Here is a 144,179-nt window from a genome sequence, read left to right as displayed (position 1 = left end):
AAAAGAAGAAGTTGGCCACAGCCGGGAGGGAGAAGGCCAAAACACCTGCCATCAAGGGCTCTCCCAGGACTACAGTTGTGAGTGGCAAGACAGCTGCGCCACCATCCAAGGTGGGGAAGGGCCAGAGGAAGAATGGGAAGTCGCCGCCAACCTACACGGCGGACAAGACCGCCACTGGCACCACCACATGCACCGCCGCCACGGGCACCACTGTCCAGGACACCGCCGCCAGCAGCACCCTCACTGAGCCACCCACAAGCACCGCTGCCCAGGACACCGCCACCAGCAACACGCTCACTGAGCCACCCACCAGCACTGCCGCCCAGGACACCGCTGCCAGCAACACGCTCACTGAGCCACTCACCAGCATCGCCGCCCAGGACACCGCCGCCAGCAACATGCTCACTGAGCCACCCACGACCACCGCCGCCCAGGACACCGCCGCCAGCAACACGCTCACCGAGCCACTCACCAGCACCACTGAACAGGACACCGCTGCCAGCAGCACGCTCACTGAGCCACCCACCAGCACTGCTGCCCAATGAGTGCTGCAAGCACTGCCGCCACTGAGGCCACCACCAGCACCGCCAGTGGCCACTCCACATCCTGTGCCAGTGACACCACCGCAGACATGGCTGCCATCCCCAGTGGTCAGTCGTACGTGGCTGGTGGTCAGTTCCAGGGGCCTAGAAAGCTTCCATGTTGGCCCACCGTCAGTGGAGAATGACATCCACTACCTCAGTCCTTGGCAGAATGAAGCACTCTGGGCACAAAGCCCCCTCCTGAACCAGTGGAGAATGACATCCACTACCTCAGTCCTTGGCAGGATGAAGCACTCTGGGCACAAAGCCCCCTCCAGAACCAGTGAAGACTGTTATCCACTTGAGAGACTGTGGCTTTGCACTCCCCAGGATAAAGCACTGCGGCAACCCACCCACTGGAGAGACTTGAGAGACTGTGGCTTTGCACTCCCCAGGATAAAGCAGTGGGCAAACCACCCACTGGAGAGACTTGAGAGACTGTGGCTTTGCACTCCCCAGGATAAAGCAGTGGGCAAACCACCCACTGGAGAGACTTGAGAGACTGCAGCTTTGCAGTCCCCAGGATGCAGCTGTGGGCAACCAACCCACTGGAGAGACTTGAGAGACTTGAGAGACTGTGGCTTTGCACTCCCCAGGATACCTCAGTGGGCATGGAGCCCCCTCGTGGAACAGGCGTCGTACACTCATCTGGCTGAGGTGCCCCCTCCTTCCCTTCCCCCTATCTCTCAGTTTGGATAGGGTATCTTGTGTGGGCCTCGCCCATGCATTTTGGGCCCAGTGATCCATGGACTATGTAGGTGCAGTACATGGACTTGAAATCTTGGTGTACATATTTGTTAATAGTGTATATAAATATTTTTGACTAATGGATTTTTACTCATTACAATCGTTCAAATCATTTCCTTTAGTCCTTGCGTTCTTCCAGGTGGGGTTGGGGGTGTACATGTAATGTTTCAACATGTATTTGTGTGTATGGTGTTGTGGGTGAGGGTGGGGGTGGGGGTGTTGCATGTTGCGTTTGTGTGTCACTCTCTTTTCCCTCCATCCTCCCCTGTGTCGTAGGTGCAGTACTCACTGTGGTGGTCGCCACCATCGGTCATGCTCCTGGTTCAGGAGCAGGAAGAGAATGGCAGGTAGAATTTGGAGTTCTGGCTCCATGGGATCCTGGTTCCTTGTGGGGTGTGTAGAAGTGAGCGTTTTCCCTTCCAAGTCCTGTTTCCGTTGTGTTTTTATTCACGTTGAATCCGCCCCAGAGAGGTGGCGGATTGGCCTCTCATAATGGTGTGGGCTGTACATTGTCTTCCGCCTGTCTGTTGGCGGTGACCGCCATGCTGTTTGTTTTCACCGTCTTGGCGGTTTCCGCCACGGTCATACTTCCATTTTTTTTACTGCCGGCCTGTTTGCGGTCTTACCGCCACTTTAACACCGACCACCAGGGTTGTAAGGAGGGCCTATATCATAAGAAACACACTACTCAGAGTTTCTAAAAATAAAAGTACTTTGGGGCATATTTATACTCCGTTTGCGCCGAATTTGCGTCGTTTTTTTCGACGCAAATTCGGCGCAAAACTAACGCCATATTTATACTTTGGCGTTAGACGCGTCTAGCGCCAAAGTATGAGGAATGAGCGTCATTTTTTTGCGTGAACGCCTTCCTTGCGTTAATGAGATGCAAGGTAGGCATTCCCGTCTAAAAAAATGACTGCGACGCAAATGCGTCGTATTTATACTCCCGGGCAAAAATCACGCCCGGGAGTGGGCGGGGCAAAAAACCCCGCATTTGCGCCTCTTTTTAACGCCTGGGTCAGGGCAGGCGTTAAGGGACATGTGGGCTCAAAATGAGCCCACAGTTGCCCTCCCATGCCCCCAGGGACCCCCCCTGCCACCCTTGCCCACCCCAGGAGGACACCCAAGGATGGCGGGACCCATCCCAGCGACATTCAGGTAAGTTCAGGTAAGTATAATTATTTTTTTTTTTAATTTGTTTTTGGCATAGGGGGGCCTGATTTGTGCCCCCCTACATGCCACAATGCCCAATGACCATGCCCAGGGGACATAAGTCCCCTGGGCATGGCCATTGGGCAAGGGGGCATGACTCCTGTCTTTACTAAGACAGGAGTCATGTAAATGGCGTCTGGGCGTCGTTAAAAATGGCGCAAATCGGGTGGAGGCGATTTTTTTGCCTCAACCTGACTTGCCCCATTTTAAGACGCCCTAACGCCATTTTCCCCAACGCCGGCGCTGCCTGGTGTACGTGGTTTTTTTCCACGCACACCAGGCAGCACCGGTCTGCTAGCGCCGGCTAACGCCATTCAATAAATACGGCGCCCGCATGGCGCTTCAGAATGGCGTTAGCCGGCGCTAATCTTTTTGGCGCAAAACTGCGATAGCGCAGTTTTGCGTCAAAAAGTATAAATATGGCCCTTTATTTTAGTGACAATATGCCAAACGTATCTCAGAGGATATACTCCCTTAGGAGGTAAGTAAAATACACAAAATATACACACAAACCAAAATCAGGTAAGTAAACAGTTAGAAAAGTAGTGCAAACACTAAAGAACACAATAGAATGCAATACGAGACAATAGGCCTAGGGGCAACACAAACCATATACTCCAAAAGTGGAATGCGAACCATGAATGGACCCCAGGCCTAGTGTAGTGTGTAGAGGGTCGCTGGGAGTGTAAGAAAACACTAAGGGTGTCTAAGATACCCCACCCCAAGACCCTGAAAAGTAGGAGTAAAGTTACCCTACTACCCCAGAAAGACAGTCGAGATAGGGGATTCTGCAAAGACAACAACTGACTGCAAAGCACTGAAGATGGATTCCTGGACTTTAGGACCTGCAAAGGAAGGGGAGTAAGTCAAGAGTCACGCAAGTGTCCGGAGGATGGCAGGAGTCCACTAAACCCCGGATGAAGGTGCAAAAGGGCTGCCTCTGGGTGGAAGAAGCCAAAGATTCTGCAACAAGGGAAGGTGCCAGGAACTTTTCCTTTGGTCAGAAGATGTCCCACGACATGGTAGAGGATTCAGAGTTGTTTCCATGCAGAAATACCACAAACAAGCCTTGCTAGCTGCAAGCTTTGTAGTTGAGGGTTTTGGGTGCTGCCGGGGCCCAGGAAGGACCAGGAGGTCGCCCCATGGAGGAGGAGACAGAGGGGGTGCTTAGCAACAGAGAGAGCCCATGAAGAAGCAGGCAGCACCCGCAGAAGCACCTGAACAGGCATTCAGAAGATCTGAGCACAGCGGTTGTCTTAGCACAACAAAAGAGGGTCCCACAAAGTTGGAGACCAACTCAGCGAGTCGGGCAATGCAGGACGGAGTGCTGGGGACCAGGGCTATGCTGTGCACAAAAGAAGTCTTACAAAAGTGCACAGAAGCCCTAGCAGCTGCAGTTCACACAGTACACAGGATTACTGTCCGGCGTGGGGAGGCAAGGACTCTTCTCCACCAAATTTGGACAGAAGGACCACTGCACTGTCTGGGACACTTGGATCCAGCTCCTGTGTTTCAGGGACCAGGCTTGTCAAGATGAGAGGGGACCCAGACGACCGATGTTGCAGATGTTTGGTGCCTGCGTTGGCAGGGGAAAGATTCCGTCGACCCGCAGGAGATTTCTTCTTGGCTTCCAGTGCAGGGTGAAGGCAGACACCCCTCAGAGCATGCACCACCAGGAAACAGTCGAGAAAGATGGCAGGATGAGGTGCTACAATGTTGCTGGTAGTCTTCTTGCTACTTTGTTGAGGTTTTGCAGGCGTCCTGGAGCAGTCAGGGGTTGATCCTTGGCAGAAGTCAAAGACAGAAGTGCAGAGGAACTCTGGTGAGCTCTTGCATTTGTTATCTGATGAGAAACCCACAGGAGAGACCTTAAATAGCCCTCAGAGGAGGATTGGCTACAGAGAGAGGTAAGCACCTACCAGGAGGGGTCTCTGACGTCACCTGCTGGCACTGGCAACTCAGATGTCTCCATTGTGCCCTCACCCCTCTGCGTTCAAGATGGCAGAGGTCTGGGACACACTGGAGGAGCTCTGGGCATCTCCCCTGGGGTGGTGCTGGTCAGGGGAGCGGTCACACCCCTTTCCTTTGTCCAGTTTCCTGCCAGGGCAGGGTTGGGGGGATCCCTGAACCGGTGTAGACTGGCTTATGCAAGGAGGGCACTATCTGTGTAACACCCTCTCTCTGTTCTGCTTTCCTGGGACTGGGCTGCCCAGGCCCCGGGAGGCAGAGAACCTGTCTGAGGGTTGGCAGCAGGGGTAGCTGCAGAGAAAACCCTGAGAGTTAGTTTGGCAGTACCCGGGCTCTATGCTGGAGCCCTGGGGATGCATGGAATTGTCCCTCCAGTACCAGAATGGTATTGGGGTGACAATTCCATGATCCTAGACATGTTACATGGCCATGTTCGGAGTTACCATTGTGAAGCTACATATAGGTATTGACCTATATGTACTTCACACATGTAATGGTGTCCCCGCACTCACAAAGTCTGGGGAAATTGCCCTGAACAATGTGGGGGCACCTTGGCTAGTACCAGGGTGCCTTCTCACTTAGTAACTTTGCACCTAACCTTCACTAAGTGAGGGTAAGACATATAGGTGACTTATAAGTTACTTAAGTGCAGTGTAAAATGGCTGTGAAATAACATGGACGTTATTTCACTCAGGCTGCAGTGGCAGTCCTGTGTAAGAATTGTCTGAGCTCCCTATGGGTGGCAAAAGAAATGCTGCAGCCCATAGGGATCTCCTGGAACCTCAATACCCTGGGTACCTAGGTACCATATACTAGGGAATTATAACGGTGTTCCAGTGTGCCAATCAGAATGGGTAAAATTAGTCACTAGCCTGCAGTGACAATTTTAAAAGCAGAGAGAACATAAACACTGAGGTCCTGGTTAGCAGAGACTCAGTAATACAGTTAGTCACTACACAGAGAACACATACAGGACACACTTTATGAGCACTGGGGTCCTGGCTAGCAGGATCCCAGTGACTCAGGAAAAAACAAACATAAATATAAGTTAAAAATTGGGGTAACATGCCAGGCAGGATGGTACTTTCCTACAACCACCCACTGGAAAGACTTGAGAGACTGTGGCTTTGCACTCCCCAGGATACAGCAATGGGCAAACCACCCACTGGAAAGACTTAAGAGACTGTGGCTTTGCACTCCCCAGGATAGAGCAGTGGGCAAACCACCCACTGGAAAGACTTGTGACACTGTGCCTTTGCAATCCCCAGGATACAGCAGTTGGCATGGAGCCCCCTCGTGGAGCAGTGGCATTGTGCGTTAATCCGGCTGAGGTGCCCCCCTTCCCCTGAGGTGCCTGTTTAATTTCGATCTGATGCCCCTGCAGTGTTCTCTCCATTTCGAGTCAGGTATCTTGTGCGGGCTTTACCCATGCATTTTGGGACACTGATCCACGGACTATGTTTGAGTAATATCCAGACTTGTGTAGTTGGTGTACTTATTTGTATATACTAATTTTTGAATTTGGCCCATCTGATATTTAATAGATTACACTTGTTACAATCATTTCCTTTTGTCCTTGCGTTCTTCCATGGGGTGAGGGGGTGTATATGTAATGTTGCTGCATGTATTTGTGTGTATGGTGTTGTGGGTGACGGTGGGGGTTTTGCGTGTTGCGTATGTGTGTCACTCTCTTTTCCCTTCCACCCTCCCCTGTGTTGTAGGTGCAGTACTCACCGTGGTCGTCGACGGCGTCTTTCCTGCTCCTGATACAGAAGGAGGAAGACCATCATGGCAGGACGGGTAGTTCGGGCTCCATGGCGTCCTGGTTCCTCGTTGGGTGTCGAGAGGTGAGTGGTATCCTTCTGTGTACTGTTTCTACCGTGCTTTTGATAGCGTTGGTATCGCTCTGCAAAAGGTGGTGGATAGGTCCCTTGTAATACAGTGAGAGGTACATTGTGTTCTGCCTGTCTGTTGGCGGTTACCGCCGCGGTGTTTGTTTCTAACGCCGTGGCGGTCGGAGTGTTAAAATGGCTATCTATGTTGGCGGTTTCCGCCATGGTTGTGACTCCATTTTTTTTCCGCCGGCCTGTTGGCGGTATTATCGCTGCTTTGAAACCGACCGCCAGGGTTGTAATGAGGGCCAAAGTCTTTTGCCATTTGTACAGCAAAGTCTTTAAGCATAGGTTTGACACAGTGTCATCTTTGCTGAGCTGTAAAATGACAAAAGCCATTTACCACTCCAGGCACAATATTACAGCTTTGGACTGGTAAAATACCATCCAAGCCAACCTGGAATGAGTAAAAGCAACCCCGACACGTGTTTCGAGCTCATTAGAGAGGTTTAGCTTTGTCCAGACACAAGGGAGCACCCAGTTTAAGTAAAACCAAATCCCTTCCAGGGTTAGAGTGACGCATACATTATGCAAAAAAGAAAATGTAAGAAAAGGTACATGTATATATATATATATATATATATATATATATATATATATATATATATATATATATATATATTCACCACCAGTTCTCTTGCAGTTGCAGCTTGCATCTTCAAAGCAATGCACATACTTAAACGGATGTGTTTTAACTGTAGCTTTTAGGCAGCAATAAAAAAGACAAGCAAGCCTTGTAATTATGTTTCTGCTACAAAAGGATCTGACTTTTGTCTAGTTGCAGTTTTTATGCCATAAAGTAGTGCAGAAGGTTTATATGCCTACTGCAAAGATCAAATCTGTATTTTATGTAAATAGCTGCATAGATTAGTAAAGTCAGCCATAACCTGTGCTATAATACAAATGAAATGTATGTGCGGGGGCTATGGAGATATGAAGGGCACATTTTCTGGGTGCTAGTGAGGGAATCTGAGGATGAGGTCATGAGAGTGGGAGCACCAATAATGATTGTTGGACTGGGCGCTAGAGGCGCTAAAGACTGTGATGATTGGTATGTTACAAGGTGAAGTAATAGTGTGTCTTTTTTTGAGTGTATTGAAAAAAGTGCTGATTCAGGGAAGAAGCGAAGGTAAGGTGACCTCTACTGTTGCATGTATCACACACACCCACCAGCAATTTTGTGACTGTCTACGTAGGCTAGTGTTTTAGAGCAACAGTTTAGCCAGTAGCGGAGATGGCATCTCGTTGGATGACTGCTGCTCTAGCCCTCACTCAGATTATAGAGGACAGCTCTGATGTAGGATCAGTCACTGAGACAGAAGATGCTGAGACAGCATCTGAAGGATAGGACAAAGGCGCAGACTCTGGGAGTGATTTTTCAGTCAGAGGAGTCCCATTCGATAACTCCTCTTCCATTGATTATGAGGGAGGTGATGAGGACAGTCCCATCAAAATTATCTATCACAAAACAACCTGGTCTTGTAAGGCAGGCACTTGCGGTTTTGGTCCTGTGCTCGGTGGCCATATAGGGAAACCTGCCAAACCCAGACATTTCTGGAATCTAGACATCCCAGAGAGTCCACAAAGGTGTGACTTGTGTGGATTCCTCAAAGTTTTCTTAACCAGAATACTCCGCAATGGTGAAATGTTGAATAAACACTGAGTTTTTTTTTTTGCATTTCTGTCACACAAATTAAAGGAATATGCTGGGATCCACAAAATTCCTACCACCCAGTGTTTCCCCACCTGTCCTGATAAAAACACAACCCCAATTGAAAGCCTATACCTAGTGCCTGCGTCAGGAATGGTTCACCCCAGGCTCAACAGTTGCCCTCATGTAAGGACCAACATTGACTGTTGTGTGATTTATTCCTGTCATGGGCACTAGGCCTACCCACACAAGTTAGGTACTATTTTTATTGGGAGACTTGGGGAAATGCCGGGTGGAAGGAAATTTGTGGCTCCTCTCAGATTCCAGAACCTTCTGTCACCAAACTGTGAGGAAAAGGTGTTTTTTTTGCCATATTTCAAGGTTTGCAAAGGATTCTGGGTTAAAGAACCTGGTGAAAGCCCCACAAGTCACCCCATCTTGGATTCCCCTAGGTGTCTAGTTTTGTAAACTCTACAGGTTTGGTAGGTTTCCTTAGATGCCGGCTGAGCTAGAGGCCAAAATCCACAGCTAGGCACTTTCCAATAAACACGTCAGTTTTCAATGTAAAAATGTGATGTGTCCATGTTGTGTTTTGGGTGTTTCCTGTTGCGGGCAGTAGGCCTACCCACACAAGTGAGGTATCATTTTTATCAGGCGACTTAAGGGAATGATGGGTGGGAGGAAATTTGTGGCTCCTCTCAGATTCAAAAACTGTCCATCACCAAAATGTGAGGAAAAAGGGTTTTTTGCCAGATTGTGAGGTTTGCAAATGATTCTGAGTAACAGAACCTAGAGAGAGCCCCACAAGTCACCCCATTCTGATTCCCCTAGATGTCTAAATGTATAGGTTTGCTAGGTTTCCCTAGGTGCCGGCTGTGCTCGAGGCCAAAGACCACAGTTAGGCGCTGCAAAAAACAGGTTAGTCTTTGGGAAAATTTGATGTGTCTATGTTGATTTTTGGGGCACTTACTGTTGCGGGCACTAGGCCTACCAACACAAGCGAGGTACCATTTTTATCACAAGACTTGGGGGAATGCTGGGTGGAAGAAAGTTTGTGGGTCCTCTCAGATTCCAGAACTTAGCAGCACCATACTCTGACGGAAAAGTGTTCTTTTTGCCAAATTTTGAAGTTTGCAAAGGATTCTGGGTGACAGAAACTGGTGAGAGCCCCACAAGTCACCCCATCCTGGATTCCCCCATGTGTCTAATTCACAAACATACACAGGTTTGGCAGGTTTCCCAAGGTGCCAGCTGAGCTAGAGGCCAAAATACATAGCTAAGCACTTTCCAAAAAAACACTTCAGATTTCAATATAAAAATGTGATGTGTCCATGTTGCGTCACAGACATTAGGCCTACCCATGCAAGTGAGGTACCATTTTCATCAGAAGACTCGAGGGAATACAGAATAGTAGAACAAGTGTTATTACCTCTGTCCTTCTCTACATTTATTCCTTTCAATGTAAGACAGTGTGTAAAAAAGACGCATATCTGAGAAATGCCCTGTAATTCACATGCTAGTATGGGCACCCCAGAATTCAGAGCTGTGCAAATAACCACTGCTTCTCAACACCTTATTTTGGAAATACAAAGGTTTCCTTGATACCTATTTTCAATCTTTATATTTCACCAAATACATTGCTGTACACCTGGTATACAATGAAAACCCATTGCAAGGTGCAGCTAATTTCTTGGTCTCCTTCAGGGGAACCCAAATCTGGGTACCTTTAGAATCCTTAGGATGTTGGAAAAAAGGACACAGATTTGGCCTGGATAGCTTATGTGGACAAAAAGTTATGAAAGCCTAAGCGCAAACTACCCCAAATAGCCAAAAAAGGGCTCAGCACTGGGTGGGGGAGAGCCCTAGCAACTAAGGGGTTAAAAGGAAGTTCAGCTAGAAAAGAGCCTTTTATCACAGGCACTGGTAATTGTGGGGGCAGCTTGTACTCAGATCTGCATATTATTTCTGAATACCATGAGAAACAAAGCTGTGTTTAAATTGTCTCATTCACAAGGGAGATAAGAAATTATTCTGTCAGACACCATGAATGTACTGCAAATAATTCTGATTTCTAAATAAAAAATACTAGTGGTGACTGGCATGTAGGCAGAGTGAGGGGCAAATGGTGTTGATATGTGCATGCATGCAAGGTGGGTGGTGTGTGTGTAAACAAAAAGAATGAAACACTTACCTTGCTATGATGTCCTATGTATTCCTCGCTGTGGTATCCTCGGGCTCCAGCAATTTCTCTTAACCAACCCTGATGCTGCTCTCATGTTGGTAAGCAGCATGAGAGAAGCCACAGGATTGAAGGGAGTGGCCTCTCTCAGAGCAATGTGCATTCTCTAACCCAGCTGTCATAAGACAGCTAGATTAGCAAAGTTTAAAATGCACATGTCTGGCTGGCCTTCACAATACAGCTGGCCAAAAAGACATGCACACTTTAAGCAATGCACAGCTCACTGCTGTCACTCAGCAGCACTGACTCTTGCCTGTCCTAAAGCTCGATTCAGGAGGGAGGATGGAAAATAAAATGGTAATAAATTAACTTAATTACCATTTTATTTTTCATCCCTGAGAGGCATTTTAGGCAGAGGGGTGATGTTCTTCTGCTCTAATGGAGGAGCCGCTCCTGATAATTTCTTGAGAAATTGATAGCTGGGTCAGACCCCAGTTTAACCATACCGACCCAGATTTAAAAAAAAGCTTCTGACATATTTGAATCTCAATGCTGAACGTATAAGGTAAACTGATAATTTACCTGCAACTCCTAGAGTTTCAGATACAACACAGATATTGTCGTCAACCCGTCCCAACCTATGTGTAATAGAAGCAATATGCATGGGTTTCCCACCTTAAATATCTGCATAATGAGAAGCTCAATATAGACTGTTCCAAGCTACAAATTACAAATACAGAAAGTGTGGAACTAGTTTGGGTATTCTTCCTTTGGGGGTCACAAAACCAATAAAACAACAGAAGGCTAACAAAGCCACAGGATCAGATCTAGGGGCAGATTTACTAACATTTGGTGCAGTGCAAAGCAGCAAGACAACTTCCTGATCTGTGCTGCATCAAATGGAGAGGGCAGTAATGTGACATAACTATTAAGATATGGCACATTCCTGCTCTCTCTCTCTGCACTAGCGCACTAGTGGCTGCCAAATGCCAATGCAGACACCCTTGCACCATGCATGAGAGTGTTCAGAGTTATTCTGGATGTGATAACAAAATCTTGAGAGAAAACTTATTTTAAATCACAACAAAAGTATTGACAGCCATGACATCTTAACATGCACAAAGCCTTGACAGACCAATAAAATTAAATTAAAGTTTGTAGCCACCAATATTTATGCTGTTTTAAATGATACACATACACCAATGATACACGAAAACAAAATAAGAACTGCCTGCAGAACGAGCCAATAGTACAAATTGGCACTAATAATTTCACAATTATATCTTGGCTTTGTAAGTAATTAGTATGCTAAAATGTACATATTTTAAATGCAAAACGTAGATAAAATGCTGATTCTATGATCAACAGCTGTGGTACTGTGTGGGTGATGTGACAACATAACTAACTTTTCCCACTTCTGTCATCCTTATTCAAAGAAGCCTCTCCCTTTTGGAATTTTCCACTGTGAAAAATATGATTTTACTTAACAAAACCTCCAGCAGTGCCACCTTGCTTGCAAGATGGCAATGTCTTCATTTCCACAGATATGTGCTGAAGGATATTAATTAGAATTGGAGTATGTCGTCCTATTTGAAGCTTGCCTTAGCTCTCCTGCCCTTCTATGACAGTCTTCAGCCTTGCAAGAATTTTTTGTCACCATCTTTCTCTGCACTTGTTACCATTGTCACTGGGCCAAAAAGAGATCACTGAAATTCATGTTCACAGGGCATGGCTTGGCCCTACGGCAAGGATGCCCGCCCTTAGATGAGGCTCTGTTGGGTGGCAAAATTAATTCTCTACTTTCTGGTCCGAACCGAGACCTTTGGGTGACCCAGACATCCTTTAAGTGCCCTGTGGCACACAGAGCAGATTGACACCCTGGAGATTGCTCTGGCCCAATAGCATCACAGTCTACTGGATGGGCAGCATGGGGAGCACTGCACAGCCCTTGAGGGTGCGGTGCTGGAGAGGTGTCTGTCCCCCTCTGTTCTTCCTAGGGAGGCTTGCAGAGGGTAGGCGATCCAGCCTGGAGTTCGGCTGCCTCTTTGGCTGAGTGACAACGGGCCCAAGCACTGCTGCAGACTGAAACTTAGCGGTACCAGGAGGACAACACAAGTGGTGGGAAGCAGGGCGGGCCCTGTGGCAGCCTTTGAGTGTCTTGCAGAGGCGCAGCACTGTGGAGGCATCTTTTCCCTTTCTCTGCGTTGTGACCCTACCGGGCGGAGGCAGCCAGAGCCACGCCCCGGCTGGCATGTCGATTCACTGGCTTGAGCACTTTGCCTGCCGAGATCAGTGACGGCATTGTGGTGATTGATGGTCTGTCTTGTGCGATGATGTATTAGGAGGCCGGGCCCTGTGAGATGCTGAGGTGCAGCGGCAGACATGAGTTGGCTGGCTTGGTATGTGACCCTCACAAAAGCCAGCCTCAGAGGTGCCATGCAGGGTTAATTCCCTGCTCTGGATGTGCCCAGAAACCCATAAAGTGTAGTGTATCCCCCTCACACTCCAGTTGCTTGAAGACATGGACAAAGCTGCGAGTGAACAGGACTGATTGGTGAGAAGTGTGTGGCCTGCACGGCTTCCTTAGGCACAGTTCCCTTCCTGATAGATTATACTGAGACTGCCTTAACAGTTGGAATACTGGGCATGCGCTCTAAATTTGTTATGGCTGGCAAGGGGGACTGGTATTGTGAGGAGATGACCCCTTTGTGACGTAGAGTGCTGAGACCACCTGGGCTCCAGCTGTTGCGTTGGGAGGTGGTGAGCCTCGGTGGAGCCAAGCAGGAGGGTCCTATTTGCTGCACCCTTTTCACCTCCCCACCGGACTATGCCATCTGTAACACCTTCAGTGAACACTTCTCTGCTTAGGGGCTTTAGGTGGACAACCGATACCTTATTGCACTGCCAACTGCTGTGCTTCCTGATCTGCCCCTCTGGGATGTGGGGGCCATGGAGCCTGCGCAGCCCCTTGGTTACACAAACAAGTTGGGACTGGAGTGCTTGAGATGGGGTCATCGACAGACCCATACACACTTGGATTACCGAGCTGAACAAGGTGTAGTTCCCCATGAAGCGGGCATACCCACTCTCTCATTCCCTGAGCACTGTGCTGAAGAATTGAGCTTCACAACCTCAAATTCCCAGCTTTGCACTTGTTGCTGTTTGCCTCCCTGTGGATTCAATTGGGGATCCCTGTCACTGCAGGAGGGCCATTGTTGCATCCACCGGGTGGTGTCTCTTGGCCAGTTACTGACTCTCATGACACATACATGTTACACAACTAGTGCCAGCAATATGGGGAAGGGTGACCATAAACAATCAACACTCTCATTCTATGCCTACAAAACGTCTGGGACTTTCAATAAAGCAAATTATGATGATGACCCAATGGACCCCATCTCATAGAACGCAACCCACTCTGTGTCAATCAAAGCCATGTTCCTGGACCTAAAACAGAGTGTTCCCAGCATAGATATCAAGCTGGAAAACCTTACGAAACAGATGGACCAACTAAAGGACAGGGTGGATGATCATGACTCCAGGATTGATCAACTCGAGCACCACACTTCAGATGTAGACAACGAATGTCACTCCTCTGATGAACACCTTATCCAAATGGAAAAAGTGCTTGAAGTTATCCGAAACAAAAATGAAGACCTCGAGGCTCGCTCTCAGGTGAATAATCTTCTCATACTGGTTGTACCTGAATCCGCAGCTATAGGTTGCATGAAGGACTATGTGGAGGACATGCTGCGATCACTTTCACAGTGACTGTTTGCAGTGCTGGTGGTCGAGCGGGTGAATAGATTGCTGGAACCGAGATCTCCCCCTGGTGCCCCTGCCAGGCGCATCATTACTCAAATGTTAAACTATAGGGACTGCAATACTGTGCTCTGCTTGGCCCTGTGAGCAGCACCCCATTATCTACCAAAACAACACACTCAATATCTTCCCAGACTATACTCTTGCAGTGCAGGTGGTGTGCAGAGACTTTCTACCAGTGAAACGCCCCTTGACTCAAACTGAAGTTAAGTACTCTTTAATATATCCAGCAAAACTGAGAATTCAACTTAACGGAAAACTGTACTTCTTTACACATCCCAAGGAAGCTGCAAATGTTTTTAAATCACTCCAGAAAAAATCTGCCGAGGCTGCTTTGCCCAGGGTGCTGGCGAGCATGGCTGTCTCAGTGACAATGATGGAGCACAATGAGGGATGGGACTTTAATCATATTGACTTCCAATTCATACTATTATTCCTGAATAGGCCGCCTTGCCGGACCGGTTGCCCATCAATCTTTCCTCCTCTTCCTTTCCCTCGACCACTCATAACCTTAGTAGGATGAGAGTTATCGGCCTCCCCACTGCCCCCTAAGATGCGTCCACAGACATTTATGTGTCTGCCTTCTGTGGAGGCTGTCTGTCCCGAATGAGGGGTCGACATGGGTGGCAGGAGGTACGTTGGTAATGGTTTATCATCTATTGTTGTTGGAGTATTGTTCATGACTTTTACCCTTTCCCCACATAGCACTCTTGCATTATGCGCATGCTTCATGCTACAGCTACACGCCAGGATATTCTATGCATGACTCTAATTTGCCACATACCATCAGTAACATACTGAAATTATTCTTGTTGAATATTCGCTGGCTGAACAATGCACGTAAGATGCACCAGACATCTCTGCTTTGCTTATTTGAGGTGACACACTATTGATATTTGCATGCTTTAGGAGGTACATCTCATGAATGACTCCAAGTCGCAATTGCACGTGGGGTGGGTTGGGGAAAGCCATATTGCTCATTTCTGCTGCTATACTTGCGGAACAGAAAGCCTCATCTGTACCATGGTGCACTAGAGAGATGATCTGTGACCCCGCAGGACATTATGGGCCTCATTCTGAGGGCGGCGGTCGCCGCCCGTCTGGCGGGAACCGGTCGCCGCCCGCCTGGCGGGAACCGCCATATGGCCGCTCCGCGGGCGAAAGACCGCGGAGGCCATTCTGGCTTTCCCGCTGGGCTGGCGGCCGACCGCCAGAAGGCCGCCCGCCAGCCCAGCGGGAAACCCCTTCCCACGAGGAAGCCGGCTCCGAATGGAGCCGGCGGAGTGGGAAGGTGCGACGGGTGCAGTTGCACCCGTCGCGAATTTCAGTGTCTGCTAAGCAGACACTGAAATTCTTTGTGGGGCCCTGTTACGGGGGCCCCTGCAGTGCCCATGCCATTGGCATGGGCACTGCAGGGGCCCCCAGGGGCCCCACGACACCCCATACCGCCATCCTGTTCCTGGAGGGCGAACCGCCAGGAACAGGATGGCGGTATGGGGTGTCGGAATCCCCATGGCGGCGCAGCAAGCTGCGCCGCCATGGAGGATTCCTGAGGGCAGCGGAAAACCGGCGGGAGACCGCCGGTTTTCCCTTTCTGACCGCGGCCAAACCGCCGCGGTCAGAATGCCCTTGAGAGCACCACCAGCCTGTTGGCGGTGCTCTCGTGGTCGTTGACCCTGGCGGTCAATGACCGCCAGGGTCAGAATGACCCCCTATGTCTTGCTTTCTGGGGTATTATTAAATTGCTCTTTTTAGCTGCTGTCAGTTTATGGCCCCAATGTTGACAGCCTGAAATTTTTCACCGAAGTATGGCACCTTGCTGGAACGCTGGGTCCTGGCATCTTATTATTTGGGGGACTTCAATGTGGTATTGAACCCCAAAATGGACAGAAGCAGTAATACACGCCCACCACACCCGCCTGCAAAGAAAACACTGCACGCCATTATGACTGGGCACAAGCTAGTGGATTTTTGCTGTGCTAGATACAGCACTCATAGGGCGGGTACATGTATCAACACCACACACAAAAGCTGGTCCGACATAGACATTTGGATTGGTACTAAAGATGCGGACCATTGGACCACCGCAGTAGAGCACCACCTGCTCACTCTCTCTGACTATTTCCCTTTGCTCTTAGAGACGCACACATCCAGTTACACTAAAGGATTTGATACTTTAGAATGGTCCTTCCTATTTGCATTATTGGCCCGATTGGGTCCTGATGGTTTTGGTGCTCCCATGGACCCCTATTATCTCCCTCTTGGATTATGCTAATGTAGAGGGGGAAGTCAGGAAACTGGTGAGCATGCTGCTGTTGCTGGCCAAGAACAGAATTGCAATCCATTGGGGTAATAAACAAGCCCTACGCGAGTCCGACTGGCTAAAAGATGTTGAATACTGTCAGGAACAGCTACATATATTTTGTGAGATGATGCCAGTGCAATCGCACCCCTCCCCCCACTATCTGGGCCCCATCACAAGGATTCCTACAGGCATACATGACTGAGATACCAGCATAGGTGAAGACTAGATGCCACATTTTTCAAGGTGGCATATATAGAGTAGTATTTAAATGGAAACTCACGCAGACCTGTCAATTTGTCTTTAGCGCTAATGTGTGAGTGCATTGTTCCTTCCCCTTTCCCTTCTCCTTTTCTATGTTAGTCTTTTTTCTGGAGTTGCCTCATGATTCAACTTGTAATTGTGTTGTATTGCACTGGAGACTTATCAACAACCAGTATGCTGCAATTTGAATGCTTGCTATGGTCACCAGGTAAGTTATGTACGATGTTGACTATGTATGCTGTACCCTCAGAGGGGCTAACTCTTGATGTTTTGATGTGTACTTTGTGTTATATTGTGCAAATTCAATAAATACAAAAAAATTATGTCCAACACTAAAATCCATTTTCAAAATAGGAAGAGAAAAGAAGTGGACTATACTCTGTTATTTGAAAAAAGCTTAGTGAAAGTGATTCCTGCTACTTGTTAATTATTATGTATTCCTCCTCGGTCCAAAAATCCTACTTAAAAAGTGTGTGGGTTTAGCCCTAAAAGAAGGATTCTGACCACAGTGGCATTGCAGAAGAGAAAATTGTGTCCTGCTATTTATTACTTTTAATATCGCCATTTTAAGTTGCAGCTACTCCCTTCTAGTAGATTCTCTTCCACCATCAAGTTGTGAGTTCCATGTGTTAGAACCATGTGAAAATCGTAGCACTTCTTCAGATCTACACAGGATTCAATTGCTGTTTGTGAAGGTTTGAAGCCATCAAATATTGCAGTTCTGCATATTTATAATTAATATTAAGCACTCTCATTAACTCTTCCTTGTTCATCCCATTGCTTATAGTTTGACACGTGCCTCGTACCTTAGTTATTGCTTAAAAGTAATGATAAAGGAAACTAAAATTAATATCTCATCAATGTACCCTGAACTTGGTCCTACCTCTTCCCACTCGCAACGAAAATCTAAAGTCACACCAAACCCTTACTTTGTATTTTTAGCCCATGGACCAGAGATGCCTGATATGTTGTACTTTAATGGATTTGTTAATGTTAATAATAAGTTGGGTCCTGCTTCAGCGATCCCAAAATCCTTATTTTTATCTGCACCCTGCTAGTTTTTTAAGCATTTTTTACCTGTGCTTTCATAGCCGTCCCTGTTTGTGTTAGCATGTATTCCCCTTCGCAAACATGCTGGAGATATCACTCGTTATGGTTATCTGTTATAGGATCATGTTTGTCATGTTGGTCCCTCTTTCTTCATTCAGTGTGAGCTAGAGATCCTTTATCTTGAACACCTGTCTTGCAAAATATGATGCAGTCTCAAGAGCTGAAATCTGTCAGAGACAGCTCAAAACAAGAAATGGAGGTCGGAGTTCTACTCAAAGCCAGTTTGTTTCCCTGTCTTGTCGGAAACAGAGCATTTAAGGATGCCTAAACCACTCATTCAGATTCAAAAAATGGAGAAGTTTCTGCTGAACTATCCAGTGAGGTTCCTTTTATGGCAGTGATTCAAGAAATTATTTAGGCCCTCGTTATGATAATGGAGGGTAAATCCCGCTTACCACCGCGGTGACGGCCGTCAACATACAAATGGGGAGGCGAACATCCGTTCACCATATTATGACACACACACTAAACCAACAGAATACTGCCAAAAACACATATCCGCCATACCAAAGGTTAGTGGTAAACTGTTGGTATGAACATCCATACCGTTACACCAACAAAACAATGCCCACCACATTAAGACTCACGAATCACCACAGTGAACATTCAACAGCGGTAAACCATTGGCGACACACACCTGCGCGGTCAGAATGGGCACCCAAATATAAAACAACGCAGCATTGGCCAATGCTAAAAACACACACCTGACAATGATACACACACCACACCCAAGCACAGCACTATAAAACAAACACCCACATTACGCACAACCCTTTCCTAACACAAAAAATAACCAAGAGATTGCCACGCAAATCATAGACACAACTACACACACACCACAAACACACATTCATCTGTCGCGCACCCCTCACCCCACCACATCATTCAAAACCCACTGCGCAACACACACCACACAACACCCATGTCCCTACTAAGACACCCCCATTTCACAGATGACAAGTTGCAGGTCATGGTGGAGGAAATAGTCAGGGTAGAGCCACAGCTGTTTGGAGCACAGGTACAGCAAATCTCCATTGCATGGAAGATGGAACTATGGACGAGAAACGTGGACAGGGTGAATGCCGTGGGACAGCATTTAAGAACAAGGGACGGCATCAGGAAGAGGTGGAATGACCTACAGGGGAAGGTGCGTTCCATGGCAGCAAGGCACCAGCTTGCCATGCAGAGGTCTGGCGGTGGACCCCATCTCCTCCCCAACAGCTGACAGCATGGGAGGAGCAAGTCTAGGCAATACTGCATCCTGAGGGACTCACTGGAGTTGTCAGAGGGCTGGACAATGTTGATTCAATATTTGCTACCTATCCCCCCACATACCTGCATGCCACCACCACCCCTCACCCTGATACCCATCACTCCACTCAATTCCCACCCATAGTGCACCACCACAATTGACTAACCTGAATGCCAAGCCCTGCATGCCATATCCACTGCATGAAAATCCCTCCCAGGCCTGCATGTACACCCACCACCAATGCATGCACAGCATGGAGAACTAACAATCCTACAATCCATCACCATACACAATCACAAGTTTCATCTTGTGCAATTGTCCTGAACTTTGTGATTGCATACAAATAATGGCCTGTAGCTGTCTGTAGTCATCACATCAGTACACAGTTGTTCCCACACCAACATCTGCAAAATGAGATGGCATAGTTGACAGTCAGTTGAGATGCAAAGGAAGTGACTGCCATCATGCTACAGCCACACTGAAAAGATAAATAATCAGAGGAATGGTCAGTTCCACTGTCTTACCTGTGTGTCATTGGAAGTACTGCCGTATGACTTATGTCCTGTTGTCCACATTCTCATCCTCTGCCTCCTCATCATCACTGTCCTGAGGGTCCACTGCTGCCACAGGAGCATTTTCACCCTCCTCCTCCTGCAGATAGGGCACATGTCGTCTGATGGCCAGGTTGTGCAACATGCAGCATACAACAACTATCTGGCAGGGGAGTAGCAGAGGGATCCACCTGTCAGATGGAGGCATCTGAACCTGGCCTTCAGGAGGCCAAAGGTTCGCTCAATTATCATCCTACTTCACCCATGAGCATCATTATACCTATTGTCAGCCCCTGTCCTGGCATTCCTCACTGGGGTCAAGAGCCACGACTGGTTTGAGTAGCCAGAGTCACCTGCAAGAATTGAGGTACACACATTAGCCTTGCACAATGGTATGAGGGATGACTCCTGAAGGCATACACTGACATGCATTGGGTGGGGACTCAGGCTCACCTATTAGCCACAACCTTTGCCTCTGTAGTTGTGCCATTACATTTGGGATGCTGCTATTCCTCAAAACGAAGGCGTCATGCACTGACCCTGGATACTTGGCAGTGATGTGGGGGATGTATTGTTCAGCCAGGCACACCATTTGCACACTGAGTGGAAATTCTTCTGATTTCTGAACACCTGTTCATTGTGCCGGGGGGGGAGGGTGTACAAATACAATATGTGTTCCGTCAATGGCCCCAATAATATTTGGAATATGTCCCATTGCATAGAATCCAGACTTCACTGTGGCTAAATCTTCCACTTGGGTGAAAGTGATGTAGCTGCAAATGTGTTTGAGCAAGGCAAACAAAACCTTTGCCAGCACTATTTAGAACATTGGCTTTGACATTCCTGTAGCCAAGTCCACTGTCACTTGGAAAGAGCCAGTTGCCAGGAAGTGGAACACAGATAGAACTTGCACAAGAGAGGGGATCCCAGTGTGATGACAGATAGCTGATATCAGATCAGGCTCCAATTGAGCACACAGCTCAGTGATTGTTGCCCTGTCCAGTCTATAGGTGATTATTATTTGCCTGTCTTCCAGTGTAGCCAAGTCCACAAGGAGTATGTACATAGGGTCTTGCCTCTTTCCCATATTCCTTCACAGTGGTAGGTACCTAAGGAACACAAGAGTGAGAAGGGAGTGACAATCTGAACAATGGAACCACCACCTCAGTATAACTTTGCTTGTATGTAATTTGACAATGTAAATGGCAATGTATGTACAATTGACAGCAATGATGCAGTTTTCTATATCAGAATGTTAACCACCACCATGAAATGGTGACCACCTGTCCTCTATGTTTGGATAGGTGGAAGTTATATAACTGCGCTGAAATTGGGCATATGGTGGAAGACTGTCCTGCACCGCTGTGCTACTCCTCATTGGCTTACATGGGGCTCTATGGAGTACAGTGTCCAATGAGGATCACCAGCAGTGGTGACGTGACCGACATTTTCTGTCTATAAACTCACTTGATTTCTGACTTTTCACAGAATAACACCTCCATTGCGTATGCTGCTGTGACATGAGTCTGGAACCTACCCTGGCCCATGTGAGAGGGGAAAGGGCACCTGCCTTCACTTCAGAGGAGTTGGAGCACCTGGTGGATGGGGTCCTGCCGCTGTATGGACAGCTGTATAGGCCTCCAGACCAACAGGTGAGTACACCATGGGGACAACGCATGAAACAAGGTTGCATGGAGGTGTGTGCTGGCAGTGTGTAATTTGGGTGGGAGGTATGTCTGGTGGTAGTGTACATGCAGGGCTCTGGATGATGTGTGTGCCATTTGAGGGGAAATGGTATTTGTGGGCCATGTGTGTGACAGGCTGGATTGATTGGTTAATGGTGTCCTCCTGTCTGTATTTCCTCTGTAGGTGAGCTCCCATCAGAAGAAGGGATTGTGGCGTGCCATAGCCAAGGACGTGCAAATCCAGGGGGTCTATGGCAGGTGGAGTACTCACTCCAGGAAAAGGTGGGCCCGGAAGACCGTTGAGGACCATCTGGGGATGGCCTCCAAATGAAGGAGGGGTGCCCATCGGAACCTGACCCACCTGATGGCCCGCATACTGGCGCTGGCCTACCCAGAGCTGGATGGGCGCTTCAGAGAATCACAGCAGCAACAAGGGGGTCAGAACAGTTTGTTTAACAACCATCTTTGTTGCCTGGCATGGGATCCTGGTGGTGGGTTTCAGTTAGTGGGTGCCCCTTAATGCCAGCTCAGATATTGCTGCGTGGTTCAGCTCAGGGTAAATGGGTGTATGGCACAATCTCCTTAACTAGCTAGGTGAAATTCCATGTCGGAGAGGGTTTAGTAGGTCCCAGGAGGGGTGCAGATACAGTTGTTGGGTCTCATCTTGCTGTGGTAACTAGCCAATGGAATGCCAGTGCTGTGCATAGTGCTCAATCATGATCCCTGTGTCTGATGGTAATGGGTATGCCATCAGTAGTGTTGGTGTTGTAATTGACCCAATGCTCCCTTTCTCTCTCTCCCCTTATTTTCTTCTTTAGTCATCCTGTCCATGTGTGCATTAGCATCATCTGGCAGAGGAGCTGGGGCACCGGCAACATAGGGAGCTGCAATCCATGGGACCCAGGAGGCAGAGTCCACTGATGCTGAGGGGACAAGTGGGAAGGAGGGTGATGGGAGCACCAAGGCGGGGACAGGAGGTGACAACACTGACTCTGATTCCTCCCCTGATAGAAGCTCCCTGGTGGTGGTAGACACCCGTGGAACCACCCCAGCTACAGGTACAGCTGCCACCCACAAACCAGCACAGCCCTCCCAGTAGCCCCCCACCGAGTTGCCCGTGCCCGTTCACCCAGGAGGGTGGGTATCTCTTTCACCCCAAGCACCTCAGGCCCTGCCCCAGTGAGTGTGTCTGCCCTCAGAAAGGAGGCTATTGACCTCCTGAGATTCATCTCTGTAGGGCAATTAACCATTGTGAATGCCATCCAGGGGCTGACATTCTAGATGCAGCAATGCAATGCCTACCTGGAGGGCATCCATGGTGGGTTGGCGGCCTTACAGAGATCGTTTCAGACTTTGGCCAGCTCTCTGATGGCAGCCAGTGTCCCTGTTCCTTCCGTCTCCCCTGCAACTACCACTTCCGAGTCCCAGTCTCCTCAACCCCAACCCATCTCATACACACATACAGACAAACATGCACACAAAACATCACACAAGAGTAGCATTGAAAAACACAAGCAGCACACTTCAGGTCACAAACATATACAACAGACAGTTGCACACACAGCAACATCCACTGCCTCCACTAACTCCTCCTCCTCCTCCTCCCTCACAGTTACAACCACACTCACACCTGCATGCACTGCATCAACAGCCACCACACCATCACCTAATCATGCAGCACCTCACTTGCAGACACCCCCACATCCATCCACGTGTCTTCTTTGTCCTCTCCCACCTTGTCTGCCCCCTCCTAAGAGACACAAACGCTCCCACTCAGATACCCAGCAGCCATCCACCTCACACTTGCACACTGTCCATGCACCTGCACACAGGTCTAGCAGACATACACCTCCTACAACCACACCCTCTACCTCCAATCCCATACCTCCTCCCACATCCCACCCCAAAGTCCCTTTTCTTCCCCCTCCAGCCCTCTGTCCTGCCCGTAAGAGCAGGGTCCCAACAACCCATCCCAGCACCTCAGCCAAATAGTCTGCCATTCGTCCCTCCAAAAAATCAACTGCTGCCGCAAAGGGGCCCCTGAGTGTGACGGCAGTCACTCCTAGTAAGAGCACACCTCTGCCTCAGAAAGGGAGGACTAGGGTGGCAAAACCCAAGGGACAGAGGATGGGGACCCTGGAGGCACCTCCTAGTCCTGGAGGCAAAGACACAGGTCACATGTCAAAGACCAATGGGGGCCGTCACAAGAGGGGACACATGGATCCCCTCCAACATCAAAGAGAGCCAAGGATCTCCCTCCACCACCAAATAAAAGCAAGGGGCCCCCTCCAACACCAGAGGGCAAGGAACCCTCTCCTCCAGCAGAGGCAGCAAATTAGCCCCCTCCACCAGCAGTGGGCAAGGAGCCCTCTCCTCCAGCAGAGGCAGCCAAGGTGCCCCCTCCACCAGCAGTGGGCAAGGAGCCCTCTCCTCGAGCAGTGGGCAAGGAGCACTCTCCTCCAGCAGAGGCAGCCAAAGAGCCCCCTCCAGGTCAGCCCTAGGGTGCACTTCCGCCCAAAATGTTGCCTTCCTCCTCCATTTTTCTGAGCTTGTTTTTGCTGGTATTATGGGCCAGATGTAGCAAAGGGTTTTTCCCATTCTGTGTCAATGGGAAAATGTGTTCGTACATATGGCCCTATGACTCTCAGTACTTTATCACTGCTGACCAGTGCTGAAGTGCTTGTGGTATCTCCTGTAAAACATCAATACATTGGCTTATCCCCAGTTGGCATATTTAATGTATGTATACATCACTAGTGAAGTGCACCTGCTGTGCCCAGGGCCTGTAAATTAGATGCTACTAGTTGGCCTGCAGCAGTGATTGTGCCACTCACTTAAGTATTGCTTCAAACATGTCAAAGGCCTGTCTTTGCAGAGTCTGCATGTGCAGTTTTAAATGTTGTGGGTACACTAGCACATCTAAGAGCTTGATTACAGTAAGATGCTGTTGCTTGCAACATTCAGACTTATGTAGGTCTACTGATTTCGTCCTTGAATATCAAGTTTGCAATAACGAATGCGTGTTAAATGTCTCATTTATTATAACCAATGCTTGTTGAATATGCACATTGTATTCTGCTCTAACTGTAACTGACAAAATATGTGCTCTTTACAAGGTGATCTGTATTGAACATGTGCCACAATCAGGAGGATAATTGCTAATTTCCTTAACAAGCAATCAACTGTCAAAAGGCACATATGTACACTTTCTTATTAAGGATGCTTTTGAGTCTGAGGCCTTTCTTGGCTTCGTACCAATTACTTTGCTCACCTGTTTCCAGTCAAGTTGAGTTCCTTGTCCTCCAGCCTACCTCCAGTGAAGTTCCGGTGCAAGTCATGTTCCTTGTTCTCCATCCTGCCTCCAATCGAGTTCCAGTGTTCCTCGTTCTCCGACCAGCTTCCAGTCGAGGTCCAGTGTTCCTCATTCTCCGACTAGCTTCCAGTTGAGTTCTGGCAATCTTTGCCCTCTGGTCAGCTTCCTGCAGAGTCCCGGCTCTCCTCTTCCATCTTCTGCTGACATTCTTGTATTTCATGTAAAAGAGAGAAAATAAGAAAGGTGAAAAAACCCAGTTCAAGGTAAATAAAGATTAATCACTTAAATGAAACAAAACACAGCTCTGTCTTTTAAATAATTCATGACAATACGAACTAGCATGATTTTTCGTTTGTATGGGAATGCAAGATACCACTAAACAGACATTAAGGAAAGATGTATTTCCCGGAACATGCACTCCATTGAGAATTAGGAGATTGGAAATAGAGCAAGTTTATCAGAACTAATATTTGTAAGAGATTATGCCAAACACAAAGAAGCCCTTTAGTCAAGTTGATTTTTGTTTTGTTTGGCCATTGCTTCAGAGACTTTGAAAGTATTGTAAAAAGAGGAAGAGACTTGCTCAGCGGCATAGAAACGTGTGCACACTGTACAATAACTGACATTATGCAACGTATAATAGTTTATGCAAGTTCAATATATTAATAAAGTGATTCTTTTCCAGCCCAGAATCCTAAAAAAACCATGAACCCAGTGTTTTGAGAAATCAGAAGTCCTAACACCCAACACGACATGCAGTCCAGGGTCCAGCAGTCCGATTCTGCATTCCACAAAGCAGAAGCTGGCATTTTCTCTTTTTTCTTTCCCAAAACCCTCTTCCCCCTGTGGACTTGTGAGAGGACAATGTATTCTTCATCGTGGTCATGTTAGTCCTCATTGGGATTGGGGAATTTTCATTGCCCCCAATGGAACGCCTGAAATTCAGGGGAGTGGCTTGCACAGAACACTAAGCTGACATTTCAAACTGGAAAAATAAACATTTGGCCTGGCCCAAACCTTTCTTTTTAATATGTATGTCACCTCTAGGGTAGGCCCTGGACATCCCAGAGAGCAGGGTGTAATGAATTAAAAAAGTAGGACATGTACTCCTAAGTTTTACATGTCCTAGCAGTAAAAGAAATCTTATTTTACTACTGCACGGCCTATCCCATAGGATAGCATTTGAGTTGTCTAGTACACTTTATAAGGAATAACTTCCAAATGGGAAGAGAAAATGTCTTCAAACTTGGTGTCTTTGGAATCACAATTTTAAATCCTAATGTATGATGAAGTGGGATTTTATTTGCGATTTTGACAATGCCCCTTTTAGAAAATTGGCATTTTCTTTCCTTAGCCATGTGATGCCTGTATCGTGTCTCTGGTCACATGGCTGGGTGTAGTTGGCAGTGGTCTTTGGGTATTCCCCTTGTGCAGCCACACACAATGGGAGCTCAGGTGTGACTTTATGAGACATCCTGACAGGATGGGGGAGGAGCTGGAACCAGTCCCCACACACAGGGCTGCATAACCCCTATAGTTAGTCCGGAGCCAGGGCAGGGAAGGCAGGACATCTGTGTACTTCAAAGGCATATCTTTTAGTTCACCACCACTTCAAAGGTACACTGGGTACAAGGACTGGACCTCAAATGCCACTTTAATCACTGCTGCCAATGTCCCACAGAGAAAATGCAACCCCACATCAACTGAGTTGAAGTTAGGGAAACCGCATTAGCAAGGTACGTTGGGTGGACACTGCACCTGAGGTTGATACTAGTGCAGGCATATACCCATCACAGTAATTTTTTTTAAATTGCGAGTCGCGAATGGCCCGAATCGCTATTTGTGACTGCGCAAAATCGGATGCAAAAATCCCATTTCCGACTTGCAAAAAGCGATGCGAGCCGTTACCGACTCGCAAAATGTGTGACCCCATTTTGCGACCCGCAAATAGCAAGTCGCAATTTGCGAGTCGCAAACCATATGCATTTGCAACTCGCAAATTGCGACTAGTCGCAAAAAGCCCAGTTTGCATGTCCCATTTACCACTAACTCAGAGCAGGTGGTAATCATTACCAAAGTATAAAAGGAGACCCAGAAGGCATCTGGGTTACTCAAGATGGCGGAGATATACCTGATAGCAGTGAGGAGGAGAGTCCACGCATCCCAGCAGAGGAGGAGGAGGAGCCAGAGACAGGAGAAGATTTACAGAACAAGGCAGACTCTTTTTCAGCAAACTGAGGAAGAGATATATGACAAATACCGACTTAGCAGCGCAGCTATACTAGAATTAATTGAGTTACTCAAACCACAGCTAGAACGCCAGACTCTGTGCGGCTGCGCCATCCCTACGCATGTGCAAGTGCTATGCTCACTGCACCTCTTGGCCTCAGGGAGCTATCAGGGGGTCATTGCTGTGGCAGGTGGGGTATCTCAAAGCGCACTATCAAGGTTCCTCAGGGCATTCCTAGATGTCATACTCACACACTTGTCTCACTTCATATACCTACCAGAAATTAATAGCACCAAGCTGGACTTTTACCTGATTGCAAACTTTCCCCATGTCATAGGGTGTGTAGATGGGACACATATTCAATTATGCCCCCCTGCAAACCTGGAATATCTTTTCCGCAACAGAAAGTGTACCCACTCACTCAATATTCAGGTTGTTTGTGACACCCATTATGTCATCACTGACATTGTCGCAAAATTTCCAGGCAGTACTCATGACTCCTACATCTTTAGGCACAGTGAGATACACCAACGCCTGGAACGTGGGGAGTTTGGAGACGGATACCTCCTAGGTAGAGCTGCATACACCTTGTAGACATACACACAGATCAATGTGCACACCAACCATGACTTTCTAACAGTGTACTGTTTGTGCCCAACAGGTGACAGTGCATATGCACTACGGCCATGGATAATGACTCCGTTCTTAACATCCAGCAATGAATGCGAGAGGCGATACAACAGTGCACATAAGAGGACCAGGAACCTGATTGAACGCACCTTCGGATTGCTGAAAGCAAGGTTCAGATGCCTCCACCGCAGTGGAGGTGCCCTCCAGTATACCCCCATTACAGCATTCAAAATTGTGGTCGCATGCGCCATCCTGCACAATATTGCCACCCGACGTGGGCTACCTCTCACCCCTGCAGACCCAGATTCTGACGATGAAGAGCAAGAGCAACCACATCGCCATCATGGGGATCGGAGCATCGCAAATCAAGGCAGACTGAGACGGGAACACATCGCAACCCAATACTTTAGAAGGTACGTGTCAACTTCAACCATACTCACCTATTGACCAAAAACTCCATTTGTTAAGTGGAACAAAAAAACTATTTAATATGTGCAGAAATAGAACTATTTACAATGACAAACTGTTCATGGACTTCAAAAAGCCAACCATGCATGGGACACATTGCTGTCAAGTGCCCCATCATCAGGGACAGGGTTTTGCCTATGACCTACGGCGGCCTCTGCCAGCCTGGCTGGTCCCAGGTTGTTCTGCAGTGCTCTGCCTGGTACTCCCACTCCGGAGCACCCTAGTGTCACCAGCAGGGACACTGCTCACAGTGAAGCCCTCTTCGCTGTCCTGGGGGGTGTCCCCTGTACCCCTGGACAAATGACGTGCCTCCATGAGATCGATCACATGGGTGATCCGGCCCAGGCCTCTTGCCACATCCCCTGCAAAGTGGCCCATTTCAACTTGGAGGCCGATTGTCCTTCTTGACAGGCCAGTGGTGTTGACTGCCAGTCTGCCAATTGATGAGGCCATCCTGTCCAGCCTCTGGAGCAGCTGGCGGTCCCTGCGCCGCCCACCCTCGCTCTATGACAGTAGTCCAGCCACCAGTTCCCGCATGGACAGGGCTAGGTCCCCAGTGTTTGTGCCAATGACGTCCAATTGTGCATGGAGCTGCTGCATGCTGGTCTCATTGCTCCTTACAAAGCGGTGCAGAACCCCACTAATTCTCCCTATCATTTGGTTCTGCAGGTGCTGACCACGTAGCAGTTGTGCCTCAGTCATAGTGGTCGATGGACGCCCGGACTCAGCCTGCAGTCCTGCTCTCCTCAACCTGCGTCGCCTGCGCAGCGGTGGATGCCCTGTGAGCTGTACCATGGCACTCCTGGCTGTTGCTGGCGCAGCCTCCGGAACCACTGTTGCAGCAGGTGTAATCATCAAGGGGATGGTGTTGGTGGTGCTGGTGGGAGTGGTGGCAGCTCCTGTGCTTTCATCATGGGGCTGGCTGACTGTTGGCACCTGGCTGCTGTGGCTTTTGGTGGTGTCTTGTGGGAGACCTGTGGGACATGGGGAACAGACTGTCAGTGTCTACTATCTGTTGCACACTTCCTAATAAACATTTGCCTATTGACTGCCTACTTGACTACATTGCCCATAATGCATCATTCTGGTGTTTTCTACCCTGAAATGGAGCTATCTTGGTTGTGCATGCCCCTGTGTATATGGTGGGTGGGGGTAGGGCATTGATGGGGGTACAGGCATATCACATGGTACTCACCGGTTGATGTTGTAGGCTCTGAGGTGTCCAGATCTCCAAATCCTGTAACTGCCTCCTGCTCCAGGGTCTCCTCCACCCTTTCCTCCAGGGGTGTGAGTGGTGGTACGGATGATGGCCCCCCTCCTGTGCCTCTCATCTCCCGGAGCCTTTCTGCCACCCTCTCCTTGGTCCGGGAGCGGAGGTCATACCACCTCTTCTTGATCTCATCCACACTCCTGTGGCTGACCCCCAGGGAGTTCACTTTTTCCTGGATTTCCAGCCAGAGTTGTTTTTTTGTTGCGTCATGCACATTGAGGGCTGCCTTCCCAAAAAGATAATCATAGTGCTGACAGCACTCTTCTGTCAGCACCTCCAGCTCCTTCTCAGATAATTGTAGTTTCCTCTTTCTGGGTGTTTCTGCCATTGTAGCTGCTGTTCCTCCTGTTGGCTGTTCAGCAGTTTAAAATGGGTGTGGTCCTCCCTCCTCCCAGGTGTATTAGTAAACTTCCTGGCTGTGATGTCATCATCATGTGCCAGGAAGTGTTTCCAGAGTGTACTGGAGTGGTTTCTAGAGTGTTCTGCAACACCTGCAATCAATTTACAAGTAACTCGCAATTTGCGACACCCACTCGCAAATTGCGAGTCCGTTTTTTGCATGGTCGCAAAAAGCGACCTCGCAGACAGCGGACTCGGTATCTGCGTTGCGACTCCGGGTGCGAGTCTCAATTTGTCCCCGCAAATTGTACCTGCATTCCTATTAGCAACACGCAATTTGCGAGTCGCACATGCTCGCAAATTGCGAGTCGCTAATTTTTTTGTACCTACATCTGGCCCTAGGTTACTTAGCTGTAATCTTCATTACTCTGAGTACTTGTCTAACTTGATCTGGGTTTCTTTGCACCCCACTGGGTTGTAAGGCCATTTTGCCCTATTCTGATATTTAACAACACACGTGGCAAGGGTTGGGCCAAGTTCAGGGAACATTAGTAAACTACTATTTTAGTTTCTTAAATATTATTGTGAAGGCAAGTCAAAGGCTGTTGTATGGGGCGAGGCTGTTGTATGGGGCAAGGCTCAAAGTATGAGGACGATGATGAGAAAGATCTGGACTCTGAGTAATGTATATAACCTAAATGTGCAGTGGCATAACAGTAGCTCCTGCATCCCTCTGTGGGGGACCCCTCCATGTTTTTTTAGGGGAACCCTCTCAAGTTTCATTACACCACTGTATACATGACAAGTTTTATAAACATACCCTTTGTTACTCTTTGTATCTAGTCGGGGAGGATGAAAAGGTAAAAGAGCCAAGCTTGAGCTCCAGCTCTTCAACCCATGAATTGCAGTTATCAAATGGAGTTAATATTAGCCAACATAAGGGTACTCATTTTGCTCACTGCAAAAGAGACAATACCTGAAACATTGCCTGTAATATTACCTGTAGTCTACAGCGAATTGTTAAATAGTTGTGGCTGATCACTAGAATGTTATATATCAGAAATTTCTTCACTGTTAATTCCACCTTGTCTATTCACTCATCTATTAACTGGGTTCTAAAGACCCCAAACAATATAGTGCAGGCTTTGTTTTTTCTTACACTTAGGCGTTAAATGGTCCTCTTGAGTCAATTGTGATTAAGTCAGCTGATGGAAATGAAGGCATTATGCAATTGGTATTTTCCTTTCTAACCACTAACAGAAATGCATTTCTCTCAAGAGGTGTGAACTCATTGCTTTTCGCATTTCACAGTCAGTCTGACAAGGCACTGAAAGGCTGGGCTATGTTTTCTGTGCAAGGAAAAGGATGTATCTTCCCTGGAAGCTCCAAGGCAAGCATTTGGTTGTGGCTTGAACTCCTTCTATGTGGTAATGAAAGATACAGTTTGTAACTTTGTGAGCATTGACGTAAGAGCCAAATATACCATTCTAGCTTCAGTAAGTACTGGTTACTCTAACATATTGGAACACAAAATGAAACCACTTCCAAAGAGGCCCACGTGTTTCTCTTTCCACATGTTGTGCATTTGCAGGGAAATATCTTCTGCAAAACATGTTGTCGGTCAGTAGACATTCTCTCATTTACATGGAACTGGCACATATGAAAATGAGAGGATAGGATGGCAAGTGCTCTAGTGCATGCTTGAAAGTCTAACATTATGTTGGAAATTTGGTTGTTGGTTGATTGGGATAAAAGCCATGGTCAAGAAGCAACCACAATCTTAATCAGAATAAGGCACATCTAACCCAAATTAACCTGTGCTCACCCCCTGGTAGCTTGGCACAGAGCAGTCAGGCTTAATTCAGAGGCAAGGTGTAAAGTATTTATGCAACACGTCAAACAGTCAAACATTGAAAAATTACACAAAAAGGATCCCACACCAGGTTAGAAAAATATAACATATTTTAATAATAAAAAGAATAAGATCAAAATGACAAAAATCAAATAAGCAAAACTTGAGTTACGAATTTGTAAAGATTTAACAAGCACTTAGAAGCAGGAAGCATGAAACGAGGACATCTGGTTGCACTGACCAGGACAAAGTCAAGAGTTCAGGTCAAACGCTATAGCGCATGGGCCAGCTACAGGAACCTAGTTGGGCCCACAGAACCAAAGTCTATGTAAGTATTTGTTGAGGAGTGATGCATCAGTTCTTAACAGCACAGCCGAGGGAATGAGTCACTTTTCTCCATGCAACAGCAGCAATGCATCAGTTCCAAGAGGCAGTGAGGCTGCAGTGGTAGTCCCTGATGAGTCAATGTTGAGGATGCATTGGGCAGTTGAGGAGATGTGTCGGTGCTGATGAGAACACAGGAGCTGTGAAGCAAAGTTGAGTTGTTGTAGTGGAGGCTGTCATCAACAGGAATACGAGGACCGTGCACCGAGAAAAACTCTGCGGTGTCCTTTCCAAAGGCAGTGTTCTGGTTTTGTGATGCAAAGTACAGCAGTGATGCAATTCTGGTATGGCTGGTTACGACCTACGCAGTAGAAGTGATGCTTCCATTTTTCATCAGTGGCAATGCATCATTTCTGCTTCCACAGCAGAGGATGCATCGGTTCCACTGAAGCAAATCACCTCAGGCCCACTTTCAAGGATTCAGGACTGGAGGGACACCACTTGGCAGGGCAGACTCCAAGTGAGTAGAGTCCAGGTGCAGGAGCAGGTTAAGTGGAAGTCCTTTCTGACTCTGAGATTTCAGATCAAGAGGCCAGCCACTTAATCCTTTGAGTGACTCTGTGATCAGGGATGGAGAGATGCAGATCCAGTCCTTTCCACTCCCAGGTAAGAGGGCAGCAAGCAGAGGTCAGCACAGCAAAACAGGAGTCCAGCAAAACAGGAGTTCAGCAAAACAGCAGTCCAGCCGAGTAGCATGCCTTCAGCAGCACATCAGTCCTTCTTCCTGGCAGAGTATCCACAGGTCCCAAAGTGCACTGAAGTGGTGGTGTCTGAGAGGTCCAGTATTTATACTTTGGTGCCATGGTTCTCGAAGGTGGGAAAAACTTCTAGACAGAGGCTTTGAAGTGAAAGGCTGGAGTGACAATATAGGGTTTCTAAGCTCTTTGTGTGTGAACTGGACACAGCCTATTCAGGTGTAAGTGAGGTTTTGTCCAACTCCTCCCTCCCATCCTGCCTAAGATGACCCATTAAGTCACACCTAAGTTCCGACTGTTTGTGGCTGTCTAGGAGGATTACACAAAACCCAACTACCAGCTACACCCAGTCATGTGAGCAGAGACAGGTTACAGGCATCAAAAGGCTAAGGCAAGAAAATGGCAACTTTCTAAAAGTGGAGTTTTCTACTTAAATAGGTGGCACAATCAATGCTGCAGGCCCACTAGTAACATTTACGTTACAGGACCTGGGTACATGTAATGCACTTTACTAGGAGCTTATAAGTAAATTTAAAACACTAGTTGGAGAATAAGCCAATATTACCATATTTTAAGGAGCGAGCACATGTACTGTTGATGTTGATGTGTCCTAGAAATTGTAGTGCCCATGGCACCTGCTAACCAACTTCCCTGGGCCAGAGCTCTTTCCCTAAATCTGTTGTGATGCATTGGCACAATTGGATACACCCTTATCTACCACTATAAGTCCCTAGTAAGTGTGCACCTATGTGCCCAGGACATGGGGTACTATGGGTAGGCCATGGGGGCAGCAGCACTGATCGTGCTACCCTCTAGGGCCATGCATCCAGATGTACCCAGCACTGCCATTGCAGGCTAAGTGTTCCAGGCAAACCTAAAGTGCAAACTTGACATGGCACACTGGCTATATACCTGTCCACCATACACTGCATTTACTATGTATAAGGCACCCCTCTGGCAGACCTTACAGCCCTGAGGCAGGGTGCTCCATATTATATGTGAGGGCATAGCTGTATGAGCAATATGTCCCCACTGTGCCCCTGCCAAACCTGGGACATAGTGAGTGAACAGAGCAGCCATTTTAATACATGTAATACATGTGCTGGACATTGGTCAACACAAGTTTTCCAGCTACATGATGGCCACTCTGAACCCTGGGTTGTTTGGTATCAAACAACTCAGAATGATAAATCCAAACTGGTGCTATTTTTGGATTTATCCCTAAAACTACACAGGAGCCACCTTAGAGGTGCCCCCTGCAAAAGCTAACTATCTCGGCATGGTTTCTGACCGGTTACATCCAGCTGCCACCGCCAGACAGCCAACATACAAACCTTCGGGGAGAGACCTGTCTCTCCTGTTTGTAAGACAATGCCCTTCCTGGTTGGAGAAGCTAATACCCCCTCCCTCAGGAATGGCACTTTCTTTGTGGTGAGCTTCAGAAGTCATACCGCCTTTGAAAATCGACCCCCAAGCATGCTGCTAGCAGCAGCTGACATCCACCTTTGCAAACCCCTAATTTTGACAGCAGCAGAGGCAGGAAACCTAACAAAGGATAGGAGGAGTGGCCTCGCCTGGCATGCAACAACTCCAGGGTGTTTCCTGCGAGGTGGACCCTCTTTTTCATTTCCCTCCATCTTGCATGGAGAGAAAATAGCCAAGGAGGTTTAGGGAAGTGACCCCTCCCACCGGAAGTGGTAACTATAGTGGGTATAGCCACCAAAGGGTAATTGTCCCATTGAACAATACCAGGTTCCCCCTAAAACGCCCACTAAATTCAGTATTTAATAGCCACCCTAGACCAAAATTTTAGATTCAAAAGGACAAAGAAGACCAGCACCAAAGAAGATCCAAATCAAGAGAACTGTGGACCTGCTGCATCAAGAAAAGGCACCAAACCCTGCCTGCTGCACCCAGGACCTGACAATTGCTGCTGTGGAGGAGCTGGACACTGGACTGACGTCAAGAAACCCAGAGGACCTCCAGGCTTCAACAATCACCCACAATCTCCCTTCTGTGTGGAGGTACCACTCTGTAAATCAGCAAAGACCAACAAGCCAGTGAGGGTCACTTCACTGACTGGCCAATATCTCCGGAACTGGAAGCTGCAACCAGACACAGCAACACACTACCAGGGCAAACCCAGCGAGTGTGCCAAGCTTGGTGGCAGTGCTCCCTCCAGTGGCTCAGTCATACTAATGTTCCTGGTACTGGTCAGTGGACATCAAACACCAAGATAACTAGCTCCCCCAGACCTGCAAAAGGTCCAGGAGGAAGCCCCAGTCAAGAGACTTCTGGAACACCCTGGACTTCCCGCCAGAGCACCCCTATTCTCCTGTAAGCCACCCTCCAAAAGACTCACCTCCAGCTCCATTGCGCACAGCTCCTGGATTAACAACTCACCCTGCACCCAGCTGCCCAGCACCCTGAACCGAGCAACCAGCTGTGCCCACAGGGTCCCACACCCCTTGCTCACTTGACACTCCAATGGGACCCCAAAGCACCCCCTTTAAATCTGCAAGAACCACTCTTTTCTAAGTGGTCCCCCTCAGTGACCCTGTACCTGCTCCAAGAGACCTTCTAACGCTGCTCCCGCATGAACCCGGAGCCGTCCAAGCCTTTCTAGCTGGCACAGTGTGTACACAGATGGCCTCGACCAACCTGCAAAAGCAAAACCAGATAACATAACTGTGCGATTTTATATGCATTTTTAAAAGTGACTGCCCATTGATTCCTATGGTGTGCAATTAAGCACAGAAAGACTGCATTTATTAAAACTTTAAAAAGTCTTAACTTCAAAAGTACTTAATTAATTTTAATGATTTTGGTCTTAAAAGTTGTATGATAATCTGAAGTATTTATGAAAATTGGTCTCAAGTTATTCCTTTGAATGTGTGTGGTGCATGACTGGTACTGTGAGTACAATAAAATGCTTTGCACTTCTCCAAGATTAGCCTAACTGCTCGACCAAGCTACCTAAAAAATTAGAGCATTAGATGATCTAGTTTTTTGCCTCTGGAAACCAATGTGTGGTTTCCTGGACCCTCTACACAGTGTGCTAAGTATGTACACTACATAGAGGGGCAACCTCCTTAACCCCCCAAGCTGAAAATGGGGAGAACTACCTAACACATTGGGAGTTATATTCATTAAGGTAGAACACCTGGATAGACCATCAGCATTGGTGGGTTCTGACCCAGAATAGTGATCTGCCATAAAGTCCACTCCCTGTAAAGAAATGGACCACTTCAATAATTTGGATTTACATCCCTCATCTGCATTAGCCACCTGAGGGGCCTATTGTCTGTCTGAACCTGGAATTCACTCCCAAACAGGTATGGTCTGAGCATCTTCAGTGCCCAGACCACAGAAATGGCTTCTCTCTCAATAGTGCTCCACCTCTGTTCCAAGGGAAAGTAACCTCCTGGAGATGAATGCTACAGACTGATCTAGGTCCTCCTTATTGAACTGTGATACAACCGTCCCTATCACATGCTCTGAGGCATTTGTTTGAATAATGAACTCCTGGGATAAGTCAGGGGCCTGGAGCAGAGGCTGTGCACATGGCTTGCTTTAGGGAGTCAAAAGCTTTCTGACAGGCATCCGTCGAGATTACCTTCTTAGGCTGACTCTTAGGAGTCAGTTCCATCAAGGGGCAAAAATGGTGCCATATGCCTTGGCCTTTAGTAATGAGTGAGGCCTAGGAAGGCCCTCACTTCTGTTTGTTTTTTGGGGGTGCTCTCAGGCCAGGATGATCTCGATTTTGGTCTGGAGGAACTGCACCTTATCCCTTCCCACCAGGTAATGCAAGTACATCACAGTCACCTGCCCTATCTGGCATTTACTGGCTTTGATAGACCAGCCTACCTGCTGCAGGGCCTAAAGCACTTTCTGCAGGTGAAATAGATGGTTGTTTCAGGTGGTGCTGCAGACAGACATATCATCTAAGTAAGCAGGAGTGAAGGCCTACATCCCATCCAAGACACGGTTCACCAGCCTCTCAAAGGTGGCTGGAGCATTCTTGAGTCCACAGGGCATCATTGTACACTGGAAGTGACCCTCCGGAGTAGAGAAATCTGACCTCTCTTTGGCCCCCTCGGTCAGGGCAATCTGGAAGGAACATAAAAGTCAAATCAAAAGCGCTCAGAAACCAGGCTGCCCCTAACCAATCAATGACCTTATCAGCTCAGGGGTGTGGATTAGTCTTGGTGACTGACTTGAATCCACTATAGTCAACACAGAACCTGCAATGCCCAGTGAGGCTACCTTTGGTACCACTACCACTGGGCTAGATCAATGACTACTGGAGGGCTCAATGACCCTCAATTCCAGCATCTTAGTGATCTGCTTTGAAGCTGGCCCTCAGCTTGTCAAACAGCCTTGATTTTGACATGTATCTATATCATGGGTATACAAGTGTGTTAGCCCAAAGAGTGAGGGAATATAGGGAAGAAAACTGTCCCAGTAACTGGTGACAGTCCCTCTGCTGCTCGAGTCAGGGGAAGGAGAGGTTGACACCTTCAACTGACCCATGCTTCTCTTCGGATGACAGGAGATCAGGGAGTTGTTCACTCTCCTCCTACTCCCCACCACCTGTCACCAGCAGCATAGAGGAGTTTCAGACGATTGAGATGGAGTACCCTTAGGAGGTTCCTTGGGTTTTTTAGGCCCACCAAGTTGGTGGACTTTCCCTTCCTTTCCACCGACTCCGATGGTCTATTCCAGTGACCTTGGAGAGCCTGAGTTCCACTGGCTCTATCACCCACAATTTCTGTCCAGGTTGGAATTCCATAGGGGTAGCTGTGCAGCCTTACCACTGCTTCATATCCTCCTTGCTATCCTGCAAGTTGTTGGAAGCTTCCTTCCAGGACTTGACCATCTGGTTCCAGATAGCTAGTATGTAGCTAACCAAATTGGGAGTTCTTTGGATTTTGTTCCCACCCTTCTTTAACCAGACTTAGAGGTCCTCTGACAGGGTGACCATACATAAGTCCAAATGTATGAAAGCCCACCATCTTCTGTGGCACCTCTGAGTAAACAAAGAACAGTCATGGCAAAAGTGTGTCCTACTTCTGCCTCAAATGCAAAAACAACAGATGATGGACGGAATGCAGAACAAATCAAACATTCACCCCCAGTCGCAGATCTGAGTTTAATCCATCAGTTTCTTTGCTTGCCATGCCATTCCAGTGTGGACCCAGCCATATGCAAATCAGTCTTGACCCTGTTCCCCATGGGAACAGTCCAGCCTGAACTGCCAGGCCAGGTCCTCCCTGGACCAGAAACAAGCATCCTGGGAGCAGTTTCAGGGTATCACCCTTCATCAGCCAGGCTAGCTTGAATCTGGTGGTATAGCAAGCACAGGACCCACGTCTGGGCATACCCTTCCCACTTGAGGTGACAAATGCAAAAACAACAGATGATGGACGGCATGCAGAACAAATTAAACATTCACCCCCAGTCGCAGATCTGGGTTTAATCCATCAGTTTTTTTGCTTGCTTCAGGCAGGTGTGCAATGATGCCTTTAAGGGTTTTGTTGAAACTTTCAACAAGCTCCTTGGTTTGTGGATGCAGGGTGAGAAGAACTTATAAGTCGCCCTACATTGCTTCCACAGAAACTTCATGTATGAGGACATGAAGTTGGTGTCCATTTCTAACACCCCTTCTTTGGGAAACCCACTTTAGTGAAAATGCCCATTAGGGCCTTAGCCAGTACAGGTGCAGTAAAGGTAGTCAGATGAATTACCTTTGGGTACCTAAAGGCATGGTTCACCAAGACTAGGGTACACCTATGGCCTCAGGCTGTCTTAGGGTCCACAGGTCTTATAGTATCCAATTTCACACTCTCACAGGGTTACCAACAACAGGCATGGGAGTCATGGGAGCTTTTAGCTTTTTTCCAGTCTTCCCACTAGCCTGGTAGTTGAGTCAAGTCATCAGAGGCTGTCCTCATCCGGGGCCAGTAAAAGTGGAAAACAAGCCTGACAAAGGTTTTGTCTTTTCCCAGCTGTCTTGATAAGATTATCTTAAGAGCCAGTCCTGGTAGAAAGGCCCTGTAACACTATGGAACTACCATCATACTAGTTCTCCCATGTTAAGCAACCTTATGCTCACTATACCAGAGGTCATTCTCCCACTATATGAGGTGATCTCTGAAGGTGTCACCAGCTGGTTAGGCTTCAGCTTGCTTCCTCAGGCTCTCTAGGGTTGGGCACTCCTTCTGTGCCTTGATGCACCGTTCAACTTGCCATCCATCATGTTTAGGCACCGTACCAAGGGAAGCAATGTCCTCCACAGTAGGCTCCTGGGCAACCTTCTCCAGTGCCTAAGCCACCTGCACTTGGAGACATTCATGGGCTGGATTGCTGTGCCCCTTGCCCTTCCTTTTCCTGGCAGCTGTCTGGCGATTTCTTCAAGCTCCAAACCTTCTTGACTCCCCTCCTGGGCAGCCATAGACCTGGTGATCACACAGACTCACTCAAGAAGCCCTCACATTCTCTGGTGTGACCTGAGCTCAATTTCCAACCAGGCAGTGTGCTCCAGTCCATGGGTATAGCAGGGCTCACAGCTACCTTCAGAAGACCTTAGATGACCCCCCACTCAAATGGAGCAAGACAGATGGTTTAATGGCTCCCCTGGTTGTCTGATACCACAACCTGGTGAAATATATTGGGTACCACCTGCTCTGAGGACACCAGATTACACCTGGTAGAAGACATACTGGCTCTTGTGTCCCCTAGACTTTCTACCTTTTGCCAATTAATGGTGACCCACTGCCTATACTTTGAAGTATTGTGAGGCATGTGGGATTTGAGCAGTGCATCCTCTTAGTACATTAGGGCTACCTCACTTGCCTCCTCCACACGAGCTGGGGCCATCCTCTCCACCAAGAGCTGCACTGGCTATCCCCTGTGTCTGTCCTCTACTGGGGGGGGGGGTGCCCTCTTGGAGGGCTTGGCATCTTTCTTGATGTGTCCATACTCATACCACTCTTAACACTTGGGGACAAGCTTTCAAGTTTTATAATCTGTGAAGCTTTTTTTCTGGTGGCCAGAATGGGGTTGGGACCATTTCACTTGTGAACTGTTTTGGCGGCCTTGAGAGAACTCCTTATTTATATTTGTATTTCCCCCTCTATTTCTGTTGGTAACCCTGGTCACCCCTTTGTGAATCCCCCTCAAACACATTATTAGACACTCTGGTGCTGACACAGAAGTCTGCCTCCTCAGCAAGCTTCCTAGGGTCAGTTAGCTTTCTATCTACTAGGTGTTGGTGTAGCTCTGGAACACATGTATCGCGCATGTGGTCCCTCAGCATTAGGCTACACAGCCCATTAAAATCATCCACTTTGCTACCCATTAACCAGCCCTTCGGTGCCTTGCTGGCACAATCAAGATAATCCACCCAGGACTGATTTGGGCACTTGTTGCTGTCTCTGAACCTCTGATAATACTTCTCAGGGGTCAGTCCAAACTTGCCAACAAAAATTGCCTTCATGGGGGTGAAACTGGTCTGGTTCTCTGCCCCTGATGTTAAAAGTATGTCCCTCCCAAACGTGGGCATGGTTTTCCAAGGCTACCCCCAGTTCTCCTTATATACCATGACTGCAATTTCATAAGCAGAAAACCACAGATCTATATTATCTCCCACCACTCAGCAGACCCTCACCTCACCTCACCTGCATACACTGCTGGTACACAGCCACCATCACTGTTCAGGCCTATAGGTTGTTTGTTTTTAGCACCAGCTCCCTGGTGTGCTTTGCATGCTCCAACGGCAACGTGTTTTCAGCCAAGGCCCTGTCAGTTTTCTTGGCCTCTTTTTCAATCCTTATTTTGGAAAGCTCCAGCCTGAGCTTCCTTTCATCCCTACTGTCCTCCAACTCCTCTAGGGCACACCCCTGGAAGACACACTGCCCCCTGCATGGGTGGGAACTTTAAATCCTAAGAGTAGGTTGCCCCTCTCTACAGCATGATTCATCTCTAAATCCTCCTGCTGGTTCTGCTCTGATCCTCCCTCACTCTCCCTATCCTTCCAGTCCTCTGTTGTGCCTGGTACTGGATGGGCCTCTGCCCAGTCTCTCAGGGTATTTCTGGATCTCCGTCTTCTTGGTGCTCCTATTAAAACAAAGTTCCTTAAATCTGGGTAGTGCAGTGATGTGTTGGTTCTGAACCACGCAGCAGAGGAGATGTGTCTCTTTTCTCCATGCAACATTGGCAATACTTTGGTTCCAAACGTTTGTGAGGCTGCATTGCGAGTTGCAGATGAGGCGATGTCGTGGATGAATTGAGCAGGTGAGGCGATACACCAGTACTGATGAGCAAAGGAGATGTGATGCAGAGTTGCGCTGTGGTCTCTGACGCTGTTGTCAATGGGGATGCAGCAAACTTGCACCGAGAAAAATAGCACAGTGTCGGTTCCAAAGGCGGTGTACTTTTGTTGAGAAACTAGGTACAGTGGTGAATTAATTGTGGATGAACTGATTCTGATTCTTACAGGAGAAGTGATGCATTGATTTTCTCCACACATCAATGGTGATGTATCAGTTCTGCTCCCGCTGCAAAGGATGTGTTGGTTCCGCCTGAGCAAAGCACCTCAGGCCCTCTTCCAATGATCCAGGACTGGAGAGGCACCACTTGGCAGGTTGGACTCACAGTGAGCAGAGTCCAGGTGCAGGAACAAGGTGGTTGCAAGTCTTTGCTGTCCCTTAGACTTCAGTTCAGGAGGCCAGCCAACCATCACTTGGAGTCACTCTGGGTTGTGGGATGGAGAGATGCAGGTCTAGAACTTCTCAATCCCAGGCAAGAGGACAACAGGCACAGATCAGCATAGCAACACAGGAATTCAGCAAAAGCAGCAGTCGAACAGAGTGGAAAGCCTTCAGCAGCACAGCAGTCCTTCCTAGCAGAGTATCCACAGGTCTAGAAGTGTACTGAAGTGGTAGTGTCTGAGGTCCATTATTTATACATTGGTGCCCTGGTTTTGAAGGTGGAAGAAGCTTCTTGACAGTGGCTTGGGAGTGCAAGGAGACCCATTTCTCCCTTGCCCTGGCTCCAAGATGACTGGAGGGACAATACAGAGTTGATAAGCCCTTTGTGTGTGAACAGGACACACCCTGTTCAGGTGTGAGTGAGGCTGTGTCAAGTTCCTCCCTCATATCCTGCCCAAGCTGACCCATTAAGTCACACCTAAGCTCACATTGTGTGTGGCTGTCCAGGAGGAATGCACAAAGTCCAACTGCCAATTACACCCAGTCACATGAACAGAGACAGGCCGTAGGCACCAAAAGGCTAAGGAAAGAAAATGCCAACTTTCGAAAAGTGGCATTTTCAGAATTACAATTTTAAATCTGACTTCACCATAAGTTCGGATTTTAAATTGTGATTCCAGAAACTCAAAACACAAAGGAGTCATCTCTTCCCATTTGGCAGTTACAGTTATAGGATGTAATAAGGCAACTCTAAGGTTATCTTGTGGGAGAGATAGGCCTTACAGTAGTGGAAAATAAATGTAAGAGGTTTTCAATACCAAGACAAGCAAAACTGAAAAGTACTTCTTACTCTTTCAATACATTGCACTCAGCCCTCTAGCAAACAGCTTATTTTGTTAGGTAGACATGGCAGGTAAACTGCACACACAGGCTCTGAGACATGTTTGACAGGACTAATTAAGCGAATAGGCCAATTGGGAATAAGCCAATAGCTCTGTGTTTAAAGAAGGGATCAGATGCACTTTAGCATGGGTTAGCAGTGGTAAAGTCTTCAGAAACCCAATCCCAGCGGAAATAGATCCAGCAAAATGGAGGTGGAGAGGCAAAACGTCTGAGGCGAAGACCACCCTAAGGCTGACAGCTCTAACACATGATATATTACAAGAAGATGCAAAGTGGTAGTTTTGAAATAGAAGAATGTACTACAAATGCAAGTCATGGAAAATGTCATCTTCATTGTTGCTTCCCATCATTTTCAATAATATGGTCTATGCCACGGTATACGTCAACTGCTTGGATTGGAAATATTGGCAATATCATTGTCAATGTTTTCAATCGATTGTATGTAAAGAAGCACTTCTGCCATTCCTTGCAAATGTGATTATCGAATTGCAGTGTTAAAATCATCAAATCAAGAGTTGTGCATGTTATTCTTAGTTTTTCTAATACCTTGAAGTTGATAGTAAATATTTAATGAAAAACACCCATTCCTTTCAGTCACCATACTGCATAATGATGCCATTAACATGATTGTGTTGTTTTTGTGTGTGAATGTACTGTATTGCATTGACAAGCCTCTTTATATACAACTTTATAAGGTCACACAGAACTACAACAAATACCAGAAAATAAACAGAATTAGTACCATACATCAAAGTTGTAGTTGAACATGCATACTGGGATATGCAAGTGAAAACCTACTTTTTCAAATATATTAGTCATGGATTATTAGCTGCCATTCTATTGTAACTTTTTTGTAGCTTCGTTTTGTTCGTTTTGAGGAAGTTCGCTAAAAACTGGATGATATGAAAATGTAATAACTAAACTGTTTCAGTGAAGTGGAGAAAACATGCCCGGGTGGACCCCACATTCACAGCAGAAGGTTTTTTTTTTTTTTGTCCAGTAGAGTATACAATGTAACCTCTGACTCAAAGCAGTAATAACAGTCAACAACACGTATCAATCCATAAACCCTGACAGCAGAAATGAAATAGATGCAATCAATTTACAGTACTCCAATGTGCCCAAACCATGCAAGAAATATCAAGATTAGCACTCGTCTAAATTGTTTGCGTATGCAGTATACACAGACATGATGCTATGAAACTAATTTAGAAATAAAGTGGATCCAGGCCCCAACCCCGGTCTTACATTATAGTGTTGTTTTGCAGCACCACAGAAACATCTGGCAGTGGACTGTGATTCAAAAAAGGAAATCCATTTATGCTGAAAACCCTGAGATAAATAAGTTATTGTGCACCAAGCTAATAAACTTAAAATGCTCTAGGAAACACATGTGTCTTTGAATAAATACTATTTTTAAACTTTCGCGCAGATGAATAAAGCAAAGCAAACAGGCACCCAGAAAGAAAAAATATATTTTTGCTGGTTAGATTGCAAAGAAAGATAGCACTACTATAAATACTTATTATTTGCAAGGCTAGCAAGGTGAACACCTTGTTTTATAGCCAGTTGCGTCAAAAGACTGACATCCCCAATACTATTGTCAGCTTTTGCTATTGCCAACACATTTATCTCTGAATTTATATTACTCATTCATCGCATTAAATAAAAACCCATGTTGTCCTGCATATTCATCATCTTATTGACATTACAAAATTAAAAACTTGATGTATCCACGGAATATATCACAGCATTATTAATGCGATCCATTTGTTGGCATTAACTATATATTATGAATGGGAAACAGCCTTTTCAAAGCAGGCAGAGCTGCTGTTACTACACAAGCGGAACCAAGCTTGCCTGAACCACGTATGTGCCTTAACCACGCATATGCGTGGTTAAAGCCCATGCGTGGTCTGAGGAACAGTGAAGAGAGCAACAGGAAGGAAGCTCCAGACGTGGCTGGGTAATTGTGACTGGGGTCGGATTGGAGGGGTGGCGGTTAGTTTCAAGGGCAGGGTTTGGTCGGAGTACTCAAGACAGGGGGAGAGGCAGTTTTGGGGGGCAGTTTTTGGGGCCGGAGGGAGGGGTAGTATTAAGGTAGAGGTGGGGTCAGAGGGCTCAGGGCTGGGGGAAGGGGCAGTTTTGGGGGCAGTTTTAGGGCTCAGGGCAAGATGGTTGAGGTTGTTTTTTGGCATGCGGTGGTTTCACGGCACAGGGTGGGAGGGTGAGGTTGTTTTCAGGGCATGGTGGGGTCAGAGGGTTCTGGGCGGGGGAAGGGACATTTTTTATGGGGTTGGGCAGTTTTAGGGCTCAGAGCGGGGGGCTTGGGTCAGGGGACTTATTGGCAGAGGAAGGGATAGTTTTAAGAGTTGGGGCAGGGTGGTTTGAAGGGCTGGTGTATTGGGTATTAGGGTGCAGGGCAGGGGGGCTGGGGTGTCTAATTTACCACACATATTCTTTTAGAAAACGTGCTTTTACAATGAAATTAATTGTAAAGGCATGTGTGGTAAAGACTCAGTCGTGGTTCACACTGTGTTGTTGAGGCATGAGTGGTTATATACAAACGCTATGAATCAACCATCTGGTAACAGATACAAATTCATGGAAATTATTATTGCAAGATGGTTTACAACATGTTCAGGACATAGGTATTTTGTAGGAAATTGTGGTCCATGAATGTGAAAAATAAACTGTGACTAATGCGTACATATATGTATTTACTGGTAGATTGTTTGATAGTCATAAGAATTCTAAACAGCAAATATAGTCATAATGCATGTGTCATGAGACCTCCTTCTGGAGATACTGGAGATAGAATGCTATAGATATGGGATAAGAAATGCCCTGCCATACATTAGAAGGATATTGCAAGTCTCCAAGATGTTTTGTGACTGTCTAAAGCCGTGGGGCTCTGAGGAAACTTTCAATAACCTTCTAACAGATGTGTTATAATACACGATCACATCATCGTCCTACACACAAACTCCTTAAATCCTTAATGTGAAGTATCTTTACTTTGGTTAATAAAAACCACACATAAGAAACTCATTAAAAAAATCACAGTTCAAGTACTCTTGTTATAAAATGAAAAAGTGTGCGTGCTCTCGTGTAGGCTCTCGTTATCCTAATGAGGCTTTTGGATTCGGGTGGCAGCATCACCTGAATTGTGGGGAACTGAGTCCAATCCTACACCATATGACAACTGTCAGCCTAATCCATTTCTGGCCAACTAGCAGCACCTCATCTCTGCCCAAGAGCAGGGATGATTTGTGGCAACCAGGTACATGACCTAATGACTTCTCAGGGAAAAATCGTGGTGTATCACATCTCCTTCTTTTCTCTCAGTTACATTCGTTTCACATACGCAAAGACAAACAGAGGCAGAAAATGGTTCGATAAGATTTATTGAAACAACTGTGTCTTAGATAATGAATTGCAATAAGTAGAATGATGAAACAGGCTAGAAGCAAAATGGTGACAAGAAATGTCCCACCATACAGTCACTATGCAGAATGTATGTGGTTCCTACCTAAGTTAGGTTAGAGCACACTATGATAAGCCCTAGTCCACACTTCAGGATTCCTCCCTCAGAAGACATCATCCCCATACCTGAAAAAGGAAGCCTGTTGTCTATAGAGACACCATCTCTATGTAGGGCAGGAAACCAGTAGTCTCAGCAAGCAACTGTAGCACAGTCAATCACCATGCGGTTGTTGTCATTTGGCTGGAATTTACTTCTAACGTGCAAGGGACAGAGAAGTGTTATTATAATAAAACAGCTGATGTTCTGCAAAAATGTCCACACATATGGATCTGTATGTTTCTGGGAATGTTGGAGATGCAGTGTACCACTTTGCCGGCAACCCTATTTCACTGCAGCCTTGAGGAAAGCACAAAGTGAAAAAAATGTCTTGCTAAGAAATGCAATGCTTTCCTAAGCGAAAGAACAACTAGATAAAAAAAAACAAGACAGCATCACAAATGTGGCCGAATCTGAAGTAATAAAAATGAAGCAGAATAAAATGTAAATGGGCTAAGGGGCACAAGCTGCAGGCCTAGTTGCTAAAATAACGTACCTATCACTAAAATGGTTATACAACAGTGCACGGTTGGGTAATAAGTTATCCAGTGTAAGAACATTACTAAGAAAACAGAATTTAACCTGTAAGTTTCCTGCAGGGAATCACAGAACGTAATCAGTGCTAAAGGCGTGTTTCAAGGGTCAAGCCTGGGTCTATGCTCCTGGGATCACATCAGGTTAACTTACAAGGATCAGGATCTTAAAGCCAGAGATGTGCCTGCTATGTTCATGAACTTTGTCATCTTAACAGTGGCAGTTGGAGGATCTCCTTGCAGGCAAAAAGTTATTGTGTGTCGGCATTATTCAAAGTCATTGCAGAGTTGAAGCAGCCTTATTTTATATTAGAGTCTATAATTTTCTATCTGATATGCCTACACAACCAGGTGCCTGTATGTGTTGATGGACATCCAAACGTGGCTTCTAAATCACAATGACTGCTTATCATTGATGAACAAGATGAGTCTGGCCTGTTAATTCAGAAGATGTTTAAACTTTTTTTTTGTTATTGGCTGGGCCCATAGTGATTCTGTTGTGAGTGATCAAAGTGTGTTTTTATTGCAATTGCCCAGGCATTCTTGAGTGGGCACGAACTGAGTCCAATCCTACACCATATGACAACTGTCAGCCTAATCCATTTCTGGCCAACTAGCAGCACCTCATCTCTGCCCAAGAGCAGGGATGATTTGTGGCAACCAGGTACATGACCTATTGACTTCTCAGGGAAAAATCGTGGTGTATCACATCTCCTTCTTTTCTCTCAGTTACATTTGTTTCACATACGCAAAGACAAACAGAGGCAGAAAATGGTTCGATAAGATTTATTGAAACAACTGTGTCTTAGATAATGAATTGCAATAATTAGAATGATGAAACAGGCTAGAAGCAAAATGGTGACAAGAAATGTCCCACCATACAGTCACTATGCAGAATGTATGTGGTTCCTACCTAAGTTAAGTTAGAGCATACTATGATAAGCCCTAGTCCACACTTCAGGATTCCTCCCTCGGAAGACATCATCCCCATACCTGAAAAAGGAAGCCTGTTGTCTATAGAGACACCATCTCTATGTAGGGCAGGAAACCAGTAGTCTCAGTAAGCAACTGTAGCACAGTCAATCACCATGCGGTTGTTGTCATTTGGCTGGAATTTACTTCTAACGTGCAAGGGACAGAGAAGTGTTATTATAATAAAACAGCTGATGTTCTGCAAAAATGTCCACACATATGGATCTGTATGTTTCTGGGAATGTTGGAGATGCAGTGTACCACTTTGCCGGCAACCCTATTTCACTGCAGCCTTGAGGAAAGCACAAAGTGAAAAAAATGTCTTGCTAAGAAATGCAATGCTTTCCTAAGCGAAAGAACAACTAGATAAAAAAAAACAAGACAGCACCACAAATGTGGCCGAATCTGAAGTAATAAAAATGAAGCAGAATAAAATGTAAATGGGCTAAGGGGCACAAGCTGCAGGCCTAGTTGCTAAAATAACGTACCTATCACTAAAATGGTTATACAACAGTGCACGGTTGGGTAATAAGTTATCCAGTGTAAGAACATTACTAAGAAAACAGAATTTAACCTGTAAGTTTCCTGCAGGGAATCACAGAATGTAATCAGTGCTAAAGGCGTGTTTCAAGGGTCAAGCCTGGGTCTATGCTCCAGGTATCACATCAGGTTAACTTACAAGGATCAGGATCTTAAAGCCAGAGATGTGCCTGCTATGTTCATGAACTTTGTCATCTTAACAGTGGCAGTTGGAGGATCTCCTTGCAGGCAAAAAGTTATTGTGTGTCGGCATTATTCAAAGTCATTGCAGAGTTGAAGCAGCCTTATTTTATATTAGAGTCTATAATTTTCTATCTGATATGCCTACACAACCAGGTGCCTGTATGTGTTGATGGACATCCAAACGTGGCTTCTAAATCACAATGACTGCTTATCATTGATGAACAAGATGAGTCTGGCCTGTTAATTCAGAAGATGTTTAAACTTTTTTTTGTTATTGGCTGGGCCCATAGTGATTCTGTTGTGAGTGATCAAAGTGTGTTTTTATTGCAATTGCCCAGGCATTCTTGAGTGGGCACGTACAGATTTCTTACTAGATTTGCACCTTGAGGTTCTCTGTCTCTGTTCTTCCCAGTGCAAATAAGTATGACAAGAACCCTGATTTGTGGGCAAGGCCTTGTTCAATTAGCCCAACCATAAGCCTTATATGGAATTGTGAGGTGTCTCCTGACAATCCAGAAAAGATGCGGAAGTCTTTGCATTGTGAAACATTTAAAAAAAATGTCAGTTTGTTCAGAAATGCCTCGGCGCCATAGGCCTGAGCTGAGATTAGTTTTTCCTTTACCACATGAAGCAGCAGACTCAGGCGGTCATTCTGACCGCGGCGGGCGGTGGTAGCCGCCAGCCATGCGGTCACCGCCATTTGGCTGCTCCGCGGTCAAAAGACCGCGGAGGCCATTCTGGCTTTCCCGCTAGGCCGGCGGGCGCCCGCCAAAGGAGCGCCCGCCGGCCCAGCGGGAAAGGCCCTGCAACACAGAGGCCGTCTCCGAATGGAGCCGGCGGTGTTGCAGGGGTGCGACGGGTGCAGTTGCACCCGTCGCGATTTTCACTGTCTGCTATGCAGACAGTGAAAATCATGCTGGGGCCCTGTTAGGGGGCCCCTGCACTGCCCATGCCAGTGGCATGGGCAGAGCAGGGGCCCCCAGGGGCCCCACAACACCCGTTCCCGCCATCCTGTTCCTGGCGGTAAAAACCGCCAGAAACAGGATGGCGGAAAGGGGGTCGGAATCCCCATGGCGGCGCTGCTTGCAGCGCCGCCATGGAGGTTCAGCCCTACCAGGGGTATTCCGGCGGGAAACCGCTGGATCCCCTTTTCTGACCGTGGCTTTACCGCCGCGGTCAGAATGGGCACTGAAGCACCGCAGCCCTGGCGGTTTAGGACCGCCAGGGTCAGAATGAGGCCCTCAGTGTTGGATTCGTTGTGTTGGCCAGAGGTTCCTGGGAAGTTAAATATGAGCTGGGCAAGCTTGGGCTTCAGGGTATCTAAGTGCTGAATATGGGAAGCACAGTCCTGGAGCCAATCTCTCATATATTCATATGAGCTCATTCTCTTTACCATAGTGTCACCCAAGTGACATGAGCCTTTTTTGCTAAAGTGTTTCCTGGACATAAGAATGTTTCTCTTTTCCACAATGACCATCATTTAATTTTCTTTGCAGGATGTATCCAAAGCGTGGAGTAGTCCCTGGAAGCCAACTCTAATTTGACTCTGTAAGACCGCATTGACCGCAGATTGTGAGGATGAGCTTGGTTGTTGGGCCAGTTTGAGAAAGTCAACCTTTCAGCATGTTCACCCCAATCTTTCTGACTGATACTGGTGGTAACTGACCATGAATGTGCCCTTGGCTCTAATAGCCAGACCTAGGGACACTGCTCTGATTAATAGGTAGAAGATAAAGTTGGCAATGACCGACTCCTGTAAGTCCCTAGTAGATAATAGGGCAAGCAGGATTCAAATGACCTATAAGTCCCTAGTGTATAGTAGGGCAGGGAAGTTTCGAGGCCCAGTAGATTTCCTGCACTGGAGTGTGCACTGTTCTGATGCCTGCTGTCATTTTGAAAGGTAGCGCTGCCTTCCAGAATTTTTGAAAAGTAAAATGTGTGCAAAGTCAATCTTTGAAGTAAAGCTACTTCCCAAGTGATAATCTACCTTATTTTCACATATAAGTCACCCCTAAGGGCTTCCCTAGGTGCCATGTAATATATAAGCAGGGACATTATAAAGATGACCCCCCCTTTCGTTTGTACTCATTGTATATACTCAGCTCCATTGGATAACACAGGAATATGTCACATAATCCTACGTATTGCTAGGAAGGAGCTAAATGGGCCATGAAAGGATTCAAAAGACTGGTAATGATAAATATAACAGCTTGTCACTGTTGAATCTATCATAACTAATACAGAAAATATGTTTTAGGACTTTGTTTCTGTAAACTACAATCAAGCCTGCTAGTGAACTCTCCTGATTGGTCAGCCTTAACAGGATTGGCAAGGCTGCTTTGCTGAGGTGATAAGTGGCCTGCACTGAGCAGAGGTTATCTAATGAGAGAGATCTGCAGCTGCAAAGGCCAGGCCGGAATGGGGGCAAGGTAAGTCAAAGTGGGCTTCAGAGGAAGCAGGACAGAAAGGAACCCCACAGATATTAACCATGCACAGGAAAGGAAGTTTTAGATGTTCGGAGGCGGGTGTTAATGAAAATGAGCCACACCAGTAGGTTGTTTTAACCAGGTGTTGTTCCTCTGGAGGAAAATCCTCCATCTTGGATTTAAAAGTGCAGAGCTTTATGGGGCAAGAAATTGCCACACTTTGGAGGCAGAAGTCATGCTTTTGGGTGGCAACCTGCATCTCATTAGAAAGGGGAGACACCATGCTTGTCCCCAAAGATGATTGAATAAATGTGGCTGAGCTGCATTGCAACTCAGATTCGCTGCCGGAAATCAAGAAGAAGAAGGATCGCCCTTGTGGAACCCTGGTCCGCAATCCCAAGGACTGCATTATGAAGTACTGCTCCTGCTGCAAACGAAAACAACAGCCCTTAGGACTTTGCCTTGCTTCAAAAAGGACTCAGAAGTGGACTTCCTGAAAGCAACAGATTAATAGAGATTCACCTGCACCATCTCTGTCAAGAAGACACCAGGTGGACAGCCTCCAGTGGCCTTTAAAGGAATTGGCATGGTGCATTCTGTGAAATATAGTCTCAACATCCCAAAGACCATCACAGAGATTCTAGACACTTGGATTGGTGTTGTGGCCACCCAACAATCCCTGCCTGGAAGCAAGAAGAAGAAGAACTGCCCTGCTGACCACCTGGTCTGCACCAAAAAGGACTGCACTCAGAAAGGACTGCATCTTCTGGACATTCTGGGCCTCATAAAAGAAGACTTTGCCTGGCTTCTAAAGGAGTCAGGAGTGGGTATAAAAGAGCACCTGCAGTGACTCCTGCCAGAAGACAGCGTTCAGGGGCCTCTTAAGGATTTGGCCAGGTGCATTCTGTGTGAATTGTAATCCCAACTTCCCAAGGAGCTACACAGGAATTCTGGAACCTTGGATTGGGGTTGTGGACCACTTTCCTGCATCGAGAATCACTTCTGGAAGTAAGTGTAAAAGTGTTACATTGCGGACAGCTGGAACACCTGACGGTCCCGGTCGAGTGCAACCTTTTTTTTTAACCCTTTGAGCGCTATTTGCTTCTAAGCACTAGTTTTTCTTTTAATCCTTAAAAATGTATATCTCTGGTTCCCTATATTGGATTTTTGTCATTTTGGTGTCATTTTAAAGATAAATGTACTTTTCATAAATTGGTGTGGGATTTTAATTGTGTGTTGTGTATTACTTACTGTATTGGTGTACATAAATGCTTTACCTACCTGTCTCCTAAGTTAAGCCTGCCTGCTCGTTGCCAAGCTACCAGGGGTTGAGCCAGGTGCTGATGTTTTGAGATCTTGACTGTACCTAGCTTTTGTTTGATGGACTTATTGCAAGTTGTACGTGTGTACATACCCCTACTAATAATTTATCTTCCAACAACCAGTTTTGGGGGATGCAAGGCTGCTCGTTTCAATCAAGGTGTAAGAGCCAACAGGAGTAAATTAAAAAGTTGAGGGGCTAAGGCACATCCTTGCTTCAAACCTCTGCTTGAAGTTAGGAGGACTGCAGGTGATTTTCACCCACCTTCCTTTGGACCCCTACGTTTGTGTACAAGAGCTGAATTGCTCAGAGGAGATAAGATATGATGTTCATCGCTTGTAGTTTTTTCCAAAGTAGAACTCTGTCGGCATGGTTGAATGCCTTCGAGAAGTCAATGAAGCTGGTGCACAGCAACTGGCTTTTGCTGATTGATCTACCCACCAGTATTTGAAGTGCTACCAGATTATCCAGGGTGCTTGGGTCGGGCCTGACGCAAGTCTGGTTAAGAGGAATTAGCTTTTCAGACACTGCCTACAATTCTAAATCTTTTAGGATAAGCCTTGTTAAGTATGTAGCCTCCAAATCCAACAAGTCAATCAGCTGGTAGACCTCCGGATTCACATAAGGTCCCTTTTAAAATTGTGTACAGCATTGGGCGGCGCCAGGAAATGGGGACTAAGGCCCTGATTTATACTTTTTTTGCCCCACATTAGCATCATCTTTTGATGCAAAAGCGGTGCAAACTTACAAAATACAGTTGTATTTTGGAATCTTACGCCGTTTTCGTGTAAAAAAAATGACACAAATGCAGTGCAAAAAAAGTGTAAATCAGGGCCTAAGTTTGTTGCCAGGCAATGATTGATAGTGTACAGAACTCTGCTGCCCCTTATGATGTATCATGTTTAAAACTAATTGCTGGAATGCCATTTGGGCCGGGGCATCATCGACCTTGCTTTTGCTGATGCAATTTTCTAAGGCTTTTTCCTGGTACTTTACAGGTGGCAAGTATGAGAAATGGAGGTCTAACTATAGTGCCTGTATAGTGTCTGCAGAGACAAACATTGGATATGTGATATCCAGGACTGATACTCCACAAAGTTGCCTGTAGTTCCTGGGGAGGCTCTTTGGAATCATTTGATCCTCCTACACTCCTAAAGACTGGCTGATTTTTGCCGCAGCATGTCTTGTGGAATTCTAGCCAGATCCTGTTTCTTTGCTTTGCTTCAGTCCCAGAGTGAATTTTTATAGGCGTTCCCGAGAGTTTTGATTTTATTTTCACCTGTTGGCTCTTTTAAAGATTTAATGATCATAGCTTGCTCATCCAGAGTTTTCTTCCCAATTGTCAGTGCTTTAGTTTAACACTTCTTATTTTGATGCTTTTTTGGGTGTGTTGAGAAGTTGTGTGGGTTCTAAGATATTGTATGAGCTCTATGTGGACCCTCTTCCAGGTTTTGAAGCAGACCTCCATCAGCCCAAAGTGTGGTGCCCATGGGGACTTTCAGGTCATTGTATCGTCCCAGTGATTTAAGATCCCAAAGCATAGATCCTCTTGAGTGTGTGTTGGCTTGCCAGCTAATATGTAGTATATGGTTGTGAGGGTTGTTCCAGTTTTGTACTACTAATTGTGAGGGTGATGGTTGCTTTCGTATCTGAGGATTGTTTTGAAGGAGCTGATCTTGCAAAAGAGGGCAAAGGTGCAAAAGGGCAATTGAGCGTTGAGCTGTTATTGCTTGCCTTAGGTGTGCAGGCCATTTGTGTGTCGGTGGCTATGTGGCAGTTATTGTGCATTGCTTTTCGGAGGGCTTTGGGTTTATATAGATGTTCAGTAGTAGAGAAAGACCTGTGAATGCTATGAAATTCGATTTGTTGATCTTAATGCCTACCATACATGGAGTATTTAGGTTCAGATTTGATATGGTCAGGGCCTTATTGATTGATTCCCTTCATGTGGCCGCCTTTTTGTCCCCCTGTTAAGTGGGTTAGTGGAATTCTGCAAAACCCTTTAAGGGGAAGTTCTTATCCGACCAGGCTTCATATAGACATATTATTTCATTGGATGAGAAGAAATCTTCCCGATCTGTATCAAGCGAGATATATATTTTTTTCACTGCCCTGTTTCAGGTGATTATTGAGATGGCGTTTAATTTGTTTTTCCTTGACTGTTAATTCACGCTGGATCCTTGTGGTTCAGGGAGTGGCGCATTCAGCTTCAGTCATCTTGAGGCGCATTGGAGTCATGGGGTAATTTGAAATTTCGTTCTTGACTTTGTGACCAAGTGATCATTGAAGTTGCTGTGGTTGGAAGATTCCTAGACTACTGTGGCCCTATTAAGTTTATTTGCGTGATGTTTGCGTGATGTTTGCCGTGTTATTGACTGTGACCTTAGGGGCTTCTAGTGTTGGGGCAGCGAGGGTGTCTTTGTCGTGAAGATAAACAGCTGGATATTTACGAAGAAAAACTTTGCTTACTTTAATTGCCCTCTCTTCAAACAGGATAGTAGTAACAGTAGTGTTTTCCAGTTTGGCCTTAATTTACAAATTTAAGATTTACCATAATTTAGTCCATAGATCTTTTTTTTGTAAATACATTTATAAATGTATAGAATGCTACCAACCATTGTTCACTCAAAATTGTAATGTCAAGCTATATTTTTTTTGTTTTATCTTTTTTTTACTGTGAGTTCTTGTTCAAGTGGATGCCTTTCAAGTATCCTTTTTAGGGTCGAGCATGCTTTGCATGCGCTCGCGCATGCGTATAGCATGGAGACTCTTTTGTATTTATAAAAGGGCTCGGAGCCCTGTCAACTTCACGTCAGTGCTTTTTATTGGTTCGTGGGCTTCCCTAATTAAATCTGCTTGCTTTCATTAGTCGAAGGCACGCATATGGCATGCCTTTTCCGGTGGCAAGCCCTCCTCGAGCGCAGCGACCAAGTACAGAAAACATGCGAGGCTCGCTGTTATCTTCAGGTTTGTGGACTACTTTTTCCTCTATTTTCGCAGCGCGATCTCGCTAGCAGAAGTCCAGCGCTTCGCATCCCATCGATCTTGTTACACAATTAATTTCACTTCTTTATGTTCATAATTGCATTTTTTGCTGATAGATATTTGTTACGTTTAAACTGTAGCAGCGCGATCGCGCTGTTTTTTGCTTTTTTCTGTTTTGCAGTGGAGCCTCTCCTCTGCATGTACTGTGGCCTCCTGACGTCACATTGCAGACCCTGTGAGATCATAAGTGTTGCATTCACAGAGTTCTGCTTCAGGTGCTCTGGGAAGCACGACCTTTTATGTGAATTTTAGAACTTGCTTTTTTTCCGGTCTTCGATTAAAATAAACATTTTCTCCTGGAGTCTCGTTGCCACAGGCTGCCTGCACAGCCCCGGTGTCTGTCCTGCTCTTGTCCTCGTAAATTGTCAATTGTGCGTTCCTTAATAGGAACGATAAATAGAAAAGTAATTAAACAGTGATTATTTAGTCAAGTGAATGGAAGGGGTGAGTCTTACAGCCTCGCACTTTGGAGACGTGTATTTTGAACTTTGTGCAGAGTTGCGCCTGGGTCACCTCTTCTTGTGCTCCTGTAAATGCGGCTTAAGCAGAGTGGCGGGGATGCAAAGACCAGTCCACCTTATAATATTACCTGCTCCTACCAAAATGGGGCCGCAAAGCCATCGGCATTTCTTTGCATGTGCTGTTTAAGACGGACTTCCAAACCTAGCTTTATATATGGGTGGGTAGTGTCTGAGGTTGTGGTGTTGAGTTTTGATGGGGAGGGGCCTGTGTCCTGGGCGCCTGGTCTGGCAAACATAAGAGATGGCGCAAAAGAGCCGCGCTACAGCCACAATCACTGTCAGGGTCAGTGTGTAGCCGTCAACCCAAAGCTCTCCTTCATTGCAGCAGCACCATACTGACTAGACACCCAGCAGGTGCTATTATTCTGCCTGACTGAACCCTTAAAATCTGTGTGTATGCTGCCACTCTTCCAGATACTCTTATCCGTTTCCCCTCTGAGGCCAACCCATGCAGTTTTGGACTTCTGATCAGGGCTGACTTTAGCCCTGGTGGCGCACTGTGCGATACTCTTTTCTGGCTCCCTCACCCCACCTCCTCGGATTCACTCACAACCACCTGGCAAATGTGCCCCTCATCTCTCCATAGCCCCCCTTTCACTTACATTCATTTGTTTTAAAGTGCTAGTACTAACCCACTCAGCTATTCACATAAAATATATTTCTGTTCTTTTCAGCAGGCATATTAACCCTCTACGCTACTTTATGGTGAGTCAAAGCTGCCCCTAGACAAAACTCCTATCTCTCTCCCTAGCAGGAACATTAATCACAAGAGGTATCTTGATACTGTAATTGTCTGCAGAGCCGGACTCCTCTACATGGGTCTCCATTGCCCCTTCACAAGTTTGTTATTGCCTCTGCATAAATCCACATGGCTATTTGCGGGGTCCAGTGCACTAAAAACAAAGGGATGTTGTGCTTCTGCATGAAAACGGCGGCACTTTTATAAGTAATAACATGTAATTTGTATTATGTATTGAAAGTGTCTTCTTTTTCAAAGAGAGATGCACATTTATTTACCCATACTTAAATTCCAAATGGTCCTGGTTTTTTAAGTGTACTTCATTTATGGACTTCAAAATGCATGCTCTGGTCAGAGCTACTTGTTATAACAGAGAGCCTTTCACACTACAAATCAGGAGCATCCCATATGTACAGTAAAGTGGGTGAGCCAGCAAATTAACAAGGAGAGTTGAGCCTCAGTCGAGCCAATCACTACTAGTTCACTTAATATCTGTGACATATGGGAGACTCAGGGGCCCTTCATCACATTTTGCAGGGTGTCCCCATCATTAGGGTTGAGCACACAAGCTCTATGGCCCCTGGTGTAATCTCTTTATGATGGGCTTTTAACCACGCCCATGTCACACCCATCACCTTTGTTGGTTCGTGGGCTTGCCTTTTAAAATTTGCTTGATTTCATTACTGAAAGGCATGCATGCGTGATGCCTTTTCTGGTACTTAGCCCTCCTCTACAGGACCAACCAACTACTGAAAACATACAAGTCTCCATGTTTTCGTGTGGATTCTGGACTACTTTTTCTTTTTATTTCATAGACAGCGTGATCTTGCTGGGCTGTAATCGGGTGCTTTTCAGGACTACCAGTCTAATTCTATTGTTTATCTTAGCATTCCTTTGCGAATTCAGGGTTTTACTCAGCGCAATTGCGATTGTTTTTTTTTCTTATGGTGTGGAGCTTTAAATCGGCTCTCTTATGTGAAATGGTATTACTTTTCATTTTCAGTTTATTTGGTAAGAAAAGTCCAGTTAGGAGTTTACAACACTAATAGCTCTAACATGAGCAAACGCGAGACCCATTGCATTGTAAATGCTTGTTAATTTTTCAATACTTAGCTGCAACGTTTCAGGCCAGGCTTACCCGCCAAATTAAAATAACCTCATGTAAAGCAAGTATACACTGTTTACCTTTAAATTTGACTTGTCAGCAAACTCCAACTGCAAATTGCTTCGGTCTCTAGGCAGCCGTCTAAGCACTGATCATCAAGCATATTGCTGAAGTAGGATAAGAATAAAAAAAAGCTCCCAATCCGTAAACTGGAATGATCTACTTTTACCACGGTTAAAATCATTAAACTAATGATTTTAATCAGTTTACCATCTACATCTTTTAGAGGAAGTATCCTTTAAAAACCGCCATATAAATCATGCACATTTCAAATAAGACACGCATTACAATTCAAAGTATTTACAAAAAGCTGTTTCAGCTATCGCCCTTAATAAGTACATGAGCAGTACTTCACTTCTTTGTGAATATAACTCAAAAAGGTAATAGGTAGATTCTTGTAGTGTTATACTTTGTTCACATTTTCATTGTACAGCATTTAGTCAAGGTAAATTTCAGTGATGGCAAGTCCTGGATTTTTACTTAGTAAAGGGAATGTATATTTTAACACACTGCACAAACCGTCCATAATAAGAATAAGCAGGCGAAATAAAATAAAATAGCTCAGTAATTATGACTCCTAACCAGTCCATGTACAAACTTAAATCCCTGGCTATATCTTGCGTTTCTGGTGTCAGAACTCAAAAATTGTGATAAAGACCTGTGTTTTCTTTTCATTTGAACTTCACAGTGAAAGGACTTCACTATATAGATGTCTCCATACTTACTACACTTACCCTAATATTTAGAAACATTTTAAAATATATTTTCCTTTTCCTTTCCCTTTCTTTTCATGCTTTTCCATGGAATTACATGCTTCCCCTCCCCCACAGAATAGCAAATTGACCCACACCAAAAAAACTATAACTTCTAACCTCTTTCACAAGAACGTTACCTTTTATTGAAAAAGATAATGTCCCTCATTACAACCCCAGCGTACGGCAGTAAAATGGTGAAAAGTACTGCCAAAAGGCTCAAGCCAAACCGCCAATGTACCACTCCATCCGCCACGGTGGTAACAGCCGCCGGGCTGGAGACTTCAGTCTCCAGCCAGACGACCGTCACTAGCCCGCCTGCGGAATTGTGACCCCCACCTACCGCCATGATTTTCGTGGCTTCCTTACCACCACGAAAACCATGGTGTTAGTCACTATCAGTGATAGGTCTCTATCACCCTCCCCCCCTCTCCCCACGTTTTCCACCCACCCACCCCTCCCACTCCAGACCCACCCCCAACATACGCACCTTCACACATCATTGTACACACTTGTATACACACTCATACCCACATTCATCCACGCATGCATATATCCATTCACACATACATCCACACACACTGACAAACATACAAGCACACACGCATACACACAACACGACACACACTCACATCCATACATGCACGCACATACAACACGCAACACACACCTGCATTCATGCACACACAAACATTCACACACACCCCCACATACACACACAACACCCCCCACCACCCTCCCCTGTCGGAGCACCCGACTTACCTGATTTCAGGGGGTCCTCTGGCAGGAGACGTGACGGGGCCCTGCTGCCAGGAACAGCATCCACCAGCAGAACACCGCGAGGGCATATCATCTGTCATGATACAGTCTGCAGCAGTCTACTTTTGTGGCAATGCTGCTGGCAGCAGCGCCACCTTACCGCCATCCGCCACCATGGCCTGAGCCGGAATTCCGCTATACTTCTGCCGAAATTCCAGCTACGGTTATAATTTGGCAGACGGCTGGTAGCCGTGGCGACAGTCTTTTGGCGGCCGTCGCCGCAGCAGTAGGTGTTTTTTTTATAATGAGGGCCAATGTGTTATTTAAAAAGACAATAGCCCTCATTACGACCCTGGCGGTTGGTGATAAAGTGGCAGTAATACCACCAACAGGCTGGTGGTACCGCCAAATTATGACCATGGCGGTTAGATCTCCGAAAGACAGCCAATGTACCACACCTACAGCCAGGCGGAAGACAAAGCTACACCCACCATACTATGACATGGTAATCCACCACCTTTTCCGGGGTGGTACCAACGCCATCAGAAGCCTGGCAGAAACACATAACAGAAATGCAAGGACTCACCATTGGAGACACAGGGAAGAACCACGCCACCATGGAACCAGAACTGCAAGTCTTCCCGATGATCTTCTACGTTATGCTCCACCATGAACACCAATTCTGGCGAAGAAGACGACAGTGAGTACACCCTCCTAGCACACAAAGGAGGGGGGCGGAAAACGAGAGTAACACACACATGCACCACACACACCCCATACACACACACCATACACACAGCCAGCTGCACTACAAAAACAATTTATCCCTGTAAATCGGCTGAATAATGCGAGGACAACAGGAATTGACTTAAGTGATTGTAATAAGATCAACACACAATTAATAATTCGATTTGGCAATGCAACAGATATGTACAAATGTACAAAAAAAGGGCACTGCCTAATTTTCTGTTCACGAGGGCCACATGCCACAGGGCAAAGTCCAAGGCCCCACTCGTTCCCTGCACCAGTACGGAGAGGACACTACAGGGGCATCTTTTTGGCAAATAGGCGGGCACCTCAGTGGGATCCGGAAACAAGACCACTGGTTCTGGAGGAGGTGACATGCCCTGTGCTTGGTCATGGGGAGTTCAAGGCCACAGTCTTTTGAGTGTGTGACTTGCCCACTGGTTCTGGAGGGGGCAACATGCCCTGTGCTTGGTCCTGGGGAGTGCAAGGCCACAGTCTCTGAAGTGTGTTACTTGTCCACTAGTTCTGGAGGGGGCAACATGCCCTGTGCTTGGCCCTGGGGAGTGCAAGGCCACAGTCTCTGGAGTGGATGACTTGCCCACTGGTTCTGGAGGGGACAGGCCCCACAGCAGCCCATGGAGGCTGGATCATATGGCGTCCTCCGGCAGTGACATCTGCACTGTGGTGGTGGTGGTAGTGGGAGGCACTTGCTCAGGATCTGCCCCCCTCCGATGGCTGCACTGTGGTGGTGGTGGTGGTAGTGGGAGGCTCCTGCTCAGCCCCTGCACCCTCCGATGGTTGCACTGTGGTGGTGGTGGTAGTGGGAGGCTCCTGCTCAGCCCCTGCACCCTCCGATGTTTGCACTGTGGTGGTGGTGATAGTGGAAGGCTCCTGCTCAGCCCCTGCATTCACTAATGGTTGCACAAACACGGCTGGCGGTGGGGGCTCCTTGCCCTTTTTCATGGCTGGTGCAGACTCCTTCCCCTTTCTGCTGGCTGGTGCAGACGCCTTCCACTTTCTACTGGCTGATGCAGCTCCTTCCCCTTTTTAATGGGTGGTGCAGGCTCCTACCCCTTCAGTATCTGTGGCCTGGAATCCTTTCCACCAAAAGTAGGTGCTGATGGAACTGGGCCCGTGGACTGTTTGGCTGAGGTGCTTGGCTGAGTTCTTGATACCCTGGCCATGGCCATATGTTCAGGACAGGGGGAAGGGGTAGGGAAAAGGTCAATGGTGGAGCGGAAAAGCTTTTTAGGGACATTGGGGTGGGAAGAGGGAGAAGACATGGGAGTGGAGGATGAGGAAGTGGTTGTTGAAGGTGTTTGTGTGCTGGATTTGTGTGCAGGTGCATGGGTTGTATGTTGTTATGAGGTGGATGGCTGTTGGGTGTCTGAGTGCTTGCGTTTGTGTACTTTAGGGGGGACAGACACAGTGGGAGAGGACACAGGGGACGTGTGCATGGATATAGTGGAGGTGTCTGCCAGTGAGGTGTGTGGTCTGCTTGGTATGGTGATGATGCAGGTAGTGGACAATGATGTAATGCGTGCAAGTGTGAGTGTGGACGCCCCTGGATGGCCTTCACAATGGTTGATTGCCCTACAGAGATGGATCTCAGGAGGTCAATAGCCTCCTCACTCAGGGCAGCAGGGCTCACTGGGGCAGGGCCTGAGGTGCCTGGGGTGAAGGAGTTGCCCACCCGCCTGGGTGAGCAGGCACGGGCAGCTCACTGAGGGGCTCCTGGGAGGGCAGTGCTGGGATGGGGGTGGCGGCTGTACCTGTAGCTGGGGTGGTCAGGGATGTGTCCACCTCCACCAGGGAGCTCCCATCGGAGGAGGAATCTGAGTCTGTATTGTCCCCTCCAGTCTCTGCCATGGTGCTCCCGTTACCCTCGATCCCACCGGTGCCCTCAGCGTCAGTAGACTCTGCCTCCTGGTCCTGCAAGATGCAGCTCCCTCCGTCGGCAGTGCCTCTGCTCCTCTGCTAGATGATGCTAATGCACATAAGGACAGGATGACAAAACAAGAAAGGGGGGAGAGAGACAAAGGATACACTGGGTCACTGACTGCACCAACACCACAGTTGGCATACACAGCACCCTCACACACATGATACAGGCCTACGCACTATGTATTGTACTACCAGTGATATTGCTAACCACCAAGGCATCAGGAGGAGCACAAACCGCCAACTGCAGCACACCTGGGACCCATTCTAATAAGCTAGGTCTGCAGTATTTCCCCTTCAGACCCTTAGCCACCAGAGGACCTACGCTGCTATGCCTGGCCTGGCCTAGGGGCACACAGCCACCACCCAGATACCACCCCTTGTGCTGTTTCTATCAATGATGGCCACTGTACTCACTCCCCTGTGGCTGCTGTGTTGCCCTCAAGCGCCCATCCAGCTCTGGATAGGCCACTGCCACTATGAGGGCCATGAGGGGGGTCAGGGTTCTACGGGCACCCCTTCCTCATTGGGAGGCCACCCCAGCTGGACCTCCGTGGTCTTCCGTGCCAGCGTCTCAGGTCCTCCCACCGTTTCCGACAGTGGGTGCTCCGCCTGCCATAGACCCCCAGGGCCCACACCTCCTTGGCAATGGCACACCACATGCCCTTCTTTTGATGGGTGATGACCTGCAGAGGCAAAACAGACAGGAGAACACCATTAGACAAAAAGTCCAGCCAGTAACAAAAATGGCCCACCATACCTGTTTCCAGCACTATTGGCACACACATAGCCCAGAACTCAATGTGTACCCAGCCAGGAGGACATCCCTCCCCTTACACAATGCATTCACAAACACCTCCATACATGCATGCCACATGCATTGTGGACAATGTGTACTCACCTGTTGGTCTGGAGGCCATTACAGTAGTCCTTACTGGGGTAGGACCCCACCCACCAGTCTCTCCAACTCCTCAGAAGTGAAGGCTGGGGCCACTTCCCCGGTCACACAGGCCATGGTAGGATCCAGACACAGGTCACAGCAGCACATGCAGTGTAGGTCCTCTCCTATGGAAGATCAAGAAACAAGTGAGGAATCAGATAGAAAATGGCGGTCAAGTCCGCAGCGGTGCATTTCATCAATGCCGGCGTAAATCACCATTGGCCACTGTACCCCATAGGGCCCAATATTAACCAATGAGGAATTGCACAGCGGTTCACGACTGCCTCCCGCCACAGCGCACAATGTCAGCGGCATTACCTCACTTCCTCCTGTCCCTCCACACAGGACAGGCTGTAGCCATTTCAGGAAAGGTGAACAGGGCTATTGATTATTGCTGCCTCACAAGATAAATAGGCACATACTTCAGTTCCATAACATGATTGCACATTGTGGACTGCTGTTGTGGCTCCATTGTTCTGCTTGTCACAGCCTATTCACTCTTGTGTCCCTTAGATACCTACCTTGGCTGCGGATGAATAGGAGATGGAGACATACCCCCCTGTACAGACCCCTGGTGGACTTGGCTACACTGGAGGACAGGCACATAATACTCACATATAGACTGGACAGGGCCACAATCACAGAGCTGTGTGCCCAATTGGAACCTGGCCTGATATCTGTTATCCCCCCTCTTGTGCTCCATTTCCTGGCATCTGGTTCTTTCCAAGTGACAGTGGGCTTGGCAGCAGGAATGTCACAGCCAATGTTCTCAATAGTGCTGACAAGAGTATTGTCTGCCCTGATGAAACACATGAGCAGCTACATTGCATTCCCCCCCAGGTTGAGGATTTGGCCACTGTGAAGGCTGAGTTTTATGCAATGGGACATATCCCAACATAATTGGTGCGATTGATGGAACACATATTGCATTTGTCCCCCCACCCTGCCAGAATGAACAGGTGTTCAGGAATCGTGAGAGTTTCCACTCTATGAATGTGCAGATGGTGTGCTTGGCGGACCAGTACATCTCCCATGTCAATGTTCCATGGATCGGTGCATGATGCCTTTGTCCTGAGGAAAAGCAGCATCCTAAATGTGATGGGCCAACTACAGAGGCACAGGGTGTGGCTAATAGGTGAGCCCTGGTTCCCACCCAGTATATGTTGGTATATGGGTATGGTGTTGGCCATAGAGGATAGTGTGTGGCTAAAAGCAGAAAAATGTTCTTCTGCCCATGTCCTGGCATTCCTTACAGGGGTCAGCAGCCATGATAGGTTTGGGTAACCAGAGTCACCTGCAAATATTGAGGGACAACATTTAGCTATGGAGATCAGGGTGTTCTTGATGGCCTGCAAGTCCTCCTGATCCCCTGGTACTGACCCTCCTGCAGCCGCCTGTTCTCCTGCACATTGTCCAGGATCTGGCCCATTGTGTCCTGGAAATGTTGGTAGGCTCCCAGGATCGCAGAGAGTGCCTCCTGGAGAGTCGGTTCCCTGGGCCTGTCCTCCCCCTTCCACACAGCAGTCCACCTAGTGTCCCTGGTTGCCTGTGCCTCTGTCCCCAGAGCCGTGTGCCCACTGCCACTGACCCCAGGTCCCTGATTGTTTTGGGTGCGAGTTGTAGCCTGGGGTCCCTATACAGGTGGGCACACTGCTGAGTGATATGTCTGGGGGACAGAGGTTTGGGGACACTGGGTGGGTGCTATGGTGTTGGATACTGATGGGGGAGGCTCTGTAGTGGTCTGTGACTGGATTTGGGTAACTGGCTGTCCAATGGTCCCTGATGGGCCAGGTAGATCATCCAGATCATGAAGTCCAAAGTTACTGTCATCACTGTGGGCCTCTTCTGTTGGGGGACTGGATAGTGCTGGCACCTGCTCTCTGGTAACATTGGCTGGGGTACCTTTTGGGATGTAAATGATGTGTTAAGGGTAATGTGTATGACATATTGTACATCCCTGGCTTCCCCTCTATGGTTAGTGTTGCCCTGCCAGCTTTTACTTGTGTATGGTGGGATTGTTAGTTCCCTATCCTATGCATGCTTTAGTGATGAGTGTCTATGCAGGGCTGTGAGGGGTGTCCATGCATTGATACAGTATGCAGGGCTTGGCATTGAGATTAGTGAGATGTGATGGTGGGGTGCATGGGATGTAGTGGAGTGATGGGAGTGAGGGTGAGGGTGAGGGTATGTGATGGCATGCAGGTATGGGGGGTGATAATTGTTGAAAGTTGACATACCAGAGTCCAGTCCTCCTCCGACTCCGGCCAGGCCCTCAGGATGCAGTATTGCCAAGACTTGCTCCTCCCATGCTGTGAGTTTTGGGGGAGAAGGTGGGGGTCCGCCGCCAGTCCTCTGGATAGCAAGCTGGTGTCTTGCTGCTATGGAAAGTACCTTTCCCCGTAGGTCGTTCCACCTCTTCCTGATGTCATCCCTTCTTCTGGGGTGCTGTCCCACGGCGTTGACCTTGTCCACAATTTTCCGCTATAGCTCCATCTTCCTGGCTTTTGATATTTGCTGCGCCTGTGCTCCAAATAGCTGTGGCTCTACCCTGACAATTTCTTCCACCATGACCCTTAACCCCTCTGTGAAACTGGGGTGCCTTTGTGGTGCCATGGTTGTTATGTTATGTGTGTTGGTGAGGGTGTGTTGGGTAATGTATTGGGATGTGTGAAGTGGGGTGCATGAGGGATGTATGGGTGTATGTGGTATGTGTAGGTAGTTATGTCTGTGGTCTTGGTGTCAGTCTTTTGTCAATGAATTGTAATCATAAAAGGCTGTGGGTAATGTGGGTGTGTGTTTTATAGTGGTGTGGGTGTGGTGTGTGTATGGGTGTCAGGTGTGTGTTGTTTGAATTGTCTAGTGTGGTGTTCTTTTGTCTGTGGGTGTCCATTGTGAGCGCAGCGGTATATACCGCCAATGGTTTACCGCCGTTGAATGCCTGCCGTGTTGATTTGTGGGTCATAATGTGGTGGGCGTTGTTCTGTTGGCGTAACGGTGTGGGTTTTGATACCTCCACTTTATTACTGACCTTTGGTCTGGCGGATTTGTGTCTGAATTCTGTTGGATTGGTGTGTCATAATTTGGTGAACGGATATCTGCAGCGGTAAGTTGGCGGCCGTCAGTGTGGCCGTCGGTGGGATTTAACGCCAATGTCATAATGAGAGCCAATGTGTCTCCCCTAACGTTTTGCCTCTACTTCCCAGGTTGTTTCAGTGTGCTAGACTCTGTTTTTGCTGTTTTTGTTTTTCTGGGGACTTTACCACTGCTGACCAGTGCTAAAGTGTAAGTGCTTCCTATGTGAAATTGTATGTGTAATTGGCTTTTCCATGATATTTGATTTACTAGTAAGTCCCTAGAGGAATACACTAGAGGTGCCTGGGACCTGTGTCTTTGTCTGCAGTTTTAAACTGGCAATTCTAATTGGAAAGTGCTCCCACTTGCCAACCCCAAACCTTTCCATTTTATATAATTTAAGGCACCCCTAAAGTTGGCCTTAGGTAGCCCTATTGGCAGGGTGCAGTGTATAGGAAAGGTAGGACATGTGCTGGTGTGTTTGGACATGTGCCAGTAGTGGAAAACTGCCAAATTCGGTTTTCACTGTTGCAAGGCCTATCACTCTCATAGGTTAACATGGGGGCTGCCTTTAACTATCCTTAAAGTTCAGTTTCCCTTTGAGAGCAGATAGAAATTTGGAATCCGAGGTCTCAGAACTCACAATTAAAAAATACAGCTGTTAGTGAAGTTGGTTTTTAGATTGTGTGTTTGAAAATGCCACTTTTAGGAAGCAGGCATTTTCTTACTTAAACCATTCTGTGACTCTGCCTGTTTGTGGATTCCTTGTCTAGGTCAGACTGACAGGTGAGCTGTTTGTGCATTTCCACTAGACAGTGACACAAATGGTGCTGTGGTGTAGCCTGCATATCCTGATGGGCCATCTGGCTAGGCTGGAGGGAGGAGTGGTCACTTACACCTGAAATGGCTGTGCCTGCCCTCACACAATGCTGTCTCCAGCCCCTGGTGTGCGTCTGGGGCCAGGCCTGGGCAAGGTAGGATCCTATAAACAGACTTTTCTCTGAAGTTGGACAACTTCAAACACATCAGCCCCGCCAAAGTGCACAACTTTGTGATTATCAAAGTGCCGTGTCACCGACATCCGTGACATGTGACTTTGCCACACCACAGAGCGAATGCCGGATAGCGACCTCGTCTGAAGTGCGTGAGTTCAACTCTTTGCACCAGCTTCGCCTCATCTCCACCACTCTGCAACAAGGACCCAATGCCTCTTTGTGATGCCTCCATTTTTTGCTTCGCAGCACTGGAATTGATGCCTCACGGGATCCATCAACAACGTGATCCCCGACATCGTGCACCTGCTTGTTTGCCCATTTTCAAAAGGTACTGTACCTGGGGTTCCGTGTGACTCCATGACCGGCGTCATTAGCATTGGATTATTGGGAACGACTCCTTCACGACACTGTGATATCACCAATTCGAAGCATTTGTGCTTCTAAGCACTTTTTTCTGTTTAATCTTGCAAAATTCATAACTTTGCTTTTGTATGTTGGATTTTTGTCATTGTGGTCTTGTTTTGCTCAGATAAATATTGGCTATTTTTCAGACCTGGCGTTGAGTTATTTTGTAGTGTTTTCATTGTTTTACTGTGTGAGTGGGACAACTACTTTATACATTGTCTCTGTGTTATGCCTTTTGCTCATGTCAAGCTACCATGGGAGTGAGCCGGGGTAACTGGGTGTGTTTCTCCTTTGTCCTGACTAGAGTGAGGGTCCTTGCTTGGACAGGGGGCAACCTGACTGCCAACCAAAAACCCCATTTCTAACACAATGTATTTATCAGGTGGCATACAACTTAATAGTTTAGGCAATAGATAGAAGAGCTGGACTTTGGGCTACACAGATGTTATAGATTTTGACCTCAAACATCAGAGGTACACTTCAGCTAATATACAATATATATGTGCAAACTTAAAGCACAAAAAAGAGGGCCATCTCACAGGTCAATCCTGAGTTATCAGAGCTCTCTCTTAGATGACATACATTGGATTTCCTGAGCCTTAGACAGCAGGCGGTACCTTTAAGTTATGTGGCACAAATCACACTGCAGGACCATCCCTTCACAGACATAACTTGCAGGCTTATGCCTCAAATTACAAATCTTTCCATCAAATAACATTGAACGGACATCACCTATCACCCTGATTATGGAGGGTCCCGCACAAATGCTCACTAGCCAAGCTCACATTTACTCAGCCTTTAGTGGACGCTATCAAACAGTATACAACCCTCCCTCTCACAATTGGCATCTACATGTTGTAGAGTTTCCAGAAGGGCTGGATTTGCTGACACTTCAACCGCTGGAAAGGGAAGAGCTAAATGCCCCGCTCACTGTTCAGGAAATACGTGGAGTTATCTGAGGGTCCTCTACCCAAAAAACACTGAGCTTTGATGGCCTTCCACTTGAGTTTTACAAAGCCTATCAATCCCTATTGACCCTGAAACTGCTGGAGCTGTACCAAGCAGCCCTAGATGATGGTCACCTCCCATAGCCTCCTAGAGAATAGGTATTAGTATCTCTTCCCAAACTGGATAAGGATCCGATGGAACTTACTGAGAACTGCCAATTGTCAATGTTGGGAATTGATTAGAAAATTCTAAGTAAGATTTTTGCACTCAGTCTCCTTGAACACATGCCACGTCTGGTCCATCCGGACCAGAAAGGCTGCATCCCCGGAAGGCCCACCATGCTCAACATCCAGAGGCTGCATAGAATAATGTTGGTAGCTCCAACCCAATTGCTGTATGCTGTTCCAGGAGGCCTTGGCCTAGGAGTTAATTGTTCTAAGTTTTCCCACTTGGTAATCATTACCCCCCCAACAGGTAACTGTCAGTAACTACCCGATGCAACGGGAGCACCACACATTCAAATATCTGGGTATATGCATCTACCACACTATGCAAGATATTGCAGTTGGCAATCTTACTAGAGTCATCTCCTCTCTATACCTTCAAATGACCTTTTGTAATACCCTGCCACTTACAATCCAAAGACCCTCACCTCTCGTACATCTTCCACAGCCTTCTGGTCCATATCCCACAATCTACCTTCCATGTCCAATATGCAACATTAGGTAAATTAATATGGAACCGAGGCTGAAGTTGAGTGGCATTGTGTAAATTACAACTGACAGTTGACAGAAAAGGGGTAGGAGCTCCCAATTTTGAGTCTTATTACATAGTGGCACAGTTACAGTGGCCTGTGGGATGGCTTGTGGGGAGGCAGATTACCCATAAGTGGGCTCTCCTTGTGAGGCTAATGGTCTGCTGCACATTGAATATGACAGCTTTCGTGGGGGGTTGCACCTTATGCCAGATATTGTCCCATATTCGCTTGCAATCTGATTGAATTTTATTGAATCTTTTTGTGCATTGATCGGGAGAGAGGGCCAGGCGACCTGGGCTGCGGGATTGGAGACCCTGGGAGACCTGTCCATTGACTGTGTGCTTTTCACCTTTGATCAATTGCAGGCAGACTATACATTGCCAGTGAGACATTTCTCAGGTTATGGCAAGGTAGTGGCTCACACCGCCCAAGACCCCTTGCAACCGGTGCACCGGAGTTGGGAGCAAGATGGGGGTTGGAACCTAACCCCCCAAAAATGTGATAATTGTCCTGCAATGCTAATTTTCAATATATCCAGCATAATATCCTTCATAGGGCCTACCTCACTCTAGCGAGCCTCCATAGATTGTTTGGGTCTTCTACCCAATGCCCCTGATTCTGTGCACCTAATGCAGACTTGGGGCATTTGTATTGGGGTTGCCCGATAGTTGCAACAATGTGGAAGGAAGTCACAGAGGCACTAACAGGGTTAACGGACTGCACCAGCCTTCAGTTCATTGAGGGGGTATTGCTCGGCCTCTTCAGGCCCAGTGGGCAATGAATTGGATCCTGGACTTGGCATTATTAATAACTTGCTGTTTGATAGAAATGTAATTGAAGGCTGCCACAGTTCAGAACCTAAAACACTGGTGTGTGGCAACCCTAAAGTGAGGCAGGGAGGAGGTGGTGGAGTTGAGGAGGGGGAGGTGCGAGAGTTGCACAGGATTCCTATTGTGGCCTTGTGGGATGCTATGTTGCATGATCTGCAGGCCTTCCAAGTTGTGCTATGCAATTAATTGGTAGGCTTAGGAAATTAGGGTGGCTCAACACTTTTGGAGGGGACCCATTGGCAACTGCACCCTCCTGTGTGACTACTCTTTACTATTTACTGCTCGTGGTCCATGCTCTTGGCTAAAGGGGTTGAGGGCTTATAAGATATTATTGCCTATTGAGGGAGATTTTGTTTCTGAAGGGAGGGGGAAACACCATTGGGATAAACATGTGTATCTAATTAGGTGTACAACCTAAGAGGGTCCTGTGCTGTAGAGTTTTAGAGTTTGTAATTTTATTCCCTGCATATTTTGATCCCGTAACTCCTGCCAATATGCTGTTTGCCATGCATGAATGTAGATATTGTTGTGGATAATGTTTGCCCATATACATGTCATTGTACATAAAGAATACAATTCAATAAAAATGGTTAAAAAATAATATTGAATGGACATGATTCGACTTTAGGCAGCCGACCTCAGCTTTCACAGAACTCACAGATTCAGGATCGGACAGCATAGGTATCTCTCAGGTCACACAGGTGTGAACAGCTAAACCCTTCGAGGGGGCCCTGAACCCTGAGCAGCAAGAATATATTGTGGCTAGTAGACCTTCAATTTAACTCACTTTCCCCCCACCCTGATGAATATATTTATGTACAAAGATTACAACAAGCTACTTAAAAATAACCACAAACTTCATCCCACTAGAGCAGATTATAACCTGCCCAAACACCAGAGGGTCGGTCTCAAGACTACACAGACTATACACAAAGGCAGACATTAAAATGGTGTCTTAAACCTGCCATTATTGGCATGGTTTTCCCTCTAGCCTCTTGGCATCAGACCTCCTGTTTTTGCTGACTTTGTTTTTCCTGGTTTTAGGACTCTTCACACTTTTCCACTGCTGACCAGTGTTAAAGTGTTGGTACTCTCTCCTTAAAACATGCTAGGCTGACTTCTGCCCAATTGGCATATTTAATTTACTTGTAAGCCCCTAGGGGAAGTGACACTACCTGTGCCCAGGGCATGTAAATTAAATGCTACTAGTGGACTTCCACTTTAAACATGTCTCAAACCTGTCATTGCAGCCTGAGTGTGTGTGTGTGTGTGTGCGCAGTTTTAAACTTTTAAAAGTAAACTTTATGCCAGGCCCAAGCCTTTATAAAATATATAAATCACTCCTAGGTAGGCCCTGTGCCGCCCAGAGGACAAGGTGCAGTGTATTAAAAAAGTAGGACATGCACATGCAGTTATGCCCTGAAGGGGAAAATCTCTTTAATTTGTGTTTCATTACTGCAAGGCCTACCTCTCCCATTGCATAACACTAGAGTTACATTATTATATATTATAAGTGTAATTTCCAAGAGGTAACCAGCTCATGTTTAGTGTCTCTGAAATTGTAATGAAAGATCCTAACTTATAGTGAAGTCAGACTTTAAAATACAATTTTGAAAATGCCACTTTTAGAAAGTTGGCATCCTTTTGTCTTAACATAAAAAGCTATGACCAATAAATATGTGCTAGCCCTAGAACACACACAATGGGGCCCAAAGGCTCAAACTGGTTAACTTTACGTACTCACAATATAACAATTCAACAGTCCTTCCAAAGAGTCCAAAATTATTCAGTTTACTATCCTTCACTGAATTTGTAGTCCATTCATCAAAGCAAATATTCCTTCATATTGTGAGGCAAACCATGATGACTTGACAAACACAAATGACAAACCCCAATGCCTTTTGGATATGCACCCTTCATCAGGGGAACTGGAAGAAAGTATCATACAAATAAATCAGATATCAAATATCATCAAACCACTCTAAGCAACCATTCCCTTATGCACATTGATACTCACCTAAACGTCACATGTTGTGACTGTTAATGCTGAAAAAACTAAATTACCAATGTGCTGTGTGACATATATTCAAACAAAAGTGCAGTGAGTACATAAGAGTTAAGTCCATCACTCAAGAAACCAACTGTGCACCATCTATTGCAGAAAGTGAGGTAATAGTAAAACCTTTTATATCACACTGATATTTATGAGCTCCCATACACAAAATATTCCATATCTGATTTATTTGCATGATACAACAGGCTTCCACTACCTTTACTCCTCCACCTAGAATGTGCCATCTGTGAGTCTACCCTGCCAAGTGTGGCCATCCCAGTCCTAGACCATTGGAAGTAAACCCAAAGTGATCTGCCAATCTCTGTGGTTCCAGAGAACCGGTGCACCTCATCTTCTGTGCAGCACAAACCTGAGGAGAATTAATACTTTTATGTTACAACAGGGATCATACTGTCATGAAGCCCTGCATCACTGCTGCAACCCATCGGAACCACTATTATGTGAAGCATTCTTGGCACTAGCAGTCGCATCCCCTTCCGATGGCAGCCACAGCAACTGACTCCGCATTGCAGCCTTATAGCTCTTTGTAGCTGAATCATTGCTCAACTGCAAACTGCACTCTCAACACTGGATGTTGCATCAAAAGCCCCATCTAAAGGATCCTTGATCAAGACGTCCAATGCATGATTTAAGGTGCTGTGTTCAGCAGGCTTAAATGGGTCCCTGTAGCTGCACCAAGCTCCATCACGCTCGGCATGAGCTGGTGACTTTGTACCAATCCAGCACATCTTGATACCTACAGTTGGCACTTTGTGGTTTTTGGCACGAATTTCACTAAAATGTTTAAAAAATGCATACCATTCATTCTACTAATTGTTTTTTTGTTGTTTTAGTTTTGTATTCTTTATCAAAAAAAATTATATTTTCCTAATTTGGTGCGGTATTATTTTTTTGTGGTGTTTTCACTGTTTTAATGTTTGCACAAACATTTTATACATTGTCTTAAGTTAAGCCTTCCCGCTCTGTGTCAAGCTACCAAAGGGTTGAGCACAGGTTAGTTTAGGCTTGGCTTGTGCCTCATTCTGACAAAGGATTGCAGTTGTTGCTTCACCATGGCTCAACCCAGTTTTTCAAATAGTGCATACAGCTCGAAAGCAGATGGAACTTGATCTGAATCATAGCATAAGTGATTATATATGGCCATATTTTTTCAGACTGAATTTATTGCTCTGAACTACACACACAAACTCACACATTACCGACTCTTAACTTGATTCTATTCCAGTAGGTTCCCAATCTGTGTGCTGTGTCCCAGTGCGCTGTCAAAACTAGCCAGGGGCACCACTTACTAAGCCCCCAGTTTGGAAATCATGAATTCCTGGTTGGGTAAATGCTTCTGCATTTTATCATTCTTTTTATTTACACTCAAGAGCCTACAGGTCATTTGTCATGAAATTCTTTGTGTGCACTGCCAGCTAGTGGTTCTTACCTAAACAGTTTAGCCTAGCCTCTATGTTTCATCTGTAAACAAAGTTTCAATTGCATTTATGGTTTCACATTTTGCTGAGTTTTAGGAGTGCTGGCTTTTTTTAAAAACACATAGGCCCTCTTTACAACATTGGCGGTATATCCCACTTACCGCCATGCAGAAGACCGCCAACACACTGCTGCAGCCGTGGAAATCCGCTACAGGTATTACGACCCACAGGCCAGAATACGCCAAAATCTAGACACCCACACAAGTCCGCCACACCAAAGGTCAGTGATAAACTGGCGATAACAAAAACTCCACCGTCACGCCAACAGGAATACGCCCACACCATCACGACCCACAAATCCACGTGGCGGTCTTTCAACCGCGGTAATCTATTGGCGGTACACACTGCTGCGCTCAAAATACACACACATTTACAAAAACATCCACATTGGACAAATTGAAATACACACACCTGATACACATACACACACCACTCCCACACACCAAATTCAATATAAAACACACACCCACATCACCCACAAACCCTTACAACCAAAAATTTGGAAGAAGCAGAGAGACAGAAAAGCAAAGACCACACCAGCAGACAGAGGCACACAACACCATTACTCATACACATCCTCGCACAAAACACCACACACCCCTAAACATCACCCCACACATCACAACACACACCACCTCACACATCACCCACAACACACCATGGCACTGCAAAGACACCCCAGGTTTTCTGAGGAGGAGCTCAGGGTCATGGTGGAGGAAATCATCCGGCTAGAGCCACAGCTATTCGGATCACAGGTGCAGCACACCTCCATAGCTAGGAAGATGGAGCTATGCCGAAGAATAGTGGACAGGGTCAACGCAGTGGGACAGCATCCAAGAACTAGGGATGACATCAGGAGGAGGTGGAACGACTTACGGGGGAAGGTGTGTTCTGTGGTCTCAAAACACCAGATTGCAGTTCAGAGGACTGTCGGCGGACTCCCACCTCCTCCCCCACAACTAACAACATGGGAGGAGCAGTCTTGGCTACACTGCATCCTGAGGGACTTGCAGGAGTAGCAGGAGGAATGGACTGGTAAGTCAAATCTTAACTATTACATCTCTCACCCTAACTGCAGGCTATCACATACCCCCACCCTCACCCCCATCACTCCAACACCTCACATATGCCCCACTATCAAAAACCACCCATCCCAACACCAAAACATGTCCACTACAGATACCCACACAGATCCCAAAACCAAATATCACACAAGGTCCTAGAAAAGAATGCAAGCACTGGGTACAGAGTCACCCACCCATTGCACACAATGGCATACACAGATGCAAAAATCATGCCTTTACACCCCTGCAGGACCCCTAGCAAACGTCACAGGACAGGAGGTTCCAGACATGTCCACCCCCCCCACAGAAGAGGCCCACAGTGATGACAGCAGCTCTGTCCAACTGGATCTAGATGACCAGCCCGGCCCATCTGGGACCTCGGGCCAGTCAGTTCCCCACACACTGGCACATGCCCCCACCAACCTCCCCCCTCAGGAAACACCAGCACAGCACCAACCCTGCGGGCCCATCCCTCTGTCCCCAGGACACGTCAAGCAGCAGTGTGTCCACCACTACAGGGAACCCAGGCAAACCCACAAACCCAAGAACATCAGGGACCTGGGGGCAGTGGCAGTGGGCACACGGTTCAGGGGACAGAGGAACAGGAAAACAGGGGAACTGGGAGTACTGCTGTGCAACGGGAGAGGACAGGCCCAGGGAACCCACTCTCCACAAGACCATCTCCAACATCATGGGAGCGTACCATCATTCCTTGGAGACGATGGCAACGGTACTGGGCAAGCTTCAGGAGACCCAGCGGCTGCAGGAGGAACAGTATTTGGGGATCAAGGAGGAACTCAAGTCCATCAACACCCCCCTGGTCACCATTGCAGGTGTGCTGAAGGACCTATTGAACACCAGGAGGGACACTGGCACAACAAGGGGCCCCTGACACTAGCCTCGATGATGAACAGCCCACCACCTCTGCCGGCGATAGTGGACAGGAGGCACTGCCACAGGACCACAACACCAGCACCCTACCCCCTGCAGATGGAGAACCACCCCGCAAACAGTCCTTGAGATCCAGGACAAAGGCAGAGAACAATGCCAAGACCCCCGCCAAGAAATGAGACCACCCTGAATGTCATCATTCTGTCCCACTTCATCACCCTGTCCATCCTTAAACTGCCCTAGCTCCACTTCCTATGCCCCTTTGGACAATGCAGCTGTGAGACAAATAACTGGACTCTACCATGGACATTCCTCCACCATCACCCCTTACCATTTTCCAACCCCCTCCACTAAATTGCACTTAAATAAACACCCTTGAATCATAAAACAATCTGGAGTTAGTCTGTGCTTTCAAAAATGTGTATTTGCTATAACTAAGGAAAATAGCAATGTCCATTGTATTGTCAACATGCCTATGTCACACAGTTTTAGTCCATGAGATAATATAGCAGAGGTCACACAGTGGGACCCACATCTGTGAAATGGAAAGGCAAAGTGACAAGTCAAGGTCCAAACACTGGGTGAAAGTGACAGACATATGATAGGTCTAACAATTGTATGGGATGTAGGAGGCAGTGATGTCTTCTTACCTGTGTCTCACTGGATGTACTGCTGGATCACATTGTTTGTGTTGTTGATATCCCCTGCCACAAGACCTCCTTCTGGACCATCCTCCTGCAGAAAAGGCACCTGTCATCACAAAGCCAGGTTGTGCAGCATACAGCAGGCCACAATGATCTGGCACACCTTCTTTGGTGAGTAGTAGAGAGAACCACCTGTCATATGGAGGCACCAGAACCTGGCCTTCAGGAGGTCGAAGGTCCTTTCGATCACTCTCCTAGTTCGCCCATGTGCCTCATTGTAGCGTTCCTCTGCCCTTGTCCTGGGATTTCTCACTGGGGTCAGTAGCCATGACAGGTTGGGGTACCCAGAGTCACCTGCAAATGTCGATGGACAACTGTTAGACACACACTAACCCTTAGGGACAACCCCAGACCCATACAATCATTCACACAGTATAGAGTCCTTGTCCTCACCTATTAGCCACACACGGTGCCTCTCGAGTTGCCCCATATTCCTCAAAATGTAAGCGTCATGCACAGAGCCTGGAAACTTGGCGTTCACATGGGAGATGTACTGGTCGGCCAAACACACCATCTGCACATTCATCGAATGGAGCTCTTCCTGTTTCTGTACACCTGTTCACTCCTGCGGGAGGTACCAAGGCCACATGTGTCCCATCAATGGCACCTATAATGTTGGGGATATGTCCCAGCGCATAGAAGTCACCTTTCACTGTAGGCAAATCCTCCAACTGAGGGAAAACGATGTAGCTGCGCATGTGTTTCAGCAGGGCAGAAAAAACTCTGGACAACACGTTTGAGAACATAAGCTGGGACATCCCTGATGCAATGGCCACTGTTGTTTGAAAAGACCCACTCGCCAGGAAATGGAGTACTGACACGACCTACACTAGAGGGGGATTCCTGTGGGATGGCGGATAGCTGAAATCAGGTCTGGCTCCAACTGGGCACACAGTTCCTGGATTGTGGCACGATCAAGTCTGTAACTGATAATGATGTGTCTGTCTTCCATTGTCGACAGGTCCACCAGCAGTCTGTACACCGGAGGATGCCGCCATCTCCTCACCTGCCACAGTGGACATGCCCTATGGACGAGAACAGCGAGCACAGAGTCAGCCAACACTGAGGTAGTAAAACAAGAATTTATTGCACACATTTGTCAATCCACAATGTGCCTGTCACTGTGTGTATGCAAGACCTAGATAGGTGTGACACATTTAAAAATAATGCCATGTGGTCACCTGAAATGGCGGCTGCCTGACCTGAAATATGGGACAAGTGGATATGAGGTAACTGCGCTGGCGTTGTACACCGTCGCGGTGGGCAGCCGAAGACCACGGCACAATCCTGCATTGGTTAACATTGGGCCCTATGGGTCCCAGGAGCCAATGATGATGTACTCCAGCAGTGACGGTATGCACCGCCGCGGACGTGACCACCATTTTCTCTCTGTTCACTCACTTGATACCTGACCTTCCACAGGAGAGGACCTACACCTCAAGTGCTGCTGTGACCTCAGTCTGGAAGCGACAATGGCTACAGTGTCTGGGAAAGGGCCCCTGCCTTCACTTCGGAGGAGTTGGAGAAGTTAGTGGATGGGGTCCTCCCCCAGTACACGCTACTCTATGGTTCTCCAGACAAACAGGTGAGTACACTGTGAGCATGCTGTAAGGGCAATGCCTGTTTGGAGTGGTGTGGATGGAAGATACGGGGGGGACTGAGGCCTGCATGAGCAGACCGTGAGTGTATGTGCATCAGGGCAAGGGTGGGAACGTGGGCCAATGACTGTGACAGTCCGGGCGGTTAAAGATCATCCTTTTACCCTGTACTATTCCTCTAGGTCAGCACCCACCAGAAGGATATTTTTTGTGCCATTGCGAAGAACGTCCGGACCCTGGGGGTCCACCACAGACGGAGCACCCAATGCCGTAAAAGATGGGAGGCCATTCGCCGCTGGAGCAAGAAGACGGCGGAGGCCCAGCTGGGGATGGCCTCCCAACGTGGGAGGGGTGCCCATCGCACCATTACCCCCCTGATGGTCGGGATCCTGGCGGTGGCGTATCTGGAGTTGGAAGGGCGCTTGAGGGCATCACAGCAGCCACAAGGGGGTGAGTGCTGTTACATCCATTTGACTCTGCGCGCATTAGGAGGTGTCTGGGTGGGGGAGGTGGGCAGTCATTTGGGTTATTTTCCAATGACGAAACACATGTTGGCTTGGAATATCGGGTGTTTGGACGGTTGGGACTCAAGTTCTTGAAGACTTTTCTCAATAAACCATGCGGACTGGATCACTTATTCAAACTGTTCTGACTTTGATTCTTAATCCGCTCATAGAATATTCCTGAGGAGTTGTTGTAACATGTATACACTTGTATAGAGTGCCTCACACTTTTGTTTCATTAGTTTTGGTTTACCATGTAAACCCATAGGGGTTGGGTGTAGTCCCCTATGAAGGCACCCGTTTAGGTGTATTCGTGGCCAAACTTTCCCGGAGCGCTTTTCTTTCCCCTCATTCACAAACCCCCTTTTTTATAAACAGATATTGGCAAGGGGGCTAAATGCTTGCAGAGAGACAGAGTTGAACACCAGGGGACCAAAGGGTTGAAATTTCTTCTTTTTTAAGTGCACTCTGTAACATGTATATACTTGTATAGAGTGCCTCACACTTTTGTTCCCTTGCCAACATCTGTTTTGTAATAGCCATCAAGTCCCTCTGACTTGCTGAAGTAGCCATATTCAAAGCTGTGAAAAAAGCAAACTGCTTTGCTCTAGATTTATAGATTTCCTCTGTACAGCTTCACGCAGAATTTCGCTCTGAGGTCTACTGATCAGAACACCACTATTGCCATGCCAGTATCGGTCCCTATGTCTTCATCAATGTATAGAGAGCCAATAAGCTTTCACAAGTATGTTGCTATGTGTTCCCTATTGGATGTCCAGTATGTCAGCCAGCACAGCTGTAATACACCGTGGGAGATCACATAGAGCTTGTAGAATCTCAGGAGGAACCAATAGGTCTCAAATAAAGTGTCCTGTCACAAGTCGTCATAGTTTTTATATTTGTCTTCCAATGTTCACTTAAGATCATGTACTTCAAGAGGACAGAGAAAGAGGGAAATCAGATATTTTTGTTGTGGAGAAGTCAGACTAGAGTGGAAGGACTTCCTTGGAGCTGATCTGTAGCAGGGCTAGCAACTACACTGGCCTGCTTTTAAGTCTCCTATGAGTCTTTGCACACATTTGATGAACGTGTAATCTGTGGTAGAACACAGTGTAGGAAGCTGGCTCTCTATGTAGTGTGTAAAACTAGGCACAATGTAGAGAGTGCAGGCAGCCACAAGCTGGTTTACAGAGGTGAAAACTAGACCACCTAATGCTCTTATTTTTATGGTAGCTTGGTCGAGTAGACATTTGTTGAACACACAATATCAATTAATGAAGACACACACTCAAAGGACTAACTCCAGACCAATTTATAAAAATATTTCTGATTTTCATAAATGTTTTAAGCTCAAGATCATCAAAGTCGTGTAACTACTTTTTGTGTTAAAATTTAGCAAAATTGAGCAAAAAATAATCTGTTTGTGCAGACGGACTATAGGAATCAAAGTTAAAAGTTTTTACAAATACATATAAAATCAGGCAATGCATTTACCACTGCAGGGACCACTTTGAAAAGCAATGCACAGGTGGACTTCAAGGAGAGTCTGGTAGGTCCCATTGGAGTGTAGAGGTTATAACGGGTGGAGGATCCTTAGAACAAAGTTGGGTCTCTGGTGCAGGGCTTAGGGAGGCTGGACGCAAAGCAGATAGATGAGCCAAGGTCTGTGCACAAAGGTGCCATTGGAAGCAGGAGGGAGGTCACTTTGAGGGTCGTTTGCAGGTCAGATGGGCCACTCTGGTGGGTGGTTCTGGTGGTTGTTGAGATCCCTCAACTCTGGCTTCCTCCTGATCTTTTGGAGTCCAGTTTGGACTTTTTCTCCTTGGGATCCAATGTTGAGTGACCAGTACCCTGGGCTATTGCATGGTTCAGCCACTGGAGAGCGCAGTGCCACCAAACTTGATGCACCTGCAGGATTTTTCTCCCGGGTCCTCCGAGTGAAATTTAGTCTTGCTGTGGTGTCCAGTTCCTTGGTCAGCAGCCAGTCAGTGAATTAAACTTCACTGGTGTTTGCTGCAAAAAAGTGATGCCTTCACTCTTGAGGGAGATCTTCAGTCATTTTCAAAAGAATGGAGGTCCTCTGGGGATTTTTCAGAGTCCATCCAATGTTCGAGCAACCCCTTAGCAGCAACTGTCGAGTTCTGGGTGCATCAGGCAGCATTTAATGCCTTTTTCATTGTGCAGCAGGAATGCAGTTCTTGAGCCTTGGATCTTCTTTGTTGCTGGTCTCCTTGTGTCCTCGGAATCTAATCTGCAGGTCTAGGGTGCCCACTAAATACTGCATTCATTGGGCATTTAGGGGAGTACCCACTAGTGACTAATGAGTTATCTACCTTGGGGTGGCTACACCACAATGTAACCACTCCCTGTTGGAAGAGGTCACTTCCCTATCCCTGATTGGCTATTTTTCAACCATGCAATATGGAGGAAAATGAAATGGCAAGGTCATCTTGCATTCAACACCAAAGAGGTGCTGCAAGCTGGGGGTGGCTACTCCTCCTTTCCTTAGTGCAGTTTATTGCTGTTGCTTCTGCGAAAAGTGGGAGTTGGCAACTTGGGCGGCCATCTGCTGCTAGCAGCAAGGCTGGGGGTTGAGCTTCAAGGGTAGTAAGACCTTTGAAGGTCATAGGCAGGTTGGTGCACATTACTGGGGGAGGAAGTTTAAGACCTCTGCCCAGGAAGGGCTTTGTTCTCTGGAATCAGAGAGCACAGGCTCTCACTCCAGGGTTCCAGAATCTTGTCTGGTGGTAGCAGACTGATTGCGACTGGCCAGCAACCATGCCAGGGTGGTTATCTTTTGCAGTGGGCACCTCTAAGGTGACCCCTGGGTCCCATTTTTAAATAAATCCAATACTGTGACCAGTTTAGATTTATCATTCTGAGTTGTTTGATACCAAACAACCCAGAGAGCACATTGACCATCACACAGCTGTGAAACTCGTACTGACCAGTGCCCAGCACATGCTTGTAAAATGGCTGCTCTGTTCACTTACTATGTCCCTGGTTTGGCAGGGACACAGAACGGGCATTTTACTCTTGCATTTATGCCCACACGTGGATTATAGTGCACCCTGCCTTAGGGCTGGAGAGCCTGCCAGAGGGGTCACTTACCTATATTGCATGCAGTTTGTAGTGGACTGGGCACACAGGCTGTGTGCCATGTCAGTTTTGCATTTTAGGATTGCACCAGGACATTCAGCCTGCACTAACTTGGATGCCTGGTCCCTGAGGGTGACACAATCTGTGCTGCTGCCCTCAAGTTTCTATCTCTTAGTACCTCAGGCCCTGGGTACCTTAGTACCATTTACTAGGGACTTATAGTGGCACCTAAAGGTATTTCCAATTTTGTCACTGCATCACAACAGTTTTGGGATAGAGATCTGGCCTGGGGAACCTGGTTAGCAGGGGCCCTGGGCACTAACAACTATGAAACCATATCAAATACCAGGCAAAACGTGGGGGGTGAACCATGTAAAAAAAAGGCCCTTTCTCACACACAAAATCAAAAAAGCAATTTTGTTTAAGTCTTAAACAGTGGGGTTCGTAGTAGTAGTACAAAATCTTTACTTTCACCAAGTCATAAAAGACATAACAGTCATAAAAAAGATCTCTGGTTATGATACATGTGTTTCAATAAGGAATAAAAGTCAAATAGATAAAACGATAAAAGTTTTGTAAAAAAAAGAGAAAACACAACAATAAAAGAAACCTATCACAGTAGATTATATTTAGAACACCTCCCCCATGGATTTTCTTATCTTTAATACTGAACATAAAAAATTTGCTAAAATTCCACACGTCTCTAAGGAAGATAGTGACTGGAGACAAGCGTAGGCTGTGCGACATTGGGGGAGATTAATTTTCCTTAAAAGTGGAACAACTAGGCGTTTCCTCTGGTAGGCGTAAAAATTACAGAATAAAACCACGTGAATTGTGGATTGCAGTGTTTTTGCATCACAGGGGCATGGTTTTAACAAGATGGACCAATCATTCATAGTTGGAAATGAAACTAGGCGATGAAACGTATCTAGCCTAAGTCTAGTAAGGACATAACGGTGGCGAGGGAGTACCATATTTGCCAAGTAAGGCTGCATGCCCTCCGCCGTCAAAATTATTTGGTTATGAATGGCTGAAGTTTTTTTTGATTCCACACCCCAACGTATGTCTTCTAGGTGTTTTAATGCCAGTTTACTCAGGTCCTTCCTAGATATCTTCTGCAACGAGGCTGGATTTGAGTAGTAGTCTTTGTTGCACAATTTTTCAAAAAAGGTCATGGTGTATTTTAACCATGGTACCCTTGATGTGTATAGCGACTTCGTACAGTCGGTAAGAATGTCCTTATTAAAACTTGTGTGCTCTGAGGTCCAGACTTTATGCCATAATAGCAATGGCTGTATCTTTATCAGGTCTGCAATAAAAGGAACCCCAAGTTCCGAGTGCGTGACGTACGATGAAGTGCCTTTTGGTACCCTCAACAGATGTCGTAGGAAATCATTCTCCACAGTCTGAACTAGATCACAGTTTGTATGACCCCAAATTCCTGCCCCGTACGTAACAGCTGGAATACACTTGGCTTTGTAGATCTTTACCATGTTAGGTGGTGTAATCCCCCCAAGCCTTTTGGAGAAGAGTCGTAGTGCCATCGTTGTTTTGATCAAGTGCAGTCTCTTCATCTTCCTGCAGTTGGCCCAGGAACCCTGCTTATCAAGTGTTATGCCCAGGTATGAAAAAAATTGCGCGGTTTCGACCTTGCTATCTGCAATAGTGATGTTATAAGACTTGCCGCGCTTCCCACCGCAGTTCATGATAAAAGTTTTGGAGCGGTTGACAGTAAGACCCAGCTGTGTCATGTATGTAATGCAGGTTGTTAAGAGTTTCTGGAGAGCTATTGGGGTCCTGGCCATTAGTACTGCGTCGTCTGCATAAAGTAATGCCGGGACAGGTCGATTATCTATTTGAGGTAGATCCTTACATTTAGTGGCCAGTTCTTTGTCTAGGTTGTTTATGTACATTGAGAACAGGAATGGAGCAAGAACGCAGCCTTGGCGCACACCTCTGCATAGACCAAAGTGGCGAGTGCATTCCCCTTTTAGGCCGTACCTCACTCTTGCTCTGCTCCCTGTGTACATTTCGCGAATAAATTGAGTTACGGCTGGTTCCACACCCATGCTGTTTAAAATATCCCATAATTTATCATGGATTACACAGTCGAAGGCTGATGATAAGTCAATAAAGGCCAGGTACAGGTTGCCTGCTCTGATCTTAGTATACTTTGCAATAATAAGACTTAGATTTAGACTTTGTTCCACTGTTCCGATTCCTTTTCGGAATCCATACTGGACCGGGGTTAGAACATTATTTTCCTCTGCCCATGTTTGTAGCCTGTTCAGAATTATTCTCCCTGCTATTTTAGCTGTTGTGTCCAGCAGGGAGATTGGCCTGTAACAGGCTGGAATGAGGCGGTCACCCTTTTTATATATTGGGATTATGTTAGAGTCTCTCCAAGATGGTAGGGGTCCACATGTACAGATAGCCCTCAATGTCTGCGTCAGTACAGGCCCCCACAGCTCCATATTGGCCTTGAATAAATCAATCGGAACGCCATCAGGGCCTGGCGCTTTCCCTGATTTGCTTTCTATTATAGCTTCCTCTACCTCCTGAAGGCTAAATTGGGGGGTTATGATTAGGCGCGGACTTTCCTGTGCATCGTGGTCGTGGGTATGGTCTAGTGTGTCACTCGTCAGGGAATATTTATTGGAGAAATGTGCTACCCAGTCTTCTTCGGAGATAGCAGTTTCCATCCTAGGAATGTCTCTGTCCCCTAGCATGGGGGAATTTATTGTCTGCCAGAAGAGTATGTTATCTTTCTTACGACTTGCTATATGGAGGGTTTCCCACAAGTTTGTTTTTATAGTCAATTTCCTTTTCTTTATTGCTGTCTTATATTCCTGTCTGCGTTTGCATATATCACTCCGGCACCTTTTTGGGGCGTTTAGGGCCTTTTTCAGTCTCTTATGTGCTTGGGTGAAGTTATGGTCAAACAATCCGCACATCCTTTTTTTCTCTACCTTACTGCTTTTAATAGTGAGGGCTTCTTTTATGGTTTGTGTAATCGTTGTAAATGCACTTAGACATTGCCCTGGATGTGGGTTCTCTCTTAGACAGTCTGCGAAAGCATGTTTACATTGGCGTATTACCTATTTCAATAAAGACTTGGGGTCTGTCTGGGCCCACTTCATAGTATATCCATTGCGCGGTGCCAATTCAATATCATCTGCCAGTATAATACTATCTTCCCTAGCTACTAAGTGGGGAGATATTAAGAGATTCATACTCTGAGGATAGTGATCACTAATTGCGATGTCATGCAATGAGTAGTTTGTAAGATAGTGAGCGAAGTGAGTAGACATTAGGACATAATCGATCACAGTATTTGCGCCCCTTCCATTATATGTTGGTTTAAACTGTGGATCGGTCAAAACTAATTCATTTACAAAGGAGAGGTTATAGGTTTGAGCCAGTAAGTTCATTTCCTCTCCTTGAGCGTTATGAGAGAAGTGGAGGCTTGTACCTATGCCTTCCGAGTCCCAACCACATATCTTATCTGAAATTTCTTCACACAGATGGACGTTAAAGTCACCCCCCCATATCAATAGGATCTCTCAATTGTTTTTTCCGAATATTTTTTTAAGTCATTTTCCAATCCCACTAAGATATTGGAGAACTCTCCTGGAACAGCATTATTATAGAAATTGATAATGACTAAGTGGGTCTTGTGGTCCAGGTTACTCTCAATCAATTGATAATATGGACTCGTAAATTGCATCTCTAAATTCTGTAGGGGTAATTTGTTGGAAATATAAGTGCACAGTCCCCCTTTGGGTCTACCATGCCTTGACTGCTCGGCAGGAGTATGAAATGTTTTATAGCCATTTATATGGGCGGGAGTTAGGAGCCATGTCTCTTGTAGACAAACACATGAGTAATCTACTAAAAAATTGGCCCAAATCTCATTGTCTAGCTTATTGGCTAAGCCTGCAATATTCCAGAATAGTAAAGCTAGTTCCGGTTTCTGATTAGGGTACTGCTTAGGGTTACAGTGCTGGTCCTTTGGGGGGGAAGGGGGGTAATGCTGTTGGTTGAGTTTAGTATACGTTTGGGATCATCGTCCTGGCTTAGATAAGGTAAACTCTCATTTCTTAGAGGAACCATAGTGTGTGATATGGCTTCCTTATGTGGGTCCGTCCCTGGTATATAAGTTGTTTTGGCTGCTCTTTCAGGGATAGCTGACTGTTTCATATCCAGTCAATCTATATTTTCCAACGTTGAAAGGGGGTAAAATCTATTGCATGTTATCTGGGCTGAGTGAGGATGCTACAGCTCGCTGTGGGTGGATGGAGTTATTCCCCATAGGTCTTTGATAGAAATAACCCAGGGGTAGTAGCGAGATTCCTTGTAGGGTAACTAGTCTGGCTCCTAAGTCATGAATAATTCTATTCACTAGGTTTGGTAAACCAAAAGAAAGGACCACACAATCTCCAGTTAGTACTTTCATGCTGTTCCCTATCCATTTAATTCTTCTGGCCATTTTTATGTCGTCAAAAAGGATCCTCACTGAGCCAGGGCCCATTTGGGTCCCAATCCAATTGAGGGCCTTGTTTCTCAAGGCCGACCATGTTTCATGTTGTTGATCGTCTATCGGTGGGACATTTGCCAAGACCACAACATATGGTGTGACCTCCGGGGGGAGATGTAGCAAGTCGCTAGGGAGGAAGATATGATTCGGGGGTTTGTTCCTACTAGTTGTGTTTCTCCCTGGATTTGAGTGGTGATAGGTAGTTGCTGCCCTATGCGTAGCACTACTTGCTGTCTTGCGAAGTGTGGGGTTTAGAATTTTGTTATCTGGAGAAGGATTATGTGGTGTAGTAGATAGAAAGGAGGGTTGGATAGAGCGATACAGCGAGGGAGGTATTGACTGAGTATGAAGTTCGGTCTGAGGATTAATAATTTGGTGTGAACTGTTTGGCCTATTGTGTGGAATAGGGTGTCTGGTGTTCTCGCGTTCTGGGGAGCGCAATATACTTCTGGGGTCCTTGCTTTGAGTATGCATGCGTTCCTGTTGTAAGGATTTTATTATTACAAAACCTGCCACAAGCCTAGACTCCACCCCCTTTAGGCGCTCCGACATAGAGTCCAAGGTGGCTCCGATAGAGGATTTCAACTGGTTCACTGTCTCATGAAGATTTATAAGGAGAGACCGAACAGTGTCTCCAGCTGAGGTTAGGGGTTTCTTCCGCGTTGATTTTCTTGAATATTTTTTAGTTGGGGTAGTTCTTAGGTCTATCACTGACATTGTTTTTGCGGTCTTGTCCACCGGAGTTACCTCTGGTTTTCTTGGTCGCTTGGCGACAGGGGGTATTTCATCCATTGAGTAAATTAGATTCGAAGAGTCTTTGACACAACCATTTGTAAGCCTTACTGTTGAAAGTCCATCCCCCTGTTCACTAGATGGGGAATTGTGTTGCGATGGTGCGGTCCCTAGTGATTCATGGGAGCACTCTTTAGATGATGACATTTTCCCTTCAACAGTAGCGATTTGCTTATCTATCATTCCCATCGCCCCAGAGATATATTTTAATATAGATGAACTGTCTTTTAAAATTGGGTTGTTTAGTTTTGAGTGTTTCCTTTTACCCATGCTTGTAAAATGTAATGTAATTTATTTAATTAATTTAATGGCCGGATAACTCAAGGGGCTATATTTAAGTATAAAAAAACGATTACTTCAATACTAAAATATTTAAAACAAGGGGGAACAGGCAAAGCACCAACACAGTACCTTCAGGCAACCAAACACTTGTAAGGTGCCTAGTCCCGATGTCCAGAAGGTTTTTTGGAAAAATGTCAGGGGGGTGGCCCTGCACTGCCTCTTCCTGGCAATGACGGGCAAGGACGGGCCCGCCCTTGGCCCGGGCTTGGCCCGGTGCGGCGCCCGCGCGCATCCAGCGCAGCGGGAGCGCAAGTAAGATTTAAAGGGCTCCTGCCCTGCATCAATGTCCCGGCAACAAACACGCTTCCCGCGACGGCGAGAGCGCGAGTTAGATTTAAAGGGCTCCTGCCCTCCAGCAATGTCCCGGCAACAAACGCGATTCCCGCGACGGTGGGAGCGCGAGTAAGATTTAAAGGGCTCCTGCCCTCCAGCAATGTCCCGGCAACAAACGTGCTTCCCCATGGGGTTAGTAGCCCTGGATAGGATAGGATTACATCATGATTAGTATACCTTCATTGGCTTCATCTCAATTTTTTTCAGAGAGAAAAATGGAAGTACTCCTGAGGCCGGGCTTGCATTCCCCCTCCCACGAAGAAAAAGTAGCATATTGGGGAGCTGCGGTCAATGGGAAATAGGTCAAGGGAGCTGTGTTTGGGAAACACTGCTATATGGTTCAAATGTAAAAAATAGTTATTAGATGGTGTATGTTGATGACAGTCTGAAGTTGTAACACAATCATTTGTCCCTTGCCAAATGAATACCATCAATAATTATGGATATATAAACCATTTATTGTCACTACCTAGACATCCACTACTTGAGTCAGGAAAACTGAGTCAGGTGCAATCTGTGTGGGTGCACACAATTTAACATTCATCACAATGAAATGAATACCATATCACATAGGACTAAAAACCACACTCATGTTGATGTCCATATTAAAATTTTGACCCATGGGCCAGTTTCACCAAATTTGGGATTTAGACTTGCATCATGCAAATATGCTGATCGTTGATCATCCACATGATTGTAAGTGGATAAGGAGATACAGTCTAGGCACTGTGGCTTTGCTTTGCAGACCCCATATGGAGTATCACAATCCTGCACACATTACTGCCTTCAGTTACTCTGTGTTGGATAGTTAATTCATGTATGGGGGTTGTCATGCACTTCCTGTAGATCCTGATTGGGCAACATTACTAATATTGAGGCTCAGGCAATTGAACAGAAATGGGGCAAGTGTCTCCAGCTTCAGACTTGGAAGGTAAGTTATTAGAAGTCATGCTTAAACAAACTTATGTACAGACATCATCCCAAGGAAGTATTTGGATGCATACATCATTAAGGCCCTCATTAAAACCCTGGAGGTCGGTATTAAAGCGGCGGTAATACCGCAAACAGGCTGGCGGGAAAAAAATGGGATCATGACCGTGGTGGAAACCGCCAACATAGACAGCCACTTTAACACTCCGACCGCCACAGCGGTAGAAACAAACACCGTGGCGGTAACCGCCAACAGACAGGCAGAAGACAAAGTACCGCCCACTGTATTTCAAGACATCTATCCGCCACCTTTTCCGAGGTGGAACCAATGCTATCAAAAGCACGGCGGAAACAGTACACAGAAGGGAAAACACTCACCTCTTGACACCCAACGAGGAACCAGGACGCCATGGAGCCCGAAATTCAGGTGTTACCCTTGTTGGTTTATCTCCTCTTCTACGAGGAGTAAGAATGGCACAGGTGGCGACTACGGTGAGTACTGCACCTACAACACGGGGGGAGGAAAGAGAGTGACACACACACACGCAACACTTAACACCCCCAACCTCACCCTCACACAAAACAACATGCACACAAATACATGCATCAACATTACATATACACCCCCCACCCCCTGAAAGAACGCAATGACAAAAGGAAATGATTGTAACAATTGTAATCATTAAAATTCCATTAGTCAAAAGTCAAAATTCAGTATATACAAATATGTACACCAACTACACAAGTCCGGATAGTGTACCAATCATTGTCTGTGGACCACTGGGTCCAAAATGCATGGGCGAAGCCCACACATGATACCTGACTCGAAACAGAGAGAACACTGCTGGGGCATCAGATCAAAAATACACAGGCACCTCAAGGGGACGGGGAGGATGGCACCTCAGCCTGATAAACACACAACGCCACTGCTGTACAAGGGGGCTCCATGCCCATTTCTGTATCCTGGGGAGTGCAAAGCCACAGTCTCTCAAGTCTCTCCAGTGGGTGGTTTGCCCACTACTGTATCCTTGGGAATGCAAAGCCACAGTCTCTCAAGTCTCTCCAGTGCGTGGTTTGCCCACTGCTGGATCCTGGGGGTTCTGGAGGGGGACAGGTGCCCAGAGTGCTTCATCCTGCCAAGGACTGAGGTAGTTGATGTGATACCCCACTGGTTCTGGAGGGGGCCAGGTGCCCAGAGTGCTTCATCCTGCCAAGGACTGAGGTAGTGGTTGTATCCCTCCACTGGTTCTAGAGGGGGCCTGGTGCCCAGGGTGCTTCATCCTGCCAGGGACTGAGGTAGTGGATGTGATATTCCACTGGTTCTGGAGGGGGCCTGGTGCCCACAGTGCTACACATGCAGTGTGGCCAGTACAATTCCCTGATCAGGTGTGTGCATGCTGGTCTGATGGTGTGCTTGGAATAGGCTGAGGTACAGGGGATTGGGTCTGGGTGGAGGAAGTTGGAGGGGGAGGCTGGACACAGGGACAATGGCTGCCATCAGTGCTGAGGCCAGAGCCTGAAATGCTCTCCGTTGGGCTGCCTGGCCAGAATGAATGCCCTCCAGGTATGCATTTTTTTGTTGCAAATGCCTCTCTACGCCCTGGATGGCATTCCCAATGGTAGATTTCCCAACACGGAGGGATCTCAGGAGGTCAATAACCTCCTCATTGAAGGCAGCAGGGCTGACTGGGGCAGGGCCTGAGGTGCCTGGGGCGAAGGAGATGCACACCCTCCTGGGTGAGCGGGCACGGGACACACACTGAGGGGCTGCTGGGAGGGCAGTACTGGTTGAGGGGGTGGCGGCAGTACCTATTGATGCGGTGGACAAGAGGTACCTGCCACCGCAATGGAGCTCCTATCCGAGGAGGAGTCGCTGTCACTGGTGTATGCTCGTGTTCCTGCCGTGGAGCTCCCCTCGCCCTTTGTCCCACTAGTGGCTTCAGACTCCGTTGCTTCACCCTCCAGGGCCAAGTGGGTTGCAGCTCCCTCCTGCTCTGGTGCCAATGCTCCTCCACCTGATTATGCTATTGCACACAAGAAAAGGTGGACCCCAAAATCGAGACAGAAGAAAGACAGGTTCAGTGCATGCAACAACACTACCGTTGGCGACACAACAGAAACGGAGCAGCCCTCTGCACTATGCCATGCACTGACAGTTGCTAAAAATTTCAGCTGACCATGGGGTACGAGGCCTAAGACCAATTGCTGCACACCTGGAAGTCACAGGAGCCTGACTAGGTATAGATGGCTCTTACCACTGGTGGGGTTGGGGTGCCACATAGCCTGCCTCACAACGGACCTTGCCTACCAAGTTCGCCCTGGCCTATGGGACCCACTGCCCACCTTACCCACCCAGACACCTCGTAATGCGCTCAAAGTCTGCTGAATGAGAGTGTACTCACCCCCTTGTGGCTGCTGTGATGCCCTCAAGCACCAATCCAACTCCGGATAAGCCACCGCCAGGATCCAGAACATCGGGGGGGTCATGGTGCGACGGGCACCCCTCCCACATTTGGAGACCATCCCCAGCTGGGCTTCCACAGTCTTCTTGCTCCAACGGCACAGGTCCTCCCATCTTTTACAGCAGTGGGTGCTCCGTCTGTGGTAGACCCCCAGGATACGGACGTCCTTGGCGATGGCATGCCAAATACCCTTCTTCTGGTGGAAGCTGACCTAGAGGAATGGTACAGGGGGAAAGGAAATTACTTACCAGTCGAGACCATCATACTCATTGCCCACCAGTTCCCACCCATGCCCTGACGCACATACACTCACCATCCGCACATGCAGGCCTCAACCCCCCATGTATCTTCCATCCACACCATTCAAAACAGGCATGCTCACAGTGTACTCACCTGTTTGTCTGGAGGACCGTACAGTTGCATGTACAGGGGGAGGACCCCATCCACTAGTTTCTCTAACTCCTCCGAAGTGAAGGCAGGGGCCCTGTCCCCAGACACTGTAGCCATCGTCACTTCCAGACACAGATCACAGCAGCACTTGCAGTGTAGGTCTTCTCTTGTTGAAGGTCAGGTATCAAGTGAGGGAACAGACATCATGGCGGTAACGTCTGCGGCGGTGCGTACCGTCACCGCCGGCGTACATCGTCATTGGCTCCTGGGACCCATAGGGCCCAATGTTAACCAATGCAGAATTGCACCACAGTCTTCAACCGCCCACCGCGACGGTGTACAACGCCAGTGCAGTTACCTCATATCCCCTTGTCCAACCTTACAGGTCAGACAGCCGCCATTTCAGGAGGCCACATGCGATGAATGTTAACTGTGTCACACCTATTTGGGCTGGGAATATATACAGATACCGGCACATTGCGGATTAATAACGTTTCTGCAAATAACAAATTGTGATACCTCAGTGTTGGATGACTCTCTGCTCGCTGTTCACCTCCATAGGGCACGTCTGCTGGGGCAGGTGATGAGATGGCGGCATCCTCCGTTGTACAGACCCCTGGTGGACCTGTCGACAAAGGAAGAGAGACACATCCTAGTCACATACAGGCTTGATCGTGCAACAATCCTGGAACTGTGTGCCCAGTTGGAGCCAGACCTGATTTCAGCTATCCGCCATCCCATAGGAATCCCCCCTCTAGTGCAGGTTCTGTCTGTACTCCTTTTCCTGGCCAATGGGTCTTTTCAAACAACAGTGGCCATGGCATCAGGGATGTCCCAGCCAATGTTCTCTAACGTGTTATCCAGAGTGCTATATGCCCTGCTGAAACACATGCACAGCTACATCGTTTTCCCTCAGGTGGAGGATTTGCCCACAGTGAAAGGTGACTTCTTTGCCCTGGGACATATCCCCAACATCATTGGTGCCATTAATGGGACACATGTGGCATTTGTACCCCCCGCAGGAATGAAAAGGTGCATAGAAACTGGAAGAGCTACCATTTGATGAATGTGCAGATGGTGTGTTTGGCAGACCAGTACATCTCCCATGTCAATGCCAAGTATCCTGGCTCTGTGCATGACGCTTAAATTTTGAGAAATAGCAGTATCCCTTATGTGGGGCAACTCCAGAGGCACAGTGTGTGGCTAATAGGTGAGGCCAAGGTCCCAATACAGTTGACATAGATGTCTGGGTATGCGGCTGTCCCTAAGGGTTAGTGTGTGTCTAACAGATATCCCTCGACATTTGCAGGTGACTCTGGTTACCCCAACCTGTCATGGCTACTGACCCCAGTGAGGAATCACAGGACAAGGGCAGAGGAACGCTACAATGAGGCACATGGGCGAACTAGGAGGGTGATCGAACGCACCTTCGGCCTCCTGAAGGCCAGATTCCGGTGCCTGCATCTGACAGGTGGCTCCCTATACTACTCACCGAAGAAGGTGTACAGATAATCGTGGCCTGCTCTATGCTGCACAACCTGGCTTTGCGAATGCAGGTGCCTTTTCTGCAGGAGGATATGCCAGATGGTGGTCTTGTGGCAGTTGTGGAGCCTGTGGACAGTGAAGAAGAAGAGGCAGAAGAAGAGGATATCGAGAACTGAAACAACATCATCATGCAATACTTCCAGTGAGACACAGGTAAGAAGATGTAACTGCTTCCCACATCTCATACTGTTGTTTGAGCTAGCATAAGTCTGTCATTTTTACTCAGTGCATGGACCCTGACTTGTCACTTTGACTTTCCATTTCACAGATCTGGGTCCCACTTTGTGCCCTCTGCTCTGTTTACTCCTGTCCTACAGCTGTGTTGCATTGGTATTTGAACAAGTACATTGACATTGCTATATTCCATAGTTATTGCACTTACACATTTGTGAAAGCACAGACTGACTACAGGTTGTTTTGTGATTGAAGTGTGTTTATTCCTGTGCAAATAAGTGGAGGGTTGGGTTGTAAAATGGGCTGGGGCTGATGGTGGAGGAATGTCCATGGCAGAGTCCAGTCTATTTGTTTCACAGGTGCATTGTCCAAAGGGGCATAGGAAGTGGAGCAATAGCAGTTTAAAAATGGACAGGGTGACATAGTGGGACAGAAGGGTGACATTAAGGGGGGGTCTCATTTCCTGGTGGGGGTCTTGGCAATGTTCTCTGTCTTGTTCCTAGATCTCAGGGACCATTTGCGGGGTGGTTCTCCATCTGCAGGGGGTGGGGTGCTGGTGTCCTGTTGTTCCTGTGGCGGTGCCTCCTGTCCACTGGCGCCGGTGGAGGTGGAGGGCTGTTCATCATCCAGACTAGTGTCAGGGGCCCCTTGTTGTCCCACTGTGTCCCTCCTGGTGTTGAGAAGGTCTGCCAGCACCCCTGCAATGGTGAGCAGGGTGGTGTTAATGGACTTCAAGTCCTCCCTGATCCCCAGGTAGTGTTCCTCCTGCAGCCACTGGGTCTCCTGAAACTTGGCCAGTACCGTTACCATGGTCTCCTGGGAATGATGGAAAGCTCCCATGATGTTGGAGAGTGCCTCGTGGAGTGTCGGTTCCCTGGGACTGTCCCCCCCATCGCACAGCAGTCCTCTCAGTTTCCATGTTATCCTGTGCCTCTGTCCCCTGAACTGTGTGCCCACTGCCACTGCCCCCAGGTCCCTGATCGTCCTGTGTTACTGGGGTTTCCTGGGTTCCCTGTAGTGGTGGACATACTGCTGATTGACGTGTCTTGGGGACAGAGGGATGAGCCCACTGGGTGGGTGCTGTGCTGGTGTTTCCTGAGGGGGGAGGCTCTGTGGTGGCTTGTGACAGTGGCAGGGGAACCAACTGTCCCGAGGTTTCAGATGGGCTGGGCTGGTCATCTTGATCCAGGCGTGCAGAGCAGCTGTCATCACTGTGGGCCTCTTCTGTGGGGGACTGGATATGTCTGGCACCTCCTGTCTGGTGACATTGGGTAGGGGTCCTGTTGGGGTGTGAATGCATAGTTATAGTATCTGTGTGTGCCATCGTGTGCAATGGGTGAGTGACCCTCTACTCCAGTGCTTGCCTTATTGGCTTGTTCCTTGTGTGATTGGTGATTTTGGGGCATGAATGATTCTCCGTACTGGGTGTCCATGCATTGGTGTTACATGCAGGGCTTGGTTTTGGGATGTGTGGGTTGTGTTGGTGGGGTATCTGTGGGTTGTTGGGGTGATGGGTGTGAGGGTAAGGGTGGGAGTACATGGTGGCATGCAGGTGGGGTGGGGGATAAAGTAGTAAAGATTTGCTTACCAGAGTCCAGTCCTCCTGCTACTCCAGCCAGGCCCTCAGGATGCATAATTGCCAAGACTTGTTCCTCCCATGATGTTAGTTTTGGGGGAGGAGGTTGGGGTCCACCGTCAGTCCTCTGTACAGCAATCTGGTGTCTGGATACCACAGAACACACCTTCCCCGTAGGTCGTTCCACCTCTTCCTGATGTCATCCTGTGTTCTTGGATGCTGTCCCACTGTGTTTACTCTGTCGACAATTCTTTGCCATAGCTCCATCTTCCTTGCAATGGATGTCTGCTGCACCTGTGATACAAATAGCTGTGGCTCAGCCGGATGATTTTCTTCACCATGACCCTGAGCTCCTCCTCAGAGGTGTCTCTGAGGTGCCATGATGTGGTGTGGGTGATGTGTGAGGTGGTGTCTGTTGTGATGTGTGAGGGGATGTGTTGGTGTGTGTTGTTTGAGGAGCGTGGATGTTGTGTAGGTGATGGTGTTGTGTGCCTGTGGATGCTGGTGTTGTTTTTGGTAGTGTCACTCTCTGGCCTGCTTTCAAATTTCTGGTATTAAGGGTTTGTGGGTAATGTGGGTGTGTGTTTTATATTGGATTGGGTGTGTGGGAGTGGTGTGTGTATGTGTATCAGGTGTGTGTATTTTGTTTTGTCCAATGTGGTTGTGTTTTGTAAGTGTGTGTGTATTTTGAACGCAACGTTGTGTACAGACAATGGTTTACCGTGGTTGAAAGGCCGCCGTGTTGATTTGTGGGTCGTGAAAGTGTGGGCGTATTCTTGTTGGCGTGACGGTGTTGGTTTTGGTATCACCAGTTTATCACTGACGTTTGGTGTGGCGGACTTGTGTGGGTGTCTGTATTATGGCGGATTCCGAGCTGTGGGTCCGCCACGTGTGTTGGCGGTCTTCTGCGTGGTGGTAAGCAGGATTTACCACGAGGGTTGTAATGAGGGCCTAAGTCTACATAGCATCTCAGTAGTGGGGTATACTTGTACTACTCGTTTGGTCTAAAAAATGGTTTGATATGATGCATGGACCCTTGCACCATAACTCTGAAGGAGGCTCAATACCACTGAGGCTGGATTACAACAGACATATCTTGGGGATAGGCTAACACATCGAAGAACTATAGGCCTGAATACGAACTTGGTAGATGGGCTACTCCATCAAAAAAGTGACGCTATCCCGTCCGCAGTATTACAAGTTCCATTATATCCTATGGAACTTGTTAAATGGCAGGAAGGATATCCATCACTTTTGTGACAAAATCGCCCATCTGCCAAGGTGGTAATCAGGTCCTATATGTCCATTCAATAATGAACAAACATATGAACAGACACACATGTAGGCATGTCAGGTGTTGTCCGTCATGGGCTAAAGACATTACTTAAGAATATGTTGGTCCATCAGAATACACATATGCTGCAACTACCATATCCAAATTTGGCAACCCTGATGCTACTGTCAATGTGTGTTTAAATGTTCTGCTTTAGCTTTTTCAGATTGATACAGGGACAGTCCTGTTTTCTACAAACATATTATGTGTAACACAGCAGTTATGTTAGTCCATCCTTATGGCCAGTAAAATTGAAATGTCTTATCTGGAGAGCGTGAAAACATGCAGCATGGCTGAAGCCATTGTGCTGCTTGTTGATAGTACATGTGTTGCATAATCACACAGTGTGTGAATCAGATTCCGTGATACCAATCCTGTCCATGTTTGGTAACAGCGCCTGTGTAGAAATAGAGCTCATCACCTGCCCCTTTGTCATGCAATGCAACTGGTCTTTGCCCACACCTTCTTAGCAAAACAGAAATCACTGAAATTACATATGTTAACTATAGAATATCTGCCATTTGTTTGTAACATAGGCCCTCATTCTGACCCTGGCGGTCTTTGACCGCCAGGGCGGAGGACCGCGGGAGCACCGCCGACAAGCCGGCGGTGCTTCAATGGGGATTCCGACCGCGGCGGTAAAGCCGCGGTCGGACCGGCACCACTGGTGGGGTCCCGCCAGTGTACAGCGGCCCCATTGAATCCTCCGCGGCGGCGCAGCTTGCTGCACCGCCGCGGGGATTCTGACCCCCCCTACCGCCATCCAGATCCCGGCGGTCGGACCGCCGAGATCCGGATGGCGGTAGGGGGGGTCGCGGGGCCCCTGGGGGCCCCTGCAGTGCCCATGCCACTGGCATGGGCATTGCAGGGGCCCCCGTAAGAGGGCCCCTACATGTATTTCACTGTCTGCTGCGCAGACAGTGAAATACGCGACGGGTGCAACTGCACCCGTCGCACAGCTTCCACTCCGCCGGCTCGATTCCGAGCTGGCTTCATCGTGGAGGCCTCTTTCCCGCTGGGCTGGCTGGCGGTCTGAACGAGACCGCCCGCCAGCCCAGCGGGAAAGTCAGAATTACCGCCGCGGTCTTTCGACCGCGGAACGGTAACCTGACGGCGGGACTTTGGCGGGCGGCCTCCGCCGCCCGCCAAGGTCAGAATGAGGGCCATAATGTGTTTCTGTGGAACTCCTGCTGACTTTGTGCCACATGATGAGCAAGGTGCCCAAAGCCACGTGACTATGGGGGTCATTCCGACCCTGGCGGTCCATGACCGCCATGGCGGAGGGCGGCGGAAGCACCGCCAACAGGCTGGCGGTGCTTCCTGGGCTATTCTGACTGCGGCGGTAAAGCCGCGGTCAGAAAAGGGGAACCGGCGGTTTCCCGCCGGTTTTCCCCTGGCCCAGGGAATCCGCCATGGCGGCGCTGTTCGCAGCACCGCCATGGGGATTCCGACCCCCTTCCCGCCAGCCTGTTTCTGGCGGTGTCCACCGCCAGAACCAGGATGGTGGGAACGGGTGCCGTGGGGCCCCTGGGGGCCCCTGCACTGCCCATGCCACTGGCATGGGCAGTGCAGGGGCCCCCTAACAGGGCCCCACAAAGATTTTCACTGTCTGCTTTGCAGACAGTGAAAATCGCGACAGGTGCCACTGCACCCGTCGCACGCCTGCAACTCCGCCGGCTCCATTCGGAGCCGGATTCCTCGTTGCAGGGGGCGGCGGGCGGCCTTTTGGCGGTCGCCCGCCGGCCCAGCGGGAAAGTTGGAATGACCGCCGCGGTCTTTTGACCACGGTGCGGTCATTCGGCGGTAACCGAATGGCGGGCGGCGACCGCCGCCCGCCGCGGTCAGAATGACCGGCTATATATGTGCCTTTAGACAAAAAATGTGGAGATGTTTACTTACTGTGGGCCTTCTTACCTACACCTTTTGGTATCAAATATTTTAGTCAGTTATCATCACAAAACAATCTGTGTGCAGATACTATTTTGATTTACAGACTGTCAGCTAATTGGTGGTAGCTTTGTGTTACCTCCCGGCGCACATCACAATATAACATATCACAAAGATCAGACACAGACATCTAAATGGTAAAAGCGTGTACTTATAACACTTACAGGTGGCACTGGGGTCCTGGAAGGTGTCGACCTCTTCCCTGGTGAATGGATGATGTCTACCTAGGAAACATTAATGATGACATGGCATTGTAAAAAATGCTTTCCCAAAGGTTTACATTTTTAAAACAAAACTATGCTATCCCAGTATATCAGAATTAGACAACAGCTCATACACTTGTGTCTAAACGTTGACAGATTTTTCAGCACATCTAGTCTACTTGTAGGCCTAACCTGGCTGGACGCAGAAATTTGGATGTACCCATGATTACATACCTGGAGCATGACTCAAGGATGTGATCTTTGTAGTAATGCTGGCCAGCATAATTTCAGATTCCATTGTACCATGAAACATGGGTGGGCTGTTTGACCATAGGAGTACCTAAGTTTAGTTATGATGGAAAAGGACAGACATACAGCTTATATAACATTCTAAACAGCATATAAGTGTGTACTAGTACTGGTGTATAGAGTGATGAATAGTAGTGAGCTGTTGTAAGTTCCTGCTTTGTGTATAATGTGCTTAATGTTGTTAGTTTGGACTGAAAAACCCACATTTCTGCACAGGTAGATATTAATGAGAGATACAAATCTGTGTACATGTGCAGCACATGCAGCACACATTGAGGAGTACCCATACAAGCATTATCAACATAGATGTGTACCTTAGCCTTCAACATTGTGTGTACTGGGAATTTGATAACATCCACTGGACATTTCTATAGGTTAACTAAGAAAATGCCCCTACCTTTTGATATTTTAGTTATAAGTACAACCCACTAACCATTTAATTGGCCTTTGCTGCAGGATATGGGAATTCTGGAAACTACCCGGTGTTTGTTTTATCTGTCATTGATGTAGGCATTCTAAGGCTCACTAAGTACCCTTACTTCACATCATCTCCTTACTAGCAATACTAGGATTTCAACCTTCAGCCTACTGTGTGGCAGCCCAAGACCTTGACCATTAGGCTCGCAGTGACTCTGTTCTGCACTGTATCCAAAACCATCTATAACATCCAAACCGAACATCTTGCTACTCTGAATCTTTGGAGTCATTTTATGGAAAGACCATTGTAATAAATATCTCTTTCTCTCATCCATTCCACTAAGGTATTGGAGAGAGAGAGTGTGAGAGGAACACAGGAGAGCCTCAATGCCCATGCAGTCCTAGCCGTCTCCCTGCATCCTGCAGGTGCTGGCACTGTCCCCAGAAGCAGGGAGGTGCTTCAAATAGTTTTCATCTGTCTTCCCTCTATGCCTATTTGCGTGCAGGGGAGACAGATGAAAAGTCTGCTTTCTGACAGCGGGAGCTGTAAGAAACAGGACGTTGTTTTGCTTTTGCTTGGTGGGAGCTCTCACCTCCTACCAGGTGAGTACCCCAGGACATAGCAGGAGCTGCTGTAAAATAAAGTTTTAGAAAAATCTAAAATATTTTTGTAAATCAGTCTAGAGTTATTCTTCTGAGTATGTGTCTACATTGATTGATACTATGAGTACAACAAATGCTTAGCACATCTTCAAGATAAGCCTAACTGCTTGGCTACACTACTAGAAAAACAGAACAATAGGTGGTCTGCTTGTTTCCTCTGGATACAAAATTGGGGTTGCTTGGACTTTCTGTACAGTGCATGTCATTTTTGTACACTATATAGAGGGAAGCCTCCGACATGCATGAGTCAATGAGTGGGTCTGTTTGTTTTTTGTCAGAATCAGAGTGGGTCTGTGAGTGGGTGTGTGACTGTGACTGGGTCTGCGAAGTTGGTGTCTAAGTGTCTGAGTGGGTCCGTGAGTGTGTGTGTGACTTTCTTAATGGGCCTGAAAGTGAGAGTATGGCTCTCTGAGTGTGTCAGTGAGTGTGTGCATGAGTGTCTGAGTGGGGCTGTGAACTAGTGTATAAGTGTCTGAGTAGGTCTTTGAGTGGGTGCATGAGTCCCTGAGTGGGTCTGTGAATGGATGTGTCAGTATCTGAGTGGGCCTGGGAAAGGGTGCATACGTGTTTGAGTGGGTCAGTGAATGGGTGTATAACTATCTGCCTAGGACTGTGAGTGGGTGCATAAGTCACAGAGTGGGTCTGTGAGTGGGGCACCAGTATCAAAACAGGTTTGTAAGTGTGAGCATGAGGCTCTAAATAGGTCTCTGAGATGGTGAGTGAGTGTCTGAGTTGGTCTGTGAGTTGGTGCTTGAGTGTCTGATTCAGACTGAAAGAGGGCATATGCCTCTCTAAGCGGGTGCATGAGTGACTGATTTAGTATATAAATGAGTCTGTGAATGTTTTTTTTTATTTTTCTCAGCATTATTCGTCAGTTTGTCACAATGTTAAACAAGGGGCCACGCTGAATGTTGCTGGATATTTGCAAACATCGTGCATCATGAAAAAAAAAAAAATTAAGGTTGTAATTTCACCCTCAAAGCCCCCTATACCACAGCCCTGGGGTCTGGGTACCTCCACCCTGACCCCTTAAGCCACTTTTCATTTTATTTTTCAGCCACCTAAAATGGCAGCTGCAACTTTCTGGGCTTGTTGGGGTCAGACAATCACAACATTTCTGTTGGTACACACATTTGCGAATACACTGCGATCACAATGAAAACATTGCAAAGGAACAGTAGCCTTAAATTTACAAATGTATTTTCCCTTTAATATCTCAAAAAGTACTGATCGGTTTTACACCAAGTAACAAAAAATGCTCAATCTGCAGAATGAACTTTAGCTTATTGCCAGATTTGGTGTAATTCCATCCACCGGTTCAGTCTCTATTTATGTTCAAATCTCCCATGGGAATTAACAATGGAAACGCATGTTTTTGGACCCCACTCCTCTTTTTCCCAGCCTCTGCTTGACGGATCACCCCGGAACTTTCCTTTCACAACAAGAATCACTGGCACACTTTTTTCTTGGAAAATGTTTTGTAGAGCCATCAAACGGCGCAAAACATATAGGAAAGTCAGAAATCAATTTTCCTATGGAAACATAATCCTAACTATAACTACTTACTGATGGCTGCCAGTAGGTGATCGTGAGAATGTCACCACCAAACGTTTTGACTCATATTGGTGGTTACTGACTCTGAGTATGCTGTAGAAACTGCTAACCAGTTCCAGGGTCAGTGCTCTGGGTAAAATGGTATATGACAACCTACCTATAAGTCTATAGTAGGGCATATAGGTTGAGGGACCCCAGTGTAGTTCGGGCAACCCTGGGTGCCCTGCTGTGATCTCTGGTGTCATTATAAAAGCAGGTCTGCTTTGCTGGCAACTGCTAAATTAAATTTAACCCCAAATTTGACTTTGGAATTAAAAGTACTTTCAAAGTCTCAAACTACCTTATTTTTATATGTCACCACTAAGGTCTACCCTAGGTGTCCCAATGGATAGGTGCAGTGTAAATTTAAGCAGGGCCTTTATAAAAAATGTTTTGTAAGCTCTGGTGAAGGAAAACAACCACATTGGTTTTCCCCATTGTAGGACATTAATTTCATAAGCTAACATTGGGAGGCTTTATTTAAAAATAATAAAGTCTCATTCCCACTATAAAAGCGATACATACGTCAAGCTAGACATCAAATTAAAAGTTAGAATAAATCCAACAACTTTCCATGATTGGATTTATTATAACTAGTACAGAGAAAGAGTTTTAGAACTTTCCAAAAGTTATCATCAACCCTTTAGTGCCCTTTCCTGATTGGTCAGTCTCTGGCAGCCTGAGCCAAGCTACCTTAATGAGATGTGACATGGCCTGGGCTGAAAGAAAGGAAGCATCTGGCGGGAACTGAACTGCTGCAGCAGGTGGCAGAGCAGGATGGGGTAGAGTAGCCAGACTGGTTTCCTGTTCCTCTAGCAAGATGGGAGCCCCAGTAATAAGATTAGGAGAGGGGCTGGAAGGGGCTTGTTAGGGAACCCATTGGTCAGGGATGCCACCCTTCTTACCAACCCAGGAGCAAACACAAATATGAGAGAGCTGCCCAGCAATTCAGATCCCTACTGGAAGAAAATAATGGAGAAGTAGGACTGCCCTGCTGAACCCCTGGTCTGCACCCACAATGACTGCACCAGCTGCACACTTTGGGCTTTACCAAGAAAATGACTTTGCCTTGCTTATGCAAATCCAGGAGTGGACTTTCTGTAAGCTATAGGTACAAAGGAGCTGACCAGAGTCCCCTGCATCAAGTCCAGCAAAAAGAGCCCAGCTGACCAGAGTCCAGTGGCCATTTGAGGATTCTGATGGAGCGCATTATGGGAACTCTAGTCCCAACTCCCAAAGAGCAACTTAAAGCTCTGGAACCTTGAATCAGGTTGTGGACACTTCAAGGACCCAAAAAGCTATTTCTGGAACAAAATCTTCTAAAAATAACTTCACAAGTTGACCGACCATATGTCGTGAACCAAACCGCCTACCTTCAATTGAAACCCAGCCTGAATTTCAGGTTTGTCTTGCTGAAAGCTCTGGAGCTCCAGACTTCCAGGATTTGCCCAGGGTCTTGCAGAAAGACAATATAAAGATATTGCAATGAAATTGGCTTGCTGGAGAGGACCACACAACGTCGAGGGAGTAAAGCTCCAGAAACATAAAACTTTGACTGAGGCATCCTGCTTTGTATATCCAAGAAAACTGTGACCAGATGTCCCCGGTTGGTGCTTTTTGCTTTTGTGGCACTAGAAAACATTTTTTTACATTTAATTTTTTTTAATTCATATCTCTGGTTCACTACATTAGATTTGTGTCGTTTTGGTGTCATTTTAAAGAGAAAAATATTTGCTATTTTAATAAATTGGTGTTTAATTTTTATTGCGTGTTACTTATTTACTGTTTTGTTGATATTAAATGCTTTACAGACCTATCTCCTAACTAAAGCCCAATTGCTCATGGTCCAAGCTACCAAGAGTTAAGTAAGGATTAATTTATAGAGACCTTGACTGGACCTAGTGTGAGATTGTGGTCTGGTTCTAAGTGTAGGTACCTACCTGCCTTTAATAATTAAATATGTATATACTATGGGCCAGATGTAAGTACATTGCGAACTGCAATTTTCTAACTGCAAATCCATGAGAATTACAATTAGGAAATGGCAATTTTAAATGTTTGAAACTCCTAGTGGATTGCAAGTAGTCCTACACCATTAATATTCGTGAGGTAGGTTTTGCTTTGTGACCGACTGGGAATAGCAAAAAATCACATCACATGCGTTGTGGCCTGCTGGGGTCATCTGACCAGCATGTCTGTGATTGCTTTTAAATGAAGCAGCCTTTTTCTTTAATACAGCCCATTTTCATTAAGGAAAAATGGGCTGCGGTTAAAAAGAAAATAAAAAGTTTTAATGTCAGTTTCTAAGAGTAGTCAGAGGTCCTTGTGACCCCTGACTGCTCTTAGGAAATGCTTTTACAGCCATTCATGAAGAGGAAGGGGTCCCTTGGGTACCCCTTCCCATTTGTGAGTGGGTTACCACCAATTGGAATTTGAATTTAGGAAGAGACACCCTAAACATGCCCCTTCCTAATACAGAAATGCAATGCCAAATTTCGATTTGATAACAAGTTGCCAAGGGCTAGATGTAGCAAATCCCATTTTGGAATACCAAATAGCGATGCAACCCATTACCGACTCTCAAAATTTGCCGCCTGATTTTGTGAGTCGCAAATTGCGAGTTGCAAACCGTATGCAAAAGCCAGTCTCTAATTACGACTAGTCGCAAAAAAGCCCGTTTTGCACACCTAGATTACCACTGATTCAGAGCAGGTGGTAACCAGAACCAAAGTATAAAAGGAGACCCAGAAGGCATCTGGGTTACTCAAAATGGCTGCACTATACATGATTGCATGGAGGAGGAGAGTCCAGGCTGCGCATCAGAGGAGGAGGATGCAGAGACAGGAGAGGATATACCGAACCAGGCAGACACTATTTCAACAAACTGAGGATGAGATTTATGATAAATACAGATTGAGCCGCGCTGTTACTTTAGAGATAATTGAACTGCTGAAACCTCAGCTAGAAAGCCAGACAATGAGCGGCAGCGCCATCCACACACATGTGCAAGTGCTACGCTCACTGCACCTCTTGGCCTCGGGTAGCTATCAGGGGGTGATTGCAGTGGCAGGTGGGGTATCCCAAAGTGCCCTTTCAAGATTCTTCACACGTTTCCTAGATGCCATACTCGCACACATGTCCAGATAAATATGCCTTCCCAGAAATGAGGCAGAAATGAACAGCACCAAGTTGGACTTCTACAGAATTGCCTACTTCCCCCATTTAATAGGGTGTGTGGACGGGACACATATACCGATTTGCCCACCAGCAAATCTGGAATATGTGTTCCGCAATAGGAAATGTACCCACTCACTAAACATCCAGGTGGTATGTGACGCCCATAATATCATTACTGACATTGTGGTTAAATATCCAGGGAGTACACATGATGCATACATATTCAGGCACAATGGGATACACCAATGCCTAGAACGTGGGGAGTTTGGAGAAGATATTTATTAGGTACTGGCGAGTACACTCTGAAGCCTTATATACATGTTACTACGTAACCCTGTGATGCCCTGCTAAATTTGCCTCTTTTGTCAAACAGGTGACAGTGCATATGCCCTGAGACCATGGATACTCACTCCATACCTAACACCTGGCAATCAGAATGAGAGGCGATACAACGTTGCAGATTGGTGGACCACAGCTGTCATAGAGAGGACGTTCGGCTTGTTGAAGTCACGATTCCGATGCCTTCACAAAAGTGGAGGTGCACTTCAGTATGCCCCAGAAACAGCATGCAAGATAGTTGCCACCTGTGCCATCTTACACAACATTGACACCAGACATGGGCTATATCTCACCCCCGACGACACAGATTCGGGGGCATGAGGATCAAAAGCTACCACACCGACTGCCAGGGGATAGAAGCATTGCAATGGAGGGCAGACAGAGACGGAACCACATAGCAACCCACTACTTTGGCAGGTACATAGCAACCGTGACAACACTCACTAATGTAAGGCACACATTGCCCAGTTGTGTAGTTCAACATATTAACCCTTTTATTGCAGGACTATAATGTGGAAACAATTGTCAACTATACTACAGGATGCAAAACAAAAGTGTAGTCTGACACATTACGTGCATGTGCCTCTGTAATGCCACATGTCAGTAGCTCACAGCCTCCTGTGACTGCGGCCACCATGGCTCACTCCAGGTTGGTCCCCTGAGCCGTGCTGTGCACTGCTACTCCGCAACACACGTGCATCAGTGGCAGACACACTACTCACACTGGAGACCTCCTCACTGTCCTGCGGGGTATCCCCAATGCCCCTTGCTGCCTGTCTGGTCTCCAGCAGGTCCACCACATGGCTAATGCGGCCAAGTCCTCAAGCCACATGTCCTGAAAAATGCCCTAGTTCCACTTGCAGGCTGACAGTGCACTTTGACAGGCAGGTTGTATTGGTAGCCAGGCGCCCTATAGACACACCTAGCCTGTCTAAACAGGAAGCAGGTTTGCGCTCCCTGTGCTGTGCTTGTGCCCTGTCAGCCACCAGTTCCCTGACCAAGTTGTCTATGGAGGTGGTCAGGTTACCCAAGTGAGCGTTCATTGTAGTGAACTGGTTGTCCACATGTGCCAGCCCATGCATGATTGTGTTCTGCAGTCTTGAAAGGTTACGGTTCATTAACCGCATTTGTCTATTTTGCAGCCGGTGACTCTGGAATAAGGATGCCTCAAGTCCCAACAAATCCTCATCAGCAACATCCTCCCTACGCACAGACTGCATTGTGCATCGTCTACGCACTGTGCCAGATGATCCCCGTGGTTGGCTTTCCCTAGGCAGCGCTACGAGGCCTCCGGGTAGCTGGCGCTATATAAGTCTCATTCACATAACATAACATAACATAGGCATTGGCCCCGGTATCCCAATGACTGCCTCCATACCCAGAGCAGGGTCATCCATGTCCTCCTGTGCGGATTGGATGGGTGGTGTTGTCATGCACTCCCCTGCGGTGTCTGTGGCAGCCACCTCCTGTGTGTCAGTGCCATGATCCCCTCCCTGCACAGTGGCTCTGATGGGGGGGACCTTGTGGGTCAGTATCGCACATATGTTTGATGCCTCAGAATAAACATTTCCCTATATTTGGACTACTGTACTACATTGCCCATAATGCACTGTTCTATAGGTTGCAAGACTGTGAATGGAGCTATTGTGTGCATGGTGCATTGGCTGGTGTAAATTCATTAATTTTGGTACTTACTTTTTGACGTTCCTGGTGCTGAACTGTCTAGGTCTTCAATACGAAGTACAGCCTTCGGGTCCAGAGTTGTCTCCACAATGGTTTCGATGGCTGTAGGGGGTGGTACAGCAGATGGCCCTCCTCCAGTGCCATGCATCTCCCTCGTGCGCTCTCCCACCCTCTCCTTGGTCCTGGAGCGAAGGTCATACCACCTTTTGCGGACCTCATCCAGGGTGCGGTGGCTGACACCGATGGCATTAATTTCGTTCAGGATGTCCTGACGGATCTTCTTTTTGTGGCTGTCAGGGACACTCATTGCTGCCTTGCCAAATAATTCCTCATGGTGAAGGCAGCACTCCTCGTGAGCACCTTCAACTCCTTCTCAGAAAACTTAAGTTTGCGTTTTCTGCCTCCACTGGGTGTCTCCTTCTCCTGTGTAGCCATTGTTGCTGTAGCTCCTCTCACCTGGCTGTGGCTCTGCAATTTGGACTGGGTGGGCTCCTCCCTGTTCCATGGGGTTACTTCCTGGTTCTGATGTCACCACTCAGATCCAGGATGTGGGTTTTTCAAAAGTTAAATTTTCACCTGCATCCAATTTGCGAGTCAGTCACAATTTCTGACCCCGGACCACACCCTTCGTGCAATTTACAACCTCGCAAAAAGCGAGGTCGCAAATTGCGGTGCGACTCCGCACCAAATCGTTATTTGGAATAGCAATTTTTCCTGGCATATCGTTTTACGAGTCAGAAATAGCGATTCGCATGGAGTCGTATTTCCGACTCGCTATTTTTTGCGTTCCTACATCTGGCCCCAAATCACAATTTTGAATCGGTACATGCGAATCAGACCATTTGTGGCTGCTAAAAAGCTTTGATTAGCTGGCCCCCTATTTTCCATTGAAAAAGCGTTGTTTTCTCTTGGCTATATCTTTGGCCTCATTTGGTGAATCTCCATGAAATGTTCTAAAAAAAACAATGTGCCGGTGATTCTTGTCGCTCATGAAAAGTTTCTGGGTGATCTGCCAAGCGGGGGCTGTGAAAAAGGGGTGTCAATAAAAGTGTGATTCCCACGTTAATTCCTATAGGAGTTTTAAGCATGACTATAGCCCAAACCACTGGATAAAATTGCACCACATTTGGCCGAAAGCTAGCTTTTGGATGGCAGATCACGCTTTGTCTAATTTGGTGTAAATCCATTAAGTAGTTTTTGAGCTCTTAAAGGAAAACCATATTTGTGTGTCTGGGTGGAGTCAAAACACAGATGTCATTGTGAGATCTTATTGGCTGTCAACACTTCAACCAGACAGTGATGGCACCCATCTTGGGACCAATATACATGATAGCACCTCATTAAAATGCATTGTAGTGAATGGCACACTTTGATTGTCACAAAAAGGAGAAACTAGTAAGTGTCATACCAAAGTGTTATTTTAATACAAATCATTTGTTGATGGTATCATACTCATTTTAAAATTGTGGTGTGTTCTAAGGTGATTTCACCCTCCTGGGATTTCATGAATGATGTCTGAGAGGAAACTGCGTTCTCATGATTTTTCCATAGAGGTGATTGAAGGTGCTCTAGAAGCTAAAATGAGAGCCTATTTTCTGTAAATTCACACTATATTTTTCAGCCATATGAGAATGGAGTCTGACATTCTCAGTAAAACATGTACTTCCAACAGGAGCAGGCTCTGAGTTGATTCCCTCGTGTTCTACTACAGCCTCCCAGAGTGTTCTAAAGAGCAACTAGAGTGCGAACAGTTTTATTTATAACAAAAGTGTGGCACACCGGAAGCCATCTTGATTGAGTCAAACTGGTAAAACTTAAAACATTTATTTAGAAAGGAACAAAATGAGGGTGTTTATTGTGTCATAGAAATTATGGCTAGTCCTCTACAACGAAGGCTGAACCCCATGCACACCTTTCCAACGAATATGCCTTTACCACGCATGCCATTACAATGAATTTCATTGTAACGGAATGAATAGTAAAGGCATATTTGTTGTAAGGGTTTTACATGTAAATATATATATATATATATATATATATATATATATATATATATATATATATATATATGTATATATATATATATATATATATATATATATATGTATATATATGCATCTCTACATAGGCTCCTTGTTGACCAGTGATACAGCGGCACACCTGTGAAGTAATCCGTGATTCTTCTTTAACAATTAAATGATTCCAATATGAACAGTATTGTTTCTTTATTCAGGTGCTCACAGATACCAAACAAAAAAATAGTGCGCAACACATTTTACCAGGGTGACTTCAACAGGGGCCTTGTGGAAAAATAAACTTGTATGTCTCTGGCTGCAATGACTTTCCCAAAATTGAGAGCTCATGCATGGCAAATGCACAGCTTTGACTGTCTGCCAGCATTTCAAATTAGGAAGTGTTGAAAGCCATCTTGGGACTCCACTTCACCCGAGTTACAGAACAAAATGTAAAAAAGAAGAAAAGGGGCCAGGGTACGGTCACCCTGACACTTTAGGCCTGGTGCTGGGGACCTACCCCCCCCCCCAGAGCTAAAGAGCATTTTTTGTAAACTTTTCACAGCAATCTGAGGCAGATCCATGGATCCGGCAAAAAAGTGTTTAAAAAACAAGTGTGGCTTACCATTCTTGTTTTAAATAGAGCCCCTGGCAGAGCCCGGGAGCATTAGGCCACCCAAACCCCCCACATCCCCGGGGACCACCATCTCCCTAGGGCTTTGGTCAAAATTAATCCGGCAGTGAATCTTGGCCCCCGGCAACCTCAGGGAACTGCCACCTCCCCGGGCACAAAACAAAAATAGTGCGGGGTCATGCGACCTTCAGCAGCCCTTGGGACTGCCACCTCCCCAGGGCACTAAACTAACGTGGTGCTCGGGGGCTGCTCAGCCTCCCTGAAGTCCGAGAACCACCATCTCCATGGGGCTTTTGCAAAAATAACGGGGGGCTTTTGCCTCCCCCCCCCCGCAGCCCAGGGTGAATGCCACCCTCGGGCTTCAATAAAAAAGTGAAGGGGGTCTGTTTCAGACCCCTGAGATCCTGGGACCATCACCTCCTTAGGGCTTTGCTATTTGTAGGGGGCCATGCAGCCCCCCTCGAGGAGCCACTGATGGACCTGGGGACCACCAGTAAGTATTTTTTAGTTATGATTTCTCAGAGTTTAGAAAATGTGTTACTGTACGTAGTTATGCAAAAAGAGCAATGGTGAATGGAATGCAGGACAAATCAAACATTCACCCCCAGCCATAGATCTGTGGTTAATCCATCCGTTTTTTTGCTTGTCATGCCATTCCAGTTTGGACCCAGTCATATGCAAATCAGTCTTGACCCTGCTCCCCATGGAAACAGTCGAGCCCGAACTGCCAGGCCAGGTCATCCCTGGACCAGAAACACACAATCTGGGACCGGTTTCAGGGAATCACCCCTCATCTGCCAGACTAGCTTGAATCTGGTGGCAAAGCAAGCATGTCATTACGCAACATAGGAATGATTGAAAAAATCTTTAAAAATGCATAAAATCAGGGAATGTTTTCACAAGTGTCACTGATTAGTTTCAGGTTAAGGTTTTTTCGAGATGTCCTATGTCCTGTGAGCCACTCAAAGAAGTTTGGGCAGTTCTTTGTTCAAGCAGGAGCAGTGTATGAAAGTCTTGGACCTGATGCACAACAAAGAGGGGGACCACTTCGAGGCACACTGCACAGGTGGACTTAAAGAGAAGCTCGATGGGTCCCCTTGGAGGGTGGAGGTCACAAGAGGTTATGGATCCATAGAGCACATCTGGTTTGTCAATGCATGGGCCAGGGAGGCTGAGTGCAGTGCAGATGGATCAGCCAGGAGTTGTCTATTTTGGAGTCCTTAGAGCCAGCATCCTGTGGGTGCTGCCTGTGCTTCTGTAGGCTCTCTGTGTTGCTGAGGGCCCCTCTGACTCCGCCTCGTGGGTAGAGTCCACCTGATCCTTACTGGTCCCGGACAGCTCCACTTTCCACTAACCTCGAGCTTTGCGTGTGCCAAGGCTTGTTAGTGGAATCCAAAGATGCAAACCCGACTGCAATCCTCCTTCTGGTGTGGGACATCACCTGCATCCTCGAGGAACTTGACTTCGTCTTCTTGGGTGCTGACTCTCCTTCCTCGCTGTAGACTCATCTCTTGCACCTTCAGTCTGCTGGGTAGGGGTTCATGCCCTTCCTGGACTCTGCTGTGGTTGTTGGACTTGGTCCCCTTTTTTCACACGAGCTCTTGTCCAGAAATCCACTGTTGGTGTGTTGCAGTCTCTTCTGGGCTTTGCATTATTATTATTTTCTTCCAAGGGGGTCTTCTGGGGAATTTACAGTGATTTACTCCTGCTTTCCTGGTTGCTGGGCTGGGTTGTAGTACTTACCTTTGGGCTTTCCTATCACTCCCAGCTCCCCACTACACACTCCAATTAGCTAGTGGTGGACCGACTCTCGCATTCCACTTTTTTAGTATATGGTTTTTGCCCCCCCTAGAGCTATGTCTCTCTCTTGTGATTTTCACTAATTGCACTGTTTTCTAACTGTTTTATGCTTATTCCTGCATACTAGTTTATATAATTTGTGTTTTACTTACCTCCTATGGGAGTATAGCCTCTATGGTATTGTTGGTATTTGTGTCACCAAAAGAAAGTACCTTTATTTTCGTAACTCTGACTGCTTTCTTTCATGTGTATAAGTACTGTGTGGCTACAGTGGTATTGCATGAGCTTTACATATCTTCTAGATAAGCCTTGGCTGCATATCCACATCTACCCCTAGAGAGCCTGACTTCTAGACTCTGACTACACTACACTAATAAGGGACACCTGGACCTGTTATAAGGTGTAAGTACCATAGGTAGCCACCACACACCAGGCCTGCCGCCTACCCTGAAACTTTCCAGACAGCAACTGAAGTGAGTGTCATATTTCTTTGGAAACTTTTGTGACGATTCATCAAGGGGTGCTAAAGCTATCAGCAAAATTTAAAATGCTTTTCCTATAGAAACTAGGTCCTAACCATAACTACATAGCGGCAACTATATATTTGCCAGTAGGCCTTAAAAAATGGAGGCCTGTGATTGACCGAGAGGCCTGTTTTTTCCCTGATCCTTTTACACTCTTTTGAAAGCAAGAGGCTCCAGTGAGTCTCCCATGATCGTTGCTCTGATCGGCTGATGGTTGGAATGTTAGAAATTAAAAGGTGGCCATTACTGCTTTCAGTGAAAAATTTGAGGTGTTGTGAAATGAAATAAAAAAGCTATACAAGAAGGCAGCAAAAAGGCATGTTGCCTCCGAGATTTATAGAGGAGGTGTCTAAGGGATAACTACTATGAAGAAAATAAAAGTATATTTTATTAAACTGATTTTTACAATCTTTCAGGACTCTTATAAGATCATGAACAGTAAAAAATGGTAGATTAGTTCTGAATGCACTCCGTTAATAGGAATGCATATTGTGGTCATTATTCTTGAGAGGACATGTGTAAAAGAAAAATACTACAGTGAGTGGATGGTTAATTTCCATTTTCCCAAAAAATCCTACTATGCACACCTGTCATCTGAGACAGAGTGGTGACAGAAGAGGCCAGTCCATGCATGCAGCCTAATACACACACCTGTTATCTGAGACAGGTCTGACAGGAGAGGCTAGTCCATGCACACATCCTACTGTGCACAGCCACCATCTGAGACAGAGGTTTCATAGAAGAGGGCACTCCGTGTACACACCTTCATATGTACACCTGTGATGTGAGAGAGAGGACTTAAGGGGTCATTCTGACCCCCGCCGGCGGCGGAAGCCGCCGGCCTGGCAGGAACCGCCAGAAGACCGTACCGCGGTCAAAAGACCGCGGCGGTCATTCTGACTTTCCTGCTGGGCTGGCGGGCGACCGCCAAAAGGCCGCCCGCCCAGTGGGAAAGCACCAGCAACGAGGAAGCCGGCTCCGAATGGAGCCGGCGGAGTTGCTGGTGTGCGACGGGTGCAGTGGCACCCGTCGCGATTTTCAGTGTCTGCCACGCAGACACTGAAAATCAATGTGGGGCCCTGTTAGGGGGCCCCTGCAGTGCCAATGCCAGTGGCATGGGCACTGCAGGGGCCCCCAGGGGCCCCACGACACCCGTTCCCGCCAGCCAGGTTATGGCGGTGAGAACCGCCAGAACCAGGCTGGCGGGAAGGGGATCGGAATCCCCACGGCGGCGCTGCTTGCAGCGCTGCCGTGGAGGATTCCCTGGGGCAGCGGGAAGCCGGCGGGAAACCGCCGGCTTCCCTTTTCTGACCGTGGCTTTACCGCCGCGGTCAGAATGCCCCCGGAAGCACCGCCAGCCTGTTGGCGGTGCTTCCGCGGTCGTTGGCCCTGGCGGTCCATGACCGCCAGGGTCATAATGACCCCCTTATTAGCCTATGTATATATATATATATATTTCATGTAAGAGAGAGGGCTGAGGGAAGAGGCCAGTTTCTTCTCACACCCTACCACACATACCCGTCACCCAAGAGTGGAGTCTTACTGGAGAGGCCAGTCCCTCCATACACACTACTACACCCAGCTGTCATTTGAGACAGAGGTCTGTGATGAGAGGCCAGTTTCTTCCTACACCCTACTAAACACACCTGTCATTTAAGAGATAGGTCTCATTGAAGAGTATACAATCAAACACGGATGAAAGGAAAAATTATTTGCCACTGACTCACAAATTCACATATGTGAATAAATTATAAGTATGAGAAATACACAGTGCTCAGTGGTAGGCTCTTCACCCCACACACCAAATTTACCCAGAGGTATATATACAACAATAAACGCAGTCCTCAAGCACACATAAGCAAAATAAGTCCCAAACTTTCCATCTAAGGTCCTTAATATTAGTATTGTCACAGATCTGATCATTATTGATTTGCTGGCCACTGCCGACACATGTTTGTTACATGGCAATGTTCTTATGAAGCCATAGGAAAGTAGACTGTCACGGGGAGCAAGAGAACAGTTGCAATAGACAGTTGGATGAGGTGACAATAAAGATACCTCTTACGTGATAAAATTGCCTCTGTTATGTTTTAACCCGACACCACAGCTTGGCGACAAGGATGGAATCAGTGGCTGTCACCTCAACAGCAGTTCGGAGCATGCAACGGTGATGTTTCCTGTGTTTTGCATGAACTCCATTGCTTTGGATCCAAGTACAGTGGTTCGAAGTACTACGATGATGTTTCCTGTGTCTAGAAAGAATCAGCTGCTTTGGATTCAGGAGAGTGCACTGGTCATTAGGAAGATGTCCCACGGTGGTGTCCAACATTCTGGTCCCGACTGGCGAAAGGTGTTAAATTTTGGGAGTACATTGGTCCCAAGGTGGTGGAAGGCAAGAAGCTGGCCCCTCAGTCTTGCAGCAGTGTTGAGATTGATGGTCCGTAAGGCTAAGTTACTTTAAAGGAAAGTTTTAGTATCTTTTTTAATGGTGCTCGAGCAGGGTGGTGAACACTAGTATTGATATATGCTTGCAAGCGGTTGCCGTGTCGAGTGCAAGCTAGAGGAAGCACGAGACGCTCTCTACTTCCCTGACGTACACTTCTCTGAGTTGGAAATTATTATTTTAACAACTGAAACATGGAGAAGGGAGTTATTTTGGAGGAAAGTTAAGCAGCCATTTTGAGAGTTAAACATTTGTTTTGGAAGGGAAAAGAACTCAGTGAAATGGTCTGTGATCAGGGAATTTCTGTGACAGGCACACATACACACAAAATATGATTCAGTGATGCCATATTGAAGCTTATTCAGGAACACAGTTAAGTGGATGATGATGAAGTGCACACCATTTCTGTGATCTGTGATTTATATACATATATATATATATCCTCAAACAAAGATGGTCTAAAAGTTGCTGGGAAGCGCACTGACTGTCCTGAGGTCCTGCTGTCCCAATTTGGAGGAGGTACGACCTTGCCCCGTGCTCCACGTCTTCTTCACCTCCTGAGGTCTCTGTGTACTATTTGTAAAATTCCTTTGTCCACATCCTGTCCCAGGTCCCTAGTACTCTATCCTGTGATGCTTAACTCACTGAGTTGTTCTCCGGTGGCGTGGGACGTTCCTCTGTAGTGCTGCACCAACTGTATTTTGCACCTCCTTTGTCCCCATTTCCAGGGACTCCCGAGGGTGCTATCTAGTATTCTGAGGGCTCTCTAAAGTGCTAATAGCCCCCTCTTCCTCCTCACACAGAGGTGAGGCTCCCAGGTCCTCCTGGGTCCAGATAGTGCCACTTTGACACAAAATGATAGTGGACTTTGCCGGAACCAAGGCTTGTTGGAGGAATCCAGTGCCAAAACTCTCCTGCATCCAACTTCTCTTCATGGGACATCCAGTGAATCATTCAGAAACCCACTGACATCTTCCTGGGGTGCATTTCTGTAGTCTTCGTCCAATCAGAGACTCTTCTTTTGCACCCTCTTCTGGGTTGGCAGGGGCTCCTGTCCTTCCTGGAACTTCTTTCAACTTCTGGACTTAGGCCCTCATTCCAACCCTGGCGGTCGGTGTTAAAGCGGCGGAAATACCGCCAATAGGCCGGTGGAAAAAAAATTGGATTACAACCACAGCGTAAACCACTAACATAGACAGCTACTTTAACACTCTGACTGCCACGGCGGTACAAACAAACAACGCAGCGGTAACCGCCAACAGACAGGCGGAAGACAATGTACTGCCCACCCTATCACAAGATGCCAATCTGCCACCTTTTCCGGGGCGGAACCAACGCGATCAAAAACACGGCGGAAACAGTACACAGAAGGGGAAATCACTCACCTCTCCACACCCCATGAGGAACCAGGACGCCATGGAGCCAGAACTTCTCATCCTGCCGGCGATGGTCTTCCTGCTCCTCTGTCAGGAGCTCCAGAGACGGCCACGATGACCACGGTGAGTACTGCACCTACAACACAGGGGAAGGGGGAGGGAAAAGAGAGAGACACACACATGCGACACCCCCACCCCCACCCTCACCCACAACACCATACACACAAATACATGCTGCAATATTACATATACACCCCCCACCCCCTTCAATAACGCAAAAAAACAAAAGGAATTGACTTGAATGATTGTAATCAAGAAAAATCCAGTACTCAAAACTCTAAATAAAGTATATACACAATTGTGTACACCAACTACAGAAGTCCGGATAGTGCACCAATCAATGTCCTTGGACCACTGGGCCAAAAATGCATGGGCGAGGCCCAAACTCGATACCTGATTCCAAGCGGAGAGAACACTGGAGAGGCATCAGATGGAAAATAAACAGGCACCTCAGGAGGAGGGGGAGGGGGGGTACCTCAGCCTGATGAACGTGCGACGCCACTGCTCCACGAGGGGGCTCCATGCCCACTGCTGTATCCTTGGGAGTGCAAAGCCACAGTCTCTCAAGTCTTTTCAGTGGGTGGTTTGCCCACTGCTTTATCCTGGGGAGTGCAAAGCCACAGTCTCTGAAGTCTTTCCAGTGGGTGGTATGCCCACTGCTTTATCCTGAGGAGTGCAAAGCCACAGTCTCTCAACTCTTTCCAGTGGGTGGGATGCCCACTGCTTTATCCTGGGGAGTGCAAAGCCACAGGCTCTCAAGTGGATGTCTCCACTGGTTCTTGAGGGGGCTTTGTGCCCAGAGTGCTTTATCCTGCCAAGGACAGAGGTAGTGGATGTCTTTCTCCACTGGTTCTGCAGGGGGCTTTGTGCCCAGAGTGCTTCATCCTGCCAAGGACAGAGGTAGTGGATGTCTTTCTCCACTGGTTCTGGAGGGGGCTTTGTGTCCAGAGTGCTTCATCCTACCAAGGACAGAGATAGTGGCTGTAGCTCTCCACTGAAAGTGATGCATCATTGAAGCTGACCACGCTCCTGGAACTCACCACCATCCTCGGACGACTGATCACTGGGGATGGCAGCCATGTCTGCTGTGGTGCCAATGGCTCAGGATGTCGCGGGCTGCTGGCGGTGCTTGCGGCAGTGTCAGTCGCGGCAGTGCTAGTGGCGGTGTCAGTTGCAGTGCTGGCGGTGGGCTCTGTGGCAGCGGTTCTGGCAGCGGGCACTGTGGCAGCGGTGCTGGCAGCGGGCTCTGTGGCAGCAGTGCTGACGGCAGGCTCTGTTGCGGCGATGCTGGCGGCGGGCTCTGTGGCTGCAGTGCTGGCGGCGGGATCTGTGGTGGTGGTGCTGGCGGCGGGCTCTGTGGCGGTGGTGCTGGTGGTGGCCTCAGTGACTGCCATGCTGGTGGCAGGCTCAGTGACTGCGGTGCAGGTGGCGGGCGCAATGACAGCGGTGCTGATGGCAGGCTCTGTGGCGGTGCAGATGGCGGTGTAGCTGGCAGTCTTCTCCGCTGTACAGGTTGGCATCGATGTGGACAGAAGGTGTGACACTGGTCCCTCAGTCGGTGCCACCATGACCTCTCCTGACCTGCCCTTCACTTTCTGGCCCTTCCCCACCTTGGATGGTGGCGCTGCTGTCTTGCCACTATCCCCTTTTGGTTTCCCTGAGCCCTTGGTGGCAGGTGTTTTCGGCTTCTCCCTCCGGGATGTGGGCAACTTTTTAAGTTTTTCAGGTGGTGGAATGTCCTTGCCCTTGCTCCGAGGCACACTGGCAGCCCTGATGGTTGGCACACTCCAATAGCCCGCAGTTGCTGGCACCACTGTGCCTGGTGATGTGGTGGCTGAGGTGCTGGGATGGGACCTGGAAATCCTGGCCCTAGGGGCGGGCGGGGGCAGAGGTGTAGGGAAGACGTCAATATTAGCCATGAAAAGTTTTTTAGACACACTGGGACGGGTAGATGGAGTGGGTTTGGGAGTGGAGGAAGAGGTAGTGGTTGTAGGAGGTGTACGTCTGCTGAATTTGGGTGAAGGTGCATGGGCTGGAGGCTGTTGTGAGGTGGATGGCTGTTGGGTGGGTGTGTACCTGCGTTTGTATACTTTGGGAGGAGGGCTCACAGACACTGGGAGAGGACACAGGGGATGTGTGAATGGTAGTGGGGGTGGTGATTGCACGTGAGCGGTGTGTGGCGATTGGCGTGCTGGTGATGGAGGTAGTGGCTGAAGATGTAGTGCATGCAGGTGTGAGTGGAGATAAGATTGGGAGGGAGGAGGGAGACGTGGAGGAGGGGGACACATTGGAGGCAGTGGATGTTGGTATGTCTGTATGGGTATGATACTTGTGTGAGTGATTGTGGGATGTGTGGTGCTTATGTTTGCCTGAGCCACTTTTGTGTGTTGAGGTGTGTGCATGATGGTCTGATGGTGTGCTTGGGTAGGCTGAGGTACAGGGGATTGGGTCTGGGTGGAGGAAGTTGGAGGGGGGAGGCTGGACACAGGGACAAAGGCTGCCATCAGTGCTGAGGCCAGAGCCTGAAATGCTCTCTGTTGGGCTGCCTGGCCAGAATGAATGCCCTCCAGGTATGCATTGGTTTGTTGCAAATACCTCTCAACACCCTGGGTGGCATTCAGAATGGTAGACTGCCCAACAGTGAGGGATCTCAGGAGGTGAATAGCCTCCTCACTGAGGGCGGCAGGGCTGACTGGGGCAGGGCCTGAGGTGCCTGGGGCGAAGGAGATGCCCACCCTCCTGGGTGAGTGGGCACGGGACACACACTGAGGGGCTGCTGGGAGGGCGGTGATGGTAGGGGGGTGGCGGCTGTACCTGTGGATGCGGGGGCACAGAGGGGCCCGCCACCGCAAGGGAGCTCCCATCAGAAGAGGAGTCGCTGTCGCTGCTGTCACCTCCTGTCCCCGCTGTGGATCTCCCCTTGCCCTCCGTCCCACTGATGGCTTCAGACTCCGTTGTCTCGCCCTCCAGGGCCAAGTGGGATGCAGCTCCCTCCTGCTCCGGTGCCACTGCTCCTCCTCCTGATGATGCTATTGCACACAAGAACTGGGAGACCACAAAAAGGGGGGGAAAGACAGAAGAAAGACATGTTCAGTGCATGCAATACCACTACCGTTGGTGGACACTACAGACACAGCAGACCTCTGCACTACGCCATGCTCTAACAGTTCCTAGATTATTCACAGGGCCATGGGGTACAAGGCCTATGTCCGACTGCTGCTCACATGGAAGCCACAGGAGCCTGACTAGGTGTACATGGCTCTTACCACTGGTTGGGTTGGGGTGCCACATAGCCTGCCTCACAAGTGACCTTGCCTACAAACTGCACCCTTGCCTAGGGGAACCCACTGCCCACCTCCCACACCCAGACACCTCGTAATGCGTGCAGAGTCAGATGAATGTGTCTGTACTCACCCCACGTTGGGAGGCCATCCCCAGCCTAGCCTCCACCATCTTCTTGCTCCAGCGGTGAATGTCCTCTCATCTTTTCCGGCAGTGGGTGCTCCGTCTGTGGTGGACCCCCAGGTTCCAGACATCCTTGGGGATGGCACGCCAAATATCCCTCTTCTGGTGGGAGCTGACCTAGAGGAATAGTACAGGGGAAAAGGTAAATCTTTCTCCGTCCAGACCGTCATAGTCATTGGCCCACGTTCCCACCCTTGCCCTGACACACATACACTCACCGTCCGCACATGCAGGCCTTAGTCCCCACCCCCATGTATCTTCCATCCACACCACTTCAAACAGGAATTGCCCATGCAGCATGCTCACAGTGTCCTCACCTGTCTGTCTGGAGGACCGTAGAGTACCGTGTACTGGGTGAGGACCCCATCCACTAACTTCTCCAACTCCTCCGAAGTGAAGGCAGGGACCCTTTCCCTAGACACATGATCCATCATCGCTTCCAGACTGAGGTCACAGGAGCACTTGCAGTGTAGGTCCTCTCCTGTTGAAGGTCAGGTACAAAGTGAGTGAATAGAGAGAAAATGGTGGTCACGTCTGCGGTGGTGCGTACCTTCACCGCCGGCGTACATCGTCATTGGCTCCTGGGACCCATAGTGTCCTATGTTAATCAATGCAGGATTGCGCCGCGGTCTTCGACCGCCTACCACGATGGTGTAGAACGCCAACGCCGTTACCTCATATCCCTTTGTCCCACCTGACAGGTCAAGCAGCCGCCATTTCAGGGGCCACATGGCAAGAATAATAACTTTGTCACACCTATATAGGCCTTGCATACACACAGTAACAGGCACATTGCGGGTTCATAAATGTGTGCTAATGACAATTTGTGATACTTCAGTGTTGGCTGACTCTCTGCTCGCTGTTCTCATCCAAAGGGCACGTCCGCTCGGGCAGATGATGAGATGGCGGCATCCTCCGGTGTACAGACCGCTGGTGGACCTGTTGACAACGGAAGCGAGACATGTAATAGTCACATACAGACTTGATCGTGCAACAATCCATGAACTGTGTGCCCAGTTTGAGCCAGACCTGGTGTCAGCTATCCGTCATCCCACAGGGATCCCCCCTCTAGTGCAGGTCCTGTCAGTACTCCATTGCCTGGCAAGTGGGTCTTTTCAAACAACAGTGGCCATTGCATCAGGGATGTCCCAACCAATGTTCTCCAATGTGTTGTCCAGAGTGTTGTCTGCCCTGCTGAAACACATGTGCAGTTACATTGTTTTCCCTCAGGTGGAGGATTTGCCTACAGTGAAAGGTGACTTCTATGCCCTGGCACATATCCCCAACATCATTGGTGCCATTGATGGGACGCATGTGGCCTTGATACCCACCCGCAGGAGTAAACATGTGTACAGAAACAGGAAGAGCTACCATTCAATGAATGTGCAGATGGTGTGTTTGGCCGACCAGTACATCTCCTATGTGAATGCCAAGTTTCCTGGCTCAGTGCATGACGCTTACATTCTGAGGAATAGCAGCATCCCTTATGTGATCGGGCAACTCCAGAGGCACCATGTGTGGCTAATAGGGGAGGACAAGAACCCTATACCCTGTGAATAGTTGTCTGGGTCTGGGGTTGTCCCTACGGGTTAGTGTGTGTCTAATAGTTGTCCCTCGACATTTGCAGGTGACTCTGGGTACACCAACCTGTCATGGCTACTGACCCCAGTGAGAAATCCCAGGACAAGGGCAGAAGAACACTACAATGAGGCACATGGGCGAACTAGGAGGATTATAGAAAGAACCTTTGGCCTCCTGAAGGCCAGGTTCCGGTGCCTCCATATGACAGGTGGTTCTCTCTACTACTCACCAAAGAAGGTGTGCCAGATCATCGTGTCCTGCTGTATGCTGCACAACCTGGCTTTGCGACGACAGGTGCCTTTTCTGCAGGAGGATGGTCCAGCTGGAGGTCTTGTGGCAGCTGTGGACAGTGAAGAAGAGGAGGCAGAAGAAGAGGATATCGACAACAGAAACAACGTTATCCAGCAATACTTCCAGTGAGACACAGGTAAGGAGATATCACTGCCTCACACATCTCATACTATTGTTTGAACTATCGTAAGTCTGTCACTTTCACCCAGTGTATGGACCCTGACTTGTCACTTTGTCTTTCCATTTCACAGATGTGCGTTGAACTGTCTGACCTCTGCTATATTTCCTCATGGACTAGAGCTGTGTTGCATCGGTATGTTGACAATAAAATTGACATTGCTATATTCCATAGTTATTGTATATACACATTTGTGAAAGCACACACTGACTCCAGATTGTTGTGTGATTGATGTGTGTTTATTTTTGTGCAAATAAGTGGAGGGGGTTGTAAAATGGTCAGGGGTGATGGTGGAGGAATGTCCATGGAAGAGTCCAGTCTATTTGTTTCACAGGTGCATTGTCCAAAGGGGCATGGGAAGTGCAGCTAGGGCAGTTTAAGGATGTACAGGGTGATAAAGTTGGACAGAAGGATGACATTCAGGGGGGTCTCATTTCTTGGAGGGGGTCTTGGCAATGTTCTCTGTCTTGTTCCTGGATCTCAGGGACCGTTTGCGGGGTGGCTCTCCATCTGCAGGGGGTGGGGTGCTGGTGTCCTGGTCCTGTGGTGGTGCCTCTTGTCCACTAGTGCCGGTGGAGGTGGTGGGCTGTTCATCATCCAGGCTGGTGTCAGGGGCCCCTTGTTGTGCCACAGTGTCCCTCCTGGTGTTGAAAAGGTCCTTCAGCACCCCTACAATGGTGACCAGGGTGGTGTTGATGGAGTTGTGTTCCTCCCTGATCCCCAGATAGTGTTCCTCCTGCAGCCGCTGGGTCTCCTGAAAGTTGGCCAGTACCGTTGCCATCATCTCCTGGGAATGATGGTACAGTCCCATGATGTTGGGCTCCCTGGGCCTGTCCTCCCTCTGTCGCACAGCAGTCCTCCCAGTTCCCCTGTTTTCCTGTGCCTCTGTGCCCTGAACCATGTGCCCACTGCCACTGCCCCCAGGTCCCTGATTTTCTTGGGGTGGTGGGTTTGCCTGGGTTCCCTGAAGTGGTGGACACACTGCTGCTTGACTTGTCCTTGGGACAGAGGGATGGGCCCACTGGGTGGGTGCTGTGCTGGTGTTTCCTGGGGGGGATGCTCTGTGGTGGCTTGTGCCAGTGTTAGGGGAACTGACTGTCCCGAAGTCCCAGATGGGCTGGGCTGGTTATCTTGATCCAGTTGTACGGATCTGCTGTCATCACTGTGGGCCTCTTCTGTGGGGGAGTGGATATGTCTGGAACCTCCTGTCCGGTGACGTTCGGTAGGGGTCCTGCAAGGGTGTAAAGGCATGATTTGTGTGTGTGCCATTGTGTGCAATGGGTGAGTGACCCTGTACTCCAGTGCTTGCATTCATGTCTGGGTCCTTGTGTGATATTTGGTTTGGGGTCTGTGTGGGTATCTGTAGGGGGCACGCTTTGGTGATGGGTGTCCATGCTTTGGTGTTGTGTGCAGGGCTTGGTGTTGGGATGGGTGGTTTGTGATAGTGGGACATATGTGAGGTCTTGGAGTGATGATGGTGAGGGTGAGGGTGGGGGTATGTGATGGCATGCAGGTAGGGTGGGGGATATAATAGTTAAGAGTTGAATTACCAGAGTCCACTCCTCCTGCTCCTCCTGTGAGGCCATCAGGATGCAGTATTGCCAAGACTTGCTCCTCCCATGTTGTTAGTTGTGGGGGTCCACTGCCAGTCCTCTGTACTGCAATCTGGTGTCTTGAGACCACGGAACGCACATTCCCCCATAGGTCGTTCCACCTCTTTCTGATGTCATCCCTAGTTCTTGGATGCTGTCCCACTGCTTTGACCCTGTCGACTATTCTGCGCCATAGCTCCATCTTCCTAGCAATGGAGGTGTGCTGCACCTGTGATCCGAATAGCTGTGGCTCTACCCAGACTATTTCCTCCACCATGACCCTGAACTCCTCCTCTGAAAACCTGGGGTGCCGTTGTGGTGCCATGATGTGGTGTGGGTGATGTGTGCGGTGGTGTATGTTGTGATGTGTGAGGGGATGTGTTTGTGTGTGCTGTCTGAGGTACGTGGATGTTGTGTGAGTGGTGATGTTGTGTGCCTGTGGATTCTAGTGTTGTTTCTGGTAGTGTCTCTCTCTGGCCTTCTTTAGCAATTTTGGTAGTAAGGGTTAGTCGGTGATGTGGGTGTGTGTTTTATATTGGATTGGGTGTGTGGGAGTGGTGTGTGGATATGTATCAGGTGTGTGTATTTCAAATTGGGCAATGTGGTTGTGTTTTGTAAATGTGTGTGTATTTTAAGCGCGGCGGTGTGTACCGCAAATGGAATACCGTGGTTGAAAGACCGCGCATGAATGCGTGGGTCATGATAGTGCGGGCGTATTCCTGTTGGCGTGACGGTGGAGGTTTTGTTATTGCCAGTTTATCACTGACCTTTGGTGTGGCAGACTTGTGTGGGTATCTGGATTTTGGCGGATTCCGAGCTGTGGGTTGGAATAGCTGTAGCGGATTTCCTCCGCCGCAGCGGTGTGTTGGCGGTCTTCTGCGCGGCGGTAAACGGGATTTACTGCCAATGTTGTAATGAGGCCCTTAGTCTCCTTCATTTGGAGGTCTTCAGCTCCAGGAATCCACCATTTGTTGTTTGCAGTATTGCTTAGTTCCTGCAATAACTCTAATCACGACTTGTAGTGTGTCTTAAGGAAACTTGAAGTACTTTACTCCTGCTTTTCTGGGATCTGGTGTGGGGTGACTTACTTACCTTTACTGTATTCTTACTCTCCTAGCGATTCTCTACACACTACACTTGTCTAGGGGGGAGTTCATGATTCGCATTCCACTTACTCAGTATATGGTTTGTATTGTTCCTAGACCTATTTCTCCCTTTGCATTCTTTAGCATTTCCTATTGTTTGCACTATCTTATGTCTAATTAATTACCTTATTTTGGTGTCTACTATATGTATTGTGTATAATACTTACCTTCAGAAGGAGTATTGCCGCTAAGATATTTTTGGCTTTGTGTCACCCAAATAAACTAGGTGTCAAGGAGCCTGCCCCAAGTGCTGCCCTGAAGGGCAAGGAGCCATCCCCAGCCGCTGCCAAGAAGAGCAAGGAGCCATCCCCAGCTACTGCCAAGAAGAGCAAGGAACCATCCCCAGCTGCTGCCAGGAAGGGCAAGGGGCCTGCACCAGCAGGCAGGAAGGACAAGGGGCCTGGTGCAGGGACTCAGTCAGAGCCCCCACCATCAACCATGGTTGTGCAGCGATCTGAGGCTGCAGGGGATGGGCTGGAGCTTCCCCCCACCACCACCACCAGCAGCAGCAGCACCAGCACCACATGTGGGCAGCCATCCGAGGCTGCAGTGGATGGGCTGGAGCTTCCCCCACCACAAGCAGCAGCACCACCACCATTGAGCAGCCGTCACTGCCGGTGAACGGTCTGTAGTCCTGCCTCCATGGGCTTCTGTGCAGCCTGCCCCCTGCAAATCCTGTGGGAATGACACCCAGCTGAGAGACTGGTACCTTGTACTCACCAGGATCTGAAGCACAGGGCACAATGCCCCCTCTAGAACAAGTGGGTTTGACACCCTCTCACCCCAACCTCCCCAGGAACAAAAGCATAGGGCACAATACCCCCTTCAGAACCAGTGGGTATGACACCCACTCACCCCATCCTCCACAGGAACAAGCGCACAGGGCACAATGCCCCCTCCAGAACCAGTGGGCAAGTCACCTTCTTGAGAGACTGTGGCATTGCACTCCCCAGGACCAAGCACAGGGCATTTTTTCTCTCTCCAGAGCATGTGGGCATGTCACCCACCTGAGAGACTGTGGCCTTGCACTCCCCAGGACCAAGCACAGGGCATGTTGCCCCCTCCAGAGCACGTGGGCATGTCACCCACTTGAGATACTGTGGCCTTGTACTCCCCAGGACCAAGCACAGGGCATATTGCCCCCTCCAGAGCATGTGGGCATGTCACCCACTTGAGAGACTGTGGCCTTGCTCTCCCCAAGGACCAACCACAGGGCATGCTGCCCCCTCCAGGACCAGTGGTGTTGTTCCATCTGCTGGCTGAGGTGCCCTTCAGTTTCCCGTCCCCCTGAGGTGCCTGCCTATTTTCCAACTGATGGCCCTGAAGTGTTCTCTCTGTGTTGCTGCAGGAGACAAGTGGGGCCTTGGACTTTGGCATGTGGCCCTGTGGCCCATGCACTTTGAGTACTGGGCAGTGTCCCTTGAACTGTACATATGTATATACCATTAGATTGACTTTTCGTATTTGTACTGTATTTATAATATTACACTCACTTTCATCTATTCCTGTTGTCCTTGCATTATTCCTGAGGGGTATGGGGTAAATATGTTTTCTTACTGCATCTGATTGTGTGTATGGTGTTGGAGGTGGGTGTGTGTGTTGTACGTTTGTGTGTCACTCTCTTTTTCCTCCCGCCTCCCCTGTGTGCTAGGGGGTTGTACTCAATGTGGTCGTCTTCACCATCGTTGGTGTTCATGGTGGAGCAGCACGTAGAATATCATTGGAATGATCTGAAGTTCAGGCTCCATGGCGGCATGGTTGTTCCCTGTGTCTCCAAAGGTGAGTCATTTCCCTTCTGTGTTCTGTTTCCGCCAGGCTTTTGATATCATTGATACCGCCCCAGAAAAGGTGGCCAATTGGGTTGTCACAATATGGTGGGTGAAAAATTAACTTCCTCCTGGCTGTAGGCATCTACTGCCTCTACTGCCGTGGTGGCTGTTGTTTCTGCCCTGGCGGTCGGTGTGGTAAAGTAGCTGTCTATGGGAGTTCTCACCGTCATGGTCATAACTTGGTGGTAATTACCACCAGCCTATTGGCGGTATTACTGCCATTTTATCACCGACCGCCAGGGTTGTAATGAGGGCCTAAGTTTCCCTAGTGTCAGCGGGTAAGTTAAGCACATACCTCTGTACAAATACATCTATGAATTCTGACCACAATGTAGGTCCACTAATGCCTCAAATGATGGGTCTACGAGGTGGAAATGGCAAATTCTTACACACTTTAGGGAGTGTGTAAAGACAGTGATATTTTGGCGATCAAATTTGAAGTAAAAAGTATTCATCATCATTCAAAAGGGAATATTCATGCCATTTCTTAAGTTTCTCATTAATTATTCCAGCTAGTTCAAAGATAGTATCCAATCTATAATAGCACAATTGGTAAGTTATTTGGGTGTAATTCTCTTGATCATAATCTCTGTGATTCAGAACTACAAAGTTCCCCCTCTGCCCTTTTCTCTAATCAACAAATATTTATCATACACCAATTGTTTTAATGCAATCTGCTCCCCTGTGTAGGAGGCTAGCTCTCTATATAGTGTCTGAAAATGATGTGCACTGTGCAGAGTCCAAGCAACACCACTGTGGTATCAAGAGGTTAAAAGCAGACCACCTAATGCTCTGTTTTTGTGGTAGTGTGGGCGAGTGGTTAGGCTCATCTTGGAGATGTGTTAAGCATTTGTTGTACTTACTGTATAAATAAATTTGGACACACACTCATAAGAATAAATTGAGAGCAATTTACAAAAATACTTCAGATTTATATAACATCCTTAAGACCAAGATCATTTACAGTAAGTACTTTCTTAGTTATTTTTTTTTTCAAAGTTTAGAAAATGTTCTATTATTGTGAGCAATTACGCACTATAGGAATGGAAACATCTTTAAACCTACATATAAAATCAGGCAATGCTCTCACAAGGGTCACCTTCTTTTTTTAGGTTGAGGGTGTTGTGATGTCCTGTGGGCCAGCTAGAGAAGTTCAGGCAGTTCCCGGTTCAAGCTGGAGCAGCAGCTGAAAGTCTTGGAGCTGGGGCACAACGGAGAGGCGGAACACTTGGAAGCACACTGCACAGATCGTATTAAAGGTGGGTCCCTTTGGAGGTCGCAAGGGGTTAGGGGCCGCTAGAGTAGAGCTGGTTTGTCTATGCGGGGGCCAGAGAGGCCGTGTGCAGCACAGGTAGGCCAGCCGGCAGTCGTGTGTCTTGAAGTCGTTCCAGGTAGGAACAGGTCACGTGGAAGGTGGATTGCAGGTCAACAGGGCCACTCTGGGGGCTGGTTCTTGGGTGTCCTGAAGTCCTTTAACTGGAGCTTGCTTCTGGGCTTTTGAGAGTCTCTAGAGTGGGTTTTGCATCTGGGTGTCTGACATTGAGAGTCCAGTACCACAGGTAATGGTGCATATCAGGCACACTTGTAGGTTTTGTCCTTGAGGTCTGTCATGTGGATTTTGGCCAGGCTGCTGGTCTGGTTCATTGGTCGGTGGTTGGTCAGTGAACTGGACTTCACTGATTCCTTGCCTGCAGGGTGCAGGGGAGTGATGCCATCACTCTGAGGGAGGCTATTGGTGACTTTCAGAAGGCTGGAGGTGCTCTGGGGTTTTCAGAGTTCTTCAGGTCTCCAGTCGACACCTCAGCATAAATTGTCAAGTCCTTGGAGCAGCAGGTAGGGTTTGGCACCTTTTTCTTTGTGCAGAAGGACTTCTGTTTTCGTGCCTCAGGTCTTCTTTTTTTCTTGTCTTCTTCTGTCCATCAAATCTGAACTGTTGGTCTAGGGATGCCCACTAAATACTGCATTTAGGGGCCATTTAGGGGAGTACCTGTTAGTGGCTGTTGGGCCATCTACCTTTTGGTGGCTATACCCAATAAGTGACCACTTCCTGTGGGACGAAGTCACATCCCTAAACCTGATTGATTATTTTCCTACCATCAAAGATGAAGGAAAAATAAATGGAGAGGTCACCTTGCTTGCCACAATTGAGGGTGGTGCAGGTTGGGCATAGCCACTCCTCCTATCCTTGCTAGGTTTCCCATTGGTTTTCCCACCTAAAGTGGGGGTAAAATCATTAGGCAGTCATCTGCTCCTAGCAGCAGAGACAAAGGTCAGATTTCAAAGGTGTCAAAGACTTTAAAGCTGACCACTGTTGAAGAGCGCCTCCTGCTTTGTGTTCTGATTCCTGAGAGCAAACGGCTCCCACCCCAGGAGTCCAGAATTGTGTCTTGTGGTGGCAGGCTGGTTAAGACCAGTCGGCAACCATGCCAGGGTTGTTGGGTTTTGCAGCTTTTACCCCTAAGGGACCCCCTGGGAATGTTGTATAATAAATCCAACACTTTGTTATTCTGAGTGGTTTGATACCAAACAACCCAGGGTTCAGAGAGGCCATCATGGAGCTCGGGAACATTTAATGACCAGTGTCCAGCACATGCATTTGCTAAGGCTCCCCTGTACACTTAAGTTTTACAGTTTAACAAAGACACAATGGAGGCATATTTGCTCATGCACACATATGCACTCACATGTTTTATAGTGAACCCTGTCTTGGGTTGTAAGGCTTGCTAGAAGTGTGAATTAACTATACTGCATGCAGTGTTAGTGGACATGGCACACTGGATGAGTGCCATATTGAGTTTGCATCTTAGGATTCACCATATCATACACTTCAAATGTCAGGCTGCATGAGGCTGGTGTAGGGCCTCTCAGAGTGACATATTTGCAGCTGCAGCTCTGAGGGGCCCTCTTCAGTACCCATGCCCTAGGTACCAGGTATACCATTTACTAGGGACTTACAAAGGTGGCTGAAGTTTCAAACATAGGCCCTCATTATAACTCAACAGGCTGGCGGTTCTACACACCACATTTTGACCATGGCGGTTCTGCCGCGGAAACACCGCCGGGACCGGCGGTATACTGCCATGGCGGGCCCAGCGGTCGTAATCCACCATCCAAGAGGAGTCAAAATCCCCAGGGCAGCGCTGCTTCGACTCCCCTTACCGCCAGCCTGTCAGTGGAGGTAAACACCGCCATGGAAAAGCTGGCGGTAAGAGGACTCAGGGTGCCCCTGGGGGCCCCTGCACTGCCCATGCACTTGGCATGGGCAGTGCATGGGCTCCCAGGCACAGCCTCATCGTGCATTTCACTGCCCAAATAGCGGGCAGGGAAATGCGCGATGGGTGCTACTGCACCCGCTACACATCAGTATTGCCGCCGGCTCTATTATGAGCTGGCTGCAATGTTGATGTGACTTTTCCGCTGGGCCAGCGGACGGTAACACTGTTACCGTCCGGTGGCCCAGCACAAAAGTCAAAATAGGGAGCCAGTAATACCGCCAGCATTGGCGGTATTCTGGCGCCCGCAGCCTCGGCAGTCTTCACAGAAGACCGCTGAGGTTGTAATTAGGTCCATAGTACAGTTTTGGGGAAAGAGATCTGGACCTGGGGACCTGTTTAGCAACGGCACACGGCACTTACAGTTTGAAACCACTTAATTTTACATGCAAAAAGTGGGGGCTACCATGTCAAAAGAGGCCCCTTCTTACCCTCCACCCCCTCCAAATGAAAGGAGATAGCACTAACCGTGCCCTGGGGAATCTTCATCCTCTAAGTGGAAAGACCATCTGCCTTGTCATGGGTAGTCCCAGGGATGTGTTCCACCTCAAAGTCCATTTGTTGTAGAGATATGGAAAACCTAAGCAGTTTGGGGTTTTCACCTTTCATCTATTGAAGCCACCTGAGAGGCCTATAGTCTGTCTGAACTATGAAGTGAGAGCCAAATGAGTATGGCCTCAGCTTCTTCATGGCCCAAGCCACAACAAAGGCTGCCCTCTCTATTGCACTCCATTTTTGTTCCCTGATAGGTAGTCTTCTGCTTCTATAAGCAACAGGCTGACCATGTCCCTCATCATTGGTCTGGGTTAGGTCTGCTCCTATCCCAGTTTCTGAGGCATCTGTTTGGACAACAAACTACCTGGAGCAATCTGGAGCTTTCAGGACTGGGGCAGAAGACATTGCGTCCTTTAGAGTGTCAATAGCCTTTTGACAACTCACTTTCAACTTGACCCTCTGGGTAGTTTCTTAGAGGTACGTTCTATAATACCCTGTCAAGCAAAGGAATGCCTTGACTTGAGTATGGGTGGTTGCAGCTAATCAAGACATAATTGAGTGGATCTTGGGCTGTAGTGGCTGAACATGGCCTCCACCAACCAGGCTTCTTTTTCTCTCCTGGAGTGAGGTTTGGGGACTAAAACTACTGGTCTGGCCCAGGGGTTCTGAGAGAGTTCAATGACACCAAAATGCAGCATCTTGTTGACTTCAACTTGAATGCTTTCTCTGACATGGTCCGGCTGCCTATAAATTTTGTTTTTGACAGACAAGCTGTCTCCAGTGTCCACATCATGGGTACACCAGTTAGTCCTATCAGTGGTCAGAAAAAATTAATTCAGCATACTGGTTGCGGTCTTGCCTGCAATCAGTCTGTTGTCCTGTGAGGTTGTCTGATAAGACTACTCCATCCACAGAACCATCCTGTGGGTTGCTGGAGAGGAGATAATTAAGAGGTTTGTTCCCTACATCCTGTCCCTCATCTGTAACCATGAGCATGGTCACATCAGCTATGTCAAAATAGGTTTTCAGGCAGTTAACGTGTATCATCCTTTTGAGATTTTTGCAACTACAAATGTTAACCAAGTGGATGACCTTCCCCTTTCTTTCAAGTATGGGGTAGGGTCCAGACCACTTATCTTGGAGAGCCCTAAGGGCCACTGGCTCCAACACTGAACTTTCAACCCTGGTTGGAACACCACAATATCAGTTACTTGGTCATCCCAATGCTTATGGAGCGTATGGCTGGCCTGGAGGTTTTTGCTGATGTTTTGCATATGCTCATCCATCCTGGAATGAAAGCTGTCAGGCCTTCCATCCTTGGTGTGGTCTCCCCTGTCTTTGTTTACCTCTGCTTCCGGTATGTTTGACTGTGTACTAGATTTCATTTTTGTTGGTTTTGGTACTGTGGGCACTTTACCACTGCTGACCAGTGCTAAAGTGCAAGTGCTACCTGATTGGCATATTTGATTTACTAGTAAGTCCCTACTAAGTGCACTAGGGGTATCCAGGACCTGTAAATCAACTACCACTAATGGGTCTGCAGCACTGATTGTGTCACCCACAAGAGTAGCCCTTTAAATATGTCTCAGACCTTCCTTTGCAGTGCCTGTGTGTGCAGTTTTGCACTGCCAACTCGACCTGTGCAAACCTTCCTTTTTAGTACATGTAAGTCTTCCCTCAGGTAGGCCCTAGCTAGCCCCATGGGCAGGGTGTAGCGTATTGAGAAGGTAAGACATGTACTGGTGTGTTTTATATGTCCTGATAGTGAAATATTGCCAAATTTGTTTTTCACTATTGCAAGGCCTATCTCTCCCTAAGGTTAACTTGGGGATTGCTTTAAATATTTTTTAAGTGCAGTTTCCCATTGCGTGCAGATGGAGATCCAGAGTTTGGAGTCTCTGAACACACAATTTAAAAATACATCTTTTGTTTTTTTAGATTTTCCACACATCGTCCCTGGGCTTCAAAATCTTCAACATCACCGCACGTTTCCGAGGCTGTTTGTCCAGAAACTGACACATCCCTTCCCTTTGAGGAAAAAATGGATGCATCGCTTACCTGGTGGAGAAAGAATTAATGCATGGCCTCACTTTTGAGTAAGGAATCGCCGCATTGCTTGCTTTTAAAGCGCATGCTCACCCATGCTGCTTTATTTTTTATGAATACCAGGGGCCATATTTATACTTTTTGACGCAAAACTGCGCTAACGCAGTTTTGCGCCCAAAAAATTAGCGCCGGCTAACGCCATTCTGAAGCGCCATGCGGGCGGCGTATTTATTGAATGGCGTTAGCCGGCGTTAGCCGACCGGCGCTGCCTGGTGTGCGTGAAAAAAAACCACGTACACCAGGCAGCGCCGGCGTAGGGAAAAATGGCGTTTGGGCGTCCAAAAATGGGGCAAGTCAGGCTGAGGCAAAAAAATAGTCTTAACCCGATTTGCGCCATTTTTTTTTGGCGCCCAGACGCCATTAACATGACTCCTGTCTTAGCAAAGACAGGAGGCATGCCCCCTGGGCATGGTCATTGGGCATAGTGGCATGTAGGGGGGCACAAATCAGGCCCCCCTATGCCACAAAAAAAAAAAAAAAAAAATACTTACCACAACTTACCTTTTCTTCCCTGGGATGGGTCCCTCCATCCTTGGGTGTCCTCCTGGGGTGGGCAAGGGTGGCAGGGGGTGTCCCTGGGGGCTTGGGAGAGCACCTCTGGGCTCATTCTGAGCCAACAGGTCCCTTAACGCCTGCCCTGACCCAGGCGCTAAAATCCGGCGCAAATGCGGGTTTTTTAGTCCCGCCCACTCCCGGGCGTCATTTTTGCCCGGGAGTATAAATACGACGCATATGCATCGCAGTCATTTTTTAAGACGGGAACACCTACCTTGCATATCATTAACGCAAGGAAGGTGTTCATGCAAAAAAATGACGCTAACTCCATGAACTTTGGCGCTAGACGCGTCTAACGCCAAAGTATAAATATGGAGTTAGTTTTGCGTCGAATTTGCGTCGAAAAAAACGACGCAAATTCGGCGCAAACGGAGTATAAATATGCCCCTAGGTACTTTGTGCTAAAACAATGCATCCATTGACTCTTATGGATTAAGACACTTTTTGCTTTAAAAATTGATATTTGTTATTGTATATCTTGGATTTGTGTCATTTTGGTCTTGTTTGATTTAGATAAATATTAGTTATTTTTCAAAACTAGTGTGGAGTCCTTTTGTGGTGTTTTCACTGTGTTACTGTGTGTGTTTGTGCAAATATGTACACAATGCCTCTGAGATAGGCCTGGCTGCTTGTGCCAAGCTACCAAGGGGGTGAGCAGCTGTGTTTCTCCCTTACTCCTACTAGAGTAAGGATCCCTACTTGGACAGGGTGTAAATCGACCGTGAACTAGAGACCAGATTTCTAACTAGGGCCACGTACATAATCCACAATGTCTTGTTTATGTTCCTTGAGAGGCCTTTAACAACCTTCCTTCACAAGACTCAATGGACCCCTAACAGGATTCTCAAACAGAAGTTCAAGGTGGGAAAACCCTACTCCCTTTTGTGACACTTTTGTGTAGGCAAAAAGCAGACATTGAAGTAAGATATCCCATCTCCTTCTGAGCTTTTCAGTGAGTCCTCCAATCATGCCTTTCAATGTCTGGTTATAGCTTTCAATCAGTCCATTGGTTTGTGGTTGGTATGGGGTAGTGATCCTATAAGCCACTCCACATTCCGGCCACATGTGTATCAAGTATGCAGACATGACGTTTGAGCCCTGTGTCAAACTACCAATTTAGGAAAGCCAACTCTAGTAAAAATACCCAGGAGGGCAGTGATGGTCCTAAAAGGAATGGCTTAAGGATATCTAGTGGCATAATTCACTACCACTAGGATATATATGTTTCCTGAAGATGTCTGGGGGTCAAGAGGGCTAACAATGACAACATTACCTTTTTGAGGGGCACGCCAACCACAAGTAGTGGGATTAAGGGGCCCTTCAGGTGGCCTCCTGACTTACCACTGGCTTGGCAGGTGACACAGGACTGACAAAAGTCATTCACCTTCTGGGACATTCCAGGCCAGTAAAAGTGAATGATTAACTAGCTTGATCCAGGTTCTGTTTCCACCCAGATGCTTAGTTAGTGGATTGGCATGGGCTAGAGAGAGAAGAAACACTCTGTAGTGTTGGTATACTACCACCCTCTTGCTTGCACCAGGCTTGAGGTCTCTGGCCTCACTGTACAGGAGTCCATAGTCCCAATATACCCTGTGGGTACCACTGACACTGCCTTTCTCTTCCTGTGCAGCTTGCTGCCTCAGGCTTTCAAGAGTGGGACAGGTTTTTGTCCCTGGCACAGTTCCTCCTTAGAGGTTCACCTTGGTCCAAAGAGCTCTGGGTTGTAAGGCCATCTACAGACTCAGACCCACATTATAATATTGGCGGTAAGTGCCTCCTACCGCTGCGGCAACAGCCACCAAAAGACTGTCGCTGCGGCTAACATCTGTCCCCCATAATATGACCAAAGCCGGATTTCTGCTACAAGAAGGGCAGAAATCCGGCTGTGGCCTAGCTGTCTGATGGTGTCAAGGTGGTGCTGCTACCACCAGAATAGCCACACCAGTAGACCACTGCCAGCCGTATTATGACAAATAATACGGCCTGGCGGTGTTCTGGCAGGCGCTGGTGGCGGTAGCAGTGTCCCATCCCGTCCCCTGTTGGAAGACCCCCTGGATGCAGGTAAGTTGGGTTTACGACAGGGTAGGGGGTAACGTGTTGTGTGTGTGTGTTGGGGTGTGTGCATGAACGTGTTAGTGTGTGCATGAATGTGAATGAGTGTGTGGTGTTGTTTGCGTGTGTGTGTGTGCATGTGTGAGAATGTGTGAATGAATGGAAATCTGAATGAGTGTCTGTGTGTTAGTTTGAATGTGTGTATGGATATGTGCATGAATGAATGGATGCATTTATGTATGACTGTGTGTTTGCCTGTGTGAGTGAGTGTGTGAATGCGTGGTGTGTGCCTGCGAGTGTGCATGTATGGTGGGAGGATTGGAAGAGGGAGAGCGTGGATGGAGAGGGTGGGGGTTGTCTGGGGAGTGTTGGAGGGGTCGGTGGTTTCTCCTACCAGTGACAGGGAAGGAATTCCCTGTCATTTGTAGGGCCTAACGTCATGGTTTCCATGGCATTACAAATATCACGAAACCCATGGTGGTAGGCAGGGTCATAATGCCTTTGGCGGGACAGTACTGACCGCTGGGTGGGAGATTGTTATCTCTGGCGGCTGCTACCTCCATGGCGGTCGGTGAGGTACATTGGGAGGTTGGCTTTAGCCAACCAGCCAATGTCATAATGTGGCGGTATGTAATGCCAGCCTGTTGGCAATACTACAGCCACATTTACACTGACTGATGGGATTATAATGACCCTCTCAGTCTCCTCTGGGTATAACAAGTCCTCTTCCTGGGAAGAGGGGTTCTGACTTAGAATCTGTATAGAAGCTGGTCTCCCAGTCTGCTTGCCTTTTCTCTTAGAGAGTTGGTCCATTCATCCAGCATCCAACACCTCTTTTTCACCCTGGAGTTTGCTCTGTGCCCTGGTTTTGACACAACCCCATTCTGGGATCCCATGCATGGCTGCATTGGTCCTCAGCTCTACGTCAGCCCAGGGAGAATTCTCCAAATCATTGCCAAACAGACAGTGTACTGGGATGGATGTGGACACAACCACTTCTGTATGTCCACTTACTCCACCCAGTCAAAAGATACCATTGCCATGAGATGAATCTTTGTGACATTGTCAGCATTGGTGACAGGATACATTTTGCCTATCAGGTACTCATCTGAGTGGACCAAGTGCTGGATCACCATGCTGACACTAGCCCCTCTATCCCCAACAATGTTTCCCTATGTTTCATTAATCAAAGGGTGCTGCTTGTATTTTTACATGTTAGTAGGCCAAACAGCACATGATAAGTCCACCTTTCCCTTTGTGATTAATTTTGCCTCTGTGAGTTCACTGTCATAGTCAAGCCACAACTGTGAGCCCATCTCGAGATTGGCAACTTCATTTACTGCAGGTGGAATAGAGGCATTTTTCTGTTTTTTAGAGCTAGGGTCCCCAGTTTGGTGTCCTTTGGTTTTTCAATCATGTCACCAAGTCTTCTTGGGATCAAAGTGTCTACCTTTGAACCCATCCTTAGACTGTGAAGAGTCACAGGGACCACGCTTCTGTGCAGGTTTTTAGGGGCCTGATGAAGACTCTTTGTTTTTGTTTTGGTTCCCATCTTTCCCTTAGTGAGGCTTTTTGGCATCTTTTTTTTGTCTCCCCCACTAGTGGCAGTTTTGGTAACCCTTGTCTTGACCCAGTGTTCTGTCTCCTTCCCCAACTCTAGATGAGAAAGTGGACCTAGGTCTACCAGGGACTGATGTAAATTCTCATTGTAACAGTTACTTAAAATATGATCTTTCACAATTAGATTGTAAAGCCCATCAAAATCTTGTACCTTGTTACCTTCTAACCAGCCACCCAGCATTTTTACTGAAAAATCCACAAATTCTTCCTAGGACTGGCTCTGAGTGTTTTGAGTCTCCCTGAATTTCATTCTGTATTCTTCAGTGGTAAACCCAAAGCCCTTAATCAGGGTGGCCTTCGTGAGCTCATAGAACTTAGCATCTGCCCTCATTGAATGTCCCTGCATTTACCTGAGAACAGTTCCCTCAATAGAGAGCCCCAAGGTTTTCAATCTACTTCCCAGGCTATGCAGGCCCACTCATAGGCAGAAAACCGTTTGATGATATCATCACCTTCTGTAAAAGGGGAGTCAACTTCTTTGGGGAGTTTTAAGATAAAATATTTCTCTTTCTTCTTTGCTATTTGTATGCTGCCACCATAGATGAGTTCCAGTCCCAACTCTCTTATTTTTATCTCTATTTCCAAAAGTTGAGCTTCTAAAGCCAGCTTTTTGGTCAACCTAGCCAAAGCCACATCCTCCTCTGAGGGGACTCCCACTTCTGAGACAACGGTTCCTACCTCCTCCTCAGTTTCTTCTAAGTTGTCTCGATTTTCTGTTTCTGAGGTTTCACCCTCACTCACTGAGTGTTCAGTTTTATATTCTGCCACAAGTCTCCTAAGACTTTTTGTGGAAGCATAAGCACCAGTGTGAATTTGGTATCCTCTGCAGAAAGCCCTTAGTCTGGGGTAATTCATTCCCATCCAATGGGTCAGGTTGAGCTAGGTCTCTGCATAAGACATTTTCTTCACTAAAGTTGGGACCTTTTTAACTTTTGGAAACATTTTTGCAAACATTTTCTAAGGCTTAACAATAGTAAAGACTTTTACATTCTAACCACGATTTCAGGGACCTAACCAGGGCACTAACAATTAACTAAACATTTTTGAAAAATAGTCTAATAGCAAAATACAACTAGGCTAAACACAATTTTTAGAGTTATTTATGTCAGTTATGCTGGCCTATGGAGCAAATACTGCCACAATCCTACCAGCACCGTCAGGCAGTATAGGCTGCCCCGGTCACTAAGCTGCACGAACAGGCCGACGGAGCCTGTGTTTCCGCCAAAACCATTATGAGTTTGCACACCACCAATGTGACAATAGAAGTCCAACCACCACATCTCATCAGGCAGAAACAGATAGTATAAAGGGAGGAACTCACCTGCAGGCAGTCTTACATGTGTGGTGCTACCACAGAGCCCATCACACATGCCGTGCTGCTGCTGCTGCTCATTGATGGACCCCAAAATCTATGCCACTGTGGACACAACCAACCATAACTACACGCACCTACCTGTGTCAGTAAGCTCAACAATAGATCATCGTGCCGTCATCCATATGATACTTGAACAGTAACAATATGCCCTTTGGGAAAGTCACTCACACTGTACTGCAACACTAAGCAAAAACACACATCTGACCTTCTCAGGCACAGGGATCGTGAAGTGTACACAACATTGTCTCATACAACTCCAACAACAGACAAAGATCACATATTCAAATGCAACTCACATGCCAACATTGCACACATGCCATGGACTATTGTCACATTCAACACACATATGTATGGATGTGGCATGGAACACCACTCCCAGTAAACAGCCCTGTAATGGACCCACACATCACCCACTTTTGAACACAATGGAAAGACAATGTGATGCACAATAGTCAGAGAGACAAATATCCCAACCACACTTTGCAAACAATACCTGCAGAATTGGGATGGGGCCTGCAGGAACACCCAGGGAAGGATGCTGCACTGGGACACATATCATCTTTCAACTGCCCGTAAAACAACATTTGCACAGGAACTGCCCCTTCAGGTACAAACAATACTAGGCCCAAATGACACGCCTATCTAAACAATATGAAAGTGCATGTTAACAGAACATATACAACTCCAACTGCATGGGACATACCTCTACATGAAGTAGCTGCAAAGTACACAAAGCTAAATGCAAACAAAGACAGCACTATTGAACAAACTACGGCCCGTATTTATACTTTTTTTGCGCCGCATTTGCGTCGTTTTTTGACGCAAAAACGGCGCAAACTTGCAAAATGCTATTGTATTTTGTAGGTTTGCGCCGTTTTGCGTCAAAAAGCGGCGCAAATGCGGCGCTAAAAAAAGTATAAATACGGGCCTACATGTCTGCACAAACAAAACTCAAGCTGACACACATCAGATGAATCCATAATGCATATCAGGAGGTCAGGTCTAACACCATACATGCTCACATTGGACAACACAAGATGAAATACTTACCATACCAAACAGTACACAATGCCATGACACCACCATTGCATTTACACCCACATAGCCATGCAGCCAATATATACCCTTGTCTTGGGGGACACCAGCACAGTCAACAAAGTCAGATGATGTAAACAACAGCAAATGGATCAGAATCACACTGAAACACACACAACTGTAGGCAGGCAACACAAGTCACTAAGGAGCACAACGAAGGCAAAAAAGTAATTGTAGGACAAATGTATACCCCCCAAAAAAACAACTGTTTGGATTTATTAAATTCTAAATATGAAAAGTCCAAGGCCGTTGGCCAGTCCATGTGCATTGGCTCAGGCAGATGATGGTGCTGTCACTTGACTGGTAACTGCCATGGAACCTGAACAGGAAGGGGCATATAGTGGGCAGGCAGTTATGTCAGGGATCATCTTTGGTGGGGGATCGGACTTGGGAGGGGGTTGGTCTTTGGTTTGAGATGAGTGGACTCCTTTTATGGAGGGGTGGGCTTATTCCTGAGACTAGGGTTATGGGTGCCTTCAGGTGGGCAGGGGAAGCCTTGGAGATAGAATGGAGGAGCTGGGATGTGGGTGAGGTCCTCTGAGGTTTGGAACACGGGTGGAGGGAACAGGAGTAAGGTCAAGGTGTAACATAAAAGGTTCTTAGGGACACAAGGATGGTCAGCAGAAGGGGATGGAGATTTGGAGGTCGAAGGAGTGGCTGTCTGCAGTGTTGGTGTGAATGTCATAGGTGCGTGTTTCTGGGAGGTATGCTTGTGTTTGGTGGGTTTCTATGGCATGGGTGAGTGAGTGCGTTTGTGTGTCTTGGGGTCTGGGAAGTGGATGTGCTTGGGAATGGAGTGGTGGATGTATGTGTGTCAGTTGGGGTGGTGTCTGTGGGTCTGCTGGTAGTGGTGGAAGTCTATGGCCCTTATTTCAACATTGCCGCCCGCCAAGTTGAAACCGCCGGGTGGCCGCCAATGTTGGCGCACTCCTGCGGGGTCTATTTGGAGATCTCCGCCGGCCCAGCAGGGATCTCAGCTGCAACACGAGAGCTGGCTCCAAATGGAGCCGCAGTTGCACCCGTTGTGCTTTTCACTGTCTGCATAGCAGACAGTGAAGAGCTCCATGGGGCTGTGGCAGGGAGCCCCGCGACTCCCCTTTCCGCCAGCCTTTTCATGGTGGTTCATACCGCCATGAAAAGGCTGGCGGGAGGGGGACTCGTAATCCCCTGGGCAGCGCTGCAAGCAGCTCTGCCCTGGGGGATTACAACCACAGGGACAAAAGTGGCAGGAAACCGCCAGGACAAAAGTGGCAGGGAACCGTTGGGACAAAAGTGGCGGGAAACCGCCAGTCCCGGCTGTGCGACCGAGGCACTTCCGCTGCTGTTGTAATGCCTGAGTTTGTACCGCCAGACTGTTGGCGGTACAAACTCCAAAACAGCCCTGGCGGTCTTTGACTGCCAGGGTTGTAATAAGGGCCTATGTGTCTGGGTCATTTCTGCGGGTATGGTGCTTGAGGTGAATATCTGGGTGTCTGTTGGTGTGGTGTCTGTAGGTATGCTGGGTGTGGTGGATGTGTTACTGACTGTTGTTGTTGTTCCTGTGGGTATGCTTGATGATGTGTATGTTGCGCTGGGCGAGGTGGGGTGTCTGGGAAAGTGGTGACTGTTGTTCTGTCTGAGGTTTGCTTGCATGCCAGTGTGTTTCGTGGTGCTTGTGTCTGTGTGTACTGCTTTTGGGTTTTGAGGTAGATCAGTGCAGATCAGTCTGTGTACTATGGGTAGGTAGGGAAGGGGGATTTGGACTGGGAAGAGGGAGGTGGAGGGGGCATGGAAGGTGGGGGTGTGACCGTCTGCTGTCAGTGTGTATGTCAGAGCCTGAAAAGATCTCTGTAGGCCAGACATTACACAATGAATGCCTTCCAGCAATGCATTAATTTGTTGAAGATGGATTGCCATTCCATGGATGGCATTCACAACAGCTGTCTTACCCACAGATATATTTCTCAGGAGGTCAATAGTCTCCTCACTGAGGACAGAAGGGGTCACAGGGGTTGGGAGGAGTTGCCTGTGACAAAGGAGACTCTCCCTTCTTGGGTGAGCGGGCACAGTGAGGAGCAATAGGGAGGTCAGTTCTAGAACATGGGGTGGCAGACATAGATGGTACAGGGAGACTCCCTGATGGGTCTGCCACCATGGGGGAGTGTCCACTGGAAGAAGAATCCAATGATGAAGAGGATGTTCAGGTCTCCCGTTTCACACTCCTCTTGCCCTCTTGGCCACTGGGTCCCTCTGTGTTCATGGTATCTTGACCCGAAGTTCTTTGGTCAGATACGTCCCTACTCAGATATGCCCCACCACTTGCTTGTGATGATGTTGCAAGTACAAAGAGAAATAGGATCATTACATGTCCCTTTTCCCACTTGAAGAACAGCTCTGATTAGCAAACATTACCATTATATCACCTAAGTAGCCCATACATGTGCCATATTATATGCATGCATGCCATCCGAACTGTCAACAGTTGCCCACAGGATCTCAGACAACTACAATTGCATGGCTGAAGTTGTGCAATCACAGTAACTATTCAACAAGTAGGAGACCTCATCACCCTCAAAGCTTTGTCCCATGGAACAGACCTCAGTTACCGGTTGTCATACAAAGTAGGCCAATCCCAAATACATTCTCACAGATCCCACACAAGGTCATGCACACATTTATTTGTCACATACATAATGACCTACCAATAAGAAATGATGTGACAACATCCTGTCATGTTGCTGACAAAAGTACAATAGCCAGGAGAAAGTGACATGGAAATGCTCATGCCACACTGGAAGCAGTTCCACTATGCACACTTCACCAAGTGATATTTGTCCCATTAGAGTCATAGAGCTAGCACTAATATTGCTCAGATAGGCCACACACGTAGTATGGGAATGGACACTGTAGACATCATGTGCAATATGTTAGAGAGAGATGTCCCCAAAATCCACAACACAATACATCAGCAAGCCCCAAGGTAGTCACCACTAATGTCTGGCACCTCTTACAATGATATCCTCCAAGAGCATCAGTAGATGCCATTAGTATCTTGCATGTTGGAGACTTGCAAGTACCTGTTGAAGACCATCAACATATTGCCCAATTAAAAGCTATATTGTTGTCTCCATTATGCTCATGCAGATGTCTGTCTGTGGATGAATGCATGTACTCAAACACATATGATTTCATCATAACTGCAAGTCACTCCATGATGTATGCCAACAGTCAGGTCACAAACCTTACCCATTACACATGTGCAGTGCAATTTTCCACATGACGCTACATCAAGTACATAGAAATGCACATTTTGGCTCAAAACTCTAGGCCTACCTGCCATGTCCCTCATTGCTACTGCACTTGTACATGATATGCTATGATGCATGAGATAATGTGTCACCCAATAAACAACGGTGGTACATTGCTGTCTGTGACACAACATGAAATGTACCCCCATTGTAAATGTCCTATTCCACTCACTGGTTGTCATGCACATATATGTGAGGAATTACATAAATTATCCCCTCAACACAGGTAGACCATGCATGAAACAGTAGCATACACATGTTTTTCAAAAGAGAAAGGGACACATGCTGATATATGGGCACAAATGATGTAGGCAACAATGATGGCACATAAATCATGTCAATGGACATTCCCAGCTTACCAAGGGAAAGTATTGATCGGTAACTGTATCTAAAGTACAATGTAGGTTCTATCATGTGCAATGGCCATCTTTACATTACAGACTGCAGTGAGGTACCAACATCCATCATACACTGTAGACAACTGCCCTCTGGGTGGCAGATGCCAAAATACTCATTTACCCAGACACATGGCTAAGGACAGTGATCCATCACTTCCTTACGTTGGGCCTATACCATTGGGGAATAATGGTCTATTGCACAGAGTTTATCCACATTACAACAATAAACAATACTTGATTGGTCAATGTACACAGCCATATGTCGTCCCTGAAGAGCAAGTGGTTTTTGGATTGTACACAGTTGTGTCCTAGGTCCCTGGGGCAATAGGTAAGGCACATCAGTATACAACTCATGACATGTCTTCACAAACAATCACTCATCAACTGTGTGACACATGGGTCATCCTTAATTGTCAGGGGTAGCTGTCAAAACCCAATACATTCAATTGGCAATTTGACAGGCAAATATGTGCCCTGTACCCAGCCCCTTGTGGATGATGTGGCTCTGGATAGGCCACGGACAGAATGTAGGCAATTGGGGGGTCATGGTTCGATGGGCATCTGACTCACATTGGGAGGACATCCTTAGCTAGAGCGCGGTGATCCTCAAGGCCCAGCGTATCAGGTCCTCCCACCTTATCCTGCAGTGGCTGCTCCATCGGCTGTGCACCCCTACGGCCGCACCTTCCGGGTGATGGCTCTCCATAGTGTCTTCTTAATGAGCATTAATCTGCATGGATGTAAAAGACAAATCAAGAGAACATGATCACGAGTTTTAGCACAAATGGTTGACTTACATACGTGTCTGTAACATAATGCTAGCTCGTTAATATTTGTCAATACTCCCCAAGTGTAACACACACTCAAGCCAACATGTACAGGAACACGACTACACAAATATATATTTCCATCTCCAAACTAACTCACTATCCTGCTCATGGCCTACAATGTCTAAGTAAGCTCAGTGACATCAGGTAGCCTATGCTCTAGCAACATGTACTCTTATGTAAGCCACTATGACACACTCCAAACCTGTGTGGCTTCTGAAGGGTAAACTCCTTAGGCATGAATGGACCAACACATTTACACTCTGAGAGAATGACTCACTGCGTGCAGTTACTACAGTCAACTGCCATAGTGCAAACTCCAATGTTACACTTGAGTAATAATCAAGGGTCTGGCATGGTGAGTATTCCTTGCCAATGTGTAAAAATGTGTAATAACAAATTCAGACTCATGCCACTTCATAGGTTGGGGTTCTACACTACCACAGAACATTGAGTTGGACATATGTGTTCATCCTATATGGATGGCTTCCAGCTAACAAAGGAATGCATTGTACAGTTTCTGCTATGTGACTAATCTACTGAGTCATATATGCATGGCCTCCCGGGAATCAACACACCGTGTGTGCTGTGGGATTGTCAGTTATGCAATAAGCCTCCACAGGACAAATATGACCTGTGTGAAGGTTACAACATTGGTGTGCGAGCAAGGGTCCTGTCATGAGTCTAAAACACACTGACATTGATGCAAAGTGCACATATGGACTAGATTAATGAATTACCCCTGTACACATTCCTAATCTAGTCAAAGGAATGAGGCATTTACGGCAGGGTTGCCACCAGAGCCACATATTGGCCACATGACAGGATCTGGTGGGGTACAGGGATTGGGCACAGTGCCACAGTTGCATAGCCACAGTGACTTTCCCACAGCCTGGAATAGGTCCCATACTGGGAGATGCATGTGACAAGCCCTTGTCTCTGCAGGCTGAGCTGACAGAACCTACATGACACTCCATTCTCAATACCTCCATGCATGACAGTAAACCATGTAGCCAGCAGTAATTAGGCATGTAGTATGTGTGGTGGCCTGAAGGGCCCAGTGAGCAATGATATGCCTTCCAAACAACAGTTTAGCAAGGGCAGATGTAGTTGGCAATATCTGTGGCACTATATACATTGCTCATTTGACTCTCAACTGACTCTTACATCATACGTGCACAGCTCATGCTGTCATGTACATACATGTTGTCTGACATTTACAACAATCATAAGGAAAGAGATGTGAATGGATGGCAGTTAAGTCTTCTAACCTAGATATATGCATCCAAAACAAGGAGGATCTAGGACCCCAAAAACCCACAATGTGACTGAACGTAACATATGGCACTGTCCACCAATACCTGCACATTGTCCCTCCCGTTGATGCAACACAGACTGCAACTACAGGCACATAAGTAATCAAACTGGTGCACATGTGCACATTCAACCCTGTGAGAAGTGAAAGGAGGGTAAAGTACAGAGAAAATTGTGTGCATGAGGAACTTACCTGCTCTTCTGTGAGCCATAGAGTTGATCATACAGGGGTAAGACCTCAGTTACTAGCCTCTCTGGAGAGAAGGCAGGAGTCCTATGACCTACAGGACTTGGCATGATTTCTCCTAGAGGTGGCACAACAGCTCATGTTGTGAAGGTTTTTCTGGCAGCAGTGTCTGGAGTCCATTGAGTGAAACTGCAGAACATGGTTGTCACGTACGTGATCATCACCACCAGCAGACACAGCCATTGGCCTATTAGCCTATGGCTGTGTCCGCCGCCAGATGACTTCCACGGGTGGTCACGGGCTCTTTTTAATGTCTAGTGGATTAGGTCAGGCAGCTGCCATTTTGGTTGCCTGAAATGCTGCTTTGGGCTGTAAAAATTGCATCATACCTGTAAAAAAGGATTTTTACACTCACAAATATGCTTATCCTGTCTTGCCATGTATGTCTGTGGACAGGTCCCCCGGGAGAGGGAGAAGGCGACAACCTCCTGTCTACCATCCACTGCTAGACCTTCAGAAAATGGAAGAACCCCACATAATCGTGCTATATCATCTGAATAGGCAAACAATTGTGGACTTATGCTGTCAGTTGGAGCCAGATCGGATATCAGCTGTTAGTTCTCCAACCAGCATAACACCCATTGTACAAGTCATGTCACTATAGCACTTCCTAGCCACAGGGTCCTTCCAACATACAGTGGCCCGATCAGCTGGCATGTCCCAACCTATGTTCAGTCTGGTGTTGAAGCATGTCTTCTCAGCAATGCTGAAAAACCTGGACAGCTACATCCAGTTTCCCCGATGTGGGGATTTAGTCCATGTGAAGGCTGACATTTTTGTTTTTTCACGCATCCCACATCTGGTGGGGGCCCCTCAGTAACCAGTAGGCAAGGAGCCCTCTCATTAACCAGTGGGAAAAGAGCTCCCTCAAGAACCAGTGGGCAAGGACCCCCCTCCAGAGCCAGTGGGCTAGGAGCCCCCTCAGTAACCAGTGGGCAAGGATCCCCCTCCAGAACCAGTAGACAAGGAACTCCCTCCAGAACCAGTGGGCTAGGAGCCCCCTCCCAATGGGAAGCACCCACCACCCACCCAAACTCCTAACCCCTGAGGTGCCTTCCCATTTCCAACATTATGCCGCTGGACAGTGGAGTCTAGATGTTGTCAGGAGTCAAGATTGGATTGGATTTTGCCCTGTGGGCCTTAAAGTCTTTGAACTAGCCTTTGGGCCTGCATGTACATATGCAGTTGTGCATGTTTTTGTATTTTGAAATTTCATCCAACATGATTACAGTGGTTGGAACAGAGGTATGTGTCCTGGCTCTATT

This window comes from Pleurodeles waltl, chromosome 3_1 (genome assembly GCF_031143425.1).
Source record: "Pleurodeles waltl isolate 20211129_DDA chromosome 3_1, aPleWal1.hap1.20221129, whole genome shotgun sequence".
NCBI classification, from domain to species: Eukaryota; Metazoa; Chordata; class Amphibia; order Caudata; family Salamandridae; genus Pleurodeles; species Pleurodeles waltl.
This window is presented reverse-complemented; position numbering follows the sequence as displayed.